This window comes from Phyllostomus hastatus, unplaced genomic scaffold, assembly GCF_019186645.2.
Source record: "Phyllostomus hastatus isolate PE091 unplaced genomic scaffold, TTU_PhHast_1.1 phas_contig_551, whole genome shotgun sequence".
Lineage (NCBI taxonomy): Eukaryota > Metazoa > Chordata > Mammalia > Chiroptera > Phyllostomidae > Phyllostomus > Phyllostomus hastatus.
Window position 1 is genome coordinate 6,788,489 of NW_025333909.1, and position 144,179 is coordinate 6,932,667.

General features: G+C 37.2%; 1 protein-coding gene across 1 annotated transcript; it reads right to left on the reverse strand.

Moving 5' to 3' along the window:
- Positions 1-20,386: 20,386 nt before the first annotated feature.
- Positions 20,387-115,788, reverse strand: BRWD3 (bromodomain and WD repeat domain containing 3). The gene is made up of 41 exons (XM_045847470.1): positions 115,555-115,788; positions 115,371-115,429; positions 115,144-115,173; positions 114,673-114,732; positions 103,488-103,638; positions 101,562-101,660; positions 81,557-81,717; positions 79,880-80,101; positions 73,258-73,358; positions 72,717-72,787; positions 71,463-71,563; positions 70,008-70,048; positions 67,325-67,429; positions 65,968-66,121; positions 62,221-62,355; positions 61,067-61,195; positions 59,920-60,145; positions 58,130-58,297; positions 56,557-56,737; positions 54,432-54,525; positions 51,953-52,102; positions 50,657-50,733; positions 49,684-49,852; positions 48,716-48,829; positions 47,012-47,119; positions 45,317-45,441; positions 44,889-44,971; positions 43,548-43,659; positions 42,551-42,612; positions 42,294-42,449; positions 41,554-41,674; positions 40,377-40,502; positions 40,211-40,289; positions 37,158-37,214; positions 35,902-36,042; positions 34,367-34,441; positions 30,601-30,753; positions 28,438-28,601; positions 27,765-27,862; positions 27,062-27,220; positions 20,387-21,651 (listed from the first exon to the last, which is right to left on the reverse strand). The coding sequence occupies exons 1-41, from the start codon at positions 115,583-115,585 to the stop codon at positions 20,897-20,899; spliced, it is 5,403 nt and encodes a 1,800-aa protein (XP_045703426.1). The 5' UTR covers positions 115,586-115,788; the 3' UTR covers positions 20,387-20,896.
- Between the last annotated feature and the right edge of the window lie 28,391 nt (positions 115,789-144,179).

The following is a 144,179-nucleotide window of genomic DNA, read 5'->3' on the forward strand; positions in this document are numbered from 1 at the left end:
GATGAAGCCTTCACTGGGCTTTATAGTGGCTTTCTGATTTCAGCAGTCCATGGAAGAAGAGAGTTTGAAGGTTGTGTGCTGTTAATGATTGTCTGCCCACATCCTGCCTGATATACCATGATTGTTTATGAAAAGCATCTTTAATAAACCTGGATACAGTTTGGCTTGGAAAAAAAGATAAAATATCATCTTTATTTTTACCTCTACCACAGAATGTGAAAAGGATCCAACAGACACATAACATGACATGCAGGTGACTTGGATTGTTCTGTTATTATTGCTGATATCAGTGAGTATGACACAAATACATTTGCTTGAATAAAGTATTCTTAGGTGTATTGGCTTCTAAGAGATAATGTTGTGAACATATTGATAATTTTAAGAATTTAGTAAACCAAATATTACCTGCAAACCTCTATATGTAAACTCCTCTTCTAAGTTAATCAGAGAGAAGATCTCTTATTTTCATGGAGCCATGAGACAGACAAAACACACATATGCAAAAATTATTTCAACTCATGATAACTACTAGATGGAAAAGCTGTCCTTTCAATACAGTGGTAGGAAACACTCTTTCTGAAGAGGTGATATTTGAGCTGACACCTGAATGACAAGTAGGAAGCAGCCACACAAAGTCTGATCCAGGCAGAGGGAAGAGAAAGCAGAGAAGCCTGAGGTCAAAGAGGAAAGGTATTTGTATACCAGACGATGTAGATGTTTGTAAGTGATGGTAAGGAGTTTAGACTTTATCCTTAGCTCAATTCATATCAATGCAGTTGACACACCATGTATAATCTACTTTGAAAGATTCTAAGTCTTGATTCAGAATGTCACAGAATTAAGTAGCAATTCCCTCAGGAATTGCTACTAGAGGACTGGCCATTGGGAGTAAATCCTATTACAGGTTCAGTAAGTGATCATAGCTCAGTGCCTCTTTTATTACAAATTCATGGTTGGAATAATGACCTCAGACACTACTGATAAGAAGAAAGGAAAGTGGTTCCGTGGTATTATTACACTTTTGCGATGCTTTCAAGAGCAGTATGTTGCAATAGCAGAAAACCAGGAATTCAATTTTTAAGAATTTTAAAACCATAGGCTTTATGGTTTTAGGGGTCAAGTCTGAGACACTTTGGGCTAGAGGGGCATTGTAAAGCACTTATGAATTGCAATACAGACCTAAAGGCTTCACCGTGTCCCAGCTAATCCTCATACTTGGGTACAAATGAGGTTTGCAGTCAGAGAAGGGAATCTGGACAGTCACATGGGTCTTGCCATGTTTGTGGCCACTTCTTCCACTTCAAGGCCACTTACTTCTGCTTCCTGTATTGCTTCTGGACAAGGATGGAACAATTAGACTTGATAGGTCAAATGTGACCTTAGAAAAGGGCCAGAGTTCCTGAGAACCAGAGGGGTTATGGAAGTATGCAGGCCTTGAGGAAATGCCACTTCCTCTGTTCAATGAGGTGCATCCGCAATCCCACATTGACGTACTACATAATGGGAGACAGAACCCACTCCTTATCCCATACTTCCAAAGGGTGGGATATAGGAGTGACCCCTCTAAGACGGCCTTGGTGTTGTTCCAGGTGATGCCCCTGCGAGATTCCCCAAGAGGGTAGAGATGGCAAAGACTCTTGTCGCCACTCAGGATAACCTCCTACTCACGAGAGTAGGCCTGCATTGTACAACTAATTGATGATATCTTTGCACTAATACCTCATTCTTCAAGCCATTCTGCCCTGAATTTGAACTTGCAGGGACAAGTCTCCTTCAAGACATTATTTGCAGTATCCGGGGCCTCATTACTATGTTACACACACCTGTCTCTGTGCACCAGGCACGTTGCTTTCACACTTACTGGTGGTGGATCAGACCTGGAGGAAGATGTGGGATTGGTGCGACAATGGACGATTATCAGCAGGAAAGGGCATTCTTCTAAGTTGTCACACTCATTTTATTTTGTTTTGAATATTCCATTTGTGAGGGTGAGAAAAAATATTAAAAGATGCTAGAATTGTGACTTAATCCAATTAAACAAAAACATTTTAATTGGATTTTCATTTAAAAATCTGATTTCAGTAGCTTATTCTTATTTAAGGCAGGAGACATTTTGCTCAACAGCTTTTTAAAAAGTATTTTAGGCTGACAGTGACCACAGGGAAGAGGGGAGGAAATTTCAGGTGAAGGGGGGAAGGGTTTGAAGGAACTAGTGTAAAGGACACATGGACAATAACAAGGGGGGCATGGAGATGGGAGGGAGGTGGGGAGGGCTGGGATGGGGGTAAAGGGCAGAAAACTGTACTTGAACAACAATTAAAATTGAAAAATAAATAAATAATCCTAAATGATGGAGGAGTTTTAAGAAGCTTAAAAAATGTATTTTATTTCTTTATCTTTAGAGAGAGGGAAAGGGAGAGAGAAAGAGAGGTAAATATCAATGTGGAAATGAAACACTGATCATTTGCTTCTCACACTCACCCTGATCTAGGACCAAACCCAAAACCTAGGCATGTGCTTGGGCCAGGAATCAAACTGGTAACCTTCATTTTGCAGGATAACACCCAACCAACTGAGCCACATGGGTCAGGGCTGAACAGATTTTTTTGAGATATAATTTACATACCACAGAGTTCACTGTTTTAATTACATACCATAATTGTTCACTGTAGAATTCAATGATTTTTTAGCATATGTACAGAGCTGTGCAACAATTACCATAACCTAATGTTCATGACCCCCCACAAAAGTCACCATTAGCACACCCCCACCCTTTCCACCCAATCCCTAAGTAATCGCTCATCTACTTTCTGTCTCTATAGATTTGCCTATTCTGGACACATCATATAAATTAAATCACACAATATGTAGTCTTTTTGTCTGGTTTCTTTCACTTGGCAACATTTTTCTGTTCCTGTGTGCTGCAGTTATGTTTCAGTACTTCATCCCCATTTATGGTTCTGTATTCCATTGTACGTGTTAACTACATTCTCTCTACCTATGAACCAGGTCATGGGCTTTTGGCCATTTTTACTTTTTGGCTGTTATGAATGACACAGCTGTGAACTTCTTGAGTGTAACACGTTTTGTGTAGACATACATTTTCCATTCTCCTGGGTATTTCCATTCTCCTTGGAGTTGGACTGCCAGAATGTGCCAACTCTATGTTTAACTTTGTGAGGAACTGTCAAACTGTTCCAGAGCAGTTGCAAAACTTTCCATTCTGATCAGTGATGTATGAGGGTTCTAATTACTCCACATTCACACAAATAGCATATTGATATTTGTTACTATCTTTTTTTATTATAACCATCCTAGTAGACGGAAAGTAGTATTTCACTGTGGTTTAGATATGCATTTCCCTAATGACTAATGATTTTGACCAACTTTTCATGTGTTTATTAGCCATTTGCTTATATCCTTTGGACATAAGGACAAAGGAATTTATTCAATTCCTTTGCCCATTTTTCAGTTGGGATGCTCATCTTTCATTGTTGACATGTAGAACTTCTTTATATATATTCTGCATATGGGGACTTGATCAGGTATGTGACTTGCAACTATTGTCTCCCATTCTGTGGGCTATCTTTTCACTTTCCTGAAAATGTCCTTTGAAGCACCAAGTGGTTAATTTTGATGAAGTCCAATTTTCCCATTGCTTGTTATTTAGGTGTCTTATCTAAGAAACTATTGCCTAATGTAATGTAACAAATATTTATACCTACATTTTCTTCTAAGTTTTATAATGTTAGCTTTTACCTTTAGGCTTTTGATCAGCTTTGAGTCCATTTCTGTGTGTGGTGTGATATAGTAGCCTAGCGTCATTCTTTTGCACATGGATATCCAGTTGTCATAACACCATATATTGCAAGAACTATTCTTTTCTCCACTGAGTTGTTTTGACACCACTGTCCAGAATCAATGGACCATGGATGTATCGTTCCTTTCTGGAGTCTCAATTCTATTCCACTGATTTATGACTACCTTTACGTCAGGACCCTATCACATAGTTTTGCCCTCTCCTCTTATGAGAACACCAGCCCCATCATGGCAGCTTCATCCTTATGACCCATCTAAACATAATTACCTCACAAAGCCCTCACCTTTTCCTGCCAGCCCATTGGGGTTGAAGTTTCAACATATGAATATTTGGGAGGCACAACCATGCAGTGCACAACATTCATCATAGCTCTCTCCAGATTTTCTATTTATTCTTAGTTTTGGCAGGTTGTGTCTTTCTAGAAATTGGTCCATTTGTTGGCATGCAGATTGTTATGGACTGACTTGTGTCCCTCCCCATATACTGAGGCTCTATCCCCTGATATGACTATATTTGGAGGCAAGGCCTTGAAAGAGGAAATTAAGGTTAAACTAGGTCATAAGGGAGTGGCCCTAATCCATTATGACTCCTTCATAAGAAGGAGGCATCGGGGAAGCACGTGCACTGAGAAGAGACCAGGGGAGGAAATGGCAAGAAGGCTGCTGCTTGCAACCCAGGAGAGAAGCCTCAGAAAAATCCACTTGTCAGCACCTTGACCTTGGCCTTCCAGCCTCTAGAACTGTGAAAAGCTAAACCTCTGTTGTTTAGGCTGCCAGTTAGTGGTATTTTGTAATGGCAACCCTAGTAGATGAATACACCACTGGTCATAGTACTCCCTAGCAATCCTTTTGATTTCTGTAAGGTAGGTAGTGATGTTTTCCCTTACATTCCTGATTTTTAGTAATTGGGGCCTATCTTCATTTTCTTCCTTAGTGTAGGTAAAGGTTTGTCAGTTTTGTTGATCTTTGTAGAGCTAATTTTTGGTTTCATTAATATACTCTACTGTTTTTCCATTCTCAACTTATTTATACTCTATTTTTTTATTATTTCTTTCTTTCTGCTTGTTTTGCATTTAGTTTGTCCTTATGATTTCCAAAAGTGGAAGGTTACATTATTAACTTGAGCATTTCCTTCCTTTGTTATATAGGGATTTTCACCTACACATTTGCCTTTGTGCACTGCCTTTACTCATCCCATTAAATGTGGTATGTTGTTTCATCTTTATTTATCTCAATATATTTTCTAATTTCCCTTATTATTCCTTTTTTGACCTATTGGTTATTTAAATTTTAAAATATGCTTATCCATTTTAGAGAGAGTGGGAGAAACATTGATTGGTTGCCTCCTATACGTGCCCTGACTGGGGATTGAACCCCTGACCTAGGTATGTGCCCTGACTGGGAATTGAACCTTCAACATTTTAGTGTATGGGATGATGCTCCAACCAACCGAGACACACTGCCCAGAACAAGCTATTGGTTGTTTAAGAGAGTATTGTTTAACTTCTACATAATTGTACATTTTCCAATCTCCTCCTGTTGTTTGTTTCCAATTTCATTCCACTGTAGTGGGAGAACATGCTCTGCATGATTTCAATGCTTTTACATCTATCAAAACTTGCTTTATGGCTTTGCATAGAGTACATTCTGGAGGATATCCCATGTGCACTTAAGAATGTGTATTCTTCTGTTATTGGATAGTGTTCTGTATACCTTAAGTCTAGTTGGATTATAGTGTTGTTTAAACCTTTTACATATTTGCTTTTTTTTCCTATTCTACCCATCATTAAAAGTAGAGTATTGAGTCCCCAAACATTACGTGTTAACTGTCTATTTATCCCTTCAAGTCTGTCACTTTTGGCTGTATGTATTTTGAGCTGTTTATATGTTTATAATTGTTTGTCTTTCTGAGGGATTGACCCTTTTCTTATAAGATGAACTTCATCTCTATTGTTTTTGTCTTAAAGTCCACTTTTGCTTATATTTACTATACTTTCTCCACCTTTAGCCATCTGTGTAGTTTGTTTTCATCCAGCATATCTACCTTTAAAAAAAAATCACCTGAGGACATGCTTATTGACTTTATAGAGAGGGGGAGGGAGGGAGAAAGAGACACAGAGAAACATAAGTGCAAGGAAGGAATATCGATTGGTGCCTTTCATACGTGCCCCAACAGGAACCAAACCTGCAACCCAGCTGTGTGCCCTGACCGGGAATTGAACCTGCGACCTTTCAGTTCCAGGACAACGCCCAACCAAGCCACACGGGCCAGGGCAGCATGTCTGCCTTCTAACTGCATTGTTTAATGCATTCACATTCAGTGTCATTTATGTGGTTTTGTTTACTTTAGCCATTTTGCCTCTTCTGTGTCTCATGACTGTTCTGTAGGAACCTTATACGTTTTAAATAATATTCTGCCACTCCGGGGACTGACCCCTCCCACCCAGGGCTTGTTGTTGCTATTGGCTTGCTTGTTTGTAAACTAACCCACTGGCTGGCTGGGTTATCTGAGTGAGGTCTTTCTCCTCCCTCGGGTGAAGAGCCTCCGTTGCTCCTCCAGGAGGCTCAGCTCTGGGCTGCCCACAGTCACCTGGGATGACAGGCTGGGAAAGGCATCTCCGCCTCTCGCTCGCTGACTGCACCCAGCTGCGACACCACTGAGCACACACGGACTGCCTGCTCAACTGTTTCCCGCCTGCCCTGTGCCACAAGCTGCTCTACAAGCGAAAGCTTCTGAGGCCACCGCTTGATACGCGTTCTGACCTAGGGCGGGCCCCTCGCAAATGTCTTCCTCACCGGTTCCGTCCTGCAAACCAGCCTGCCACGGTGCAGCCTGCTTCTTGTGTCTCCTCTCCCTCGCCTTGGACCACAGCCGCCACTGTTCTTAGGAGCATTCCTAGGTCTGCTGTGCCTTCAGGGCCTTTGGGAAGAGACTAGCAGCTGCTTCTTGGTCTGCCTCTTCTGCCAGGAGAGAGGGGAGCCAGTGCTCCGCAGCAGCACGTGGAGGGGGGGGGGTCGGAGTGTGGCACTCGGTGCAGGGGTGGCAGCAGCCTCAGCAGCCCGAGGTCCCCTAGCTTACAACCACCGCTTCATGACCTGGGGTGACGGTGACTAGGGCCTCGGCCCTCCCAGCCCACAGCACCCTAGGAGAGCCCCCATTCCATGGGGGGGCCAGAGAAAAGAAGGGAGCCCCATCTGTCACCTCTACTCACTGGGGCTCAGCCCCAAAAATAGCTAGGGGAGGCTTCCGGTCACGATGCTGACGTAGGCAGACACGGCTGGCCTCCTCGCACCCCATTACAACTCGGATATAGAACCACCATCACTCAGGAACATCAGAAATCGAGTTGAATGAGCCTGACAACTATGGAATTAAAGAAACCACAGCCATCCAGACTGGTAGGAGGGGGGCACAGACACGGAACGAGCTGGTCCCATACCAATGCAGATAAAAATTCGGGAGGGATATCTCAGGAGCGAGGAGTCCCAGCCCTACCCCCAGCCACCCCCCAGCCCAGGGTTCCAGTGCCGGGAAGATAAGTCCCCACAACCTCTGGCTGCGAAAACCAGCGGGGACTGAGTCGGAGGAGGAGGCAGCTGGAGCCCTAAGCAGCTCTTCTTGGGGAACCCACACACGGACTCACCTGCTCAGACCCGCTCCCTCTGGGCTCCAACACCAGGTGGCAGCTTGAAGGGCACCAGTGGTGCACAGGGAGAGACTGAAGTGTCTGGCATCAAGGTGAGCAGAGGCCATTGTCCCTTTGCTGAGCCCCTTCCACGCACAAAGCCGGTAGGCTGATGCCATATCTGAGACTCCATCCACCTGGCTAACACTGCGTGACCCACAGTGAAGATCCACAGAGGCTCTGCCCCACCCAACTTACAGGTCCACCCAAGCTGCTTTCCCACAAGAATGGCTGACCTCCAACTCCTAAATCCTCTCAAACAAGCAACAGCTGGCTTCAGTGAGCCCTAGCAACAGCCAGATTAGAGTCACAGCTTGGCTTCACCTGGGGATCTCCAAGCCCAGCACAAGTAGCAGCCACCTCAGATTGCTTTACAGCTCAGGCAGGGTGGCCCCAGGCAAAACACAGATGGGGGCTCACCTTGGCCTGCAGCACCCAGGAAACCCCAGATCCTGTGCACCCAGTGGACAGCTACAGACTATGTCAGAGCACCACCACCCTGCCCCTGTGCAGCTGATCCTCCACAGAGAGCAGAGGTTGGTGGTCAGTGGTCACAGCCAGCCCTTGCAACTGACTGGTCTGGGTAAATCCCTCCCATTGATCTAACAGCAGCAACCAAGGCTCAACTATAAGAGGAAGGTGTACTCAGCCCACATGAAGAGCACAGCTCAAGTACCCAGCTTGGGTGATAAAGGAAACTGTGCCACTGGGCCCTACAAGACACCTACTACATCAGGACACACTATCAAGACACGGAGTCAAAGGCACTCTACCTAATACATAGAAACAAACACAGGGAGGCTGCCAAAATGAGGATACAAAGAAATATGGCCTGCCCTGGCTGGTGTAGCTCAGTGGATTGAACGCGGGCTGGGAACCAAAGTGTCCCAGGTTCGATTCCCAGCCAGGGTACATGCCTGGGTTGCAGGCCATAACCACCAGCAACCGCACATTGATGTTTCTCTCTCTCTCTATCTCCCTCCCTTCCCTCTCTAAAAAAAATAATAAATAAATAAAATCTTAAAAAAAAAAAGAAACATGGCCCAAATGAAAGAACAGATTTAAACTCCAGAAAAAGAACTAAACAAGATAGAGATAAGCAATCTATCTGATGCAGAGTTCAAAACACTGGTTATAAGGATGCTCAGGGAACTTAATGAGGACCTTGACAGCATAAAAATGACTCAGTCAAAAGTGAAGGATATACTAATTGAGATAAATAACAATTTGCAGGGAAACAACAGTAGAGTGGGTGAAGCTGAGAACCAAATCAATAGTTTGGAACATTAGGAAGCAAAAAACAATCATACAAAACAACAAGAAGAAAAAATAATCCAAAAAAATAAGGGTAGTATAAACAGCCTCTGGGACAAGTTTAAGAGGTCCAACATTTGCCTCATAGGGGTGCCAGAAGGAGAAGAGAAAAAGCAAGAAATTAGATATCTATCTGAAAAAAATAATGAAAGAAAACTTCCCTGATTTGGTGAAGGAAATAGACATGCAAGTCCAAGAAGCACAGAGTTGCAATTATGATGAATGCAAAGAGGCCCATTCCAAGACACATCATAATTAAAATGCCAAAAGTTAAAGATAAAGAGAGAATCTTAAAAGCAAGAGAAGTTAGTTACTGGAATGTTGCTAGATGGGAGAGGGGGGTGGAGAATGGATGAAGAGGTGAGGAGGATTAAGAAGTACAAAAAGGTAGTTACAGAATAGCCCTGGGGATGTAAAGTGCAGCATAGTAAAGGGAGCAGCCAAAGAACTTACACACAGGACCCATGGACATGAACAATGGTGGGAGGATTGCCTGAGGGAGTGGGGGGCCCTGGGTGGAGGGGGATAAAGGCAGGAAAATTAGGACAACTCTAGTAGCATAATCAATAAAATATAACTTTACAAAATGAGAAAAAATAGCTAGGGGAAGGATGAAAAATGCTGATATCCTCCTCTCCCTGAAAGAAAGCCCTTGGCCTGGAAGCTGGAGAGGGGGAGCCTGTGCTCTGGGTGGGCTGCAGCAGTTAGAGTCTCCGACTTGCTGACCTAATGCTGCATTCGTCTTGGCTCAAATACCATCGATCCCTACAGAATATTCAAATGTTTATTGAACAGATTTTTTTTCTACCTGCTTTTTTGCCTGAAGACCATTTCCAGAGGTTTTAATAATTTTCTTAAATAGTTTGAAACAGTTCTACTAAGACGAGTCAGTGGAGATTCTCATTGTCATGCTAGGAATTTTTCTAATTACTTTTTTTTAAGCACTTCCTAAATTGCATTTTGCAAGCCTTCCTAAAGCAATTTGCATAAGATCCAAATAAGTAACTTTAATCAGTACAATATAGGGTTTATATGGATTTTAAGAAATTGAGCCTCCAATGGAAGCATGTTTTAGAGATTGGGAAGATGCATGAAGGAAAATGAGACATTTAAAAGAATAGAATAAGCATCATAGAAATAATTTAAGTGAACAATTTCAGCCTTGTACAGCTAAAGACAACTGAAACCAAGTGTGATCTTGAGCAATTGCTTTTCTATACCTCAGCTATCTCATCTCTACATTGAGGCTAATATCTTCCTCATAGGGTTGATATCTCAAGAAAAATAACCATTATTACTAATACAGAAAATCTGATATTAATATCCCACCACCACCATCAACAATCCCTCCCAACCTCTGTATCCCCCCAAACCAAAACTTATGTGGGGCTTACCCTAACCTGTTTCTGAGGCTGCTGTGTTTGAGGGCATAACACCCAAATCCTGGAAACTAAGGAATTGAAATCCTCATTAACACCCCAAACTCAGGCCTGGCTGGCATAGCTCAGTGGATTGAGTGCAGGCAGGGAACCAAAGTGTCCCAGGTTTGATTCCCAGCCAGGGTACATTCCTGGGTTGCAGGCGAGAACCCCCAGCAACCGCACATTGATGTTTCTCTCTCTCTCCCTTCTCTCTCTAAAATAAATAAATAAATAAATAAAATCTTTTAAAAAAATACCTACTTATAATTACCAATAACAGCTTGAGCCACAGAAATATATTAAAAATTAAAAAAAAAACACCCCAAACTCCATTCTCTGTCCTCTACTTAAGATGGATCTTAGAAAGACTTTAAGTTACCACTTAGCTTTCCTTTCTCCAGTTACTCTCCACCATAACTGAAGTACCTTACTCCAGGTTGGGCTGCTTCTATCTACATACAGATTGTCAAGTAAACAGGCCAAGCCACAGAATGGCGTCTGTCCGCAGCACAAAGCTCCAATTCATATTTCTAAGTAATATTCTCCCAGAATGAATAACGACTAGTGTACCTATAACCAGTTGGCCAAACTTGACTTGTTCTGTCTAGCTCGAAAAATGAACACTCCTATTTTAGAAGTCAAAATAAGGCAGAACCGATTTACTAGAAATTAGGTAGGAACACCGGAGAAAAATAAGGAGGGGCCCCCAAACACCTGGAATTATCTTCTGGAGGGTGAGCCCCTTGTAGCCCAGGCTTACCCCACTAGGTGAGTGTTCTAGGATCCCATCTGCATCAGTGCACCAGATGGCATTGTGGTGAGAGGCTGCATTTGGATTCAGTGAATTTTTCTGAAGACTCTTTCAACGCATTTGCCCACTTCATGATGGGTGATTTACGAGCGCACCTGCCCACACCATGCTGAGTGTTCAGCAGTTTTTGACCAAAAAACAATGTGACTCCCACGCCCCACCCTCCCTACTCACCCCATATTGCCCTCAGTGACTTTCTTTTGTTCCCTGGATGAAAGAAGTCCTTAAAGGGAAAGGTTTTACCAATGGGGAAGTAGTGAAACCAAAAATAGCAGAAGCACTAAAAGTTTGGTGTCAAAATCAGTGAGTTCAAAAAGTGTTTTGAGTAGTGGAAAAAAACATCTCAATAGGTTTGTTACATCAAATGGAGAATAATTTGAAGGTGACTGCAGTTTAAACATGTAAGAATAAACATTTTTTATAAATTCCATTTTGGGGGGATCCCCCTCATATACCCTATTTTCTACCCCCTTTCTATTTGATTTTTACATCAATTTTTGTTGACAGAACTCAATACTCTTATCTGTTACAAACCAACATTTTCGTTTCTTGATGATCAAAATGAGTGGCAGGTGATTTCCAGAAAAAAGATGACACTGTGAAATATGAGTGAGATAATGTAAATACCATGAACCAAATTCTACTTGGGCAGTCCTATTGGGTTTTTAAGGCCAATTGCAAAACCTATCCCTTAAGAATAAAAAGGGGAGCCTTGGCTGGTGTGGCTCAGTGAATTGAACGCTGGCCTGCGAACCAAGGGGTCGCTGCTTCCATTCCCAGTCAGGGCACATGCCTGGGTTGTGGGCCAGGTCCCCAGTCGGCTCGCTCAACAGGCAACCACACATTGATGTTTCTCTTTTTCCCTTCCCCTCTGTCTAAAAATAAATGAATGAAAAACTCTTAAAAAATGGAAAAAAGAATAAAGAGGGTAAATAGCCCATGTAACAAACACATGATTTCTTAAATTACTTCAAATGTTTTCCCCTAATAACCACATACACTGTAACAGAACTGTTATAAAATTCAAATTACCAGGGGTTCAAATTAAGGTTTACTGCATTTATAGGGTTCATCAAACCCCATCAACCACCACACCACCCAAGTCTTAATTAGGAAAAAAATCCAAATCATTAAAATGATACCAAACAAGGATTGACATATGAAAGGTGAGGCTGAGACAGTAAATGCTTTCTTCTTGGATACCAAAATTCTTGTTGAAATGGACTTATTTTCCATGAACATTTTGGATTTAGGGCAAATGAGGGTACAAAGGAACAGTGACAAGTTAAATAACAAGGAAAACAAAGAGGACGTTCAAAGAATGATTGAAAACTTCCTAAAACAGCCCTGGCTGATTTGGTTCAGTGCATTGAGTCCTGGCCTGCCCACCAAAGGGTCACCGGTTCAATTCCCAGTCAGGGCACATGCCTGGGTGGCAGGTCAGGTTCCCAGTGGGGGTGGGGGGTGTGAGAGACAACCACACATTGATGTTTCTCTCCCTCTCTTTCTCCCTCCCTTCCCCTGTGTCTGTAAGTAACTAAAAAATCTTTTTTAAAAAGTTCCCAAAACAAGAACCCTAGACTAAATCAAACCCATGGATTAAATCAGGAAGCCTGAGCCATTCTCTGAGAAGTGTACCTGAAACCCACTTAAACTTGGAAGAGAAAAAAGTTCTAGAATTTGCAACTGGTAAGGGAGCACACATAGTACATGGAAGGCAGCAATAACTGATAAATTTTGTATTGTGCACTGTAAGCACATTATTAGCAGAATTAATCCTCACATCAGATAGGAGTAAATTCTCTACATTTTTCTTGGGGACTAACCCTTATGTTAGTTTGCATAAGAAACGCACTTAAGAGCTACATTCATTTTTCTGCTTCTAAGCCTGAAAACTTTAAAAAATTTAGCCCCTAACTAGAACCTCCTTAAAGTACTAAGAGGCATAAAAACACACATCTCAATGTTTTCCTGGGGTCTCTGAGCCACGAATGAAATACCATGCAACACGTAATCACAGAAAAAAATCTCATCATGTTTTAAGTAAATTTGCGATTTTGTGTTGGGCCACATCCATAACCATCCTGGGACACATGTGGCCCATGGGCCATAGGTTGGACACCAACATGATCTTAGCCAGAATCAAAAGGAAATGTGATCCTCAAAATGCACATGCATGACTTTGGAGTTTCCATTTCGTGGAGAACGGGAAGGAGTAAACTGGAACCAAACATCATCACCCCATTGACCAAATATAGGAGCTACAAGAAAACTACAAGCAGCTAACTCTGGATGAAATCAAGGCTTTTGTTTCCTAGCTGTGTGACATTATGGCAAATGACCTGATTTTGTTGAAACTCATGTTTCTGACACAAAAAATTAAATGTACTGCTAGTGTCATTCTGGTGCTTGTGAGTATATGGAGTGTGAGTAGCCCTGTCAACTAACTGTAAAGCTCTTTTTAAAATTCCAGTGCTTGTCACATAATAGGGACTTAAATTTTGAACAGGTGAATACACAAATAAACAACTCTTCGATGAAATAACCTAGTCTTCCTTTAGCCGTCTCCTATCACTAATATAAAATATATATAGGGGCTACAAATTCCTGCTTGGAAATATCTTCTATAAAGGACATCCCCATATGTATCTGGAGAAAGAGTATGACTCATTGTTTCATTGTTCTCTCATAATGCTTGAATAATTATAAGCCAAGCCAGAAAAGGTCTTTTTACCATGTTGAAAACTTATTGTATTTGCCAGTCTTATATTTTTGAGGCAAAAATGTACTTGAACTATTATTTTGCCTTAATAACTATTTTTTTCTTTTTTGAGAACTACTAACCGCAATTATAATAAAATGACCAGCAATCCCCAAAACTGAAAGAATTACTTGGTAATATGAGAATCTCAAGGGTGCAATATTTTTTGTTCTAGGGATCAGACTAGACAAAAGTAACATTTTTATATAAAAGGCTTGCTCTACTTTATAAGTTAAAATTTAACAAAACAATTCACAACCACCAGCACTTCATTATTAATATTTTAGGTGAACAATGCCCAAAGATAACAAAAAATACCCTGAAAATGACGTATTATACAATTTGGGCTTCAAAACTGTCATATTGTAAATTTTTAAAAAAGCAAAACAAACACCTTAAGACAGTTTTATTGCCTTAAATTACTTGACAGACTGCACAATATCCCTAACAAATTAACATACTACTATACAAATTCTACTTAGAATTGCAGTACAACAAAAATCAGGAATTTTTTTGTTTTTTCTTTTTGCTTAATCCCTTCACCTTTGTCACCCAAATGAATTTGATAAAAATGTTTAAAAAATGAAACACAGAAACATCCCTGTAATAAATAAATTCCACCAAATAATATTAATGACCTAAACTAAGCGTTTACAATGTTTTGACTTCATATATTTACTGATTCTCTGTAGAGAATCAAACAAGATACTGAGTAGGCAACTTGACAATTCAAAATTTGCAAATTAATGAAAGGTTATTCGCTTCAGGTTGCTTTTAGAAAATAATCCAGTTTTTAAAAACATGTAAAACATTAAAAAATAAAAATATAAAAAATCCAGTATCAGATTTAACTTTGTTAATGATTAATAACGTAGCTAAAATTATCTATTAAATGTCAATCATCTCCTGATGAGAGGTAATTTTCAGGCAACTGCCACGGCTGGCAAAGAAAAACATACTAAAGGTACAAAGAAAGGAAAGAAAAGTTTCCCTAAAACTTTGGGAAAACATTGACACCATAAAAAGTTCATTTTATTGAATGCTATGTTTGGTTTTTCAGTAACATGTAGCATAAAGCATCCTTTATGTGTTTATATATAAGACCTAAGATATCAACTGCAAGTGTATGGGCTTATCTGCCCCAAGAAAACCAACTCACAAGCTCAATGCACTGGTTTCAATTTATTTTGTGTACATTTGGCAAGTAGCTGCAAATTGTGAGGGTCATGTAATTGAGAAAGATAGTACAGACTACTTTGTTCTTACCCTTCTCAGCTGGGGGGCAAAAAGTGGATCATCTCAATACTGTTCTAATATCTGTTACAGAAATTATTTACTCACTCTATTTTAAAAACCTAGCAGATGAAGTGAGAAAACATCAAAGCTCACTGTGAAGGAATTTTAACACACACTGTTCTATCTTTAAAGAGAGATACACTGTATCTCTTTAAAGAAATACCAAACTGTAAACAGATCCCCACTTCAATGTCCAAATATTGTGAAAATTTGGGCTACTTTCATAGACGAAGGATATGCCAGTACACAAAGGTGATATTTTTTCCTAAATAACTTCTTTCTCGGTTCTAAACACACAAACCAGACCGTGTATATATAAAACATGCACTCGTGTTTGGCCAACTTATGTACCTTGAACTGAGTGAGGTTCTTGCAATTGGGAAGGAAATTCTGTGAAACCATACAGGTGCACAATGTGGGCACTTACACTACAAAATAAAAATGCCTGGGATACATAACTCAGCTGTTAAAACTTATGAGCTATAAAGACATTAGAAATCTATTCATTTCAAAAAGCTCTACAAAACGAAAGGTTCACTAAAGCTTTGCAGGCTGTTATTTAATGCACCCAACAGCCCACATTTAAAATTTTTAACATATTTATTACCTAAAAGTGACCCAGGATATCTGTAATGACAAAGACAAAAAAAAAAAAAAGCCATAGTTTTCTCTGATAGGAAGGGGTACCTAGTTCCTCAGATGAAAAAACCTTAATATTACATGACAAAGAAACAAGAATGGACCCAAGAGTTACATGTTATAATCTTTGAAACTGGATCATGAAAAGGTCACCCCGTTTTTCCTTCTTATTCATTACTCTCCAGTACCTGAGCTAAGGCACAAAGCAGCAAGACTGCAACTGATTCCAAACAACTTGGAATTTTATTGTAAACATCCCATAAAGAATGGCAACAAATCCAGTTTTTTTTTCTTTGAAGATAATTGCTTATAATGACTTATAACTGCCAAACAAAACATCTTTTATAAACCAAGCCAGTCTAGTTTACCTTTTCTGTACTGAATTTTAGTTTAATGGACATTTTGCCCATATACAACATCACATCAACTATTAACTGAATGATTTTCCATCTTAAAACTTATGGATACTAAAGAACAAACATAAGGTACAGTTTTGTTAATACTTTGTAAGGGATTACAAAAGACAAGGATGATAAGTTACAGGACAAAGAAATAAATTACTGATTGCCATCACCACAGTATTGTTTAAAGAACTAACATTTGTAGTACTGCCTAATGTGTATCTGGTGACATGTGAAGACACATTTCCCAAATGCATTTCTAAATATTTTTGTATGTGAATTTAAAAGTCAATTACCAATGGCGACTTTAATATGTATCAATAGTCTTAATTTTTTTTAGAAAATACTTATCATGCTTTTATATGTCAAAGTCTCATATTCTAGATTTAATTAAGATAGGAATAACAAATGAGTATACATATAAATAAACAAACACACCTTAACTCTAAACTGCAGGGCCTTTCTACTGTACTTCTGCCATCAATGAATCATAAATTACCAGTCTCGTTGAAGTGTGCTAAATTAGGTAATGTCTTCATGACAGAACGAGAAGTGAGGGTAAAAGAAGCAGGAGAGGAATGATGAAAAAGAAACAATCAAGAATAAGGCTACATAACAAACGTCAAGAAATAATAGGGCCATCCACATTCCCCAAAATACAGCACCATGAAAAAAATGAAACTTTATATTAGAATTTAATCCAAACTTCATCAGCTTGGTAAAGCAACTTCACTAAGAGGTGGAGAGCAAAAAAGCATGAAAATATTTTCACACTGTTTTTTAAAACAAGCCTTAAAAGTGATCTTAGAATATTTTCTTTTCAACAGAACTTTTACATAGCCTCATGTACCACAAAAATGTTGGGGATGGGGTTAACATTTAAAACAATGAACTCGAAGTGTCAAAAGTTTTGTTCCTTTCCTCAGAACTAAAAGGCTGGACATCAAAGGGTACTCAAAATTATACAGGATGCAAGTCTCCTTTTTGTGAATGTGAAAATTCCAACTTTAAAGTACCAGTTGGTAAATGTGCATAAAATAATTTCCAAAGATCTATAAGCGTGTTTAATACAAGGTTTTTAATTTATCACTACCACGAACATACAAATTTTGAAAAATGTTCAAAAAAGTTTTATCAAAAAGTTTGAAGTGGTATTCACATCTGTTTATCACTGTTATTGTCTCATGACAATCTACAGGATTACAAAAAAAAACAACAAAAGATAAATCACTCAAATTTATTTCCAATTATTTGAAGGCTGAGTTAGATATCTGAGCACACAGTTGCACAAATGAGATTTATGCATTTTACGCTGGGAGAAACAAAGTGCTATATGGAAGAATTCTAGCACAAGTCTGATCTCTGGCAAGGGAAACAAACAAACAAACAAGAAACAAATGAAGGGAGGGCAAATTAAATGAAAAAATATAGGGGCGCATGTACACAACAAATCCTAGATTGTTTATCTAGAAGGTATAATGAAATTAATGATCAAGCAGTATATATATATACAGGCTAAGCGCTTTATAACAGAGGCAAAGAACTGGTAGACAGCGAACAGGACTGTCTTCCATACAAAATAGTCTTTTTTTTTTTAATGTCTGAGATAAAGTGTGCCAAGTTGGAAAAAATCTACATACACACTCGCACGCACACACACATATAAACAAATTTAGTCACTAGGCTAACAGACTAGTGAATGTTTGGAGAGCATCTGATTGCTGGAAGAGATACACATAGCAGGCCATAGATAAAAACACACAATTCAGTTTTCATAAACATATACACATGCTAAGATCTTAAAGCTGGGAATTAAAACATTATTAGCATTCATGAGAAATATTACAGTTCACTGACTATTAATATCTAGCATAGGATTAGGCCTATACATCTGACAGCTCTCATGAACCTAAAAATAACAGTGGTTTTTCTCCTTAGCAACTCTTTTAAGGTTTAGACTTTTCTTCAATCTTCTTCACCCATTTCCTACTTGCTTTGCTATGGCTGAAACCCAGGTCTTATTTAGGTTTAAATGGCCTCTAAAAAATTAAAGCAATAAAATATCCCATGTGATACAAATTACATCACATTCACAGGAGGCAGCGTTACAAAAAGAGCAAAGTATAAACTGTGGGGGAAAGTCGAGATATAAAAGTAAAAATACATCTTCCAAACTTTTATTCTCACAATTATTAAAATAATTTGCATGCAAACAGAAATGATCTGTTTGTTTTGTAATAAATGATAACTATGCTCATCTAACACACCCTGGTGACTAACTCTTTAAATCCTAGTAACTGAAATCAACATTACAGCAAAATGCTGTCACTAGTATTTTCACAGTATTTCACTACATATAAAATATGCTTAAAATGTCTTTAGCCTTGTTATCCTAAGTATCTAAACCTAGAAAATCTTGACATCTGGGGAATAAATGTGGCATTTTTATTTTTTCAAAATAAATTATAAATAAAGCTTCAGACAGCTAAAATCACACAGATGGTAATTCTTCTACATTTCAAGAGGTCAGCTCTTCATAGAAGAATGTCAACAAAAAATTTCACACTAAAACGATACACATGATACTATTTGGGTATATCCATGAATTTAAGTAACTTAAGTTACTTTGATTAGGGTAGGCCAGAATGTTATTGATTCCAGGAAAACAGAGGCACAAATTTAGTCTAAATGTCCAAGAGATGAATAACTAAAATAGCACATTTTAGCAAAACTCAAATGCAGACTTCCAAAAATGAACAATTTTGAATCTGTACTATGGTAAAAGTGGCAGTCGACTGACAACCAGTAGCTTTAATTTAGTGAAGAAAAAAAAAATTACAAAAAAAATCAGGTTGATCTACTTGTCCAGTAACAGAATTTAGTGCCGTTAACAATTCATAAAAATGCTTTCTTCAAGCCTGAACATTTCTACTGCAAGTGAAAATTGCTTAAAGATGTTAGTCTAAGAATAACCCTCACCTGACCCAACAAAAAAAAGCAAAGTTATGTGTGTACTCCTTCCTCTGCACTTAAGGATTTTCAGATGCGTGAAATGATGGAAAGCGTGAGACAAACACGTCAGCTTAAGTATCCTGGGATTACTAGGCAGAACATTAAGAAGTTTCATTTGTCCCCCCCCCCCAAGTCTGATCTAAGCACAAAAAGTCTGCTGTTACAACAACAGACGTCAATATATATTCATTCCCTCCCGCCTCCAAAATCGAAGGATCTGACAAATTCGCGAATTTGCAATCTCTCAAATGTGAGGAATAAAACTGATCTGGGAACTCAAGCTCACTTATGGATCTATGTGCACTCTACTGCTGTAAACAAGGTCGTAAGGGTTTCCATTCTTTCTTCTACTACACAGTAACTCAAAATCTCAGGTGTGCAGTGCAATGAGGTTCTTTTCTGAAAGATTGTAACAGAAGAACCTTCTGGAATGGTATGAGCAGAACCTTTGCCTGTTGATTCAAAATATTAGCTAGCCAAAACATGCCAACTCAAACTAGGTGTTTTGTTACATTTTGAAATTCAAATGAAAACCAGCCACTCACAGCTGCTAAATAGTAAGTGGTAGCAGAGATATATAAGCAGTTGTCCAAGTCTACTTACATAAATATGTTCTAAGAAAAGTCTAATGTAGAGCATACTATGCTTATACAAGTTTGTTCATTACAACCATTAATTTGAGAGCCAATATGATTATTAACAATCTCTCAGCTTATAACTTATGAATATTCATTCCCACCAAGCTTGTTCTATTTCTCCTTAGTCAGTAATGAATAACAGCATCTATTTTTCTTAATGTTTCCAGTAGTTGTAGTTAATAGAGGTAGCTGAGCTACTATTCAAAGAAGTTATTCTTTGTGGATGAGGATTTTTCAAATGTTTAAGTTATTCTTTAAGCTACAGAAGTTCTATTAATGCAATAAAATATAACAGGAAAGGAAAGTGGATGCAAGAAACTTTTGCATTTGGCACCTTGTCTAGATTGATACCTCAAGTATTCTTTTTTAATAAAGTTAATGCACACATCAGAACACACCACAAAGATTTGCTACATATTTACAAGGCACCAACCCTTTCTCACCTTTAACATGAATTAAGCAAATCAATGAAAAGTGTATCAAGATCCCCCCCACCCCCCCAAAAAAACTGTAGTATAAATATATACTTCAGTTCAGTACAATTATTGAAAGTTTGGCCTGGGAAGAGTAAAATAATCCAGATCGTTCTTACAATATAGAAACTGTAAACATTTAATAGCTGCCTTTAGGATTGGTGTATTGTGCAAAAGTTATTATTACTGGGTACAGGAATCAAAATGGCAAAAACAAACTATATAAAACTCTGTAAGAAGGTGCTATACTTCTGTGATACAAAAGCAAAAGAGGGAATATTCTGTTGAGATAAAAATGTCATGCTACTCTTTAAGAAGCTGAACGCTCCTTTCATGTAGTAAATCTGTAGTGTGTCTGTGGTGTGTGTGTGTGTGTGTGTGTGTGTGTGTGTGTGTGTGTGGGCAGATTTTTTTTTTTAATTTAAGGCCTAATGAGTAAGGCTTGTTTGAACAAATGAAGTGTGGAGATCCAAAGTCTTGAAACAAATGTATACTGGCAAAATGGAAAAGCACCAATGTGAAAGGAAACAGAAGTCCCCACACAACTTGCTTTGAAGATTTCCTGGTAAATTCCCTGCAGTAGAAGGCCATTGAATTTTTAGAATTATTCTAAATTTATTAACTGTTAATAATTCCATCCCATGAGATGGCTAACCCTGGCTTTTTCGGTCATTTTACGCACTCTGCCTGATCTGGATGTACCAAGATTCAGAGGATCTTCAGTGGACACAAAATTGTCATTATCAGAATCATCATTATATAAAACGGTCCTCCTGCCTTGGTTTCTTGTTTTAATTCGAGGCAGTCTACTGAAGCGTCCTGAAAACATGGTATCAAATTCATCATCTGCAATACGTGCACGTTTGGCTCTGGTGGCTCCTCTAGAAGCACCTCTTCCTCCTCTGCCTCTGCCTCTCCCTCTAGTGCCACCTCCTCCTCTTCCTCGACCCCCTCGTCCCCTGCCTCCTCTTCCTCTGCCTCCTCTACTCCATCTGCCCCATCTGCCCCATCTGCCCCTTCCTCCTGTGCCTCTGGTCTTCCAGTTTCTTTTTCCATTCGCATATTGCTTTCTGAGTTTCCTTTTAGGCCTAGTTTGTATGAATTTGCTATAGTCATGGTCTCCATCTACATAATCTTGATCTGTCCTGGAAGTTGATTCAGAGTCAGAATCAGAACCACAGGAACTTTCAGAACTTAAACTGGATCCTAACTCTCCACTTTCTGAGGAAGATAAATGTGATTTCTCTTTTGTTTCTTTTTTCTCTTTCTCTTCTCTTTCCACGCTTTCATCTTCTTCCGATGCACTAAGTAGCTTTCTCTTGACTCCTGTCCGGGGCTCTCTGCCATCGTCATTTGTAAGGGGTCCATCAACGGAGTGATCTAAATCAAGATGAACGATTTTTTAAAGTTAAGCTTTGACATTGGCAAAATGGTTATTTAGGTTTGAAAGTAACATTCACAATCTATAAAACATATTTATACTCAAAGATAGATGGGGTAAAGTCATGGACAGTGTTGGAGTATGCATTTAAATCTGTTGGAAATGGAAGATAGTCAGGTTTTGATTTTTGTCTGATCACTTTTTTGGCAGGGAGGGGAGTGTAGACGGATGGTGGGGGGTGAGACAGCTGGGCAGGAGTTTCAAGGGTTGAACCCTAGGAAGAATGATCTGAGAACATGTATCTGAATAATTTCATTCATTCACTAAATGCACATTTACTGATGATCTACTATGGGCCAGCCATTTCTTGGAGCTTGAAATACGGCAATTACGAGATAAAGTCCTTGTTCTTGGAAATTCTATTTTAGTAGGAAAAGCTTGCTTGACATGAAGTGAACAATTACATAATACAATTTTAAGCAATAAAATGTGCTATAAATAAAAGAGGAAAAAAAAACAGTGTGAATGTATGTTTTGGGAGTACTTTATTTAAGGAAGACTTTCCTGCAGAGGTTGTATGTAAGAAAAGAACTGAATGAAGTTAGATCTGGGGAAAGAACACTCCATTAGAGGATACAGAAACACAGGGTAACTAGAGTGGAAGAGAAAAGCGGAGTAGTGGGAGATAATTTCCAGCCAAGGGTTTTACAGCAGAAGAATGACAGGATCTGATTTACATTTTTGAAAGAGTGCTGTAGTTGCTGCAGAAAGAACAGATTATAGGAGAAGAGATCGGAAGTGGCGATCAGTTGGGAAGCCACTGCAATAGCACAGGTAACGCACCACGAGGGATGGAACAAAAGAGGTGCTGAGAAATGACTGGATTTGGAGTATTTCCTTCTAGCCGCGCCACCAAAAACAGCCTTTCCTTTTAAAGTCCCAACTGATGGGAATGGCTGATGGATTGGATGTCAAGTGCTAAACAAAGAATGAAGATCAGCTACTAGGTTTTATAGTCTGCAACTGGGTGAAGGGTAGAGGTATTTGCTGAGTTGGAGAACACTAAAGGAGGAATCGGTTTGGGCAAGCTGGTAGAAAAAAAAATAAAGATTCCAGTTTTGAATACTACTAGACACACAAGTAAAAACATTTAAAAAAAAAGGAAAAGAAAAAAAAGCAGGTGGATATACCAGTGTAGAGGTTCAGGGGAGACTTGGATAAAGCTATAGATATGATTTTGAGGATTTTCTGTAAAGAGATGACATTTAGTGTCAGGAGAACTGAGAGGGCTCATGGAGAAAGCAAGTACCTCAGGTAGCTGAGGACTGAGACTTGGGATATTTCAGCATTTAAAAATAAAGAACAGGCAAACATACTAGAGAAGGAATAGCCAGTCAGGTAGGAGGTAAACTGAAAATAGTGGAAAAAGCAAAGCCTAGGGTTATATGCTAACCCAGATTAGTCTAATAGTCTTGGTGTTCGGGACTAAATTGCATTTCCCAATAATACGTATATGGAAGCCCTAACAACCCCCAATGTGTTTTTATTTGAAGATAGAGCCTTTAGGAAGTTTTAATCAAAGTGAAGTCACAAGGGTGGGCCCTAATGCATAAGGACTGGTGTTGTTATAAGAAGACACACCAATGCTTGCTCGCTCTCTCCCCCTGTGTGTGCATGGACAGAGAAAAAAGCCACGTAAGGACACAGCAAAAAGGTGGCCCTCACCAGACACCAGCCCTGCTGGCATCTTGATCTTCGACTTTGAGCCTCCAGAATTGCTGGAAAATAGATATCTCTTTTAAGTATATGAAAAGCTGCTCAGCATCTCTGTCCTTAGGGAAATGCAAATCAAAATCACAGTGAGCTATCACCTCACACCTGTTATAATGGCTAGTTTAAAAAAAATAAAAGATAAGTGCCCATCACTTATCTTTTAGGCAAGGACATGGCCAAAAGGGAACACATTAGCTGTACATGTTTGGTGAGAATGTAAATTAGTACAGCCGCTATGAAAATCATCATGGAGTGTGCTCAAAAAATTAACATACAACTACCATATAATCCAGCAATTCCACTCCTGGGTATATATAAAAAGGAACTGAAATCAAGAAATCTGTACTCCCTTGCTCATTGCAGCATTATTCACAATAGCCATGATAGGAAAGAACATATAATATATATATATATTATACATATTATATAATATATATATATTATACATATTATATAATATATAATTATGAATTATTTAGCCTTAAAAATGAAATAAATCTGGCCATTTGTGATAACATGGATGAAGCTGCAGAACATCATGCCAACTAGGCAAAATAGCAGGACACAGAAAAAGAAATACTGTATGATGTCACTTATATGTATAATAAAATACAGTCACGCGCTGTATGAAAACGGGGCAATGACAGACACATATATGATGGTGGTCCCGTAAGATTGTAATGGCGCTAAAACATTGCTCTCTATTGCCTACTGATGGCACAGCCAGAGTAATGTCAGAGAGCAACACACTGCTCCTGTGTTCATGGTGAGGCTGCTGTAAACAAACCTACTGTGCTGTCAGTCATATAAAAGAGTAGCCTGTCAATCATGCACAGTACAGAATACTGGATAATAATGACAAGTGGCTATGCTACTGCTTTGTGTATTTAATATACTCTGCTTTTTATGGTCATTTCTTAGTGTACTTACTCTGTTTACTGAAAAGACCAAAAGCTTGCTGTAAAACCCTATGCCGTGTTAAGCTAGCAGCAGTCCCGCACATCCCATGTTCACCATGTTTATTGATCATTATCATTTTCTCCTGTGTTTGATTTAATCTCCTGTTGTTTTGTACAGCAGCATGCTGTACAGGCATGTAGCCCATGCCATACAGACTAGGTGGGTAGCAGGGTATACCATCTAGATTTGTGTAAGTAAATTTGACGATGTTCACATGACCAATTAGCTGAAGATGTGTTCTCAGAACACATCCCTGCCATTGAGTTCGTAGAAGCAGCGAGTGTCAGGGTGGTTGCTATGCGTCGAGGCAGAGGAAGTAGGGAGCTGCTGGTTAGAGGGAGCCAAGGCTCAGATATTCAGGACGAGTAAGTTCTAGATATCTAACACACAGCGTGGTAACTTTGGTTAACAGTACTGTACTATATACTTGAAATTTGCTAGGATAGATCTTAAATCTCAACGTACACAGTAATCACAATAGATACCTTAATTAGTTTGATTGTAGTGACCATTTCATAGTGTATGTGTATACTGAAACATCAAGTTGTAACTCTAAATATGCACAATTTTTATGTCAATGATATCTCAATGAAGCTCCTAATAACAAATATCTGTTATAAGCCACCTACTCTGTGGTGTCTTGTTGCGATGGCCCAAGCTGACTAATATAGTGAGTGACAGCCATAGAAACTGTAGATAAGAGATTTAGGTGGTATGAAAAAGTTACAGAGTTCAGAAAACTGAGCAACTGACTGCGTGTGAGGGGCAAAAGGAGAGCCAAAGAACACTAACATTTTCAAGTGGATGACCAGGAGGAAGTTGGTGGTGCCATCAACTAAAATAGTGAGGGCAGAAAAAGAAGCAAGCTTGAGAATAATGAATGATAAACACCCAATGGAATTATTTTAGGAAGCACTTGGAGATGAGGCTGGTAGAATAGAGATACTAGGGCTAGATACATGAATTAGGAGACTCATCAGCATAATGATGACTGATATAGCTAGTAGATTCCTTTGTTTGTAGAAGACGAAAGGAAAACACCAACCCAAAATAAACAGAGATTATATTAACACACTGGAAACAGAGATACAAGAGAAGCAGTACCGTGGAAGGCAGGCAGCAGAGCTCCTAGAGCGGCACACAGCAGCATGCAGTGATGCAGATAGATCAGAGAGAGGGGGGCTAAGACAAGGACGGTGATTGGTCACTGGAGAACACTGGTGATTCTGGAGAGGAAAAACTTTTGTAGAGTGGAGGGGTCAGAAGCTAGACTATAAAGGATAAAGGAATGTTTAGATGGAAAGAAAATAGCAGCAGGAAGTGTAATCTACTCTTCCTAAAAGCTTGATAATGAAGGAAAAGGCAAAATGAGAAGAAAGTGGCATGAGTATGCAACGTGCAGCTGGAACAGAAGGGAGGAAAGAAAAAACTGAGGAAAATAAATGCAGTGACTATCTTAAAATAATCAGGTATGTAACAATATTCCTCACATAACAAATAAAACATGTATCTTTAAAAAGTCTATTTTGGGGTTGATATTTCAGTGGTGATGGAGAAGCTATTAAATCTTTCATTAAAATTTATATGAAATAGCCCTGGCTGGCGTAGCTCAGTGGATTGAGCGTGGGCTGTGAACCAAAGCAGTGCAGGTTTGATTCCCAGTCAGGGCACATGCCTGGGTTGCAGGCCATGACCCCCAGCAACCGCACATTGATGTTTCTCTCTCTCTCTTTCTCTCTCCCTTCCCTCTCTAAAATTAAATAAATAAAATATTTAAAAAAAAACAAACCTTGCTTTGAAAAAAAAGTTATGTGAAATAAAAATATAGACTTTAATAAAAGTATTTCTAAAAACATGGTAACTATTCTTCCCAAACTTCAAACAGATGAATATATTAGAAGTTTCTTTGAACATGTTCAAGGTCCATAACACAGGGCTAAGCATAAGAAAATCTGCGTAACAATAACCTTCAAGTATTTATAACTGATGCTCATGACATCGTGCAAAAATAAACCACGGGATGATGAATTATTAACTCAGGGATTTCTTTTTAACCAGTGAAATTTTTTCTATAAATAGAAGTTAGATGGAAGCTCATGAAATGAATAATAATAAGTTTCTTTGGTTGAATGGAGAAGGCTATTCTGAGAATTCCTGAAGTAGCTCTGAATTACTGAGAAAGAGGCAGAACAGTCTGAAACCCACTCAGTTATTGAGAATACCTAAACAAGGTGGTAGATATAGGTGTTGACTAAAAGAGGGCTCACTAGTCAACCAAAACCCTTTTTCTAAATTGGGATGGGCTTTTTTTAAACATGAGTCCTATTTAAAGATGATTTTGGAATTTTATTTGCCTTTCTTATTAATATGGTTTAAATGTGTCTAATACACTGGTTTGTATGTGCTTGGGGAAAGAACGCTTCATTTATTTGTTCCTGTCTATTCATTTTACATTCTATTTCATTATATTATTGAAATATTACTGAAAATCTGATAATAGCCTGTTCTTAGTTGTGGCTATGAAACCCTGTCTGAGTCAAAGTCAACAATACTAAAATCCTCATTAACTACAAGCACATGCTAATTTTCACTGCATAAATACACCAGCTTTTAAATAATTCATTTGCCATTATAGAGGAACAAAGAATAAATACTGTGTCCATATTTATTCCCTACCTTGTTTAACTGGCAAAACTCTATTCCGAAATGATTTGGCTTTCCCTGCATCATGGCTATTTCCACTTCGGGTGTATCCACTCAAGCTCGATGAAGACAATGGTCCATCCAGCTCATCATCAAGTAAATATGCCGAAAGCCCTTCAGCAGCATCTGAAACTGACATTTAAAAAGACCATAATGTTACTGTGATTATCATGCTGTTCGGAAAACTCTCTCACGCAGTTATTCTACTCTAATGTGACAATTGCGCACTGCTTGAAGGAAATATGAGTGTTTTGACAACAAATGTTTTATCACATTGTGAAGCTTTCAAGGACAGACTGTCAGAAAAACTTGTCTAAGGAAACCACTCCTCCACACAATAAATTCTCAATTCTTCCACTGGCGAAAATATTATTGTACCCAGTGCTCTGAGATAGTACAGATGTTAAAAATCATGAAGTTACAGAATTTTAAAACTGAGAGGCTTTAAAATTCATATAGTCTTAACACCTTCACTTAAAATATGAACACACTTAATCCTGTGGCCCTAATGTCTAACCTAAGACCACACAGCTAGAGAAAATAATTGGGAATAAAATACAACTCTCTACATCAGAATCCATGGCTCTTTGTACTATAAACCATGCTGCCTTTTCTACAGCCTGAATATCAGCATTAAACTGAAATATGTAAAACCAAAGACAAAAGACATATTTACCAGGAGACGAGAAAGGAGAGCTGGTCCTGGCATAAGACACTGAGGTATTCTGGTCATTTTTAGGCTGCAACTTCATTTGTTTCTGTTTCCCTTTTGGACTACAAGTAACAATATATAACAATTAAGATTTTTTTCTATCAGCAATATATTATGATAAACAGTACATACAAGATGTTTATGGTGACCAAAAAAGAAATGTCTGATAATTTCACTGAAACACTTCAAATTGGTAATGTAATGAAGTTAAATGTAAAGCATTCAAATGAAAAGTTTTTGGTCTAACAAAATCCACATCAACAAAGCTTTGGATTACCGCCTCCATCTTTACACAGGTGCATGACTTCTTTAAAAAAATATCTTGGGCCCTGGCTGGCATAGCTCAGTGGATTGAGTGTGGGCTGCAAACCAAAGCATTGCAGGTTCGATTCCCAGTCAGGGCACATGCCTGGGTTGCAGGCCACGGCCCTCAACAACCGCACACTGATATTTCTCTCTCTCTCTCTTTCTTCCTCCCTTCCCTCTCTAAAAATAAACAAATAAAATCTTTTAAAAAAATCTTTAAAAAATATCTTGGGTCTGGGGGTCCCCTCAAGCCATTTAATAAACTTTAAGAAATGAAGTAATATATACAAAATGTCTCAACAATATAGCATACTGCATCACTGTAATGTACCTAGGAGCTCTGCTACTAGATAAAGAACTGCTGCTGCTTCTTAAACGTTTTCTGTACCGCGGCCGTCTCCTCTTCTGACTCTGGATTGCTGACTTATATTCAGAGATGATATTTTTAATATGACTTTCAAATAAGGCAGATAACCGTAGCGTCATGCTATAGACCTGAAGTGGAAGAAATCAGTATTGTTTTAGCAGCTACTTCAATTATATAAAATATAAACAGTATAAACATGCCTGGACCATGACCAGTATCATCCTTTTATACAAAATATATACATTATATCATGCATTCAAAAAATGCTTCCTGAAGAATTAAAGCAAGTTACCATTTTTAACTAAAAACTAATAAAGGTTTTTAAAAGAGAATATTCAATGTTGGGAAGGGTAGCAAAAAACATTGTAATACATTGCCAGTGAGTTTTTTAAACTGGAACAGTTAATTCCCAAGGGCAATGTGTAATAGGATTTAATATAAAAAACATAAAAACATACACACCCTTTGGCTAATAATTTCACCTGTGGGAATTTATCCTAAGGAAACAGAATTGCACACACAAAGTAATTACGTTCAAGGATTAACGATGTTAGCCACAGCTTTATGCATGTAAAGTGAAAACCTAGAAACAGCCTAAATCTCCAGCACTAGGACACTTGCGAAATAACACAAAACCACCATATAATGAAGTACTTGTGGAGACATTAAAACTTTTCTTCTCAAAGAGTAATAATATGAGAATATGCTCATAATATATAAGTTTAAGAAAGGTTTCAAAATAATAAAACCCACTGTTTTAAAAAATATGAGGTCTGTCTGGAAAAAGTCTAGCCATTGTTAATATAATGAGGACAGTTGTGTGACATCCATGTAACCCATCAGCCAAGGAGAGTGGACTGGAATGCACATGTATGAACAATGACCAGTTCACTCTACTAGTCAGTGGGGGCGGTAGACGCCTTTGAGTGAGCATGTGTACTGTGTGGCTGTCAAATTCAAAATGACTGAGCAAGTAGAGCAATGAATCTGCATCCAATTTTGTGTTAAGCTTGAACATTCCTTCCTGGAAACTATTCAGATGATTCAGAAGGCTGCAGCTATGAGCAACTGGTGAATGGCAGCTTCATCGTGACAACATGCCTGCTCATGCATCATGTCTCATGCAGTTTTTTGGTGAAACATCACATCACCCAGGTGACTCAGCTCCTCTACCGCCCAGATTTGGTGCCCTGTGACTTCTCACTTTTCCCCAAACTAAAATCACCTTTGAAAGGGAAGAGACTTCAGACCATGGATGAGATTCAGGAAAATACAACGGGGCAGCCAGTGGTGACTGGGAGAACTGTGTGAGGTCCCAAGGTGCCTACTTTCAAGGGGACTGAGTGTCACTGTCCTATGGACAATGTTTCTTGTGTCTTCTTCAATAAATGTCTCTATGTTTCATATTATATGTCTGGATACTTTCTGGACAGACCTCATATAACCATATTTAAGTATAAGTGTAGGAAATAAATGTGAAAAAATCATGTCTCCATAAATTAGTGAGAATTCTTTTATATGAGTTAAAAGTGAGCAAGTTATACGCATATTGTGCAACTTATTTAAAAATTACTCAGATACCAGTGATTACAAAACACAAAAATTATTACTTTTTTGTTCTCAAGATATTTAAATTCTGATAAAACTTAGGGAAAGTATTAAATGTAAATATGAATAGACAGCTATTACTTGCCAATGCGGTTCACTATTTGTTATGATAAAGGAAACATAAATATTCAGAGCTAATCTGAATATTTATATAAATCAATAGTTTTACCACTTTTACTTATAAAACTTTTCATAAATAAAAGACATATTAAAGTATACTCAAATTACTACTTCTCTGTCCCTTGACCTCTCTCTAGCAGACATAAAATATTACTAAAGAGTAGAGATGAGGCAGGCAGAGGAAAGAAAGAGGTGCTGAGATTCAGAGCAATTATGCTCAATGTATCTTTATGCCTAATAAATTGCCAGAGAAATACCAAGAATGAAACTTCATCAGTGATGTCAGAATTGTAGTATATACTCGTTTAGAAATTTTAAAACTGGTAAAAGAAAAAGCTGCCTGATAGATGCATAACTAAATGCTTAGATGATTAATCCACTTAACATAGATTTTCATACCCTTGACTTTTTATTAGAGGTATAAGTTTTGCAGTTGCTGAATATTTGGCGAACGTCCTTATAAAATTCCAGAGGACTACCATAGTTTCCTGCTTCCAAAGTTTCTTTCACAGTGCTGAAGTCCACAGGAGTGTCCATGGCACCTTGATGATCCTACAAAGAAGAATGTGTTATCAAATACATAGCCTAGGTAAGGAGATGACATAATACAATGAGATAAGATTCGCATCACCAAGTCACCATGAAATAAACAGACTACTTTTCAGTCTGATAACTGTCTTCTCTAAACAATACATTTAAGAGCTGTCTTTGGTGGCTTAGGAAAACAGTAGAGGTGTTTGGGAGGTCCTTAGCCCTCACCCAGCCATCCAGAACCATCTGTAAGACTGTCAAGAACCAGAAAAGAAATTCCACAGCCACTGGCTTCCCTACAGAGTTCGTAACACAAGACTGCATCGCTTGCTTGAAGCTGAAGTAACCAATTCCTTGGCAAACTGCTCAATGCAAGTATGAGATGAGAGAATTCACATATAACTAAACAGTTCCATGTCACAAATTAGCTGCATATTTTTAAGACATTCCCAACTATGAGCACACTGTACCTAGAATGTTACTAAAGGCCTAGGTCTGCTTGGCCATATCTGTGCCTTTCTCCTATCATTTTAATTTTAATAAATGTGACACTTTTGCTTCATGTAAGGTCTTCACTTTCATATATTAAAAATTAGTTTGATTTTACCCTGGCTGGTGTGGCTCAGTGGATTGAGTGCCGGCCTGTGAACCAAGGGGTGGCGGGTTCAATTCCCAGTCAGGGCACATGCCTGGGTTGCGGGCCAGGTCCCCAGTAGGGGGCGTGCAAGAGACAACCATACACTGATGTTTCCCTCTCTTTCTCCCTCCCTTTCCTTCTCTCTGAAAATAAATAGATGTAATCTTTTAAAAAATTAGTTTCATTTTGATTAGAGGGAGAAGATTTTATTTCAACCTAAATCTTTCAATTCCAGTTAAGATATTTCTAGGGTTGTCCCATGGAAGTGCATCTGAAATGTATAAATATACCTGCACATACCACAGCCATCAATAAACAAACATATTTTGGAGTAAAGGCCATTGTCAGTATTAGATCTCTCATCCTATTTAGAAACATTAGGAATTAACATTCCCACATTCCTCTCACAGGAGAAGTCAAAGAACCAGCAGGCACAGAGGAAGGATATAAAAAGAGAAAAATAGTCTGGGTGAGCCGTGGCCGGAGCTGCGTCCGGAGCTGTGTCCGGAGCTGCATCGCGGCTTCCCTGCTGCCAGGACAGTGCCCACCAGCCACAGAGGGACGTGCGGGCATCTCTTGCAGCTGCCCACCCGTAGGCCCCTCATTGTCATCGTAGCTGCCGGCTGTCCTCAGCATCAACTAGGGGAGGATGGTGCATAGCAAGGGGTCTCTGGAGATCCCCACAAGGGTCAGGTCGAAGGAGAGAATGAGGAGCGGCCCGCCAGGTCATAGGGAGCCCTGGCACAGAGGTCAGGGCCAGACTGGGGCTTTGGCCTCCAGGGAGAGGCTGAGGTCAGCGTGGTAAGGGAGCCGGTGGCCGGCCCTGTAAGCCCACAGATGACAAAGTCACTGAGACCCTTGGGAAGGTGACTACACCCAGGAGTGCGGTGGCCCAGCCGCATTGCACAGGCAGGAACCACAGGTCCATAGGAGCCACAGGTGAGGGAGAGCTCGGAGACCGCCAGGCTCCCAGCTTGAACAGATTCCTGGGGCTTTTATTCACCAAACGGGGCAGCTGGGGGAGGGCTTTCCTTCTGCGCCCTTGGGAGGCGCTCAGGAGATGTGCGGGTGCTGCACACTTGCATGGACTTGGGGAGCTCGGCGTGCAGCACCATGTAGGAAGCACCAGCGAGAGGCAAGGGGTCCAACGGGGAGCGATTCCCTAAAGGACAGGCATGAACAGAAGAGAGCCCCCACAGAGGCATGCAGAGGTGGGGAGCAGGGGTGCAGAAGCTGGGCGAGGGCTGTTAGCAGGAGGGGGTGCTCAGCCAGCAAAGTGCTGCGGGGGGGAAAAGGGGGCGAGGGTTGGATGACAGAGAGCCCCCTGATGGGCAGCCCTGGAGGTTGCTGGTGTCTTGAGCAGTTTGGGTGACAAGCTGTGTTGGAATGGGTGGTGGAGCAAAGAGTTGCCTTTCCCCTTGAAGTAGATGAGCTGACTCTCACATTCACATGGAGAGTGAACAAGCAAAACTTGCCAAGAAAACGGAAAGAGAAGAGGGATGTGAGCCACTGGCCCTGCGGGAGATGAAACGTGTTGTATCACCCCTTCAGTACAGCCGTGGAGCAGCCGCCGGGCTCCCATGGACAGCGAGGAGAGAGCCATGGAGGAAAAGTCACCAAGGCACCACAACACGGGGGCATTAGATGCGATGATGGTTGCTTTCTAACAACGACGGTGAAGATAGACAATTTTAATAAACAGTGTTCTTCATCTGAATAATAAAGTTAGAACTAAATAGATCAGCCCTGGTGGAGTGGTTCCATGGGTTAGAGCGCCATCCCAATTCCACCAACCCAAGGTTGCAGGTTCTATCCCCAGGGGGTCAGGACACATTCAAGAATCAACCAATGAATGCACTGATGAGTGGGAACAGCAAATCAGTGTTTCTCTCTGCCTCTCTCCCCAAGATCAATTAAAAAAAAAAAACCTAAATAGATCGAAGATAGAAATGTAAAACAAGTGACACCATTAAGAAATGCTACGGAAAAAAAAAGATGACTGTTTTAACATTGGAGTAGAAATACCCAGTAGGAAAATGGGCAAAAAGACTCAAGAGTCAACCCAGATGAAATCCTAATGACCCATGCACATAGGAGAAACTATTCAACCTCACTCATAATAAGAGAAATGCAAACTAAAATGATAGTTGATAAGTTTTTTTTTTCTTCTGAAGAATACCATGGAAACACTATGCATTTGGGAGTACCAATAAACTGTTTAAAGCCCCCCCCCAAAAAAGGAGAGAGAGCGAAGTATTTTTCAAAGTATGAGAAACCACAATTGCTCTTAATATATCTTTTTTAATTTTCTTGCCTAAATCATAAAAATCAAAAGTAGATCCCAACACAGCATGCTTTATGGAAACAAAAATTTTCATAGAATAAAAATGTTGGAACTTTGTGTAGTATGACAATTCCCAGTGGGAATAATCGGCTGCAATACAGACCTAAGTATATTGTGTAATTGATGGTTTCTACTCTGCAACAGTAGCTTTAGATTTATAGAAAGAAATAAACACCTACCATCTATACAGACAGTACAGAGAACACTCTTTTATTTAAAAGATTTTATTTATTTACTTTTAGAGAGAGGAGAAGGGAGGGACAAAGACAGGAAGAGAAACATGGATGTGCAAGACAAACATCCATGGGTTGCTCTTGCACACCCTCAACCTGGGGTGGGGACCTGCAACCCAGGCATGTGCCCTGACTAGGATTCAAACAGGGGACCTTTCTGTTTGTAGGATGAGGTCCAACCCACTGAGCCACAGTGGTCGGGGGCCAAATGACCCTCTTCAGAACATGTGCTGATTTAAGAAACAAAAACTAAACAACCCCAAAAATTAAACAAAGGTAAAAACAGGAGTGAGAGCAGAGCTGGAAAACAGCTTTGAAAATTATAAAAGCTTTACTTACAGTATTGAGATTTTAAAAAGTAAAACAACGTAAAAAAAAAAAGAAGCTGGTATATGTTTTTTAAGAAACGACTAGGCCTACCTCAGAAAGAGATGGATCTTCTTGTCTTTCCAGAACCACTGACCCTGAAGGTTCTCCCTCTTGCTCTTGATGGCCCTATCAGGGTAAGGAAGGTATATTGTGTTTTTAGACCACAGCAAACTATCAAGAATTATAATATAACCATTATTTAAGGTTCAAAGGTCCATAAATAGGATAAATGTTTTTACTGACTGTATTGCAAGATGAATGAACTCTATATTCATCATTCCCCACTCCTGTGAAAACACAAGACTACTTTATTGTACCCAAACTCTGTACAAACACAGTAAGCTTTGTTGAACATAATCTTGTTCATTATTTGAATAAATTTCCCCCAAATCAAACCTGTGTAAGTAGAGAATACTGATGTTTACTAATTTCAGAGGATGATCTCATGTATTTCTGAAATATTGCTGTACTTTTGCTCTGAATAAATTAAAATTGATTTGCTATCTATACTAAAAGATTATTCATTATATAAATAGTGCTGTTAGAAAGGAAATCCTTTAATGGAAATTCTCATGCTTGTATCTGTCATGAGAAATAGTAAGGTATGTTGGTTAACTAAGGGATCATCTTGGATGACATATAATATTTAAATTATTAACAGAAATTAAAGATAACATGAATTATGAACATAAGGCTGACATATGTTGTTAACCAGTATCTATAGTGTGTAAAAGTGTATTAGAAGTTAGTAGAATATATTCAACAAATATCCAAAATAAAAGCAGAAAGGTATTGCAAAGATGTTTATCTTTTTTTTTTAAACCATAGAGATATTTTTTTAAAGATTTTATTTATTTATTAGCCCTGGCTGGCGTAGCTCAGTGGATTGAGCGCGGGCTGGGAACCAAAGTGTCCCAGGTTCGATTCCCAGCCAGGGTACATTCCTGGGTTGCAGGCCATAACCCCCAGCAACCGCACATTGATGTTTCTCCCTCTCTCTCTCTCTCTCTCTCTCTCTCTCCCCCTCCCTTCCCTCTCTAAAATAAATAAATAAAATCTTTAAAAGATTTTATTTATTTATTTTAGAGAGGGAAGGGAGGGAGAGAGAGACAGACAGACAGACAGACAGACATCAATGTGCGGTCGCTGGGGGTTCTGGCCTGCAACCCAGGAATGTACCCTGGCTGGGAATCGAACCTGGGACACTTTGGTTCCCAGCCTGCGCTCAATCCACTGAGCTACGCCAGCCAGGGCTAGATGTTTATCTTTTAATTAAATCTATTGGGGTGACACTGGTTAATTAAATAATTCTGTAACACATCATCAGCAAAGATATGTAGATTCAAATGTGGTTTACAAATGTACAAGCTACCTACGAGGGACATGACAGGCATTTTAACATGTCATGGCTAATCAAACTACCCGCTTTCACAATTCAAAGATAAACAAAGAAGGAAGTGGAAGGAAGGAAGAAGGGAGAGAGAAAAAAGGTAGCAACAAAGTGGAAAAGTGGCTTTTAAGTAGGTCTTAGCAGACGTTAATGGGAAAGTACATACTGGCAATTATTTACACAACTGTGTGCTTACTGGGTGAGAAAGATGATCAGCTGGCTGCCGGAATGGCTCCGAGTCTTCACGTTCATAAATGAGGCTCAACAGTTCTTTGCACTGCTTTCTCCAAGCATCAGGATTACTCTTTAAAGACGGTCTTCTGCCTCGGCATTTGGCCTGTAGATTTTAATAGAATTACATGTAAAAGCTCTTTCCTTCACTCTTTATTGATTGTCTCCTGTTTTTCTAATGTTAATATACCTATGTAAGACAGAACAGCTGCTATGTAAAGGCTTCTTAGTTTAAATTAGATATCACTCTCCCTGGAAAAATATAACCAAACAAAAACTAGGTGCTATAGTTTGGAAACAGCAAGAATTCTATTATTATGAATTCTCATTTAAAAAATATAAACCTCAAAAAAATAAAATATAAACTTCAAACATAGGGGAACAGATTATTTTGTTTCACAAGGTTAGAGATGTCAATGCCTTAATATTTGCTCATAGTTAAGTATACTTGATTATGGCACCATAATCCCACAGTCTTCTCAAAATAACACTTGAAATATACATATATGTAAGTCCTTTGTGGTCATGATAAATGATGGCCTTTACTATTTAATGCCGTTTTTATATGATCTCTTTCAATATTTCAAAGGAAAGTTCTCCCTCATATAGAGCAAATGATTGTCCAGTTATTATAGAGGGAAACTATGAAGTACAGAGTTAACATAACAGGCCTCAGGCTGCTATCTTTAGTATGGCTTGCTTGTAAGGCTGTCCTGTGACTGGCAGCAGGGCATCTGCCACTTGAAGTGTTCCTGAAATAATAAAGGTGGTCTACTCTATCTACATAGTTTTTACAAATACCATGATCTGTGTTGATGCTTTTCCTGCACTTTCCTGCTCTCTGGGAGCCTGGAATCTTGGCATGTGCTAGTCAGATGGTGTCTACATAACCATCTCCCAATAAATTCTTTAGGGATTGAGTCTCTAATCACACACATGTTGTTCCACTTTCATTGCTGGGGGAAGAGTGTGCTCCGTGTGGCCCTTTAATGGAGGGAGAGAGCATGAAAAAGTCTGCACATGGATTGTTCCAGACTTTGCCTTGTGTCTTTTCCCCTGTGATGCAGCTGTGTATCCTTACTGCAATAAAACTCAGCAGTGAGTAACAACTACATACATTGCATACTGTGAGTCTCTCTAGAAACTTTTCAAACATATGGAGTAGGTCTTAGGGATCCCTGACACAAGAACCCTGAAAATTTTCATCATTTACTCACTCACCCTTCTTCCAGATGAAGTACCAGGGCCGTCTGAATCTAAATCAACCATTTCTGTATCCTAAAATTAAAAGGGAAGAAGAGAGGAAGGAGACATTAAACTACAGTCAAACTCTTATAAATTAGATAAACATTTACAACAAAAATGGCAAGTAGAATCACAATTAACTCCCTCACTGGAGCAGGCAGAAATAGGTTGGAAGGACACTCACTCCAAATACTGACTATGTGCTGTATACCAGTTGGGAAACATACTGGGAGAATAAGAGTAAACAGGGTTTGTCTCTAAATCAGAATAGGAAATAAGGAAGAAAGTATAGTGTTTGGCGTCTGAACTGTACGTAAACAAAACTTACTCTATGTGACATAATAAATTTATACAATATAACCATGAACTACTCATGATTCATCTATTGATATGTCAAGAAATAGACCTTTTATAGGAAAAATATGAATGTGCACTAAAACCTAAGATTTAGTTTTTGTAGTACACAGAGTACAAGGCCCACACACCACTATTCCCGAACACATAGGTGATGCCTAGGAAGAAAAAAAGGAGCTCATGAGCTATTGGTACCCTTTTCTAATGAATCAAGTTATTGAATTAAATTTTACTTTAATTTTCTCTTATAACCCGAGGAGTGCTACTCTGAGGAGATCATATCCAGTCTTGATAGAAACTCTCAACAAATTAGGTTTAGAGGAGGAAACATACATCAACACAGAAGCCATATATGACAAGCCCACAGCTAACATCATGGTCATTAGCAAAAAGCTGAAAGCTTTTACGCCCTAAGACCAGAAACAGGATAAGGATGCACACTCTCGCTACTTTTATTTAATATGGTAGTGGAGGTCCTAGCTAGAGCAATTAGGCAAGAAAAGCAAAAGACATCGAAATCAGAAAGGAAAAAGTAGAACTGTCTCTATTAGCAGATGACACGATATTACATACAGAAACCCTAAAGACAAGTTGCAAGAAACTGTTAGCACTAATAAAGGAAATCAGTAAAGCTGCAAGACACAAACTTATACAAAGACAAGTTGGGTTTCTACACACTAACAGAGAAAGTAAGAAAGCAATCCCATTTAAGTTGCACTAAAAGGAATTTTTTAAAAAACTTGAAATAAACTGAACCAAAGAGCCGTACACTGAAAAGTATAGGACACTAATCAAAGAAAATGAAGAAAATGCAAGTACACTGAAAGATGCTTTATACTGATGAGTTATACAAATTAATATTGTTAAAATGCCAATACTGCCTAAAGCAAACTACAGATCCAATGAAACTCTGATCAATTAAAATGGTATTTTTCACAAACATAGCAAAAAAAAAATCAAAACACTTCAAAAATTCATATGGGACCACAAAAGACTTCTAATAGCCAAAGCAATCTTGCCACAGAAAAAAATGTATGCATCATACTTCCTGATTTCAAATGATACTAGAAAAGCTATAATAATCAAAACAGTATGGTACTGGCAAAAGAAAAAGACACATAGATCAATGGAACAGAATAGAGAGCACAGAAATAAATTCATGCATGTATAGTGAATTCATTTACAACAAAGAAGCCAAAAATATACAATGAGGGGACAACAGCCTGTTCAAATAAATTATCCTAAAAAAATTAGATACCCATATGCAAAAAAATGAAACTGGACCCCTATCTTACACTGTACATAAAACTCATCTCAAAATAAATGAAAACTTGGATGTAAGACATAAAAATATAAAACTCCAGAAAGCACAGGGGGTAAGCTCCTTGACAAAGGTCTTAGAAATCATTTTAAGTATTTGACAAAAACTGAAAGGCAACAAAAGCAAAGCAAAAACAAACAAGTTGGTCTACATCAAACTAAAAAGCTTTTCTGCACAGCAAAGGAAACTGTCATCAAAATTAAAGGCCATCTACTAAAAGGGAGAACATATTTGCAAACCACATATCTGATAAAGGCTTTAAAACTCATGTAACTCAAAAGCAAACAAAAATCCATTAAAAGTGAGTAGAGGAACTTAATAGCCATTTTTCCAAAGAAGACATCCAAATGGTCATGGTCACTAGGTCTATGAAAAGATGCTCAGCATCATTATCATGAGAGAGATGGAAATTAAAACCACTGTGGGACATCACCTCACACCTGTCAGAATGCCCATCACCAATAAATCTACAAACAACAACTGCTGGGGAGGATGTGAAGAAAAACAAACCCTTTTTTTGCATTGTTGGCGGGAATGCAGACTAGTGCAGCCACTGTGGAAAGGAGTGTGGAATTTCCTCAAAAAACTAAACATGGAACTGTCTCTTAACCCAGTGACCTCACTTCTGGGACTATATCCAAGAACCACGGAAGTTCAATTTGAAAGAACATATGCACCCGTACGTTCATAGCAGCATTATTTACAATAGTCAAGATATGGCAACACCCTAAGTGCCCATCAGTAGACGAGTGGATTAAAAAAGTTGTGGTACATTTACACAATGGTAGACTACACAGCTTTAAAAAAGAAGGAAATCTTACCCTTTGTAATAATGTCAATGGACCTGGTGAATGCTATGCTCAGTGAAATAAGCCAGTCAGAGAAAGACAAAGGCCATATGATTTCACTGATATGTGGAGTCTAATGAACAAAATAAACTAACAAAATACAAACAGAGGCATAGGGACATGGAACACATTGACAAATTTCAGAGAGGAGGGGTGGAGGTGGAACCAGATGAAAGAAGTTCAAGGGCTCAGCCACAGAACACATATGCACGACCTGCAGGCACAGACAACAGTGTGTGGACGGCCAGAGGGAAGGCGGGGTGAGGGTGGAGTGGCGGGGGGTGGGGGAAGGTGGGCAAAGGGTAGGAAAATGAGGACATTGGTAATAGTGCAAACAATAAAAATAAAGTTAAAAAAATAAAAGTAAAATGAAAATAAAACGGTGTAGGTGTTCAGCCAGCTTTATAAAATGAGCTTAACTGCTTATCACACCCACGTGCGGTATTTACTGTAGTTCAAAGAACAGAAAAGGAGAACATGCCTACTAATCATGCTGCAGTTCTTACCTCCTCTGCATCGCTGCTGTTCAGTTCTTCTGCTTTCACTTTATGGTAAGTATCCAGGATATCAGTACAGCTCTGGTCCCTATGAAATATAATAAGTCAAAGCACATTTCAATAAATTATGCAAAATCTGAAGTCAGTTCCTAGGGAAGATAAAACTGTTTCTTACCCAATAAACCGAAGTAAGACATCAGTTACAATTTTGGCTGCTTTGACTATAGGACTGTCTGGCTCATTGAAAGTCCTGGCATTATGTTCAATGTAGCGTACCTCCCACATTAATGCTGATATTCTCCTGTGAAATAAAAAAAATACCTTTTGATATACCTGAAAGTAATACAAAATAATACTGAAAGTGTAATATTTAAAGAGACAAAATACCTTCTTTTATTCTAGAAGTATGCAGTATTCAATATACAACAGAGCAACTAGGCACTTAATGTCAAATGTGTTCCAATACATGCATGTGACCATTATGTGTGTGACGGATGTGAGCTAATAAAGGTACGCAGTTAACAGTACTTGAAGCACAGGCAAGAAATTAGAACTACTGGTCTGCATATTAAAACTTGGAAAAGAACTGACTCAGGACATTATGGGTAAATAGTGATTTGACCAACTATTTAGATAAAGTGAAAAAGATTGTTTAGTTTTCAGGGGGAGAGAGATATTAAGAACAGCAAGAAAAAAAACAGGTTAGAGAAAAGGACAAGGTTTTTATCTAGTTTCTCTTCTGACATACTCATACATTACTGAATGAAATTACAGATAATGCTATAAAATACGCCCAATGATTAAAACCAGCTTATGGAATAACTGTGGCCAGGACACAGCGGCCTCTGGGGCGAGAGCCGCGCCACGGCCCTCCACCGCTTTCCCAGTCACTCTGCTCCCAACTAAAATCTAGGGGAAAAAAATAGCCTGGCTCTTTTTCTATATACATTTCAGGGCTGGTAATTAAGTCTAATTAACTGCCGCTTAATTCCCCAACAGGGCATTTAAACATGCTCGGCGTCTCTGCAGCACCTTAATCATGATGAATCTACAACGACTTAATCTGCCTGTAATAAACTAAAGTGAACTAGTTTTTATTTCACACGTGATTTGTATTACTCGTAATTTCCTCCCCGTACTTCATTCCCTTCATAGCCCTTCCTACCCTGGAAGAAAGAAAAATCGACTGAATAAAGGGAAATGAGCACCCCAAGTTTTTACAAGAAATTTTGGAGTGGCTCTTTCTGAATATTTCGGCTACGAGAACAAAGATCTCAGTGTATCACTATGCAAACAGAAAAGCAAAAGACATAAAGCTATACACTTTATTGTAAATACTAGCACTGACAGACCTGTAAAAGCGATTTTCAAGTCTTCGCCTGATGGTGTTGAGGTCAGTTGGATATGCAACTACAGTACAATACAAGGGATAGGCACTGAGATCCACGGGAACAGCAAAAGGGCTGGCAAAATCTACGACAGCGCCAAAATCAAGAAAGGTAGTGATAAAGAACATTAGCATTTCGCAGTAACAAATAAAACTCATATAAACAAGAAGGGGGGGGCAATAAAATGATGACCGAATTATGCAAATACTAGACCAATACTGTTATGTTGTTATTCTTTTTATTTCTTTAGACATAACATCTAAGACTCACATGATACAGTGGTTCAAGTCACATAATGAGAAATGTGTTTAACTTGAAATGTGTGTATTTTCTGGATAAATGCCAAATATCTCAAGTGATATGTTTTAGAAAATATAGCTAGTTATGTTAGTAAAATATATTTCTCACGCATTGTCTTTACCAAAGAAACCAAACTCAGGCTCATGAGCCAAACCAGCTAGAGAGCCAAAATGACTCAAGAAGATAAACGACACCTTTTACCTGCCTTCACTATTATAAGCCACAAGCGAACTGAAAAAGTTGATCAGTCATTACTTTGGCCAAGCATATAAAACTACAATCACCGTGCCTCTTGATGTACAAGTATATAGTGAAAACATGCATTTCCTTTTGCAGGATGTACAATTCTGCTGGCTTTCCTCGCTCCCTCCCATCCTCCCAATATTCTTTCACGTTACCCATACCGAGGGAAAGAAGGTGGTTGATGCCCTGAATAACCCGTTCACATTCCTCATCTCTGGAATGAGCACCCCACTCCCCTTCCTGGGGTTTGTAGAGCAAAGCAGTCAGTTCCTCTTGGGACACAGGAACACCAGCACCAACTTCATCTGGAAAGGCAGCTATGCATGAGAGAGAAAACCGGAAATGATTAGTTTCCAATATCATGCTGTGACAGTCTTCTTTGAGAAGAATCATAATTCATTTTGAAAAGCATATTTACTTCCTTCCGGAATTGGCTCCATATCCCAGGGGCTCATCTTTTCTCTCTCATTATTGTCCCAGCTATTAAAAAATAACAAGATACAAATCAAATTCACAAGGTAATTACTTTTATATATTAGCATAATTTGTGACTTCTTGAGGATGAAATCTAGAAAAAGGCAATACAGTTTTACTTAAAGTACAACTTGCTGACATACAGATAATAATAAACCTCTCGTAGAGAAAATATAGTCTACCAATATGAAACTTAGAGAGCAATAAGCTTATTCTTACTTTTACTTGGCTTTTTAAATTATCAATCAATGACATATTGAATGTTAAGCCATGGTATAGAGTAAAAAGATCTCTTTGGAAAACTCCTTTCAGGCTGAAAAAGTGATTCAACCATTACATCATCTCCAAATTTTTATTATTCCCTTTTGTTCTGCAATATGGAGACTAAAAGTCAACAGTCATAGAAGAAACATTTGTCATCATTCTTGACTAGAAAAGCTCATTAATTAGTAATATTATAACTCTGGCATTTCATGAAGAATTAAAGTAAATGTTGTAGGCAAATACCACATCCAAACATGATACAGTCACTTCTGCCTATATTTCACACCATTAAATAAAAGACTAGATACTAATATTCATTGCTAGATTCCAGCTGTAACAATTTCTTTAAACACTGAATTAATTAATTTCAATATGCTTTATGAAATAACAGTTGTAATTCTTGTCTAAAATAGAATTACAAGAAAATACAGGCATAAGGGAGGTAGAAGTAAGTCTTCAGTTCCCGCTTTGTTTTAGCAGTGACATTTACCTGTTTTAGCATATTGGATCAAAAGGTTTTTTTCATCAAATTCCTTCCGTATAGGTGCTAGATTACTTCCTTACAGTTTTAGGTCTTGTAACAGAAGTCAGATGAAAACATCCCTGGTAGGGTTTATAGAAAGTCCATGCCAAAGTTCAGTATTCTATCAGGCATAACAGACCGTAACGGTACTTACTGAACACTGTAACACTGGAAAGAACTATCAGGATACTCTGGCTGAAAAGGCTGCTGACTCTCCACAGTCCCAAACCACCAGGCATCATCTATTATACTGCGGAATCTATCACCTGTAATGTGTTTAGAAATTGTTACAAGGGTGCTCTTGAGAATGATAGCTCTGTTCCCACTCTAAAGTACTACTTTTTGTTGAATACAGTAGTAGTATTGTAACTAGCAGTGTTCAAGTTTTCCAGACAAGTGAAATTTCCATTTTACCCTCTTCAAGAATTTAACTTCCAGGTACTAGTTCTCTTTCTGAAATAAATCACGTGTCCATATAATTTTTAAATATAAATGCTACCGTATATAAATTAACTTCGATTAATTACTCGCAATCAGCATTAGGCATACTACTTCTTTCTTTTACTTATTTTTAAATTTTGCTTCTACTACTTCTTATACTGCACCTATGTTACTACAGTTGTTTCTTCTCTTTTTTGCTTTTTGCCCTTAAAAATCACTTCAGACTACTTTTCTGTTCTAAATGGCTTTAGCATTACAAAACCAAATGATTGTGGACAAAAATGTTTCTTCCAAAAACAGAAAGGGTAACTTAAAAGTACTAATGGCAAACATTTACATAGTGTTTACTCTATGTAAGGTACTATTTTAAGTGCTTTCTATATATTAATTAATTTATTGCTCACATCGACCTTATAGGTGTGGTCTCATGTGAGTTCCATTGTAAAGATACTGAAAGTGAGGCACAGAGAAGGTTAAAAACTTGCCCAAGATCAAACAGCTAATGGGGGGAAGGAAGGGAGTGGGAGAGGGGAAGAGAGGGAGAAAAGAGGAAAGGTAAGAGATAAAAGAGGTTGACGGAGAGAAAGGGAAGAAGGGGGAAGAGAAAGAGAGACTCAAGTGAGAGAGAGACAGAGAGAGACAGAGAGAGACAGAGAGACAGAGAGACAGAGAGACAGAGGGAGAGAGAGAATATGCGTGCTATGGTGGGGGGAAGAGAAAAAGAAAAGAAAACCGCAATCAGTAATGGTCTATTTAAGAGCCCAAATATCACGACTCTATTTTAGGACAACTGACATTTCATACTTTTCTTTTTAATTCAGGTTCGTATTCTAATACGTTAGACATTCACACAAGGTTTAGAGGTTATATGACACACGCAGTGTTCAGTAAATCACCTAAACCTAACTGAGAAAAAAATTTCAACTTAATTTTTCTAATTGGGCTAACAGGTTTTTCCAGCTACATGTTACAGTTTCTTTCTGTTAAAGTGGAATTAAAAAGTTATTTACTCTACTTCAACTGTTATTGTCATTAAGTGAGAATTCATACTTACCAATCTGCCAGTTCCTTTCTTTGGCTTCATTATAAAACTGATGTAGCACAAGGAAGTCAATGACATCTGGCATGTCATGATACCTGTACAGAAAATAAAGCACCCCTGAATCAACATACAGATATAATAGTATATGTTACTAACTATCCAGGGATGTATGTTTAAAGTGGGGCCATTAAGCAAAATATTAAAATGTGCTTTTGCTATATACACACACGTTAAAATATATATTTGCTATATACTCACATATTAACAGCTATATATATGGCTGTTAAGTAAAAAAAAAAACAAGAATTGAACATTAAATCTTGGTCTTTAAAACTCTAAAGCCTACAGTGCTATAGCGTTTTCTCTCTCATCAAGTCTCGTACTCTGCAGAATACAAAATAGGAATTAATACACACACAAACACACACAGAGCTACTCACTTAATGGAAAAAGACTCTCCAGTCATTTTGCCGGAAATAGGGTCCAGAAATGCAAGCTTCAAGCAGCATAGTGTAGGTGGTCCAACCTCATATTTGATTCCTACAATCTTAACAAACTCTTGTTCCTATTTATGAGAAGACCAGTAAACTATTACTTTCAATAGAAATGTCTAACATTTACATTTGATTTGATTATTATTGGAACAATTTAAAGAATTACCTGAATAATCACCAAATACTAGCTAGGCACTCCACAAAGTGTTAAAGGTAGTAAGACATGGCAGCGGACCCTTAGTGACAGGATGGAGTTTAGTGAAGGGCTCGAAACCAAGGATAAGGAGTAGAATGCCCTTGGGAAACTTTTTAAAATTCATGTTTCAAATCCCTACTCCTTCAGAGTAGAATTCAGTAGGTCTGGGGTACAGCTCAGTCAGAGATATAGCTTTAAAAACTCCCCAGGGGACTCACGCTCCACCTGGTTGAGAGTCACCCCACTAGCAGAAGTGTAGTACGTAATGCAGGGGGACACATATGGGTATGTTTGGGGAAATGACATACATTTTTGAGCACTTACAATATTTTACAGCATCACCCTTATAGATTATTAGGCACCCTTAACAGATGACAAAACTAAGCATCATGGGTACAGTGATTTGTTCAACACTATTAAATAACAAGAGCTGGGACTGAAACTCAGGTCTTATTCCAAAGCTGAGTCCTTTGCACCACACATGCTGACTCCTATAAGTTCCTAGAACCACAGGGTTAGAATTTAAAATAAGAAATCATGTTTTATTTATCTCCCTGATTGTAAAACAACCAAACACACAAGGAACTGAACCTTCACCTGATTCAGAATAGGTGGTAGCATCCCTGCCTCCCAGAAGATGATTATATAAAGGTTACTTGGTAAGATACTTTAGCATCTCATAACCTTAACACAATTTTTTGCAATTGTTTAAATGTTTATTGCACTAAAGGTACACATTTTCTCTTTATCCTTCTTAGTAAGCACCCTCACACAATAACCCTTCAGTTACCTGAAAAATCATGGTAAAATTGCCCTTTAGTCTCTCATTTCCCAAGTTATAAAACATACCTTAAAAGAACAAGACACATGCATGTAAACCTACATAGAAATGATAGTGTATGTGTCCCTATGTCTGCTTGTATACATATATGTATGAATGAATGAACACTTATTTATAGGCAGAAAAATCCTTCCCTAAAAATATACATACCCATTTTAGTCAATACAATGTAGCTACATAGGTATTATACCAAAAGAAATAATCCATACAGTACCACAAAGTTCTGAGGTTCTTGTCATTTGTGATATTTACTATATCCTAAAGCACTTACTTCCAGGGTGTTTGTGGTCTGTACAACATAGCGTTTAGAGCCTCCAGAATGTACAAAGCTTTGGAGAAAAATATCCACACCCGGGAACTACTGCTTTGCTGCGATTAAAGAATGTTATACACCGGAGGACCTAAAGCTTGAAGGTGGCATACAAATTTCAGGAAATATAAAATATGGCCCATATCACTCAGCTGCATAAGAGTATGGTAATTACCTTATCTTGGACACACACGCACCAGTGAGATATGCATGAAATGGAAAAAAAGCCTACAGGCAAGTAACTTAATTGCAAAGCTACTTCAATTGCACAGCTAATGAATTTGGCAAACTTACCCTGAGATCCATTTTATTCCATGGCTGTTTTTGTAAATTAACGCTGTATATTTTTGATTTCCTTACAGCCCGAACATAAGCTTCATGTCCTTGCCTAAAATAGATAAGCTGAAAGAGAAAACATGAGGTAGTAAACAGCAGTATCCTGTTTAACAACTCTATACCTCCTAATACACATTCCTACAAATGTCCTCTTCTGTTTACAACAATTGTTAATTTTGAAAACTTTGTACAATAATTGTACTAGTCACCATCAAATGATATCCATTCAGTACTATACCCATGTAGCCCCGCAGTAAGTACTGCACAATAAAAACACTGTACACACAGCCACCCCAGCAGCTTCACAAATTTCTGAAGAAACAGACTATGACAAATACACACAAACCCTTATTTTATTTTAAAACATCTATGTTAAAAATTACTCATACTTAAAAGCACTATATTTCCAATTGTAACTAACATTCTAAGCATCCACAGTTCAATAGACAAGTTGAGGTCTGCCCAGAAAAAGTCCAGCGACTGTTAATGTAACGAGAACAGTTTGCGCAACATCGATGTAACCTGGCAGCCAAGGGGAGAGGACAGGAATGCGCATGTGTGAACAATGATGACTTCACTGTACGAGTCAGTAGGGGTGGTAGATGCCATTGAGTGAGCACGTGTACTGTGTGTTTCTTGTATCTTCTTCAATATGTGCCTCTATTTTTCATGTAACATGGCTAGATGCTTTCTGGACAGACAAATCCAGAGACGACCAACAAATTTAAAATTCTTTCTAAAAAATTCTGGGTCTTTTTAAAAAAATGATTTTATTTATTTATTTGCAGAAAGAGGAGAAGGGAGGAAGAGAAACATCAATGTGTGGCTACCTCTCACACAACCCCTACTGGGGACCTGGCCCACAACCCAGGCATGTGCCCTGACTGAGAGTCCAACCAGTGACCTTTTGGTTGACAGGCCAGCACTCAATCCACTGAGCCACACCACGTAGGGCTGTTTCTTGTTTTATTACAATGACATTACATTCCTCCTAATTAGTCTTAAATTGAAAACTGTGTGTAAGCATTAATCACTGAAAACTGATGTCACTATATCAGACTATACAAACCAACTAGAGCTCACATATTACAATGCTACCATTATTTTTGTAAGAAAATGAAAAATAAAAATTTTCACCACATAGAATTTAACTCAATTTTTGAATGACCAAATCAGAAGTATGGCTAGATCATTCAATCACAGGCTTGGTAGGAATGCCTTGTTTGTGAAATGATACTCCCCTACCCCTCAAGGGGAGTAATTATTCTCTAGTATATTTTCTATCAGGTACAGCATGGACTTCTTTTTCTTGTTAAAAAAAAAAAGAACAATATTAGAATTTGAATTATGACTCACATTACCACTTAATTCTACTAAGTGGCAATTAAGATAAAAATAAAGACAATTATTTTCATGACCTCACAAGCCAATCAATTTACCTTAATGGTCACAGAGCATCCATCATACTGAAGGCTCTATGCCAGGTCCCACAAAGGATACACATTGAAGATTCAGTCACTGTCCATAAGAAATACGTAACTGAGCAGAGCTGCTAGGACAGTGTTTATATAATAGAACTGAGAATATAAACGTACTATAACTAAGGAAAGTGAGTGTTCTTAAGGTTCTAAGAGAAAACAGTTAAAAGTGGTAAACAAGTACCTCATCTCCCATTTGTGGGACAAATGGGGATCGTCGTGGAATAGTATCCAAGATCCACTGAGGGGCAAACCATTCTTCATTGGGCTCCCCTGCCATAGAAACCAGTCCTCCTTTCTAAAATATAATTCACAAATATGTAAAAAATAAATATAGGAACAGTAGTATAAAAATTAACAAGTAGAGAATATTAAAAACATCAGGTTATACTTAAACCGAAAATATACTATTCTAAAACATTTTGCTTTACCATTAATTATGCACAATTTGTATACCAATAAAATAATCGAGTTCTTAACGTATTGCTCCATTTTGTCTGACAGAGCACAATTAGACACTATATACTATGTAAAAACCACAACTTTTACTCCTTCATGTCTCTAGAATACCACATGAGTTCAAACACAAGTCACGCTAACATTTTACCAATAAAATGGTGACAATCAAAAGCTGATTCTGTCTATTAAAGGAATAGGCTACAAAATATATACATAATAAAATTTTAAATTAATATTCAAAGAACTATGTGGATTAAGTCTTTACATCATTCAGATGAAATTATAGTGGAAAAAATAAACCTTTATTGGGATGAAATAAAAATAGAAAAACCTGAAGAGCTCAACACATATTTACATAACTATTCATTTCACAAGTGGAAAATGTATAGAAAGAGTGACTGGTGACATGCCAAGAATAAGACTGTTATACCATAATGGCTTATTATTTAAAACTCTATTACACATTTTAACAAACAATTGTGAATGTTCTAATCTAATAACAAAAATAACAATGAAGATATTCTGGCCTCTACATTTAATAACAGAAAGTTTTCAAATATTCTATCCATTTTAAACTCATTTAGAATAATTTTCCTTAGTTTCTCAGACAGAATGTTTTCTTTAGAGAAAAGTCAAATGTTTATGTTAAATATTCAAGTACCTAAGGTAAAAACAACCTGTAAACTAACAAACCTTCTTTCTAGTCTGTTTAGGCTTCTTTTGCCTTTCTTCTAGTGATTTCAAATTCTCCTCTTCAGAGCTGCTGCATATTTTCCGTGTTGCCTGTCTGGTTTGTCTTTTTGGAGGTTGCAAATTTATTCCAGCATCTGCTGTCCAATCAGAATATTCACTTGACGAATCACTGTTAAGTAAATCAAGATTATGAATTAATATAAAAAAACAATAGTTTTGCCTTAAAATTGAAACATGATCATTTTATAATCTAACAGCATTATAAATGACGTGTTTTGATTCTGTTCTAACTAAAGTAAAAAATATCAGTACAGAAATTTTTTTCAAAAGATTTTATTTATTTGCTTTTAGAGAAGGGAAGGGAGGAAGAAAGAGAGAGAAACATCAATGTGTGGTTGCCTCTTGCACGCCCCCTACTGGGGACCTGGCCCACACCCCAGGCATGTGCCCTGACTGGGAATCGAACCAGTGACCCTTTGGTTTGCAGGCCGGCACTCATCCACTGAGCCACACCAGCCAGCATATCAGTATAGAATTTTGATCGTTATTTAAGTGATTTCAGTAAAATGCTTCTTGGATAAAGTATAATGCTTAGTTTCCCATAACAGAATTTAAATTTAAAAATTCTTGTCCAAATCACAAAAGCTTCTTTAAGTAGAGATGCTTCTTTTCATTGGAAATGGTTAAACATACTTGTTTTAAAACTGAAATAAATACATACAAGCCTGCTAAGGTATAGAACCTTGGATCTACAAAGGATCCTATTTTACAGATGAGGAACCCACAAACCCAGTGACATGCCCAAAAAGATACTGGTAGAACCAGGATAAAACAGCAGGTCTCCAGGTTTCCAACCCAGTACTCCTACTATAAAATACTATTTTGACTCGAGTCTTACCAAATTCTTACAAGAACACAATTATACATTAAAACCATCAAATAACTTTGACCAAATCAAAACCATTAAAACTACCTGGAGGAACTTTCACTTTGCCATTCAACAACAGGATCCTCTACAGAAGCATCACTTGTGCCAACTGTTTCATCCTCCTGGAACAAAGAGGCAGCAATGGAGATACATGGTTATTAAATAGCAGATTGTTAATTAGCACACACTAACTGTTATATAACAACTTGTGTCCCTCCCGAAAGTTCTAGTTAAAATGTACGGAATCATTTTCCGCCTACCAGGTAGCGAAAATTTTCTGGCATTTCTTAGCTTAATGATGTAATACATCTTTCATTATTTCAAAGACTGAATAGACTCAAGACTCAAATATAACCCTCTTAAATGTTAAAACAATTTTTTAAAAAAATATCTATACACCTCCACCAAGTTAATATACTTACTTTCCACAAAATGTAATCTTTTATTATATAAAATTTCAAACATACCGAAGTAGAGGGAATAGATAACCCAGGTGTACACAATCTCCAGTTTAGATGATAACTGACTGTGTATTTCTTTTATCTACATCCTCACCAACTGCCTCATATCTCAGGGATTTTGAATGAATCTAGACCAAAAACTCAGCTTAACTATATTAAGATTAGGGTTCTTTCAAAAAACACAAGCACAATGCTATTATTACATTAAAAAGGTAACATCAGTTACTTCATATGTGATCATTCTCTTCAGATCAAGATGTACATGGGTAGGGGAGAGGGAAACATCAATGATAAGACTTAAAAAATTGTAAGTAGGGGATGAAGAATGAGGTACCATACATTATCAATGCATAATTAAACCTGCATTATTTACCTAGCAACTATAGTTGAGAGACCAAAAGGAAAGGACTGGAGAAAAGAATAACGTGAAGAAAAGTACTGCCATGCTCTTTATTCAATAAACAAGGTACGTCATAGAAAACTCAGCACTCACTAATGTCCATGATTGGTGAAGTCAACAATAACAGAAAATTTATACATTCTGCTGGTTACAAATCAACCAGTTTTTCAACTGTATTCACTATTTATATTCCACTTTGCATTTCTAGGCAGATTTAATCTCCACTTTTTCTCACTGTCCCAAAGCCAAACTTGTGCTAGCATGTTTCATACCCTTGATATTAGGTACAAATCAGGAAACATAGGTAAAAAATTCCACATAATACTCAAATTTGCCTATTAAATGTCTTATCAATTAATCCATTTATAAGAAAATCTTTGAAACAATTTTTTATTAAAGGAATGACCCTTCAAAGTAAACCCAAAGTGATGATAAAAAGTGGAAAACCAAAAATTACATTGAGTAAATAATATAGCTAACCTCTGAGGAGCTGTCTGAGTCTTCTTGCACACCTGAATTTTGACACGGTGCTTGCGGATTGTGCTCCATGTTGGACCGTGTTTGGTAAGTGTGCTGACGCTTCCGTTGTGTCCTTCGTAAAGATCGCCCACAGCTAGGCTGGTAATCATTCTGTAAAGCAGAAAGAAAACAGATTAAAAAAATTAAAGGCTCAGTGAACATACATAAATGCAGACATATAAAGCAAATCAATCAGGTGGACATATTGCTAAGAGATAGAAATAAATCCCTCAAAAGAAAACCTAAGACAGACAGATCTATGGCCTGTCCAGAAGGTATCCAGCCATCTAATATGAAACACTGAGACACTTATTGAATAAAATACAAGATACAAGAAACACTGTCCAGAGGACAATGATGCCTCAGTCCCTTCAAAGCAGGTACCTCACACAATTCTCCCCATCACCATCAGCTACCCTGGAGTATTTTCCCAAATCTCATCTACAGTCTGAAATCTCTTCCCCTTCAAAGGTGATTTTAGTTTTGGGAAAAGCCAGAAGTCACAGGGCACCAAATGTGGTCTATAGAGGGGCTGAGTCATCTAGGGGATTCGATGTTTCCCCCCAAAGTTTGCATGAGACATGAGGTATGAGTGATCGCGTTGTTGTAATGAAGCTGCCAATCACCAGTTGCTCATAGCTGCAGCCTTCTGAATCATCCCAATAGTTTGTGTGGAGGAACGTTCAAGCTTAACACAAAATTGGATGCAGATTCATTGCTCTACTCGCTCAGTCATTTTGAATTGGACAGCCACACAGTAAGTATGCTCTCTCAAAGGCATCTACCACCCCATTGACTAGTACACTGAAGTCATCCCTGTTCACACATGCGCATTCCTGTCCTCCCTCCTTGGCTGCCAGGTTACATCAATGTCGCACAAACCATTCTCATTATATTAACAATGCCTGGACCTTTTTTGGACAGACCTTATATATTCAACCTACCTTTCATTAATAGCAATTAGTTTTCTATTCTGAAAACTTTCTGATCAAATGAAACACAGTGCTGAAAGTCTGGTCTGCAAGAACTTGCCCAATCAGACTTTACATATACTACATTATTCACAATTACAGGATGAAGCAAGATATCAATGTCATATCTATGTACATATAACTTTAAATATAATATGTACTTGTTTAGTTCTATAAAAAATTAATTGAGGAAACAGCTCAAAACAAAGATTTAATTATAACAGCTAAAATGTAAAGTGAAAACTAATTTATTCTAATCTTTACAAATATAAATTCCTGATAGGCCATGTCAAAGCTATAATCCTATTTTGTCATCATGAGTAAACAAGTTTAAAAGTCATAAATCAGTACAAAGGTTCAGTTTCTTATATTTAAATTATTTATTTTCTATAAATAAAAATGTTTTATAGCCCAAACTACGCAATTTATTAGTCTCAGACATCAAATAAGCTAACAAAATGTCAATAGAAAATAAGAAATTGGGCCTCAAAATGATCTAAGACTATTTAGAGATATTCTTGCAGTACTTAACCTAAAATTGTGTTTATCAATACTAAAAAAATATTTCAAATTCAGTGTCCATTGCCTACATTCCTCTATTAATATTAGATTCATTCTAGACTTTCGAAGCTACCATACCCTTTAGGAGTTATAGTTAGGTGCAGGAATAAATCTATACTTCCTTATGCCACTGGTGCATTCAAACTCAGAGTGCTACTAAGGGACTTACCATTTACCTAATAGAGTACTCCATGCTTTGCAGGAGGAATCATACTCCATGCTTTGCAGTTTTTATTGGGAATATGAATCTTCCCAATGTACAGATCATATTTTACTACTCTATGATTAGGTAGGCCTGGAGTTTGCTTAGGGTAGGTGTCAGCAAACTTTTCTGTAAAGGACTAGAGTATAAATATTTCTGGATTTGTAGGTCATATGATCTCTGTTGCAACTACTCAACTTTGTATAGTGTGAAAGCAGCCAGAGAGTATATAAATGAATAAGTGTGGCTAGGTTCCGATAAAACTTTATTAGCAAGAACAGGCAGTAGACCACATTTAGCAAATGGACAGTAGTTTGACAACCGCTGGCCTAGGGTACCCGAGTATTTGTTTTACATTGTGATTAGTGACCAGGCAATCATTTTACATTTCTTCTTTAAATATAAATGGTGTTTTAATACAAATTTCCTATACCTACAATGACTGCATGTCCTAAATATTTTGGAACAGTACTGGCTTGTGTAATTTTATCCTTGTTAATAACCATATAGCTCAATTAGGGTTTCAAAAAATAGGTTCCCTATATGCAGGCACCTACCAAAGCAGTCCCCTAATACACAACTGTACCTTTCAAAAACCTGGTACCTATCAAAACACTCCGTTAATATACATCGCACCTTTCAGAAACCTGGTATCTGCAAATTTTTGCAAGTAGTGTATCCCAAAGTACTATAAAACTAAACTCACCCTTTGGGCAGCATAAGATGGCTTTTTCTTCTTTTCAACTGTATAAAGACTAATTTCTATGTCACCTTTCCCAGTTCTACATTCTTCCTGAACCCTAATAAGAAAACAAAGGGCAAAGAAATAGAAAATCATCAAAAAGCAGACCAATAGTTTAAAAGTCAGATAATAAAAATACTTCTAAATGTAAATCTCACCTTTTTAACCATTTTTAGGTGAACGATTCAGTGGTATCAACAAAATTTACAATGGTACGTAACCATGGTCACTGCTTCCAAAGCTTTATAGTCACTCCAAACATAAAGTTTGTAACCATTAAGCAATTAACTCCCTATTTCACCTTCCACCAGGCCCATTAACCTCTAATCTACTTTATGTATCTATGAGTTTGTGTATTCTAGATATTTCATGTACGTTGAATCACATGTTATTTGTCCTTTTGTGTTGGGCTTATTTCAGTTTAGCATAATGTTTTCAAGGTTGTAGCAGGTATCAGAACTACATTCCTTTTTATGGCTGAATAATATTCCACTGGATGTATACTATTATATTTTACTTATTCATTCATCTGTTGATAGACACTTATGTTATTTCTACCATTCAGCTAGTATGAATAAATGCTGCAATGAACACTGGCATGTGGTATCTATCTGAGTCCTTGCTTTCAATTCCAGTTTTTACATTTTGAGTAGAGAATTATTTCAAATTACTCTATTGTCAGAGGGTAGCATTCAGCTCATAAATTAGTTATGTGTCCTTTTTTCTTATTACTGCTAAAGGAAGAAAGGGCAAAAGCAATTTACTTTGCTATGTATAAGCTGAACTGCTAAAAGGGGTGTTTAGGGAGATAACATGATTAAAATAAATGTATATGTGCTCTACCAAACATCCTTTACCTTTTATTAATCTATTTCCAGTTGTTGTGGATTATCTGGAGTTGATATTATAGCAAATGTTAGGGTTTACATAAAAGATAGGGATTCTTTTTCATTTGTTATGCAGATTGGTGCAGCAACTGTGGAAAACGGTATGGAGTTTCCTTAAAAATTAAAAATGGGCCCTGGCTGGCGTAGCTCAGTGGATTGAGCGCGGGCTGCGAACCAGGCATCGCAGGTTCGATTCCCAGTCAGGGCACATGCCTGGGTTGCAGGCCACGGCCCCCAGCAACCGCACATTGATGTTTCTCTCTCTCTCTTTCTCCCTCCCTTCCCTCTCTAAAAATAAATAAATAAAATCTTAAAAAAATTTTTTTAAATAAAAATAAAATAAAAAAATTAAAAATGGAACTGCCCTATGACCCAGTAATTCCAATTCTGGAAATATCTCTGAAGAAACCTGAAACACTAATTCAAAAGACTAAAGGCACCCCTATGTTCATGGCAGTGTTATTTACAATAGCCAAGATACGGAAGCAGCCCAAGTGCCCATCAGTAGATGAGTGAATAAAACTATAGGACATTTATACAATGGAATACTATGTGGCCATGACAAGAAGAAAATTTTCCCCTATGCAACAGTATGGATGGCCTTGGAGAACATTATGCTAAGTGAAATAAGCCAGTCAGGGAAAGACAAGTACCATATGATTCCACTTACATGTGGAATCTAAAGAACATAAAAGATAGGGATTCTAAGTTTGAAATTTATCCTAACAAAACCCTTTCATCTTCCACGTAAATCTACTTAAATGACATTTATAAACACCCCCTAAGCACTAGGGTCTACTACACAGCTACACTGTACTCCAAAATTGCTCTAATATCAAGTTCATTGCCTTCTCGGAATCACTTAAATTTTAGATCCATATAACACTGACATATTTAATCACAAATAGCCTCATGTTTTTAGTTAACAGTATTTGTATTTTTGACTTCTAACCTAGACTATAAAACTCATGGAAGACAAAGATCATGATTTTCATTTTTCAGTATGTCATGCAAAGCTAAGTAACCTGAAGATAATCATTAAACAGTGTTATGGAATGAGCTAACTGAAATAATGTGGAAAACTAATGCATAATTTGGTTGTATTTTAAAAAATAGTTTAGTTAGTAGGCTAACAGAACATATTGATTTTCCTATAAAAAAAGCTCTCAAGTTTCGTAATTAATGTTACCTTATGAACTCACCTACTAACCCCCTGATTGAGTTCGTTTACCACCACTCTCCTGCTCCACGCCATGAGATCTCGTTCAGTGGCCATCTGGCTCCGAAGAGCATTGTTATGCATTTGCCGGACACCTTCAATTTGACCACTACGTCGGAGTCCAATATTTGGAGAAGATATGTCCATATTTGGACTTCTCAGAGCTATGCCAAAAAAAAAACGAGTACTTTCTGAGCAAAGGCACCAAACTTTTCTGGATCAGAAGTCTAAATATAATAGGAGATTCATAGTACTGCTGGACAACATTCCTACAGGTTTGTTCTACATTTTCTTACCCCCTTCACGGTTTTTACAGCCTTATGAGTGAAGCAGGCACTCAATAAATGTCTATGAAGTTTCTAGAGCCCTTTCAATTTTTTTTCAAAGTACTTTTACATCTCTCATCTGCTAAATCCTCAGTAAATACAAAAAGTATATTTAACATGACTTAGTAGATTCATAAATGTATGTTACTACTAGCTCTGAAAGCAGCTTTTCAATCTAAAATCTATCTTTATTTAGACCATCAAAGGGATGCTGAATAAAGCCTCAATAAGGTTTTCAAAAGTAGTGAGACAAAGTATAAACTGAAAAATTTTAACCATCAAAATCTCATTTTCAAAACTGATTGCAATAAAAAAGGGAAAAAGTAATAAATATTTTACTTTTCTTTTTAATCCCCTAGAAAGGTCCCCGGTTAGATTATTTTTCTTGTATTTGCACATAAACCAAAAATGGAAAATGAAATAGTCAACTGTTAAAATAAACATAAAAAAAACTCAAAATGAATCAACATTGGAAATAGTTGGGGTCCCTTGGGCGAATGCCATTTTAAATCTATTCAAAGAAACCTAGTACAGTAGTTCAGTCTTATTAATTGCAATTACCCATGATCAACCATGGTCCAAAAATATTAAATGGAAAATCTCACAAATAAATAATTCAACGTATCCATGCTGTATATGTTCCCCACCAGTTAGTTAGTGACTGTCTAAATTAACAGATCAGTTATCAGAGAGAGGGATCACAATCATGGAACTTTTTATGGCATATTATAATTATTTATGTAATTATTAGTTATTGTTATTAACCTCTTACTGTGCCTAGTTTATAACTTAAACTTTACCATAGGTATATTTGCACAGAAAAAAAAAAAACACTATATATAGGGTTCAGTACTCCCTGCAGTTTCAGGCATCCCCCAGGGATCTTGCAACCTATCCCGTGCAGACGGTGGGTGGGGGAAGGGAGGACTACAGTATATTAAAAGAAACTAACTGTATTTCTTAAAAGACACTAAGTCATTTGAGCCATAAATGATGATGAGATTATGGCACCGTGGTATATATGTTAACACAATTGTAAATTAATAAAAATATTGCTTTTCTGTAACTAAAAATATATTTAAAAATTAATAAGTATCATCTGACACACAAAAAAACCCCAAAACCTCCCCTAAGTACCCAAAATGTTGTTTTTATTTACAAACATGAAAGGTTTCTCACAGGTAACTAAAACACATTTATCACACCTTTTACAAATACATGTATACTTACCACCATTAGCAGAATATGATCTATTCACTGGAAAATGTGGAACATCTCCTTCGTTGATCAGTCTCAGGTCTTGTTCTCTCTGGAGCTCCCTGATTATTCCATCAAGAATGCTCTCATCTTGGTCATTAGTTTGTTGCCCAATTACCTGTTCTACCACCTCACCATCACCTTAATGAGACCAAAGATACAAGGCCATTAAGTTACTTACATTTTAGGATACCCTAAAGAGAGTAAAAATAAACTCAATAAATAAATATCTAGACAAATAATTAAAAACTGGATTAAAACCAAAATAAAGCATGTATCAAACAAAATACTTTTAAAAGAACTTTTAAAAATGTTGGTACATCAACTTAACCAATATCCCCAAATTACACATTATCATTAAGGCTTCCACATGTTAAAGAATAATTATTAAATTATTAATTTAAAAATGAACTCTCTCCACAGAGTATTGTAAGCTAAAAGTTGGGATTGCAAAAGTATTGTAAGCTAAAATAGAGATTGAGTAAAGTTGAAACAAGTTCAACCACACATACCTAAAATAGTTTGCATCTTTCTTTAATGAGAATTTCCTTTCTGAAAGAAATCAAATTATGGTCTTTCAACTGTTATCTCTTCTGGTAATATCTCAGCATATTGATGAGCAGAGAAATTATTCTCATGACATACTGAAATTTAATGATTACTTTTGAATAAAAACTTCATTTCTATGATCCTTTTCTCTCTTAACTACATCTTATACCTGTCCTTTTCATTTTAGCCTCTAGTCAAATGGTATCTAATAGAGGAGCCAAGTGATTGGTCTTATATCAAATCAAGGGTGATGAATTTCAGATTTTTAAAATTCAGATGTTTTTAGTTTTATCTCCTACTTAATATTCTTGTTCCCCTCTCCATTTAACAAATGGCGTTTTCATCAAAGTAATCATTAACACATGGTGACACCATTTCATTGTTTTACAAATCCTTATAAGATCATAAAAGGATGTGCAACATAGCACTCTTATAAAGGTCAACTCGAGCCTAAATTCCCTAGTAAGAAATCATTTGCAAGTCATAAACTCACTAGTTCATACCTGGAAGAAAACCTACATGTAATAAACATATGAGGGCACTCTGCGGTGGAGGGCAGGGCGGAAGAGGCAGTATATATTAGGAAAATATACTAACCAGAAGAGCTGCTTTGAGAGAGAAAAGTTTATTTCAAAGTCTTATTCTACTATCCTCCCATTATACATCGCCATTGTTTCAATATCCTCCAAGACTGAGTGTTATTTAAGCACTTACAATCCCCCTCCCCAACACTCGATGGTTGTTTGCTTTTCAAACATGACCATAGGTAGTGGCTTCCCCGCTTGTGGTTTTGAAATGCACTCTTCTTAGGTCCATTACCTATGGACTCTCAAATTAAAATACCCAGTACTCTGAGAAGCGGAATTTCGTCTATTGTAAAAGCCTGACACATTCAAGTTAGCACACATACCCACTACTAGAAGTTAACAGAATAAACAACATGATCATTCATATGTTCAGGGCACTAAGAAAGCAGGTCATTCTCTCCTTGAGCATATTCGTGTTAGTCCTAATCCATTTAGCTGTGTCCAGGTGAGATAAACAATATAAAAGTACTCTGATCAAGTAAAAAGTGCTACATAGCTGAAATTCATAGAGGTAAAGCATATTGTAATCCACCACAGAGTTTCACAAGGGGCATATATCACAGAGAGAACAGCAGCAAGTATAACATTTTGCAAAATATTTGAAATTTAATTTTGGAGATAACATACCATTAGCCACATATCCCAGCTGTGGTATAAGTTGTTCATCTTTACAATTTTCCCGTCCTGGTACTAGCCTTTGGAATTTTGTAGGATGAGGATTTCCATCAACATCCACCAAGAATGGGGGAGGCATGAGGTGAGGAGCTTGTTGGGTTTGTTCATCTAACACATAGTTGTTGGCATCACGGATAAGTGGTCGATAATCCGTGTGGAAGAACATCTGATCTGGAATCTTTATGACAGATGTTTAGTGTTTGTGTGCACAGGGAATTAATAGATAAGCACTTGTTTTTATGCCTCAGCACATGCATTTTTCAAATCAGATAATGTATGCCTTCTCTTATATCCCTCTGTTTCCTTTAGGTAGAAGGGAATCACCTAGATTATAATGACATCTTTTCTCCACAAAATCCTACAGTCTGTATTACTTTCTGCCCCTACATCATATTTCTCCAGTTAGGATAAGAAATAAAGCAACAGACTAGATAAAATCAGGTATTTTTATTTAAGATGAAAAAATCATACAAACGTTTATAACTACTTTTCTTCCCATTTTATTCAAATAAGGATAGATGGAATATAATATCAATAGTGAGGCAGGTAAGTACCAATTGCCTAAAGACACTCAAAGGTGATACAAGTACTGAGCTGAACTCAGTGATTCTGAGTTCTCTTTCGACTCCAAGTTTCTAAAATCTATTGCAAATTCACAGGTAATAAAATATAAGGAACTGATGAAATCAATTTCCAAAGTATTTTAACAGTATTGACAACAGGTACAGTAGCCAAGCAAGAAAATAAATATTCGATCACCAGCTGATACTTGGGAATAAATTGTTTATTCCCAATTTATGATAAATAGAGGATGAAATCTGGTTAAGTTGTCCTATTATAGCTGAAAGATAGTACAGAGAATATGTCCTAAGTAAAAGATTTTTCTAATAAATTTTTATATCTACATCACTATATATATATATAAATCACTATTAAGTCTTATGTTCTGGTAGTAATGAAAAATTTTACCAAGAAAAGGTAACTTTGTTAGTTTACATCTGTTAACACACAACAAGACTTATTAATGAAGACTTCAAAAAGAATTTATAAATGATACAATCCAAAACTGAATTCTACAACAAAAACTGAACACACTAACCTTTTCGTAGTATTTACTGCATCCAAAACCAAAAAGCAGCAAATGCCCATGAGAATCTGTACAGGCAAAATGGTTTCCATCTGGTGAAAATTTACAATCAAACACTGCACCATGGCCTTGGCCTTCAATCTGAAATTCAGAGCAGTCATTTTTAGTCATCTTAAGAGGTAATTTTCAAATCATAAGTGGGCAATAGCTTCTGTTTGCTAATATCTTGATACATCAACATTCTGATGTACTTTCTGGCTTCTGTGAGCCAGAACCTTAATGAAACAGTAAGCTCTAAAAGAAATTAGGGAGAATAAGAATGCAAGGATTGGTATCAAACATTACTAGCAATGTCGTATTTCAAAAAGTGCTAAGTGACTAAGGAGACTAAAAAAGATGTAAGCACAAACAAATTGACAAAGCTGCTATCTCAGCAAAGCCAAAATATTATCTTCACATCTTAAATTGTACTGTAATTAAGCCTTAAAATAACCATCCTAAAATTAAAGCATACAAATCAATTGTATTAACAAAACAGAGGGTATTATTAATGCTCTGGATCTACACAAAGCCTATAAAAGGGAGCTCAAAAGCCAACCATTTAGAAATGTGTAGTCACAACTGTTCTCCAGAGAGGGGCGCTGAATAGGTCCAACATGAATAGTCCCATCACCACAGGAAGGTGTGCCACTGGGAGAAGAGAGTCCACCAGATTTTCACATGATTTGTATGAACTATACATGAAGATTATTCAGACCTCCACTCCCATGTTTGCCGAACAACTCCCTGATTACTAACTAAGCCACATGGGTTTCACTAGAGGCAGGTAAAATACAGTCAACTGTTCTGATTCATAAATTAGGATTATAGTTGAAACATTAACATTTTTGTGAGTTTGGTTAGGGTTAGTTCCAAAACCTTATAAAATCTGAGTTTCTAGTTTAGGGCTGGAGACCAGAATTTGGAAAATGCTAACACCACGATAACAGTCACCCTGAAAGGTGTAATTCTCTACCGGTCTTACCCCCGGGTTGAGACAGTTTCTGTTACTGTGTGGATTTAAACACAAATCATAAGAGGTTCCTTGGCACTAAGTATACTTTCATTACCAAGCTGTCATGAAAGAGAAGCCTGTTTTAATATGAACGAAGCACAATTTTTCTTACCATGTTAAAATAATTCCGAATCTTGGTCCCCCGGTCAAGGTCCCAAATAAAAATGTTCCCGTCATGGCCCGCTGAAAGTATGATCCTTTGATCAAATGGATGTGCTTCCAAAACAAATACTTCATCATCATGTCCCTGTGATAAAATCAGTATTCAATGTGAAAAGCAAACCTAAGTATCTGCTTTATTTGGTCAAAAGATCTCGGGAGTGTGCTATCAACTCTATTCAGATTAATTTATGCACACCGATTGAACAGCATTTACTACTGAGTTGGCTGAAAGGTCTGTTTAGGTTTTTCTCTGTAAAATAAAAGACATATTTTTTCATTTTTCATGAATAAGTTTACTGATTTGGGTATTTTGAGTACATTGGCTATCTCCTGTATGGTAGCATGTTGATTGTTCTCAATTCATGCCTCGATTTAATCGCTACCAACTTCAACTGGTCTACCTGGCCATGGAGCATTGCCCAGTGAGAAATATCCTATGCCTTAGGATTGGGCATAGTTGCTAGATCACAGGGAATAAAACCTAGTCTAATTCAGTAATGTGTTAAGATTTATCATCTGCCCTAGTTTTATTTATTAAGTACACCTCTATTTCTACCACCACCACACACAAATCCACATTATATCATGGACCATCCTACCCTTGACTTCTACAGTATACCCAAACTCATTCTTATCCATTCCAATCTACTCTCTACTCTGTCGCCATAATTATATGATATTTCAAATTAAATTTATTGGGGTGACATTGGTTAATAGGATCACATAGGTTTCAAGTGCACATTTCTAATTCACATGTCATTCCTTTGCTTTTAAATTCTTTAATGATTCCCCATTAGTCTTAGGGCAGATCTCACAAGGCCTTGAATTGTCTGGGCCCTGTCCACTTCTCCAGTCCTGTCTGGTGACACCCCATTTCTGCTTTCCATGCTGTAGCCCAAAACTGGCTCTCAACTCCCTTCTACCTCAGGACATTTGTGTATGCTTTCTCCTATTTCTGAAAGGACTTTACAATCTCTTCATATATGCATTATAATTTATCTAACATTTATTAATCACCTACCATGTTGAGAAAGAATATAAATAAGAAAATATCAGGTAGTGATAGACACTATGATGAAAATAAAGCAAGATGAAGCTACTCTAGATTGCTTGATCAAGGAAGGCCTTGTCAAAAAGGTGACATTTAGGCTGAGACATGAGTAATTTCTTCCTACCTTTCAAATCTTTTATTTATAGAGAGAGGGTAGGGATAAAAAGAAGGAGAGAAACACTGATGTGCGAAAGGAACATCGATCGGTTGTCTCTGACACGCTCCCACCTGGGAACCTGGCCCACAATGCAGGCATGTGCCCTGACTGGGAACTGAACCAGTGACCTTTCAGTCTGTAGGCGAGCACTCAATCCACTGAGCTACACCAGCCAGGGCAAATCTTAACTCAGACTTCACTTCCTGAAGAAACTTCCTCTGACCCTCCCAGACAAGGTTTTGTCACCCTATTAGAAACTTCCATTTTATTTTGCACTTTTATTTCTCAGCATTTATTTGATTACATTTGTTCTCCCAATAGTCTGTAAACCCATTTATTCCTAACATCTAACTCAGTGGCTGACACACAGGAGATGCTCAAGAAGTATTTGCTGAATGGAAAAACTTTACACCCCACTAAGACCCTGATACAGAAATTGTTAACAGAAAATATAAGTTGTTTACCAAAATTAAGTAAATTTGAGTGTTAAAATAACTGAAAGTGATGTGTTCTAAAATTTCTTCAATAAAATTCACTGAAAACAGATGACTTATAAGTCAGGCCCGTGGGAAGAATGCAACTAAACAGAACTCTAAATTAAAGTACTTATTAAAACAGAATTTTACATGGATTCATAAAACCAATGAATACAACATAGCCTTTGATATGATTTTTAGAGATATAGTCTTATACTGTCTAATAATATAGCTACTAGCCACATATAGTTAGTAAGCATTTGAAATGTGGCTAGTATGAATTGAGATATTCTTTAAGTGTAAAACACACACTAGGATTTCAAAGATTTAGTGTGAAAAAAGAATGCAAATATTTCATGAATATTTTTATATTAATTACATGTTGAAATGCTATTATCTTGGATATATTGGGTTAAATAAAATATATTACTAAAATGAGCCCTGGCTGGTGTGGCTCAGTGGATTGAGTACCAGTTTGCAAAACAAAGGGTCAATTGCCAGTGTGGGCACATGCCTGGATTGCAGGCCAGGTCCCCAGAAGGGGGCATTAGAGAGGAACACACACTGACGTTTCTTTCCCTCTTTCTCCCTCCCTTCTCCTCTGTCTAAAAATAAATAAAACGTTTAAAAAATAAAATTAATTTCAATTGTTCCACTTTTTAAATTGCAGTTACTAGAAAAATTAACATTACATGTATGGCTCATTTTATACAAGCATTACTAGTAGAGTGCGCTGACACAGACAAACATTTCCTAATAAAGAATCGAACAAAAAGTAAAGGATTTTCCACACATATTAATAGAAACTTACATTGGGGAATAGAGAAAGCCAGAATGAGGTCAGCATTGGTTTCCAGATAAAAGGAAGAATCTAAAATTCCACTGAACACAGTGTTAGGGTTTTATTTAGGAAAGAGGACTTGGGAGTTATATGAAAGATAAACTGGAAATGCATCCAAAATTAAACAAATCTTTAGACACCTCAGAGATCTTAGATAAGATTATCTCACAAAGGAGTCAAATAAGGATCCGAACCAGGGAATGCTGCAAAGACTACTGAGACTTGAGAATTGTTTTCTAGTCCCTATCACTGCTGTTATTAACCAGCGATTTCCAAACTCTTTCATCTCACGGCACATATCAACCAATGACTAAAATTCTGCAGCACACCAAAAATATATTTTTTTTGCCAATCTGACAAAAAATAGGTATAATTTTGATTCATCCATACCAGATAGCTATTGTTGTGCTGGTTGCTGTCATTTTTCACTTGACAATCTAAGGGAAGAAAGGTCAGTGCCCCTGACTAAATAGTCAGGTCTTGCATGTTTCAGACATTCTTGCACCACAACAGTGAGCCGCAGCACAACGTTTGAAAACTGCTGGTATAAATAACAGGGCAATCACTTGGCCCTTCTTCTTGGAGTGCTGCACTTATGCATCAATGATTGAATTTAACTTGAAGTCAACCTGTACCATGATAAGCTGACAAGCATAACCCAAACCCATGTAATTTCACTTATCAATCCTATCAACTTTTCACACCAAATATTGTAGCCTTTTACTGTGGCAAATACATGCTTTACAAAAAAAAAAGAGGAAAGGACACCTTTTTCTGCTACTTCTTCCTCATACCTCTATTTCTTGCATAAACTAACCCATGAAGGTAGAATATACAAGATTTCCTTATCAAAATAAAGTTAGTTCTACCCTTAAAAGGTAACAAGAGAAAGTCCCGACTCATGCTAAAAATAAAATAATTTCTGTACCCTTGACTGCATATAATAATATAACAGATAAATAAATACTGCACCTGGAAAATATCTTGAAAATTTTCCTAACTGCTTTTAGCAGCTACCCCATATGTCATCTTTGCAGCTATATCAGCAGAGGCACCTCAAATAATTACTTATCCAATGGATAGTAAGTCATAGAAAGTAAAGTAGAACTTAAATGTCCTGTCTTCTAGAATGTCCTTTTGCACCATCTTAATTATTCTAAAAATATACTTACGGATAAAGTATGAAGAAGTTGCCCTGTGACTGAATTCCATACTTTCAAAAGGAAGTTGTTCACTGCAGTAATAATTGTGGTGTCATAGCGATCCCAGGCCACCATAGTCACCTTCAGTTTAGTGACCTTATCTTCTCCAGCTGGCAGGTTATTCCTAAACAAAATATTTGCAATATTCATGCATTGTAAATTTTTAACAGAACTGCAACTGAAATAGTTAATTATGTCAATACTCGCTCCAGGAGCATGAAAATTTCTGGAAATAAAAATTCTAAACTATACTTTTAAGTACTGAAGAAATAAAGTAATAAATTCTAAACTATACTTTTAAGTACTGAAGAAATAAAGTAATAAAACTACCTACACAGAGCAATACCAATAGCTTATTTTAGGCAGGAAAACAGGACGTAATATGACAAAATTAAAACAGTTAGTTAGACAAGAACAACAACAAAAATGCAAAACTAGAGAGAAATTTACAAACACCCTGAGAAATAAAATACAAGGTTATTTGGCTACCAGAAATATGAAGAAAACATATACTGGATACTTTATTCCTATAAATGTTAACTTTCGTAAAATTAATAGGTCTTATAAAAGAGCAGTAAGAGATTCAGTAACTTTTAATTTAATCAAACATAACCCAGTTTCTGGCTGTAACTACAAACTCAGTTCTATATTGTTACTAATGGAAAGATAATTCATTTCAGGGTCATACAATAAAGAGATAATTATTTATCTTCAATCAACAGTACAGATGAGGAAACTAATGCTAAATGTACTTATAATGTCGAGTAGGAATGCTAATGATAAGAAACATTATAAAGGCATCCTTAGTAAATTAGAGAAATAAACATATGATATATATAATAGGGAAACCTCAAAATACAAAGTAGAATGTGTGTGTATATAAATATATGTGTATTTACATATATATGTGTATGCGTATACACATATAAATATATATGTTATACATACATATACATAATATATAATAATGTATAATTATATATAATATAGTATATACATATAAATATAGGCATATTTTTTATACACACACATATGACATATAGAAAAACTAAGGCAGCGAATGACTTTGTGGGCATTAATAGAGCACAGTGATCACAGGGGTCCAGAACTTTAAGTTAAGTCAGCAATGTTCATATTACCCAGTATGTCAATGAACAGCAAAAGGTAGTTTATTCAGAAAAGGAGCACAGATGCAAATTTCACACATATCCATTAACTCCGAACTACTTACTTATCTAAAAAGATATTTTCATTAAGTATAACTCAATAAAGTAAGATACTATACCTTCTGAGAGCCACCACTGAAACATCTAACACCCGCTCTTACCCAGTCATTTTAGTAGCCATATCTAGCACTATACTCTTCCATTCTTGTTGCTGATACTGCCAAATTCTTGCTGTTCCATCTCTGCTTCCACTAACAAATCTTAAACTGAAAAGAAACAATAAAAACATCCTTATTACTTTCCTCCAAAGAAGAAATCACTTTTTTGCTAATCATAAAAGTGATACTTTCATCCACATATGCTACTGGGAAGAACAGAAATGGTATATTTTAGAAAACAGTTTGGCAGTTCCTCAAAAGAATAAACAGAGTTACCACATGACTTAGCCATTCTACTCCCTTTATCTCCAGAATTTGGAGGTATATCTCCAAAAGAAATTAAAACATAAGTCCACACAAAAAAACTGAAACACAAATAATTCATGGCATTATTCATAACAGGCCAAAAAGTGGTAACAACCCAGATGTCTACCAAATGATAAATAAATTGTGATATATCCATACAATCAAATAGTATTCATCAATAAACAGGAATGAAATAATAATGCATGCCATAACACAAATGAATATTGCAAACATTACGCTAAGCGAAAGAAGTCAGTCACAAAAGATCTCACTTATATGAAATACCCAGAAGGGACAAAGCTACAGAGACAAAAATTGAATAATGGTTGCCTAGAACTGAGGATAGAGTTATAAAAAGATTGGAAATTGAGAGCTAAAAGGTATGTGATTTCTTTTGGAGATGATGAAAATGTTCTCAAACTGTGGTGAATGCTGCACAACTCTACGAATATACTAAACACCACTGAATTTTATGTTATGTGGATTTTCTCAATAAAACTATTATAAAAATACATTCATTCACCAATAATTCTATCACTTTCCATACTTTTCTAGTCTTTGAGAATTTAATTAAAGACATACATTTATGTATGCCCCCATAGGAGATAGAATTATACTACATATAATGTTTTATAATGTTTTCCCCTGACTTAAGTGTATTTTATAGATCTACTTCTATGTGGACAAATAAAACTACCACCGTTTTTAATAAGTGTTCAACTATATGGATATATCAAACTATATTTAAACCACTCCCTAATGATGAATATTTATACTATTTTCAGGCTTCACCATCATAAAAATGTGATGAACTTCAACATACTTCTTTGTATAATTTTATATACATCTTTGCTGAGTCAAAGGGGTAGACATATTTTCAAAGCTTTTAAAACATACTGCCAAATTATCTCCCTGAAAATTTTTAAACAATTTATAATCTCATCAAAAATCATAGGAGAACATCCATTTCTCTTAAACCCGTGGCAATATTGGGTGTCATCGTTCTTCCTTACCTTGTCATTCTGAAAGAAAAAAAATTGTTACTGCTATTCTAAATTGCATTTCTTTAATTATCAGTAAAATTGTACATCTTTTGATGTGCTTATAGACCATATAACCAATTAAGATGATTTTTCCTTTAAGAAAGTCAAGAATTAAAAATATTTAGATTCTTCTAGCATGAAAAAGTAGTAGTTAGACAAATCTTCAAGTGTATAACTAAATATATTGTAATAAACAACCTTAAAAATCATTTGAATATTTTTTCATTGCTAATATAGATGCCACTCTTTGTAGACCATCATTATGGTATTTACTCTTGCATTTAAAAAAGGTGAATGAGTATCATAGTAGTCATCCACTATCCAAAAATATTTAAAAATAAAACTTGGTCACCCAGATAAAGCCCTTAGAGAAATATATGGATACAAATTATGCTAAGTGGTTACATTTTTACATCTATTCTTGGTCAATTTTTAGTCCAGGGAAGATTATCAGAGGATGCAAATACCTGTATATAATTTCTGAGTTTTACAGACATAGAAAATATGTATCATATGAACAGTAGATAAAATTAGTGATACAGATGTTTAGCAGGTAGGTGGCAAGGAAGCTAAAATCTGGAGCAGTCAGGAAAAGTATCAAGTAGAGCATGAAAACCTTAAAAGAAAGAGAACACTTAGAGAAGAGACAGGAAGAAGAGGGAAAATAGGGGTAAGGAGAGCGGAATGCAGAGGGCGGATGTAGGAGGGAACAAGGAGGGAAGGGGAGGTATATGATGATATTTCTGGGTAAAAATAGTGAGGTGAAATAGAAGCAAAAGAATGGATGAGAAAACGTATGTGGAATGCAACAAGAACAATGGTTAAATCAATGAGGGTAGATCCAGAGGATTTACATGGGAATAGTAGATGAATTAAGAATGTAGGTAGGTCTAAGTCAAGTTGTAGAGAGTTCTGAATGCTAGGCTAAAACATTTGAATTCCACTCTATAAACCAAGAAGTAACATTAAAGATTTCTAAACAGAGTAATGCTGATCTGACAGAAATGGATAGGATGTGTTTAGAAGGGAGAAGAAAACTGATGGTAATGAGTCAAATAATGGAATTCTGACTATGGCAAGTGATAACAGAAATGGAAAAAGCACAATAAACAAAAAAGAAATCATTCAGAAAGAAAGAACTGATAGCCTATCATCACTACTGCTTGAATAGGAATTTAGAAGAGATGGGGTAAGGATGTTATCAAAGATAGACAAGAGCTTTCAGCCTAAGTGACTGGACTGAAATAAGGTGTCTAGAGAAGAGGTAGTTGCTTCTGAGGGAACAGAGATAAAATATGTCAAACATCTGTTTATACCGATATGTACTATATAGTTACCTGTCGCCATTGTTACAGAACTGAACGGCAACAACTTTGTCCTAAGACATAAAACAGATTTTTATTAGAATTCATTTGTAAAATGAATAAAGCACTCTTCCCCTCAATTTCACATGCTAAAGCATCATGGTGTAGATTTTTTAATGCTACAATTTTCTGAAAGAACTCAAATTGTCTTTAAAAACTAATAAAGGCTGAAACAATATATTAACTAAGGAGGAAGGCTTAATTAGCAGTACTTTGACACAAACCAGACATAAGCAAACCTGTTTCTAAACCATAATCTCAAGAGACAGATACTTCTGATGAGGTATTAGTTTATTATGCTTCTCATAATAAGATATTATGCTTCTCATAATAAGATATTACACTAATCTAAAATACTGCCTTAAAATAACTGATTTAGTAGTAGTTGAATGAAATTTCCCACTTAACTGTTTTTTAAATTTCAGAAAACAAATCAGTCATTACCTATTTCTTTTATGTTTTATTTAATTATTTTACAATGGAGTTGCCTGACAGTCTTTAAGAATCTTAGTTTAGATACGGTTAGCTGAATCTTCTTTTAATATAATGTGTATTGTACTGATGAAAAAATTAAAATATAAGCCAAAATATGCATTTCCCTGCTCTTTCTTCTTTGATAATAAAGCTAAAATGTACCCTCAAATGCTGTACACATTTTCAAAAACCATTCCTTCTAATGTAATTTTTAAAAAGAAACCGAGATAGTAAATATCTTTGTATTTAATTACTTTCATTTTTAAAAATTATTAAACTGTCTTTCTATGTTCGGAGCTATCTGTGATTCACACTGTTCCATGACTTCACTGTAGTATTTATCTGACAGATTCTGGATTCTCACTACCAGTTGCAATAATTGGTTTTAGATGTTCTGAAAGGACATCTTATTTCCAGTGACTAATCACCACCGATTTCAACAGGGAATGTTTTAAGTTTTCTGACTTTTTATGTTAGCTGGGCCCGCAGCAAAAACATTTTCTCTTCTTATTTCCCCTCTTGAACCTTTCCCACTCATTTACTACCACCTTCTAGCATTCTGAAAACAATCATATTAAGATCAACAAGCTAAATCAACTGAAAAGAATTTCTCCTACGACATATTTCATGTATTTTAGTAAGTACATAGACATTAAAGTAACAAACAGCTTATATGATTAATGAAATACAGCAGGTACAAAGAGGATTTTCATAAATTATCACTGTAATACATGTATTTTTCTTTTTCCATATAGTCAAATAGAAATTATCTTAAAATTATAGCCATACTAAATCCAAAATTTCACTCTCTTCATTACTAAAGAGACGCCCTACCATACAGGTGTCAGCTCCAATCTATATTAATTAGGGTACAGACCAGAAAAGAAATAAAACCATCTTTTCAGGGTTGTTAAAAAAGAAAGCAAATATGAAGTTTTTCATTTTTTTTCTTACCGTGTGTGACTCTAATTCAGCAATTTTCTCAGGAGTCTCAGAACCCAAATAATATATTCTAATCACATGGTCAGTGCTCCCTGTTGTAATGAACATACCACCTGGAGAATTAAAAAGTAAACATTGTACCAAGGAACTTAAAAAAACCCCTGACTGCTTTCTTAGCTATACACTAACTCACAATTACAAAAAGGCTTCAAAGAAACATAAGGTTGTCTTCTAATGGTGACAGATGCAGTAACACTTCAGAGAAAATTAAGTAAAATTCAAGAAAAATAAGAGAAATATTTAAAATACAACTATATTTTTAACCCAGTAAAAACCCACCAATTAGGACTTTGGATCATAAACATTAAAGGTCACAGCTTTGAGGAATTCTTTACATTAACTGTAAAACCATAATGTTCCAAATTACTTATAAAATGACCTATATCTACAATTCTCTTGATAGGATAGTGGCTACAGTAGTGTTGAGTGCAGAAACTCAAACACCTGGGATGATGAAAAAGTTCCGGATATAGATGGTGGTGATCATGAATACAAAATAATGTGAATATACTTAATACCATGGAAATGTACACTTTAAAATGGTTGTTGAAATAAATAGTAAATTTCTGCCCTGGCTGGTGTGACTCAGTGGATTGCGTGCCGGCATGCGAACCAAAGCGTCACAGGTTCGATTCTCAGTCTAGGGCAGATGCCTAGGTTTTGGGCCAAGTCCCCAGCAGGGGGCACAGAAGAGGCAACCACATATTGATGTTTCTCTCCCTTCCCCTCTCTAAGAATAAATAAATAAATAAATAAATAATTAAATTTAAAAGCAATTATAAAAAATAGTAAATTTCATGCTATATTTTACCGCAATAAAAAAAAGGTTAACTAGCATGCAATTCTTAGAAGTAGGAAAGCACTGTTTACAATGTAAAAGCGTCCCCTATATGCAGCTACAGTACGTATTTTCTGAACAGTCAAGGCAGGATTTTAGTTTTGAATGGGGGTGGAAAGGTTTTGTTTTTACCAACTAAATTCTGCATTATATAAAAAATATTACTTGTTAAATAAGCAAAAACCTCTAAAGCTATCATATGTTAGAGTCCATAAAGGTCTGTGTATTATAAAATATGGTTCACATTTTTGATGTGATTCCATTAACACTCAAACATATGTATTGTTCCACAAAATTGAAAAATATGTCTTTTATAACTGGGTCATTTAGCATTTGAGGTACTCCAAACATTCAATTTTCACACATACCAGAACTGAAAGATGAACAAGATATCTGAACCCCAGGCCTGGATCTCTCAGTAAATTTAACTGGGCGATCTCTAAGAGAAAACAAAGATGTTTTTATTTTTCATCACGTTCCTTTAATGCGCAAAAATCTTAGCAAACTGGATAGACAGATTTAGAACCAATATTATTGAAACCACAAAACTGAAGCAGTCAGTAAGGACTATTCTCATAATTCAAGTTAAAAATACATTTAGCCCTATAAATATAATTTGTATCAGTATTATATTATAGCTTTTACAAATTACCATGTTACTTCCTACTACTATTACAAGTTCAAAGTCTTCTTACCTGCATAAGAAATGAAACAAGTATCACTCATTACCATAATTTTGTGTACAAATTAGTCTCTTCAATATTGGATTTATAAAAATTTTATTCTACAATCTCTAATACCCATTTGAAGTAGGTATGAATAATTATGCATATTTATATACATAGACTACTTGAAGAAAATGAATGTACGTGACTTTTCACAAAATTTCTCACCCAACTGCAAACTTACCTGAACTTCATTGTTTTTACATGCCATTGCCAGAAACAGATTGTTCCATCAGCACCAGTAGAAGTGAGGTATCTGGTTGTGCCTTTAGTTGATGGACAAAACTAAAAAAGAAATTCAATTAGAGTTTTTATGTTCAAAGTTATTTTAAACATAGCATGTTCTAAACTTATAATCACTTTAATAAACATACTTTTAAGCAAATTGACTTAATGACTTCAGTTTTTAAAAATTATCCAAATATCCTAGATTAATGAACACCATAAAAAAAAAATCAAAAAAAAAGGGAAGAAAAAAAGTCAGACACTGAATTTAGGATAAAATATTTTAGTGCTATAAGTAATTATTTTAAATTATTCAACATCACTCTTTAAGTTTATTACTTCAATACTTTTAATGGAGAAAAAACTCACAAAGTCATTACTAGTTAAACCACTATAAATTTGCTAAATATATGCTTATATAGCAATAAATATGGAATTTTTCATTCCATATGAATAGGGCATCAGAAATAAATGTATAATAAATTATTAGGTAGCTAACATCTAAGTATTTGAGTTTTAATATTTTGCTTTAAACTGTAACTTCAATGAAGCACGATATTAATTTTATCCTTTTTAAATTTAAATAATTTGTTTTTCAATTTCTTAAATATGTTTATCGATTTTCAGAGAGAGGAATGGGAGAGAGAAAGATCAATGTTAGACAGAAACACAGACTGGTTGCCTCCCATGTGCGCCTTGACTGGGAATTGAACCCCCAACCTTTTGGTGTACGGGACAATGCTCCAACCAACTGAGCCACACCAGCAACAGCCATTTCCATTTGTTTTAATGGAAAATGTAAACTAGGTCAAACCTCTGTTTTTAACATATATCATATATTTAAGTTGCTAATTTAAAGAATGACTTGTACCCTAGACAGACCCATGAATGAAGGACCTTTATCATGTAGGATTCTCAAACTCTAATTCTCAGTATTTTACCTGTCCTCAGGAAAAAAAAATCACAAAGGGAAGAGCTACTGGGCTCATGATGTAGATAATATACCACAGTATTAATATAGAGTTAAGTGGCAAAGAATAAATAAAGCATACAGAATGCATGCTAAATGGTGATCACCAGTATGGACAAAAGCGAATCTAAGGGGAGATTCAGAATGTTGGTTGGGGGGTAATGTACAATTTTATGGTAGTAAGGTGGTCAAAGAAAAGGTCTCTCTAAGAAAGTGACATTTGCACGAATTGCTTAGAATTTGAGGGAACAAGCCCTGTGAAGATCCAAGAAAGGCTATCTCAGAGCCATTAAACAGTAAAACAAAGGCAGGAGTGTAGCTAGAGTAAGCAGAGAGTGTAGCTGCTAAAGTGAAATGAAAAGAAGAAACAAGTAGGAGGTGAAGTAGGTCAGACAGCAAGGGGCTGAGAATATAATAAGTAAGGTGTGTGGATCACTATAAAGACTTTGGCTTTGTATTTCCAGTCAAGATGTCAGCATAGATAAATGCGATACTCACATTTTCACACAACCACATCAGAACTGCAATTAGACTACAGAAAAACCACCATTCAGAGCCACCTAAAATCTACCGGAACAGAAACCCTACAACTAAGGATATAAAGAAGAAGCCACATGAGACTGATAGGAGGAGCTGTGGAAGCAGAGAATGGACTGGTCCTACCCCCAGAGTGGCAGATAAAAATCAGGAGGGATACCGCAACCTTGGAGGTCCCCGCTGAGGGGTGAGGAGTCCCAGCCCCACACCAGGCCCCACCCCCCAGCCCAGGATTCCAGTGCCAGAAACAGAGGTCCCCATAACTTCTGGCTATAAAAATGAACTCACAGACGGAGACAACAGTGCAGTGATTATCAGGGAGACAGAAGGGTGGGGGAGGTAGAGAATGGGAAAGGGGAGACAAGTGGTGACAGAAAGAGACTTGACATGGGGTGGTAAACACAAAATACAATACAGAGATGATATATTATAGAATTGTATGCTTGAAACCTATATAATTTTATTAACCAATGTCACCCCAATAAATTCAATAAAAATTAAAAAGTTAAAACAAACACCAGAGGGGATTGTGGCTGAGTGAGATGGAGGGCTTCTGGAATCCGAGGCACTTCCTCCGTAAATACCGACACATGCACTTACTCAGTCTCACTCCATCTGAGCTCCAGCACCAGGGCAGTAGGTCAAAAGGCATCAGAGACATATGGGGAAGAACTGAAGTGTCTGGCATCAGGGCGAAAGCCCAGAACAGCTTTCTCCCAGAGAGAAGTGCTGTCAGAGGCCACTGTTTCTTCAATGAGCCCTCCTTTCCCCACAGAGCCAGCAGGCAGGGTCATATCTGAGTCTCAATCAACCAGGATCATACTGTTCACCCTACCTTGGGGATTCCCTAAGATGCCGACCCACCCAACTTGTCACCCCACCCAAGCTGTTTCCAGTGGCTTTTCCATACAAATGGCCTCTCTTGGTCCAGCAGCATCTGGCTTTCTTATTTCCAGTACATCTCACTAAGTGGCCCCAGACCTGGAACTAGCAGCCGCTGGCCTTGGCCCACAGCTTGGCCTCTCATGCACACCTCCAAGCCCAGAACAAACACCATCCATCTACAGATCACTCTAGTTCATACCAAGAGGCCGGGGAAAGAACACAGGCAGTGGCCGACCTTGGGCTGCACCTCTGAAAAGGCCAAAGAGCCACCACACCCAGTGGACAACTTGAGATCACATCAAAGCACCACCGAACCATCTCCATAGCAACACACTTAAGGGGTGGACTCAGTGGGCACCAGAGCCCTGCTCAACTAAGTCCTGCTCTGTGGGGTGGAACCCGGCACAGCTGATCCTCCACAGTGATAACAGCCAGTCCTTGCAGCCAATGGGACTGAGGGCAAATCCCACTCATTGGCGTGCCCACAGCAACTAAGGCTCAACAACAACAGGGCAGTGTACACAGCCCACATAGTGAGGTCTGGGGGGCACACCTGGAGTGCCTAGCCTGGATGAACGAGGAGGCTGTGCCACTGGACCCTATAGGACAGCTATTACATAAAGCCACTCTACCAAGTCCAGGAGAGAAAGCAGCCCTACCTAATACATAGAAACAAACCATAAGGAGGCTGCTAATATGAGGAGACAAAGAAATATGGCCCAAATGAAAGAACAGAACAAAATTTCACAAAAAGAGCTAAGTGAAATGGAGAGAAGCAATCCATCAGATGCAGAGTTCAAAACACTGGTTAGAAGGATGCTCAAGGAACTTAGTAAAGACCTCAGCAGCATAAAAAGACCCAGTTAGTAACAAAGGATACAATAATTGAAATAAAGAACAATTTACAGGGCCCTGCCTGGTGTAGCTTAGTAGACTGAGTGCAGGCTGCAAACAAAAGGGTCACTGGTTCAATTCCCAGTCAGGGCACATGCCTGGGTTGTGGGCCAGGTCCCCAATAGGAGGCGCGTGAGAAGCAACCACACACTGATGTTTCTCTCCCTCTCTTTCTCCTTCCTTTTCCCTCTCTCTAAAAATAAATAAATAAAATATTTAGAAAAAAACAATTTACAGGGAATCAACAATAGAGAAGATAAAGGATCAAATCAATGATCTGAAATATAAGGAGGCAAAAAAACAACCAGTCAGGACAATAAAAAGAAAAAAGAATACAAAAAAAAAAAAAAACAAACCCACAACAACCCAAGGATAGTGTTAGGAGCCTCTGGGACAACTTCAAGAGTACCAACATTTACCACATGGGGGTGCCAGAAGAAGAGAGTGAGCAACAGATCAAAAACCTATTAAAAAATAATGATGGAAAACTTCCCTAACTTCATGAAGGAAATAGACATACAAGCCCAGGAAGTGCAAAGAGTCTCAAATAAGGTGAACCCAAAGAAACCCACACCAAGACACATCATAATTAAAATGCAAAAGTTTAAAGACAAGGAGAGAATATTAAAAACATCAAAAGAAGGGATTGGCAAGAAACATTCAAACTGATGAAAAGCAAGGAAATATAACCAAGATTACTCGACCCAGCAAAGTTATCATTTATAATTGAATGACAGATAAAGAGCTTCCAGACAAGAAAAAGCTGAAGGAGTTCAACACCACCAAACCAGTATTACATGAAATGTTAAAGGGACTTCATTAACTAAAGGAGAAAATAAAAAGATAAAAAAATATGAATTGGCAATAAGTATATATCTATCAACAACTGAAATCTAAAAAAGAACAAACAAGCAGAACAGAAACACATTCGTAGATACAGAGAACAGACTGATGGTTACCAGATAGAAAGGGGATTTGGGGGATTGGGTGAAAAAGGTGAAGGGATTAAAGAAGTATGAATTGGTAGTTACAGAATAGTGATGGGGATGTAAAGTACAGCATAGGGAATGTAGTCCATAATATTCTAATAACTATGTACGGTGTCAGATGCATATGAGATTTTTCAGGATGACCAGTCAGTAAGTTATATAGTATCTAATCACTAGGTCATGTAACCGTAAGTAATATAATATTGTAAGTCAAGTGTAATTGAAAAATAAAAAAGTGGGAGATGAGAGGGGACAATGGGGGAAAAGAGGGAAGGGTTCTCAGGAACAACTATAAAGGACACATGGACAAAACCAAGGCGGGGGTGGAATCAGGGGAGGGAGGTGAAATGGCGAGGGTGCGGGGAGAGGTGGGGAGAAAATGCAGCCAACTGTACTTGAACTACAATAAAAAAAGTTAGTAAAATGGATCAGGAAAAAGCAAAAACGAAAAGATTTTAAGAAAGACTTCGGCTTTAACTCTGAGTTTGGAAGCTATTGATGGCTGTGAGGGCCAATGACATGATTTAACTACCACTTGAAAACCACTCAGCCTGTTATGCAGAGGCTAGACTGGGGTGAGAGAAATGGAAGGGGTGAATGAAGAACAGTTAGAAGTCTATTTCAATAATCTAGCCACAGATCATTGAAATAGAGTTGTGTGGTATAGGCCATGAGAATCTGTCAGATTCCAGACATATTTCAAGGGCAGACCCGACATGATTTGTTAAGAAGTTAGATATAGAATACAAGACAATGAAAACTGTCTGGGATGAGTACTTTGAACAATTAGAGAGACTGAAATGTCATTTGTCTGGATGTGGAAAGCTTTGGAAGGAGCAGATCTGAGGAAAGAAGACTCTGAGGTGCGTAATAGATATTCATGTGATGATGCCAAGTGGGTAGTTAAATATACAAGTATGGAACTAAAAGGTAGGTCCCAAGAAGGAAATTTAAGTGTGAGCGACATAGGTCTACAGAAGAAATTCAAAGCCATGAGACTTGATGCAATCACTAGGGAAAAAATGTGATAGAGAAGAGGTACCGTGAATCTCTAGGGCACTCACATATGTAAACAAAATGAAAAAGAAACTAGCAAATGAAACTATGAAGGAATCAAATGCTATCTTTTTATATATTTTTTATTGTAATCATCATTCAAGTACAGTTTTCTCCCTTTTACTCCCATTCTAGCCCATCCACCCAACCCTCCCTCTTCCCTCCCATTACCACCCTCCCCCTAGTTTTTGTCCATGTGTCCTTTAAAGGAATCAAATACTATCTTAAACATCTTTCAGTATAAACATATGGTCATTTTTTACGTTGTATAAGAGCACCTCCAAATTTGAGAAATAATACTGTCAGATACAATGGTGGGAACAAAAATATCTGAAAATCTTTCAAAACAAAATTCATGAAAGAATTTCAACTGGTCAAAAATTTCACATGAAATTTTTTCAAATTCAGCATGCTACACTGAACCCAATCCTTGCTAGCTCCTCGTAAACAGGTAATATATTGTTTAAATAACACACACACAAAATGACTGGCATACTTATTTGCAAGTACAGAACAAAGCAAATGGGAGTAGTTATCTCATTCACAAAAATGGTCTTCTTGACCAAAGTATAAAAGACCTTCTTTTCAGAAGGATTCCTCTATTTTCCTTTCAACCCAAATAAGAGGACAGAAGTTCAGCCTAGTTTGGTTAAATAAAAGTGCTTTGGTGGGGAGGAGGTATCCAGGACTTCCACTATCAGCATCTGGTAAAAAATATGGTTTGATCAAGCATTTAAATGAAATCAATACACTTTATGTCAAATATCAAGCAGAAAGAGAAAAATCAGTGAAACTAAAAATAAAGTTTTCCTAACATTAAACTTCTCCCTCTCCCTCTCCCTGTCTCTGTCAATCTGCCTGAAAAGCATCTTGGATTAAATGTTAACACAAAGTATGCTAATATTCAAGTTAGAACCTGTTTATATCCTGACTAACAGGTATTACTATTGCTCCTCAGAGCATTTACAAGCTTCTCCCTTCTTCACTAATATAAGTGAGACAAATGAGATGTCTCACACTGTATTTGACAATCCTTTTTCAGTGACCTTTTTACTTATCTATAAAGGAAATAGATTTATATGAAACAGGAACTTAAAAAACACCTGTGTACAGGGTACGAACAAAGCCCGTAAGAGGTCAACAGTTTTCCATCGGCCATTATTTATAATATTATCTACACAGTGTAACAGAAGTAAGAGAATGCTCATCCTTATTACATATGTGAGAGGTTACCCTTTCATTTTTCTCACCTGTATGGAAGTAATAGAAGCTGAATGTCCTTGAAGGACTGCAACTGGTGCACAAGTTCGAAGACACCACACTCTTACAACCTTGTCACAGCTGCCTGCGGCAATAAGAGTGTTCTCATAGTTAACAGCCATGTCAGAAATTTCAGCAGAGTGCCCTCGAAGTGTAGCGAGGAGGCGTCCATCATCTGTTGCCCAAATTTTCACCAAACAGTCGTCTGAACCCTATTGTCACATGAAAAGACAGAATATTTACAATGAAGCAGAAATTCCCCCTTCCAGAGAAAGCCAGAGACAAAGGGAAGATTTCATTACTTCTAAGCATTTACTTTTTACTTTCTTCTCTCCATGTAATATGGCTCCAGTAGCAAATATAAGTAATGTTCGAATGACAGCACTGACAAAAACTACTCCCAATACTGACAACTAAAAATAAATATTTGGTCACCTTGAAATAATTTAACATGAAGAATATCTGCCTTTCTTTCTTTCCTTAGGCCTGACAGCCTTTTTTTTTCTTAATTACTTGAATATTTTTTCTACAAATACTTGAAAATTTAGCCTAAAGACTGTATGCATTTCTCAATAAACATGAGACTTTTTCTTGATAATCTCTGATGACAATATGTTCATCTTTCTATTGAGAATTTCCAAAGAGCTTCAAAAATAGTAAAGAGCAATTTTACTCCAATTTGGAAAATAAATTATTTAAAAATTATTTTTATAGCATGATGGCAATCATCATCCTCACTGTGATCATCAATAAAAAATACTCAGCGGATGCATTATGAGTCATGAAAATGTCAATGGGAGATTCTGCAATAAACTCCAAGGAGTTTACTTAAAATATAAACCACTTCGCTCGCTGTAGCATAGAAATTGAAAAAGAAAATTATGCCATTACCTACATTTCTATGTTAACTTAGTACTAAAATCATGAGACTAAGCCTTTTTTTGGAAATATTAGTGTGCTACAATTCTGTACTGGAAATCACACAGTATGATCTGGTTAATGAAAACCCAATTTTAGCGCGGGCTGCGAACCAAAGTATCGCAGTTCGATTCCCAGCCAGGGCACATGCCTGGGTTGCAGGCCATGACCCCCAGCAACTGCACATTGATGTTTCTCTCTCTCTCTCTCTCCCTCCCTTCCCTCTCTAAAAATAAATAAATAAAATCTTTGAAAAAAAAGAAAACCCAATTTTAAAAACAGTACTAAAGTCAAAGAAAGATCTATACAATAACTGTAATTTTCATTCCTAACTGTGTAATATAGTTCAACTGTTCGACCATAAGGATGATGTAATCATTAATTAATTAAGCAGAACTGGGCCTAATTATACTAAGTGACAAATGGAAAATGCATATTAATAAATGTTTGCTAAAATGAAAATTCAATTGAGTAGATAAAACTTCTTTCACACAAATTACCCACCTCTAGACTATAGGCCTTCTGAAGATTTAATTTGTTAAACTAGATTTCCCTAAAGATAGAGGACATTGTAGTTCACCCTCATTTACTTATATAGAATGAGAAAACATGTTCAATTTCCATTCATCTTTCCTTACATTCAAGTGTCTAAGAAGAAAAACTGCTTATAAAGCATAATTCAATGCCATGAAGCATGGGTTCAATTGTTAATCTCTAACATTGAAAACTATTACAAATTTGAAACTCACTGTAAAAATTCTTCTCCCACTTCGGTCAAATGCTACACAGTAGACAGATGACAAGTGCCCCAGAATTCTCTTATGCATCTTAATGTGCTGGTAAGCAGATGAAGGGAAAATATGGCTGAAGCGACTGCATCCTGTTAATTGTCTGGCAGAGGTGATATTCACTGCAAAACATAAAAGAAGAGATTCACTTCTTAAAACCTAAAAGTGAAACGTACTTCATTAAGTTAAAGACTGAATATTAATATGAGATAAACAGGATGCACATACCACAGCAATTCTACCCTGTGAGAAGTCTAAATTCCATTATACATTTCATGATTTTATAACCTCAAGTTCGCTACTACAAAGCATTAAGAACACTCTTCTTTTAAATCCCAGAAGTCTGACTATATTTGCCTAACTATGGTTTCTCAAACATATTTCCATTTTGCCTTTCATGGCACACAATAGCCAAAGAGACTGTCACTTTAAATATACACCTAAGTCTTACTATTACAAGAATGGTAGAATAAAAACTATGTTTGGTTAGGTATAATATATCTTAAAAATTATATAGGGAATTTTTCCTGTCCTCACAGCCATCCACCCCAAATACAGCTATCCAAAAACTTCAACGGCAATGTAAAGGGGCTTATACAGTAAAAAGAGAAGGAAGCTATGAAATCACATAGGTTCTCAGGAACAAACAATTCTTTCTAGGCCTGTCTATAGGGTCTTGACTTTTTGGTTTCTGAAACTGTAGGGTCTCCCTTTAGTTACCACTGAACTTTAAGGTTTCATCCACTCTGAGGTCATCTTAGATTCCGTATCCATTTCGTTTGTTTTTTTGTCTTATAGTTAATTTTCTTAAAAAGGAGCCATAATAAAATATAAGTCTGCATAATTCTCTTTCAACTACTGCTTAAATGTTTTTCACTTCCCTCAAATGCCTCAATCCCCACGCAAGGATTTGCAAGCACACACTTGCTTGGTGAAATTTTTCCAGTCTTCCCTTATATTTAACATCCCACACAATATATTTTCATCAAAATATAAGGTCCTTCCCTACAAGTTCGAAATCACCTCGAAGCATTTTCCCTGTGCATACATAATATAGTATAAATGATGAGTTTTATGTTGAAGCATGGCAAAATTAAGCCAAGAATTGAGTAGCTGAATTAGTACAATCAGAACCATGCCACAGTGAAAAACTAAGAAAAAATTCAATGTCTCAATCTTAAGAGCAATGAAGTCTTTTTTTTTTTTTTTAGGCAAAGGTAGATCCATTGCCCATTTTAAACTGATAAAGTGACAAAAACATGAATGATGAATAGCAAAATCAACAAAACTTTGAATGCTAACCATGAGAATTAGAGAACTGACAATTAATATAACACTAAGAGATGCTGAGATAATGGTAGAAAATCCACAAGCATCAGTTCCAGGTAAGAGAGTTTCTTTTTGGAAGCTATTTCCCATCCCAACCTCTAAAAATTTCCATAATTGTAAGATAGGAAGAGCATGCACCATAACTTTGGGACTTCAGTGATCTTTGTTCTTCAATCTAACATTTCTTACTGCTTTGAGTTCCTTGAAACAATCACCCATTAATTACTCCTGCTTTGCTTTTTTTCTAGACATATTTCACAAGTAGATGGAGGGAAAGTCCTCTTACTTCAAGGCAGGGTTGTCAACACTGTCTTTCTCATGTATTCTCCACTTAGCCACTAGTTTTCAGTACTGCTGCTTCTTGCGTTCCTTACAAATCTACAGAACACTTTATCATGAGCATTTTCCTCAGTTGACTATAAAGATACAATTAAAATGAGTTCACTTTGTACCAAACCTTGAGTATTTTAATAGAAAGAAGTGGATCTCATTCTTCCAGAATAAATATTATATAGGTCCTTTGCAGGAGGGAAATGCTCAAATCATTATTCCTTTTCTCAAAAGTAACAATAAAATAAAGGGAAACCCAATTATCATTGTGTTGTATCTGAATATCTCTATCAAATGCACTATGCGAGCAAATTGTTTCTTCTATTATAAGCATGATGCAAATGCAGAGATAAGCAATTAACTTTCACCCTAACAATGTAGAATGAAGTACTAATGAGAAACAACAAATAAAAACATCCCACAATACTATGCTCATATGTCTACTACAATGTCATTATTGCATTGCCACTAGTAAGTCTTCTAAAATCTACAGTACTTAAAAGGTATGTAATAAGTTTGAAACCATATAATTAATTACCTTGATTAATTCTATATTTTAATTATTTCAAAAACACTATAATGGGTAAATAATGTTATTTCAGCCTCATTCACTACTAAGGAATTGAGTGGCACAAATCACAAAAAGTGAAATGGCAAACAACAGTTAAAATAATTTAACGAAAGTTTAGTCACAACAAAATGCCTGCTTCTCCACACACTGTGGTTAAGGATTCAGCAGCATTTGAAAAACTGTTATGATACCTTTCTATCTGGGGAGCTAAGATGATTATGGTCTGGTTCCAATAATCAACTATAGAGAATTTTCTCTTCAGTACTGATGTGAACATGCCAACATTGTCATGAAATATTTTAGGAACTTCCCTTTTGAGACAAACATCTTTGATATCACAATACGTTACTCATAGTAATGTTAACAAATTCAAGTAGTTGACAAATTACTGAAATGTATATACATACAAAATATTCTATTTAGAATCCACGTCTCCTAAATCTTTTTCATTAAAATTTTATAGGATGAGCTTCTACACTATTCTCTAACAAAAGGTAAGATACATGAACAAACTCAGTGATAGAACAAAATGCTTAGATTCAAGTAAGAACACGACACAATTTACTGTGTGTACTTGACAAATTTACGAAGTCACAGATATCAACTGACAGGTATCAATGGAATAATTGTTTTCTTTCTTTAAAACATGTTTGTTGACCACCTACTAGGCCCTAACACTGTGACAGACACTGAAAATACTGCTTATGAACAAGTCAAACAAGAACTCTATCCTCAGGGAATATATACTCCAAAGGGTAAGGCTTTCATCATTTGCCTGATTTTAGGAATGAATAAGGTACTTTAATGGGGAAAATAATCTACAGAAATATATACAGCTCTTAAAGTGTTTTTCCTAATAAACGCTGCAGATGATCCTGATACTGTGCCAAGTTTGAGAACTACTAATTCTACTCCAACCTTCCTTCCCACGAAATTATCAGCCAGATGGCCATTCAGCCTCTGCTTAAACACTTCTAGTAAAGAGATAATGATTATTTCTCAAAAACAGGCAGTTCATATGTTGAGCTGCTCTAATTTTGGGTAGACTCTACCCTTAACTGAGCTAAATCTGTCTCCCTATAACTTCCAGAGAACCATACAGGCTCTGCTCTTGGGAGCTAAACTAAAAAAAATAAAATAAAATCCTTTGTCACACGATAACCCACGGAACAGTTAAAGACAGCTATTATTTTGTCTTATGTCTTCTCTCAACATGTGAGGTCCCCTCTGTATTACTCACAGACACTTCTCTTTCTTATCATCCCCTATAGAAAAACACCCTTTCACCATAAACAGTATTGTGGTTGTGTTTTTTTTCTTAGTAACGTTGTTATTTCATCAATGTCTGAGCCTCTCAACAAGAACTGACAGTATTCCAGTGGTATAATTAATCAGCAGAGTACAGTGGATTATTTGCATCTACCCTTTTATCAATGAAATTTAAGATCACAAAGAATATATTAGTTTTCTAAAACAGCTGCCTTATAATAGCCGTAATATTACCTATTCAAGAAGAAATAAAGTTAATTGGCATTAGTATTTTTCGTAAGCATATCTAAATTCCCAGGGATCATCTCTCTCTCTTCTGAGAGTACACAAAACACGTGTTCGATAAACCTATCTAAATTTCTGCCTGGGGTTAAAGCTAAATTCATCAATCTATACTTTCTAGGATCTATTCTTTGTTCACTTTTGTATACTTGCCCATTGGATAAAATGTCATTTCTCATGTCCACTCTGATTTTACAAAAAATTACCTTCCAGCAAGAACTAGTTCAGTATACCAGGATTTATTTGGGCCTCTGATAGCAGCAAGGTACTCACGTATGTTAGGTTTTCTTTTCTTTGTTTGACCATACTTACCCCACCCCTTTACAGTTTAGAAATCATTCGCTTTTTTAACTTTATTTTCATTGTTGACACTATTACAGATGCCCCTATTTCCCCGTCTCAGTCCCCACCCCTTGGCTCTGGCCATCACCACACTGTTGTCTGTGTCTCTGGGTTATCCATACATGTTCTTCGGCTGATCCTTTCACCTTCTTTCACCCAACCCCCCTCCCACCTTCCCTGGCAGCTGTCAGTCTGTTCCATGTACCTCATTCTCTTTGATAGAGAAGACTTGAGCAAAGCATGGTTATGTATAGCTCTCACACTGTGGCTATGAATCTACACCACCTGTTCCTATTCAGTAAACCTATAGGTTTCTTCCCCATACGCTAATTAGAACCTAAAAGGTGTTTTGGGGTATTTATGTATGGGTAGAACCACAAGAAATTGTTGATGTTCACCAATTTTCCACATATAAAACTAATAATCTTAAATGTCTCAACATTAATATCTATAACCGGAGTGGGGGATATTGGACTTTAGTTTGATGTAGATATCCTGTTATTTACTTCTCACTGGGAAAGCATCATCCATACTGTCCACTCTGTAGTATAACCCCATGTACATTTCTCCCTCCTTTTATCTTTACACACTGCTTTTCATATTATAACCACATCTTGGTCTGTGAATTTCTTAATACATTTAACATTAATATTCACCACTAGTCCCCTCACTTTCCTATTAGTTTTGTTTATTTAGGACCAAGTATAGGCACTCTTCACATTTTAAGCACTAAAATCCTAGTACACTTTGTTTCATTAGATCTAATATTTATAAATATTTTGCTTAACCTAAATGTTCTACTATACTTCATTGTATCATTTTTTTAAGCTGGGTAATTTTACCACAGATGCCTAACTCCTGTGAAAAACACCTCAAAACACACCCCCCCTTCAAGTTTCTTCACATGTGAAAGAAAGAACATTATTTGACCAAAAAAAGATCAGGAAGCCTATGCTGAAACATACTGAAACAATTATATAACAGGTAGAGAGGACCAAAATTGTAAAGTAGTAAAGAATTTCTTAAAGATTTTATTTATTTATTTTTAGAGAAGGGAAGGGAGGGAGAAAGAGAGGGAGACAAACATCAGTGTGTGAGAGAAATATGGATCAGCTGCCTCTTGCACCTCCCCCAACCAGGGCCCTGGCCCACACGCAGGCATGTGCTCCGACGACCCTTCAGTTCACAGGCCACTACTCAGTCCACTGAGCCGCACCAGCCAGGGGTAAAGTAGTAAAGAATTTAAAAATTGAAGAAAGTAGAAAACCAGTAATAAGGTATTAAGTATTTGTTATTTTATACTAAATTAAAGGTTTTATATTTTATATACTTAATAAAGAAGGAGACAATTGTACTTGAACAACAATTTAAAATGTAAAAATTTAAATCAGATTTCTAAAATACTTTAAGAGTTATAGTTCATTAGTTAATCTATTCAAAAATGCTTCCATTTTAGAATTAAAATGAGCACTTCTTATAGACTCTCATACTCCACATTATTTCTTGCTAGGACACAAGCGTCAATAGCAGAATCCAAATTTAAAGTGCATTAGGGGAGTGACGTCAACACCATGGCTGATGAGTCCTTTTTCTCTTGCCTTTAATTACCAACTAAATGAACATTAATAACCAAACAAAAGTGCGTCTGCACATTACACCATGACATCTGGGAGGTTTATCCCCAATTGCACATCGAAAAGTGGGCAGACAGGAGTTCAATAGGGGCTGCACATCCAAAGGGGTGGGGGAATCTGCCCCACCCCATACCCTACAATGGTGGGGCGGAGGGGACAGGACCCTGGAGAGTACAAAATGAAAGGGATACCCAGAGTTTATAGAGAATTTATAGAGGCCCTGCCTGAGGGGAGAATCCGGAAGGCCATCGGAATGGAAAAGAGATGAATTTGGATGCAGAGGAGAGGAAGTTGTCAGGGTGCACCCACTCCTCCCCAGGGCAACACTGTAAAGGGCTGGGTTTTTGGCAGCTGCACCAGTGCCCCCACAGGCAGATAAAATGGAAAGCAGCAGCCTCCACCGTGGAAGAGGTGTAAATCAAAAGTATGCAGGGACTCCCTGGCTGCCCCAACTGTGCAGGATGCGGCTGGTGTGGACTATTTCTCTGGCAGCACCCACAGTTCTTTATTCCGATTTTAATCTTTATTGTGTTTTTTCCATTACCATTTAGTCCCCTTTTACTCCCCTCCCCCTAGCACCCAGATTTCTGAGGACAGACCTCCTCCATTGGGGGAAGGGAGAGGAAAGGAAGGAGACAGATAAAAATATTGAAGAGCACTGAATGAACATGATTCCTGCTATCTGCTTTGGAATTCACCAGGAGGTCCACCCACGGATCTCTGGGAGCTCCCACTAGAGGACCTCCCTGCTGGCCAGTGGGTATCCCCAAAGCCCCAAATGGTAAGCCCACCGCCCCCCCCACTCTGCTGCCAGTTCCTTGTGCATGTTCCCAGTGCACCTGGGAGAACCAGCTCCAGAAGAAGAAACCACACATGAGAAACCACACACTTGAGCTACTGTGCCACCTTTTGGAACACTAAACAAAGGTTTCTGATAGCCAGCCTGCTGAATCGTAAGAACCAAAGATGACACAAAGCCTTAATAAAGGAGGTATCTGATACTTCAAATGCAAAAGCAGAAGTTTATACCTTCAAATGCTATGAAAAATTAAGGAAACATGGTACCACAAAAAGAAAATAATAATTCCCCAGTAAGTGAACTCAAAGGCACAGAATACTGCAATCTACCAGATAAAAACTCAAAATAGCTGTTATGAAGGAACTCAACCTGCTACTACAAAAAAAAAAAAAACCCTCAGGAAGGCATTTCATTCAACTCAGACATAAAGCTAATGAACAGAAGGAATTCTTTACCGAACAGATACAAATTATAGTAAAGAAACAACTTCTGGAGACGAAAAATTCAATGAAGGACATTAAAAAATGCAATAAAGAGCACTATTATTAACAGGACACAGTAGATGAAGAAAGAGCAAGTGACTTGGAGGATAGGAATCTAGAAATAATTCAATTAGAAAAGAAAAGAGAAATACGAATTTAAAAGTGAAAAGACCCAGCGCTGGCCTGGGTGGCGCCGTTGGCTGAGTGGCTCAGCTGGTTGAGCGCTGTCCTGAAAAGTGAAAGGCTGCCAGTTCAATCCCCAGGCAGAGCACATGCCTGAGTGGCGGGTTCTGTCCCACATCAGGGTGTGTATGACAGGCAACTGATCGATGTCTTTCTCTCACATCGATGTTTATCTCCCCCCCCTTTCTCTCTCTTCCCCCTCTCTCTAAAAAGAAATAAATAAAATCTTAAAAAAAGTAAAACCCTACTAGAATTATTAGATTTGATCAGGAAGGCAAATATAAGAATAATTGGTGTACCAGAAGAAGAGCAGAAAAGTGGGTAGAGAATTTATTTAAAGCCATAAAGCTGAGAACTTCCCAATTCCTAGACATACTAGTCCACCAAGCTAATAGAACATCCTGTTATATCAATGCAAAAAGAACTTCTGCAAGACACAGTGTAATGAAAATGACAAAAATCAATGATAAAGAAAGACTATTAAAGGCAGCAAGGGGAAAAAAAATTAAATAGCCTACAAAGAAACCTCATTAGGCTATCAGCAGATTTCTCAGCAGAAACTCTTTATACCAAGAGTGTGAAATGACATAAACAGTGTTGAAAGATAAAAATATTACCAGCCAGGAATACTTTCTTCAGCAAAATTATCCTCTAAATAAGAAGGAAAAATAAGGCTTTCCCAGACAAACGAAAGCTGAGGGAGTTCACCACCACTAAACCTGCCTTGCAAGAAATACTGGAAGCTCTTCAAGCTGAATTAAAAAGATGGTAATAAGCTATATGAAAATATATAAAAGTACACAACACTGTGGCAAAGGCAAAAGCAGACAGAGCTAGAAAACTGTATATTAGAATGTAGTTTTAACCTACAATGTACAGATTCAAAGCAATCCCTATTAAAATTCCAATGGCATAACTCACAGAAATACAAAAAACAATCCTAAAATTTGCATGGAACCAAAAGTGACACCAAATAGCCAAAACAATCCTTAGAAAGAACAAAGGCTGAAGTCATCACACTTCCTGATTTTAAACTATAAAACTATAATAATAAAAAGAATATGGTACTGTATAAAAAGAAATACATATACCAAATAAAAGATATTGATGAGTGTAAGCAGTGAACTTCCTCCCTTATTTTTATGGGTATGAAATTGTTATTCGATACAAAAGGGTAAAGCATGGGAACATGTGTTTTGGTCACAGGATTGGGGACAAAAAACATAATAGATAGCCCTGGCTGGCATAGCTCAGTGGATTGAGCTTGGGCCGTGACCCAAAACATCGCAGGTTTGATTCCCAGTCAGGGCACATGCCTGGGTTGCTGGCCAGGTCCCCAGTGGGGGCCACATGAGAGGCAACCGCACACTGATGTTTCTCTTTCTCTCTTTCTCCCTCCCTTACCGTCTCTAAAAATAAATAAATAAAATATTTTAAAAAACCCACAAAAACATAATAGATAGTAATCCTGTGGGAAAATCAGAGTCAGGCAAGTAGCTCAATAGGTGGTAGAAGAGCTGGCTCTGGCTTTACCAATTCCCCCTGTTTTGGCAAAATGACAGTAAAACAGCCACATGGTACTGAGGAAAAAAAATGGTCAACCCTCTTTCTTATCTGTAACATTTCTAAAATAGGCATCATAATACCGCTTATCTTGACAATAACACGAGATGAATTTTGTAGAACATATGGCACAGTAGGCTTAGTTCCTGTGCAACTTGGCTCCTACTCCTTTCCCCGTTCCTGTCCTCTCTGGGATCTCCCTGCTCTCACACACCGAAATGAGTGGAGTGGAGGAAGGGGAAAAAGTCTCCTGATAAATTGGACTCTGATGGATAGCGATCTCTATGATAAAGAAGATGATTAAACATAAACTAAAATCTTACACACTTTGCTGTCCAGAGTCGACAAAAAAAAAAAAAATCCCTTGTTATATAATAAAATATACACACTTTTATGTGCCAGGCACTGTGCTAGGCACTTTATATGTTTAAGTTATTTAACCCTATGAAGTGAGTACTATTAACATCCCCTTTTTAAAGACAATGGAAACTGAGGCATAGAGGAGTTAAATACTTTATCCAAGACCCCAAGCTAGTCAGTGGCAGAGCCAGTATTCAAGCTCAGGCATCTCTTAACCAATACTCTATAATAGCATTTCTGAAAATAGCATTTCTAATTTAGCATTTCTTTTTTCCAAGAAAAAGAAAACAAAACTAAAATTCGCCTCAAAAGGTAAACTGCGCTCTAATGACTACAACAGGTTTTATTACCCCAATCCTTAACTTCTAGCCCAAACTAACCCAGGACATAATTAAATCTGCCAAATCCACCAATCTTATAACCATAATATTAAAAGAACAGGATGGAATATATTTAAAAAGACATTAAAAACTCCTAGATGTGGGAGAGATGATGTGTTGTGGAATTGTGCACCTGAAAGCTGTGTAATTTTGTTGCCAGTGTCACCCCCATAAATTCAATAAAAGGGCTAAATAAATAAATAAATAAATAATCACAGAGAACCTACGTGGTCAACAAGAGGTTCCATTATGGTAACTAGGAAACCCTAGGTCTGTCCAGAAAAAGTCCAGCCATAGGTAATACAATGAGAACGGTTTGCACGACACTGATGTAACCTGGCAGCCAAGGCGAGTGGACTGGGATGTGCATGCGTGCACAATGACGACTTCACTGTACTAGTCAGTGGGGACAGTAGGTGCCTCTGAGTGCTGTGTGGCTGTCACATTCAAAATGACTAAGCGACTAGAGCAATGGATCTGCATCCAATTTTGCGTTAACCTTAAACATTCCCCCCATGGAAACTATTCGGATGATTCAGAGGGCCACAGCTATGGGCAACTGATGATTGGCAGCTTCATCACAGCTCACCCACTCGTGCATCACATCTCGTGCAGAGTTTTTTGGCAAAACATAAAATTACCCAGGTGACTCAGTCCCGCTACAGCCCAGATTTGGTGCCCTGAGACGTCTGGCTTTTCCCAAAACTAAAATCACCTTTGAAAGGGAGGACATTTCAGACCATCGATGAGATTCAGGAAAATACAACGGGGCAGCTGATGGCAACTGGGAGAACTGTGTGAGGTCCCAAGGTGCCTACTTTGAAGGGGATTGAGACATCATTGTCCTACGGACAATGTTTCTTGTATCCGTAACTTGTGCAATAAATGTCTCTATTTTTTTCATATTATATGGCTGAATACCTTCTGGGCAGACCTCATATATATTATTTATTTTGCTGAGAATTTTGTGGGAGGAGCACTATATATGAAGTGAAAGGAAAGATCTGAGACTTGAGTTTATATATGCAACCACTACAGCTGCATGAGTTATGTATTCTTTTCATGAGGATAACTCAAATACTAGATCTTTCATCTATAGTCCTTATCATCAATATCTGACCCAATGTTATAATTACAAATTACATTTGTGTAACATTTTAGAGTTTATAAAGTAATTCCACGGAGTTCTCATTTAAGTTCACAGCAATCCGGTGAGATCAGAAGGCAAGCGTTTCCTTCAATTTGTAAATGAGGAAGCAAAGTCCCCCCCTAAACTAAGAGTCTTGCCTAACATTACAGAGCCAATAAATGGCAGGGCCTACGCTGTATCCAGGTCTCCTGATGATAATAGAGTAATAGTCTTCCCACTCTTCACTGCTGTCTATTTAATGATATTATAGAAAATACAATCCGACCGCAAAAACTCTACGTATATCCTTCAATCTTTTCTCCACTTGCAAAAGACACTGAACAAAGTCAGCAGGGACCCTGGCATTTACTAAATCGGTTTTTACTGCGAAGTTCACAAGCATTTAAGAAGTATTCTAAAATGGCCACATCAGAAGTATATGGAACTTTGAACTGCCGTCAGAAAATGTTTCTAGGATAAAACAAAACAGACGAAGACCATCCAGAAAAGCCCTTAAATACTATTAATAACAAATTGCTGTATGCTAACCATGTGCTTTTAAAAGACTTGCTAAGACCTCATGTTGAAAGAATCAAAAAACCTATCTGGGACTGAAAGAGTGGTTATCAGCCAGGGCTGAGAAAGAAAAAAGCAGCCCTGCAATTAATCAGACCGGGAGGACAGACAAGATAAAGCTGGCTCTAAAGTTAACAGGAAATATTGTTTTTCCCAAGGTCATGTAGTAGTTGTAAAATATCCTAACTGCACTCTCTTTGAGTGATTACTGCTTTCTTACCAATAATGCCCCCAGACTTGCTTTGCTATTGTCACTCATTACTGGAGGAAGACACCCAATTCCTACAGCACCCTACTTCCTGCCGGCACCCAATCCCTAGTTAGGCCCTACTTCTCTCAATCTGCCTCGGAAGCAGCCACCAATCCAGAACAAATCTTGGCTTCCTTCAAACCCTCCTCAGAAATCTGCAGTGGTAAACCAAAACTTACACTGCTTTATCAAGAGGGTAGGAATTAAAAAGAAAATCATGTTGCCTACCACTGCTGCGTGAATATAAAGAAATATATTAGAATAATCGGCAGAAAGTCTAACTCAGAAACACGTATCAGTGGAACTTAATCATAATCCTGTGACATACATGCTAACAATTATTTATTTCTCAACTGGATGGCTTTCAAAAACTAGGAATTTATCATTTAATGAAACAGGCACTTCCCTCCTCCCTCTTATCCAGAGGACTTCCAAGGTTCCTCAAGAGTGTACTCCCTCACTGGGAGTCAATAAATCTGATTTTGTCAGACTATAGGCTTGATCCTGGTGGTCTCTGCTTGATGAGGCTTTAACAAGGTAACATATTTTGAATTACTCTACAGATTTGGCAGTTTAGTGCTGACAAAAGCCTCCCCTTCCCCCCAAAAGAAACACTTCTGAGCCTAAACCTTAAAATCAGTAAACACGAGACCTTCACTGCTAAGAAAGATGAATAACTCACAGAATTCTATTGATTACATCACAGGAGACATCTGATCAATGATGCTAAAAGATATAGTATTTAACCAAAGCCAGGTAAGTACCATATTTTCTGGGAGAAAGAGTATAATATCATCAACCTGGCATCAAGCTCCAGATAAAACCAAAAGTGTATGAATTGGTGATATTATCTGCTTTTTAATGCAAATGAGTTAGGTTACTCTTGAGCGATTTTATCTGTCACCTATAATCTAAGTATCTGTTGTCCACAGTGTTCACAAATCCTTGTGTAATTTTCTAAGTTTTAATTTTTAAGCTTTAATATAGATTATATAAAAATAGAACAGTTCCAATTCTTCTGTAAATGGCGCTGAAAGACAGAATTAATTGTTTTAACCATACATAGGTCAAGCTAACTTCATATTCATAGATGCCATTAAACAACCCAGAGTGTTTAAAGGTGCCTCACTGCCAATAAACTGCTTTGGAAAATAGCAGGTCTAGCCATTTTAAAGAATAACCTCAACCCAACTTTGCTAGACCGGCCTTATAATGGGGATGAAGGGCAAAGGACATTATTACTAAAATCATGTTCTATTATGATGCCTATGGATCAATAAAAAAATGTTTTACAATCTGCTAAACAACTTCAAAACAATAAAGCAAAGTTTGCAACGTCTGAGAACCAGTAGCTACACACCTACCTCAAAGATAAACCTCAGGAATGTGGGGGTAGGGTAGAGAATAATGTAGAAAGAGGAGTGCTTTCAGCAGAAGCTTAAGATTGAATCAGAAACAGTACCAGGCTCAGCCAATAACTGCTAACCAGATAACAGTCTTAAGGCTTTATACACACAAGGCAGAAAAGACTACTATTCACAGATCAGGTTTCTTACGCGTACCCAGCATCATCAATATCATCTTCAAATGCAAAGTTTTTCAGAAAACAAGCTGTATTTAAAGAGCGCTAAAATAACCTTGAATTAGCCAATTTTTACAAAAATGTCACTTGGCCAACATTTACAGTTTTTCATTTATTCAGAAGAATAGAAAATTTGCAACCTTCTGATTGGTTAAAATGGAGTTGCCCTATAAGTAGAGGATGATAGTCATTGGAAAGTGACTCATGAAATTCAGTGTCAATTATAGGTTTATAATGATCAGTACTATTTTCTGTGTCAAGCTGGGTTCAGGGTTTCCTCAAAAAAGTTCTAACAGCTAAACACATTAATATAAAGTCTTGAAAGAAGCCAGGAAGAGCAGAAATAAATGCTAATAAAACGTGAAAACTGTAGAAAAAGCACAAGACAAAAGAATTATTTATTTTATGAATTTGATGCTACTACACATCAAATTATGTCTGTGAAACCTAAACTACACAAAGCAATGTTTTATAGTCTACAAGGCTGATACTATCCCCATGCTGTAACATGCATTCACAGTACAACTTAAGTAACAATATTAAGTCCTACAGGCTATTGACATTAGTGACCATTGAATGTCTTAATGCTATAATATTAAATGAGATGTGGAAAAATCACCAATATTTCTAATTCCATTCAGCCTTCTGGCAAAGTTCACTTAATATAATTTGAGGATAAATATCCTAAATCTTTATTTTCCTATCTTCTTTTAACCCATTTAGCCTGATTTGATTATTATACACAAACATTTTAGAGTGCTTTTTCTTCCAACAAAACAAATCTGGAGTTGTCTTGCACCTTCCCTTTGTAAACTGTAAGTATAAACTTCTATTTCTATAAGGTACAGAGTAAAATGTATGGAATACTAAACTATTCTTTCAGAATACTTTGGTATACATTGAAGTCAAAAGCTAAAGGAATGACAACGAATAATGAGGAAAGAGAAAATAGTGTTTATAATGGGATTAAAGAGAAATTCTTCATTATGTTTTACACGATGATACTAAGACTCACAATAAAATGTTTTCTTTCAAATTGATAAACCACAATGATTAATCCTGATAGTAATACAATATTGACTTCAGAAATGAATACAAAGAGCTAGAAACTGATGAGCTGTATAAAAACATACAAATGCCTTTAAATCGGTTTCCATGTGGCAGCAATTATAGAACTTCCATTCATTTAATATTTAGTGAGCACTCACAATGTAGCACATTCAAAAGATTCTCAGTTTATATTCCAGTTCTAATTAGTTGCAGGTGTGACAAAAATCCCTTGCTCCTCTCCACATACAAAGTTATGACTGTAGATGCAACTTGCTTCATGCACAATTATGTGAGTACGAAAAGGCGGAAGCGGGGAGAGGAGGGAAACAGGCAACACAAAGCAAGCCCTGGGAAACCTGTGGTCCGTGGGCAAGAGATAAGAACTCCATAAAATCAGAGAGGGAGGATGACAAATATTCCTGGCAAAAACCCGGTCACCTCAACGAAGTAAAAAGTTTAAATTATATTACTTTCTTTCCATTTTCATTTGCATAATAACAAGAGGCAGGCTTCCAGCCTCCGAGTGAATTCTGGATTAAAGTGTGACATGTGACCCGCACTGTGGCCAATAAGTCAAGAGCCAAGCAATACTAAATGGAAGTTTATGGCAATATATAAATATTCATTTGGCTACAGAGGTTAATGCGAGCCTCCTGAGCTGTACACAGTGTAAATTATAGGCCTCCAATGTAAATTACAGGATGGTTGTTATATGTCAAATATACTAAGGATAAAGGGAAAACAGCTTTAAAAACAAAGTCTTATAACATCATACCCTTGACTCTGTTGAGAAAAACAAGCATGTGCATTTGTTCCTTGGGTTCAACGTCAGTCCCAAACGAGAATGAATAAGCTATCCTGCTGCCATGCCTTTGGATAATTTTATGACAATTATTTCAGATCTCTATCATGATGGGCAATAACTATAATACCAGTTCTTGCAAATATTCACTTCAAACAGACATGAAACAGTTTTAAAATGACTTCTATACTAACAAATTAGCCAAGAGCAGAGTTGTGTCTGCGTGAAATTTTATTTTCAAATTTTAGTGTAGTGACTACAAAGTTTCCAAAGCAAATACTAATATTTAAAGGGATGAAGAAATAACAATACTTAGTTGACTACAGCACAAGATGTCAAACAATACTACAAATATTAATCACATATGCTCCAGGACTTCTTTGTGTGGCATTAGGTATTAACACTGTTTTGAATTTAGTTCATTCTCTTCCTCTGATTTAATCTTGGCACAATGCAAAACCAATTTCATTAGTCGAGCATACTGCTAATGAAATGGCATGACTGGAGCTTAGACCTGTCATAATGTTAACAGACATCTTTGCTCTTGCTGTATAGGAATTTGGAAATTCAAACTCGATAAACTTAAGGACACATATATTTAAAGTATTACGGTAGTTAGTCTGGAGAATGGAATCTGGGAATTAACTCCCAAATTCCATCCCCATGCTCCCTCACCTCCATTTCATTAAATTACTAAGAAACATGGCTGATTAACTGCACAAAGTATGAGAACATCTGAATAAATATTCTAATATAGTGGAGAGTCCAGATAAGGTCAGAATTTAATTGTTTGGGACCAAAGACAATTGTAAAACTTTCATGGGAAAGAAGCGGCACAGTGTGATCTGCAACATGAGTTACAAAATCAAAATAGAAAAATCTAAATGTAGCCTCTAAGTACTACATAAATTAGAAGCATTCAAAGTTAAATTTGTAAAATACATAGTCAATAGATTATAGATTATTATCCAGAGAGCTGCTTACTGGTTCCCACATTGTTCTACATCAGCTATGTCCAATATAGTAGCCATTAGCTATATGTGCTTATTGTACATCAAATTACTAAAACTTCCAAAAATTAAAAATTTAGTTCCTCAGATACAATATCCACATGTGGCTAGAGGATACTGTTTTGGATGTCATATAACAGGACAGAGCATCTCTGTTATCACAAAGTTCTATTGAGTAGCGCTATTCTACGTAAAATACAGTTAAAATGAGGCCCAAGAAATAACTGATATAATTCCAAATATACTAGATAAAATAAATGCAACATATCTATCTATGTTTTAAAAAGTCAATGCAAAGTTAGAATTGAAGGAGGCACCCCAAACTTATAAAAGACATCTACGATCACACTGAATGGTGCAAGACCGTTTTCCCCCCAAGATCAGAAACAATGCAAGGATGTGCAGTCTCACCACTTAAACTCACCTTTGTACTTGAGACACTAGCACTTCAACAGTACAAATACACTTGAAACCTATATAATCTTATTATCCTACGTCACCCCATTAGACTTTATCAAAAGAAAAAAACGTTAAGGCAAAAACAGGCAAAAAAGGGAAAAGAACTATAAGGCAGACAAGATTCGAAAGGAAAAACTTTACCTGTCTTTCTCTGTAGAGAAAGACAATATGATCATCTATGTAGAAAACCCCAAAGAATCTCAAAAAACACAAGAAAACAAAATGAAACAAAACCCGCTATTATAGCTAGTTAATGAATTTAGCAAGGTCAATATTAGGAAGGAAGGAAGGACAGAAGGAAAGGAGGAAGGGAGGAAAAAAGGAAAGAGAACCAAACCTAGTTTTATTATCAACAAACAACAGGAAATTGAAATTTGGGGGACTGACAACGGAAGTGGGGAGCGGAAGTGGGGAGCGGGTAGGATGGAGGGGGGCAGAGGGGAAAAATGGGCATCTGTAATAGCATAAACAAAAAATATTGAAATTTTAAGGGACTGGCTGTGGGAGTAGGGGGATGGGGGTGGGGCGAGCGCGGGGCTGGGGGGTAAGGCGAGACAACTGTAACAACAATAAATTAAAAAAAAAAGAAATTGAAATTTTAAAATATATAATTTAAAATAGCATCAAAAGACATGAACTCCTTAGAGAAAAATTTCACAGTACATGTGTAATACCTCTACATCAAAAAATATAAAATACTACTGTGAGAAATTAAACACCGAAATAATGTTGAATTATACCATGTTCCTAGATTGGAATGATTGTTGTTGTTAAGATTTAAATTTTCCCCAAACTGATCTATAGATTCAATATAATCCCAAGCAAAATCTCAGTTGGTTTTTTTTTTGTAGAAATTAAGAAGTTTATTCTAAAATTATACATTCCAGGTGGGAATACAAAATGGGGTAGCCATTTTTGAAATAATTTGGCAGGTTCTTAGAAAGTTAAACCTGAACTTACTGTATGATCCAACAATCACACTACCTAGATATTTACCCAAGAAAAATGAAAACAGATGTTCATGCCAAAACCTGTACAAAAATGTTTATAGCAGTTTTACTTATTTATAATAGCCAATATGTGGAACCACCCAAACGTCCATCAACTGATGAATGGACAAGCAGCTGCGCGATATCCATACAATGGGATACACTACTTGGTAATAAAAAGGAATATTTATAAAATATAAAAATTCCTTTAAAAAGTATGCTACATGAAATGTTATGCATGAATTTAAAAAAAATTACGTCTAAGTGCAACAAGACAGATACGAAGGACTACACACTGAATGATTTCATTTAGATGACATTCTTAAGAAGACACAAGCACAGGGACAGAGATTAGTGATTTCTAGCCATTGAGGGAGAAGTAGAGGATTGACTGCAATCAGACATGAAGGAAATTTAGGAGGTGATAGAAATGTTCTACATTTTTATTGTGCTGGTGGTTATTATGTGAATTATACCATAATATACCGGACTTGAATAATAGTAATGTGGCTAACCCTCAGTTTTTGGAGCTCTACAAGTGTAAATCTGTTTTACCAAGGAAGTATGGTGACATCTAACCATGAAATGGTTTAGAAACAGACTATGTGTAAAGGCAAGCAGTATAATTTATGCCAGTCACATACTTCTCTGGTTTTGGGTTTTTCTGCTGTAAATAAGGGTTTACAACCCAGCTTCCCAAACCTGTGCCAAAAAACTTTCAGAGTGTTAACAGGTATTCTTAGAAAAGGGTTTCCCCATCAGGTTAGGAAATACTCCCCATTAGGTAATTCACAATGCCATTTTAGCATATGAAAGGCTCTCAGCCTTTCACTTTTTCCCCGTATTTTTAAATTCATTATCTCCCACATTTACTTGACTAAGGAACCCCTTTACCAAGAAGCAGTGTTGGTAAAGTTCTCTCTACCTCTAAAATTTTTTTGATAAACTTTCAAGATTTATCTTCATTATTAAGTTTTATTTACATTGGAGAACTGTAAAATTTACTTTATTTTAATCCTCATCTAAGGATATGCTTGTTGATTTTAGAGAGAGGAAAAGGGATGGGGAGGAAGGGAGGCAGGGAGGGAGAACAATGGGCGGGGGGGGACGTAGTTCAGCTGCCTCCCATACACACCCCAACCAGGGATCAAACCTACAACCTAGGAATGTGACTTTAAAACATCACATATTAGACCCAACCCAGTAGTCTACTTTTCCAGGTGTAGGACTACCAAGAACTTCTACTTGTACTGTCATTTTTTAATATAGTATTTGGCTATTTTATAACAAGCAGGCATTATTTTCTGTAAGGACAAAAACAATAAAGGTTTAAAAATACAAAACAAGAAGTATTGTTAGCAATATACATCAAAATATCCAATTTTCTTTAATAAATACCTTATGAATCTATCAAAGACTTGCCTAAATATCTTTTAAAATTATCTCTAACCAAAATTACTTAATCTCTTAGGGTAAGAAAATTCTGTAAGCTAGTATTCCTTTAAAAAAAGTATTCTGGGGTAGTGAATATATAATACAATATACAGATGATACATTAAAGAATGGTATACCTGAAACCTATATAAGTTTATTAACCAATGTCACCTCCATAAATTCAATAAAAAAGGAAAAAAAGTATTCTTTTTTTTAATATTTTGTTTATTTATTTTTAGAGAGGGAAGGGAGGGAGATAGAGAGAGAGAGAGAGAGAGAGAAACATCAATGTGCGGTTGCTGGGGGTTATGGCCTGCAACCCAGAAATGTACCTTGGCTGGGAATCGAACCTGCGACGCTTTGGTTCCCAGCCTGCGCTCAATCCACTGAGCTACGCCAGCCAGGGCGGAAAAAAGTATTCTTATATTTCAATTTGAATTTGAGGAATATTGTCTAGGCACTTTATAAAATAATAATTTTTTAAGAGTGAGAAAACAGGGAAGCAGACTGACAGTTACTCATCCAGTTGCTTGGTTCTGCACATCCTCTAAGAGTTAACAAGTGGTTCTGTAGCTGGATCTCTTTGGGAACCACTACTAAATTTCTTCACAGTAGTTGCCAGAGAAAGCTAAGAAATATTCTAAATGGGACACTGGAATTTCAATAAACTGAAAATGGAAAGGGTAATTGCTTTTACTAATACAGATATAAAAGTTATAATATTACTACAAGTTTGGAAAGCAGATATAGGCAGAAGATATTTTTGTTTCCTTATGAAAGCTCTATTTACATAGGTCCCTCTGAAACATTTGAGCTCAGCACACGGATATGTAAGTAGATATCCATATGGTTAAAAACACATATATTAAAAAATGCTTCTAAGAAGAAAGGAAGGATGGAAGGAAAGGAAAAGGAAGAAAGGAAGGAAGGAAAGGAAAGAAAGGAAGGGAGAACGAAAAAAGTAACCTCTTACAAAAAATGATTAAATTCGCTTTAGGTAAAAAGGCTTTTCAAAATCTGGACCCACCGTGAAAAGCCTCAAGAATGTAAGCAGTTTGTTTATACTTCAAATGTAGTTCTCGTACCTATTTTTGGCTTTATAATGAGTTCAGGAAGGAACAAATCAAGAATATGTTTATAACTCCGATGGACATTACTCACCCACATTTGGAGGTTTCACATAATTTACAGGTAGTTCTGGAGGTCTGCCGCGATGCAGAGCTGCAAAAGCAGACCCATTCCATAGTGTACTCTTACAGTCTATGCAAAAAGATTCACAAGTCAGTCAAGGAGTACAACAGTGTTTTGTTCTTTTGTTTTTTAACTGCACCTCTGAGGCAAATGCCTATTTTCAGTTTCATTTGCTAAAATACATTTTATTATTAAAATCACAATAGAGATAATATGCACATATTTAAATATGTTGTAAACAATGTACATCATGATTGGTAAATACCAAAACAATATAACAACAGGATATTTTATTTCTGTGCTGACCTAGAACTAAAGTTTTCATTACACATACATTTGAATCATATGTAAATGTCATGGATTAATAAGCTTTTCAATTTGCATTGGTCCTTCCTGAGCTTTAGGCTTATACATATCTACTCCCATAAAACTATATAAGCAAGGATACAATTACATACATGCATGCCAGAGAAAACTCAGAAACATGCATTCTCAGCGCATGCTCATGTCATGCAGTGCCTTCCATTTGTGCCATGACAGGTAACACTGCATGGGAGATAACTGATAGTAACTAGCTGTGTTTTTTTGTCTGCCTTTTATGTTTATATCAAAAGATTCAAGCACTTATGAAATAGTCCTAACTCAATTTAGAAACAGAAATATTCTACTATTCTCTTAAAACCTTCCAAATTAGCCGAGATAAAAAATTTCCTCAAATTATAAAATAAGATGCTGCCCTGGCTGGCACGGCTCAGTGGATTCAGTGCCTGCCTGTGAACTTAGAGGTCGCCAGTTCTAGTCTCAGTCAGGACACATGTGTGGGTTCTGGGTTCAGTCTCCAGTTAGGGACGTGTGAGAGGCAACCAATCGATGTTTCTCTCACACATCGATGTTTGTCTCCCTCTCTTTCTCCCTCCCTTCCCCTCTCTCTAAAAATAAATAAATAAAAATAAAATATTTTAAAAAATAAAATAAGATGTTTAATCACTGTTATCATTTTTACAACTATTTATATATGTGTATTAGGATTTAAAAGAAATTTTAAACCCTCACCTGAGAATGTTTATTGAATCTTTTTAGAGAGAGAGAGAGAGAGAAAGAAACATCTATGTGAGAGAGAAACATCGATCGGTTGCCTCCCATACGTGTCCTGACCAAGGATGGAAGCCACAACCTAGGTATGTACCCTGACCAGGAATCAAACCCACAACCTTTTGGTGTATGGGACAATACTTCAATAAACTGAACTACCCGGCCAGGGCTATGAATTAGGATTTCAAAAAACATTATGCTAATAAAACAGAACAGAAATAAATTGGTTGTTAGTATTTATTACACTAAGAGGTATCCTGAACACCTACTTTCACATTTCTATTTTTATTACATTCTATTTCATATTATTTTACATATTGGGGTTCCATGTAAAAAAATTGGGAAAATCTGTAAAAGACTGAAAAAGAATGGAGGAGAGAAATTATTTTTCAATAGTCACTGATGGGTTGACATTTTCCTTTAAATACTTTCAATTATACTTTTACATATCACAATTCTCATTTATTTGTCATAAAATAATCTATGGGATTTGGATGATATCAAGACTCAAAGACTAAGAACATTAAAATATTGAAACTGTACTAATCAGAGCAGCAATCTTTTGAGATCTCTATTCCACAGGATTACAAAGATTGTATATCCTTTGCCTCTGTGATATTGTTTTACAAAAAGGGGCTCCTTTTAAGCCTCTAAAAACTTACTTACACAGTACGAAAATAAAACAAGATTGGCAAAATAAGAAAAGCTGGAGGAAAATTAGTATTTATAAAAAGCATGGGCACATTTACTGAACCTAAATATATGGTGCTCTGCACTCCTTCCTCAAAAAATGGAAAATCTTACCTTTGGCATCCCGTAACAGAGACTGCCGACCAACACCTAGCAACGTCTGTACCCCAGGAACACTCTGCGGGATCTCCTTATCTAGTAAGGGACCAATCCGCTCACAAATTTTAAGGAGGTAGTCTGGAGGGATGTGTGCATTGGCTGCCACCTGAAAAGGATAAATAAAACACAGGAAAAGATTTGTTTTAAAAGCATCAATCGACTCCATTACCAAACTGTTCCATCATGAAGCAAAGGACAATTTTCAAATGCAAAATCAGAAAATATTTTGAATATTTAATATGTCAACCTAATTTAAGAAACAGCTACAAAAATTGAGTACATTTAAATAATATAGCACTGAAAAGAACATGGCACTGTCTTTTATATGCCTTGATTAAATAATTTGTTTAGCTGTTAATTTTATGAAATAAATACTACAAAGCAGCAAAATTGAGCATGCCTAAAATCAAAGAAGTACAAAGGTGGGTAAAGTCTACTAGTACTTGATTTATTCAGAAGTAATGAACTGATCAAGAATATCAGAGGATCTGGTTTCTATTTAAATGATAAGAATGCAAGCAACAAGTATTACTTGCACCAGACTCTCTTACTTTAATCTCTTTAGAATTAACAGGACACACTCGCTTAATAAAGCAGAAGTGTTTTTCCTAAAAAAGCTAACTAATTTCCAAAACAGCATCCAATTAATGATTTTATAAATACCGTGGTCTAAGTTGTATATTCAAAATTCATTGCAACATCAACGTTTTTTAAAACACCTAAGTAAATTTCTGAAGATGGTTAACAAAGTAGATAAGGATGAGACAATAAAGAAAAATTGTCTTTCATTTTTTATTTATTTGTTTTTAGAGAGGGAAGCGGGGGAGATAGAGAGAGAGAAACATCAATGTGCGGTTGCTGGGGGTCATGGGCTGCAACCCAGGCATGTACCCTGACTGGGAATCAAACCTGCGACACTTTGGTTCACAGCCCGTGCTCAATCCACTGAGCTACGCCAGCCAGGGCGTCTTTCATTTTTTTAAAAAAGATTTTTATTTATTTATTTTTAGACAGAGGGGAAGGGAGGGAGAAAGTGAGGTAGAGAAACATCAATGTGTGGCTGTCTCTTGCACGCCCCCTACCTGGGACATGGCCTGCAACCGAGGCATGTGCCCTGATGGGGATTCGTACTGGCGACCCTTTGGTTCGCAGGCCGGTGCTCAATCCACTGAGCCTTACCAGCTAGGGCAGTTTTTCATTTTTTATCAAAGCTAACATTCAAGTCCATAATGTGTTTCATAAATACCTAATTACTAAAATAGTAAACAGAGAAAAGTAGAATATTTAAAATCCTCAGATAAAACAAACATCTATACTTTTATCTTGATATTTACTTCTGGCTACAATGCCAACTTTTAAGTGAGAGAAAGAGAGAGTGAGAGAGAAATATAAATAAAAAATACATGTCTACCATTACACAGTACACACATCAATAGTATTACAACCAGGTCAAGAACCATACAACACAAAAACTAATTTTGTAACTCATCCCTAATGATCACCATGAGGCAAGAGATTATGCATGATCAATAAATATTTGCTCACTGAATCAATGAATGAACAAAAACCAAAGTAAAGTTTACCTACAAGCAATAGCATATGAATTCATGAAGGAAAATCCTTACATTCTCCTATCAGGTTGCCTTTTTGCTTTCTTTTTTTAATATTTTGTTTACGCTATTACAGTCATCCCAATATTTCTCCCTCCACTCAGCCCACCCTGACCTCCACAGTCAACCCCCACAGCATTGTCCACATCCATGGATCCTTCATGTATGTTCTTTGAGTAATAACCCACACATTCTTTCAATCAGTTCCCACCTTCCCCCTCCCCTCTTACAGCTGTCAGTCTATTCCGTGATTCTATGCGTCTGGTTCTATTTTGCTCATTAGTTTATTTTGTTCATTAGATTCCACTTATAAGTGAGATCATATGGTATTTGTCTTTCACTGCCTGGCTTACTTCACTTAGCATAATAGTCTCCAGTTCCATCCACGCTGTCACAAAAGGTATGCATTCTTAGGAAACAGGCTGAAGATCTACAATTCAACATGTACTCAGAATTCTTTAAATAATTGATTGCATTTTGATTTTAAAAAATTATTTCCTGCCAATTATCATTGTAAGTCCCTGCAAAAAAAGCAATTTTAATCTACCAGCATTACTGGGACCTGGGCAACTGTCATGCTCAAGAAGAATGATAATATCACCTGATTATTTTAAATTTGTATCTACAAGGTTTAGCTTCTGGATTGGGACAAAGGATCAAGCAAATTCTTTTATTTATTCCTCACACCTCTAGTTTTGTTTTCCAAGCAAATAAGTACATAGAACTATCAGTGGAATATACAGATAGTATTAAAGTCAAATCAGCTAATGATTGAATCTAAAATCCATATCTTGCCCCCCCCCCCCCGCCCCCGTGTGACTCAGTGGACTGAGCACGGGCCTGCTAACCTAAGGGTCACTGGTTGGTTCCCAGTCTAGAGCCTATGTCTGGGTTGCATTGTGCGCCTGGCCCCCAGTAGGGGGCGCGTGAGAGGCAACCACACATGGATGTTTCTCTCCCTCTCTTTCTCCCTCCTTTCCCCTCTCTCTAAAAATAAATAAAATCTTTAAAAAATAAAATAAAAAATAAAAACCATGTCTTGTAATTTACAGACAATGATATCCTAAAATCCCAGTTTGTGTAATTCATTCCCTCTACATTAGGGCACTTCCTAAATATGTCTACATGCAAACACAGTTAGTATCCCTAAAATAGATGTATCTCAAAGAAAAAAGCTTTAAAATACTGAATATTCGTGGGAGGTGGGGAATGCGTGGAGTGGAGGAAAGTGGATGCTGGAAAATAGAGACAACTGTACTTGAACAACAATTTAAAAAAACCATCTATAATAGCTTATGTCTTTCCCCCAACCCAACAGTGTCTTGGATAAACTGGCTTCTAATATCAGCAATTATTACTTTTTCATCAAGTAACTGCTATACAGGGTGGGACAATAGTAGGTTTACAGTTGTGTGCATGCAAAATTGTTTATTCCTCTATTATTTATTTATTAACCATTGTATTATTTCCATACCCAAAACTCTAAACCTACTTTTGCCCCACTCTGTATTAAGAGTTTACATTACATGGTAGTTGATGTCTTTAATGGCATTTCCTTTTTTTATAAATTTTCTTTTCTTTATGCCATCACCATCTCAAGTTTTTCATGTTACAAAAATACAATTACTCTAGAAAGAGCAATATATCTAGCAATATATAATCCAGAAAATGGGAGTGCTCAAATAGAAATGTTTAGAATTACCTCTTATTAAAAAAATCTATGAGGATTTTATCAAACTGACATTTTAAGCCCTGGCTACTTCATTTTCCAGAAACAATGATGTTCAATTTACTGTTAATTATTTAAACTTTTACAATTCCTTAGTAATAATTTAAAAACACATGATCATTAATTAAGCAACTAAAAACAAGGCTTTTCTACTCCTAAATTATCCCCCTTGAATTTTTCTATTATAATTATAAGCTATCAAATAAATCTTACAACTCTGATTTTCACCCTATACAACAGAAAATTACTCAGTTTCTACGTGGTCCCATTCAAAAGTGCATTCCTCTAAAAATTTTATTATAAAACAGAAAGACAGGAACATAGATTCTATAAACACAATGGCAATAACAACACTTTTGAGTTTGAACCTGCTAACTTCTCCATTAAACAACATTACCGAGTTTCCAAACTCTATCAGCACAGTTCTTGCAATAATAGCTTCTTGTAAAACATACTTCAGGATTTATAAGTGATACTTAACATTAACTTTAATCCATTTGCTTTAATTAAAGCTGGAAATTCTTTAAGGTGATCTTTTTAACTACCCTCAGTAATTACTTTTTTAAAATATTAAAATTTCCATATTAGAAATAGGTAAGAATATAATATGAAATATAATATTAAAAGTATGCACTGCCCTGGCTGAGTAGCTCAGCTGGTTAGAGTGTCATGCCCATAAGCCAAGGTTGCAGGTTCGACCTCTGGTCAAGGAATATACAAGGAGCAACCAATAGATGCATAAGAAAGGGGAACAACAAATGAAACAAGTAAAAAAAAAATAGTCTATGAAATTTGTGGCTTAATTTTATAAACCACTTTTTGATTAAAGCCCAAATATTCCAATGCCATTGATTTAACCACACTTCTCTCCCTGGACTATAATGGCCAACAAGTAACACAACAAGTACTTTGAAATCTGCAGAAGTTAAGAGTTCTCTAAAAGCAAAGTTCCAAAGTATAATGCAAACTTCTGTATTATTCTGTAAAACCATTCCCAGTCTTGGGAACATGCCTGGGTTGCACTGCCTGCCAGGTTCCCAGTAGGGGGCGCACGAGATGCAACCACACATTGATGTTTCTCTCCCTCTCTTTCTCAGCCTTTTCCCCTCTCTCTGAAAATAAATAAATAAATTTTTTAAAAAATAAATAAAGTATAGAGATGCAATGGAAAGAAGATTATACTGCTGTGCTAAGGGAACTCAAGAGTCCCAGTAGTGGAAACAAACTAGCAAACAGAAAAAAAATCAAAACTACAGTACCCACAGGTTAGCACAGAGAGCTATGGAAGCAAAAGCAGCACAGTGCCAATTTGTGCCTGCGAATAGGGGGTAGTTCGTGTCTAATTTCACACTTGACGGCTAAGTAAAAGATCACAAGACAGGGAAGAGACAGCATTCCAGGCAGAAAAATGCATCCCCACCCAGTACACTCACTGCATGGTGACTAGCACGTACTATCTCCTCAATGTTTAAGATGTTCCTCCACAATGTTAAGCTAAACAAAAAAGGCAATAAAACTCTAGAGATATGATCATCTGATTTTGAAGAAAAAAATACTTGTACAGCCAAGGCTGGGTGGTTCAGGTGGTTGGAGCATTATTCCATACAACAAAAAGGTTCGGGTTCGATTCTAGTCAGGGCATGTGCCTGATTTTCTGGTTTGATCCCAGTCTAGGCTCATTCAGGAGGCAACCAACAGATGTCTCTCTTGCATCTCTCTCTCCCCCAACCCTTTCTCTCTAACCACGTTGTTGGGTGAGGATTAAAAAAATAAATAAAAACTTGTACAAAAAAGCAAGACTGGAAGAAAACATTAAGATCCAGTAATATTTTCTTCTTGATATTTTTCAGTAAGATATAAATATCTACAATAATCTGATATTATGTCTTTAAAATATAAGTGCTGATTTTTAACATTTGCTGAATTTGAAGGAGGATAGGGGGGAAATGGGCAGAAAGAGAAAGGAAACAGGTAGGGCGTTCTATTGTAGTGCTACCACTGGTCAGCAGGGTGGGACACAAAGCACTGAGATTTCCTATCACTTTCCTTTGAAAATGTTAATCATTTTTCAAAGCATTTCTTTTCATTAGTTTTAAGATATCTTCAGGAATGAGACCACCAGAGCAACTCTGCCTAGGCTCAAGCATTCTCTAGGTTACACTGCCTCAAAAAAAGCACTACAGGTATTACAACTTTGAGAGGAGATAATATCAAGATAAAGAAAAGAGAACAGCCAAGGGGCCAGTCCACATTCTAGAAATTTCTCAGTAAAGAAAGGTCGACAAAAGAATTCAGTACCTGATAGTAGATTTACAAAACCTATAACGAAATGCTTCTTAAAAGTTAAGAAAACTGAGCAAATAATAATGGAGGGCCATAAAGCACCACGGTTGAAACTAAAGGGCATGAAAAAAACTTCAACAACGTAATTTAAAATAGAAGAAGTTAATTATCAACAATGCATAGAAAATAAGTTCAGGATAAGAAGAGATCAATCAGAAGGGCTGACAACCCCTGCAACAAGATAATGGATAGACATACCTCTTATTTCTTAAAAAAATATAGTGAATACTACACCCACACGATACTTAATTACTTTTCTGTAATTCATAAAAATACAACTAACGCTAAATATATCTTGATCTAATTATAATGTCTTATGTAACACAGATGTACCTCAAAACACTCATTTGGGGTACAATTCTGACACATATTTTTTAAATACTATTTTTAATGGAATGTTTTTATGTCCCTCAACTTATAAAAATGTTAGGAAAATTAGATGGTAATTAATTACCTAGCTAAAAATATATATAAATTCCAGAGTCATAGTTCTCCAGATTTCCATGTTAGCCATTCAGCCTCTCTGCTTTATTTTGAAAATGTAGTAACCAATTCATTTGCACAGCGCTTTCATTTAACAAAATGCATTCTTTCATATTTGACTCATTTGGTTCACACCAAAACCATGTAAAACAGGTATTGGTTTTTTTATTTTATAAGTAAGGAAACTGAGTCCCTGAGAGGTTAAGTAACTTTCCCAGGGTCACTCAGCAAGTAAAAACTATATTCCAGGCTAAATCTTACGATTTTTTTTTTCATACTCCTCACAAAATGCTATGTGAGAAATGTCAAACAAGGGCACAGACACTAAACTGCCTTAAAATTACTATTTTTCTCCCTACTAAAATTATTCATCAATCAGTAATCACCATCAATAAAACAAGAAGAAAACACACAAGCTAAACTAATTTCAAATTTGGCAAAAGTGCTTTCGGGACAAAATTTTATAAGGGAACATTCACCCTCACAGAGACTCATCACTTTCTTAATCCCGTCTTATTTATACTGCGATACCAGCTTTCCTACGACTAATGATAAGTCTCCAAAAGGATTTTAAGCATCCACAGTATGTTGTTAAAACCCAAGTGTAAAAATAAAAAAGCCAAGGATGAATGCAGACAAGCAGCGAAAGCCAACATAACACAGAGGACAAAACTGAACGCGTGGCTCAAGCAAATCAGTGGCGAGGAATACTAGTTTTCAGACATTCATTGGTCTCTGCCATAATACCTATGAGTTAGCATTATATCCACCCTGGGTTTGAGCAGCACATGCTTGCTGGTTTCCCAAGATGCATTCTGTTCTTCCTAACTATGGCTGTGTGTCCACACAGCAGTTAATAAATCACACATGCTTAAATTGCTTCCACACTGAGGGATGCAATAACTCTGCTACCAGCACTCAAAGATACTGTTCTAACAGACAATTTAAGCTATTACCAGTAATTAGAGAACAAGAGCTGGGTAAGGTAAGAAAAAAAAAATTCAGGTATGCCTGGAATTCAAATGCAGTGTTTTAAAGTAGTTGGTGAGAATCAAATTAGATGTGAAAACACTCTTGAACTTGAATATGTTATATGCAGATGCAAGTTTTTATAATGACATATCATCATACATACATGTATTCTTTTTAAAGATAGAGAACATATAATCTTGATAAGTTTTTCCAACAGTATAAAATTGCTCCAAGACTTTTGTATGTAAAATGAAGGTAGTACAATCTATGTCACTTATAATGTAAACATTAATTGGCCCTTTCAATTCTATGGATGAAAATTCTGATTAAATATAAAAATATATACCACACCTAAAGATAATTATGCCTTTGGTTCACTATTATGAGGAGTCCCCTTAAAATGATTGGAAAATCTTAAAACTGCCCTTGAAAAAGTTTCCGAGTCACCATTTCAACATCGGAAATGTGTATATTTACAAAAACTGATCATTTAAGCACACACGCCCCCCTCATTACTAATGTTCATTGTTCCAAATAAAGCTCTATGGAGGAAGCAATAAAATAGCCAACAATTCAACAGGGTCACCACAAATGAAAAGACATCTGTAATTATTTAAATTAGTTACCTCAAGATGAATTGTAAGAAGCAAATCTAATTCTATTATGTTGCAAATAAGTCAGGCAGATAAAAGAAAAAGGGCCCAGATCAAACTTCACACACCATCACCATCACATCAAAGTTCTCCTGGTATCATTACTTAGAATTGTAAAAATTAATTTAGAATGTTTTCTTTTGAATGCCATATTGAAAAACCGTACAGTTCAATAGAAACTGACAAGCATTTCATGTACAGACATTTTTGAGAGGCACTTCAGATCCGGATATGTCAATACTTGCCTGCCAGTACCTTTAACAAAAAAGCACCTTCCCTTATGTTCCAAGTTTTAATTAAAACATTAAATCAGATTTAAGAAATAAAAAGGGACAATTTCCAGAATATGTAATAGGAATACTAATAATCAACTTATTATCTTCATACTCTTCTGGATAAATCAAGTTAAGCAATACAATTTAAGTGAAAATATACATAAGGACAAAAAGGCAGGGTTTTTTCTAACATACTGTGTAGACATGGATATGCAACCCCAATGTAGTATTTTGATCTCTTTGTTTATAGCCCTTAATTCTTCTTTATGCATTTGTATTCATTACTTTTTATACCCCAGTACATCTTAAATTTGAAGTGTTGTTATATAATTTAACATATTAGATTATACGAGTTATTAATACTTTGCCCTAAATTCTAATCCAAAGCATGTAGCTAAGTCAATGTTCATACTGTGTAAATCCATTGTTCTAATAGAACTTTAAAAGCCAGCTACCCCAAGAAAAAAAGTCCATCTCTTCCACAATGAAGCCGCTCAAAGTCAGGTCAAATGCGTAATAATGTTAATGTATAATAAACGGCTGAATCTAGAAGCTATCTAACACAGACTGCCCAGTCAGTTCTCAGCCGTTACACTTCTTTTCCTTCTGTTCAAATTCTCACCCAGCCCTGTCTTCTCTTCCCTTACAAAGAAATCTATAGGTAGAGAGTAGACAATTGACTTCAAAGAAGACCATGCTATCAAAAATGTAATATCCCTAGAAAAACTGGACACCAGTGTGGAAAAATAAACACCTAACTGCATACAATATAAAAATTAAATTAAAAACAAGAAAGACAAGACTATCTAAACTATAAATAATGTTCACACAATAGAAGAAATTTTGTGTAAATATATGAAATATAAAGAATTACAACATGAAAGTGAAAATCAAGGAAAATATAGGGATATACAAGTGGATTAACAATTAAAAATAACTGGTTAAAGTTTAAGCTTCAATAATAATGCAAAAAATAGCTAATTAAATACAGCAGGGACTAGTTTCACCAATGAAAGCTACCAAAAGATGTTAAAAATAATATTTAAAAATCTGCTCTAAGTACCTAATGGTGACACTATAAATTAGTACAATCTTCTGGAAAGCAATCTTACAATATATAACAAGAGCTATAAAAGTCTCTTTTATATATAAGACCCTTTGACCTGATAACTCTACATTAGGAATGTAGCCCAGGAAAAGAACTCAGGAAAAAAAAGGGAAAAAGCAGAAAGACTATTTAACTTTGCAAAGATATTAGTGAAAAACTGGAGTAACTAAAGAGCTCTAATCGTAGCAGCTTAAATACAATTGAATCTTTTCTTACTATTAAAATAACAATGAGTACTCAAATACAGATAAGCTTATGTGTAAGTGTAAAGATAACATAAAGCATAAAATGGACACTGATCACAATTACTTAAAAATATGCCTTTACAATATAAGAAAAGGAAGTGCAGTAGGCTGCGTTTCTTTGTGTGTGGGTGGTTAGCACATTGTATTTTTAATTATTTTGGTGTTCATTGACTTTGTGTCACTGTCAAGTTAATGTTTAAACAGGTTTTTTCCTTTTAAGCCTTTTCTACTTACTTACAATAGTCCGCTTAAAAGACACAAGTAAATGAAATCATTGTAAATACACCTCAATATAAAACTGTATCTTCAAAATCACCTTAGTCGTGAAGTGTTAAAATATATCCAGGTAGGCACTGTTGTTTTTGACCTTTTTTGGCAGGACTTATTTAAGTTCAACAAAAAGTCTGACTACTAATTAAATAAATTGATAGTATATGCAGATTTTCCAAAAATAATTTTTGTCCATCTGCAAATTCTTTACCATTAATAGTACAGATAGTGGAATTTATCCTTATCACAATCATACCCTTTTGTGTAATTTGAAAAAAATAAGAAAAATAGCAAATTTCGTAATAATTAATGTGGCTTCATGATTGTAATTTAATACAAAGAGAAATATGAAATGAACAGCAAGGCAATTTAAATACTGTCTTATTGCTAACAAATTTGAAATCGTTTTATTTATATTTGGAGTCTACCATACCCCTGCAACTTTTTAAAACTTTGTCTGATTTTTCTACATTTGGATTTTGCTTTAAAGATGACTCAATTCAGATTTCAGTAACATCACCCTTTCTTTTTTAAATTTCCTTCCAATTCACTGTGCCAGTAGCCAATACAATGTAACAGTCTCCCCAAAATAAAAAGGATTACTTTTTTGTATCAATGCTACAGAGTAGATTCACACTATGAATTATATTTGTGAGAAACAACGGTCAATCTAATGCTTTTGGTCCTTTACTAAAGTATATTCTATCATAGATTATGGCCATTGTTGTCTCCTTGTGAACCTAAAATCGTGTTTCATCAATTCTTTAAAAAGGTCATAATCCATACTTGTTATTTAGTAAAAATGTGCACAAATTTCATAATGATTTGATGAGCTATTCTCTACAATCTGAGATATGCAACGATTACGCTTTTATTCGGTACTCGAAATTTTGGAATTCGCTCGATGGTCCTTATTTTTGATTGTCGTTTTTGTCAATCCGGGTCCGTCAACTCCCCTCCAGAGCCCCCTCCCTCGTCCCCCACCCCCAAAAAGAGTGAGCCTGGCCTTAGTTCCCGTATTTCAAGCCAGAACCAACCAGAAACCAGTTTTCTTCCACTAATCCGGAACTCCGGGCTGTTACCAACGCTCCCATTGGCTAGCGTCAGTCCATGGTACGTGCCCCAAGATAACCCCCTGGTTTCTCTCCCTTTTCCCCCTACAATGGGTCTTTCCCGATGTTTGCAACATATTTACGATCCACAATACGGCACGTTTGATAACCAGCTCACATTCTTCAAAGTTTTTGGGGGGAAAGAAGCGAGGCAAAGGGGAGGGCAAGGTACCCTTTCTCCGACTCGGGAGGGGGAAGGGGCAGTCTCTCCTCGGCTCTACAAGGAGCTCAAGAGCCTTGTAGGCTGAGGGGTCGAGCGGGGGCGCTTCGGGCTGGGGGAACAAGGTGGGGAGGGAGTAGAGAAAGAGTTGGGGTAAGTTGAAATGAAAAGTTTACTCACCAGATCCTCAAAGCTTCTTCGATGCTCCTTCCCCTCCCAGTCTAAGCGGCGCGGAATCAGCTGGGGGCCGGAGAAAAGAAAGGAGGGGTTGGGGGGGCAAACGATAAAGGCCAAACCTTGGCTCCCCGTCAACCCGAACCAGCGTGGGTCCCGGTCCTGGACCATTTGGCGTGTTTATTTCTGCTGGCCCTGTGGCTTGTTGCCCCAGAGCTAGACGAGTGGGGGGGGGGGGCAGGCCGAAGGGAAGGAAATCTTGAAAAACCGCCTCCCACAGGCATAAAGAGGGGGCGAGTCGAGACCCCAGCAATATCCGCCCCTTTTGAGGGAAGAAGGAGGTTCACCCCTGTGACAAGAGCTATGAGTGCCCAGATCCAAGCCTCCCACCGGGCCCTACCCTCCGCCCCTGATCTGCTCTCCCTCCCTCCAGTCTCACCACAATCCTCCCCACCTCTTCCCAAAGGGGCTCCGTACCTGATGCTCCTCGAGCTCCTGTACTAGAACCTGAGCAAAAGGGAAACACGAATGTGAGGAGCAGCTTGGGCCATCAACCCATTCCTCCCTCCCCACTACGATCACAGCCGCTGACGGTAGGGCTAGTCAGGGCCGGCCATTCCTTCGGCGGAACCGCGCACCCCGCTGCCTCAACTTCCCCTTTGGGATCATTCCCCAGGACTCCAGGATCTCCTTCTGCCTCTCACCTGAGCGGATTTGTTGCAGGGTCCGGACTGCAAGAATCTAGCGATCAGGTAATATAGCTCTGAGAAAGACGAAAAAAAGAGGTTGAGAGAGAGGCAAAGAAGAGAAATTGAAGCTTTTTGAAAACAAACTGACATCCGTCGCGCTAAGCCCCCATCCACTTGGCCCCTGGACACAACCACTCACCGGCTTCGATCTGGGTAGGTGCCGCCGCCATCCTTTTCCCAAGGGGATTTGGGGGCTACGATCCGGAGGACTAGCGGCGGTGAATGGGGGTGCTGATTCTATTGTGGTGAAGCCCCCATGCCCTGGAGTCCCGCCGCTTCCGCCGCACTCCTCGTCCCAGTTTCGGTCTCTCTCGGATTCATCGCATCACGTTTCGACCCATAGATATTCTAGCTCTAGAGCTGAGGAGGCGGAGGAGGAAGGAGAGGGAAAGAGAGAAGAAGAGGGAGGAGTCCAAGTGGCGGAGAAGTGGGCGGGGGCAAAGGGGTGGAGAGAGGGGAAGGTAAAAACTGAGAGGTACGTGCATCACTGGTTGTTCGCCACCAGAGGCAGTACAGCAGCAACCCGGCCTCCCCTTTCCCAGACGACCCGCGGTTGCCTAGCTACTGCTCCCGGAAGGAGGGGGCGGGGCTAACTGGGGCCGACGCTCTGGCAGCCCCTGTACAACTCGATGGTGGCGTTCTCCTCCAGGATCTCTACGGTCCAGTGCTCTTCCTGTGAAGCCAGTCGTACCCTTTCCGGTGGAGGAACCTTACCTCTGGCGTGACCGTGAGAAACAAGTGAAGTGCCGACTTGATTCAGCTGCTTTTCTCGTTCTTCTGCCGGAATCGAGAAGGCTTTGGGTTTTTTGTTTGTTTGTTTGTTTTTGTTTTGTCTCTCCACCGAAGAGAGGCTAGCAGCTCAAGGATCATGTCACTAAAGAAAGAAAAGGGACCCCTGCTTCTTCGTCATTTGTTACTCTCTAAAACGATTTTTGTGCCAGAAGAAAATGTTGTACTTACGAGTCCAGAGTGCAGCGCTGATATTGTAGAAAAAGACCAGTTCTGAAACTGTCCCCCGATTCTAATGAATATCAGGCAGCAGTTTGCTGTCAGACACGAAGCATTTTACTTTGTCCCATAATGAAAGTTTCACACATACCATGTCTCTCTCATTCCTATAGGATAATTTTCAATTCTGTCTTCAAATACTGCCAGAACATTTTATATTAAGTTTGGATTTTTATGTATGCAACGTAGTTCTCTACAGGTTTGGGCAACGTTTGTTAATACATTCCCCTAACTCCTAACATAGTACCAACTTTTAGTGTTTGATTTACTGAACTCTTAAGTGATCGACGGATGTGTATAGTAATTGACACCCATAGTAAACTACATCTCCTTCCCTACTTTCCCTTAATATTCTGTTCCCATGTCAAGCCTTACCCAAAAGAATTGATAGAACCTGAACCCGATGAGACTAGAAATGCTGTTTAAGCTGCATGAACTATTTACATTGAAATATTTGAACTTGGGTGTTAATCTTTTTAAGTTGAGGGTTGCATTCCTCGAATTTAGTTTCCTCACTGAGAACTCAGGCATTGACCACAGTGAACCTAGAATGGCATTGTGCTAACTAACGTGACGGTTCATTGGTTAGTGCTCACGACGGCCACTTTTTTTATCCCTCAGGAAGAAATTACCACACAATATAATTGTGATACAATACATCTATCTTTGGTCTTGGTGCTATAGTACTTGATAAAACAAATGCCATCAACTGAAAAAAAATAGATATTGGAAACATACATAATCCCGAGATAACTCATGACAAGCAGTTCAGCAAAACATCAGTTTGAATATGTTTTTACAGTTCAATCATAATATATATAACATTTAACATCAAGTCATTACCATGTGCTAAGCACTCTACCCAATTTACCTTATTCAATCTTTATATGTAAAGACCCTAGGAGGTAGGTTCTATTGTTATCCCCATTTTACAGATGAAAAAAATGACTGACTCTGGACAACTGACTTAAATTCTGTGAACCTTATTCCTCATCTGTGAAATGTAATACCACTTGCCATGCCCACTTCACAGGAATTGCTGTAAAAGTCATGTGAATATGTTTGTGTCATATTTCAAACCTTATAGGTTATTGTTATTCCAGTGATCACTTCAGTGTCATCCTGGGTGCAATTAAGAAAGAAAAGGCAGATAATAATTTGAATAGAGAAAGTTTAAAATAAGGAATGATTAATGATAACAGGAGATTGGAGTAATGAGGGATTACCTAGTAAGGAGTAAAGAAAACTCTGAAGAAGGTATAATACATACTCTAACAGCAGATTTAATGGCCAGTATTCCTACAGCTAAGGTAAGAGCATTCTCAACCCCTCCCCCCAACCAGGCCAAAGATACGGATCTGGTTGAAGACAGCGTCAGCGTGATTCATCCAATGGTACAAAAGACGCTGCAATAGCTTGAAGGCAGAACGCTGCAATTCTTCTTTTAGAACTTTCCAGAAACGTACTCTATTGAATTAGCCCTCTAGGGTGCCTAGGAAAATATGTTCACAATGAAGGTTTTACCCAGAGGCAGTTTTCTAAAAAAAAACATCAGAGGGAGGGCGGTAGGTGAAGCTACTGGGTGGTACCAGAACCACAACAGGAGCCAGGCATTGGAGAAAGCTGCACAAATTGTAGGAGCAGCCTACCCAGTAAGCACCCCTGAAGCATGAAGTAAAACCCTTTCTTCCTGCACTGTCTTTCCAATTAACTCTACAGACGAAGCTTCAGTTCTAGCAGACAAAAGGAAAAATATTTTAGTAGCCCAGATCCATTTGCATACAGCAGTCAATGAGGGAGAATTTGACATGATAACCAACGTCAATGGACTGACACAACTTCCATGCTACTTTTTTGACTGTAATGGCTAGGTTGATCAAAGAAAAGCTGTTAAATGGTGTAACTTAACATGAAAAGTGTTTATTTGTTGTTCAGGATAAGCCTACTGCTTTCAATGAATTGTTTTGCTGCAACTGAAATCACCAGTTTTAAGCCAATGTCCAAGGGCTTCACTGGGAAAGGAAGAAAAATTTCATAAAATATAGCAAATATGGATTTACATTAAAAAAAACACTGGATTGTTTACTGGATGAGTATATTAGTTTCCCAGGGCTGCAATAATAAATTGCCACAGACAGAAATTTGTTCTGTTACAATTCTGAAGGCCAGAAGTCCAAAATCAAAATGTTGCCAGGGCGACACTCCCTCCAAAATCTCTAGTGGAGAATCCTTCTTTGCCTCTTCCAGTTTCTGGTGGTTCCTGCCATTCCTGGGCTCCTGGTAGCATAATTCCAATCTCTGCCTGTGTTTTCACATGGCCTTCTTCCCGGTGTTTCCCTGTGTTAAATCTTCCTCTCTTTTTTCTCATCAGGACACTAGTCATTGGATTTCGGGCCCACCCTAAATCCAGGATGATCCCATCTTGAGAACCTAAACTAGTTACATCTGCAAAGACCCTATATTCAAATAACTTCATATTCACAGGTACAGGGGGGTAGGACATAAACATGTGTTTTAGACGGGACACAAACCAACCCACTCAATTATTTATTTTATTTTGTCTTCCTTAAAACTACATTTCAATGGAAGATAAAGGTTGAAAATTTAACAGTTCTCCTTAGGTTGGAAAAAAAATGTAAGGAGTCCTGAAATGGAAAAACAGAAATGATACATAATAAGATTAGTATGACAAATTGTATAAATAAGTAGTTTCTCCCATTTCCTATATCAGTGTTTTTTAAAAATTATATAATATAATGAAGTATTTCTTGATTTTAGACATGTTACATAGATTATATGTTAATATATTTTAACATATTGCGTAAGTGTAATATACATTAGAAAATAAGGAAAACAGAAAGAAGAAATAGAACTATACAAGAGTAACACCTATATATCTGAAAAGAACTAAGTTAGAATAAATGTGAACTATATACTGTTAAGAGGTATATGGTGAGTGCTAGAGGAACCATTAGAGGAATAAATAAAAAATATATAGTGAAAAAATTATTTAAATTTAACAGTTTCACAAGAAAATATTTGCTTAATGCAAAGAAATCAAGAAAAGAGGAATAGAACAAAAAGGTCATGAGATATAGAAAACAAAATTAAAATGGGGGACATGAATCTACCTACAGTAATAATAACATTACATGTGAATGAACAGGTTCCACTTTTGGTGTAACAGCAGGGAAAGTTTTAACCAGCTCCACAGTGAAACTAGTGAAAAGTATAAAATATAAACAACCATTTAAAGATGTCAGAAATGGTCCTGATGGCATAAAACAAATAAGAAATATATTCAAGAAAATCTGTTAAAATTTTAAGAAGAGTAAAAGTCTACAGTATTTGAACCAAGACCCACTCCCTCTCCCCCCACCAAGCTTATCAATATGGAAACTACACTGCTGTGTACAAAAGCCAAGAATACAGGGCTCCCTCTCCCCCTAGTTCTTAGTTGAAGGGCTATCTTCTCGCGTGGGACAGGGTATAAGTGTCTCAGACTTCCCCCAAAGACCTGTTGCTTAGGCTAAGTTCTGATTCAGTGCAGCTACGAGATGGGGACTTCCTTTTTCACCCAGCTCCCACTGCTAGGACAAGGCTACATCTTGGCTTTGTGGCACTGAGAATCCTGGAGCCTTGATCACCCTTATACCAGACTGAGGCAAAAGAAAAACCTGCTGAGAGAGATAAGGCAAAGAGACCTAGCCTGCTGCTCCACTCCATACCAAGCACCCATCTTCCAAATCAAAGATGCCCAAGAGAAATGTGCCATTGTGCTGTCCCCCAGTACCAGGGCTGTAGCTCAGAGATTGTGCTCTAGTGGAGAAACAGGGCTTAGAAGAGGAATCTTTCCCCCAAAGGAATTGACTTTATCCGCAAGGGAGCATGGGGAAATCCAAGCCTAAGAGCACTCTGAAAAACAGTGAAGATTGTGGGCAAAAGCAATTGGGAAGAAATTGGTACATTCGTTCAAATAATAGGTTAAATTTTAGGCTGCTTAGTTTGCTTGAAAGAAAAGGAAAAAGACAACTAAAAAGAGCCCTCCTGAGGTCCAGGCAAATCTCAAACACTGACCTCAGGAAATAGCTCCTCAAAGTGAGACAGGCCAGTAAGCCATGATAGGGGTAGGAAATTTGAGACAGAGAGCTGAACAAACTGGCCAAGCAGTTTACAGCCAGATACGGAAGATCACCTCCCAGGAGATAACATCCAGGCCCAGCTGTATTTTAGCCCAAGGCCCCAAAAAGCAGTAAAACCAGGTGGGTGACACCAGGACCAGCTAGAGTGACTAATAGTCCCCTGCCCTGGAACTGGCCAATCAGTGGAGACCATGACCCTAAAAGGTTACACCTGAAAAAGCTGATGAGTATTCTGAGAATTTCCCTGAAACCCCTCCTAAACCCTTAGCCTTTAACCCCACCACCACCGCCCAAAAAATGAAAGGGCCTTCCAACAGCACTCCCCCACACCTTTCCCTTTACTGTTCTCCTTTTCTTCCCTCCACAGGCACACATCTCGTAAATTCTAAGGGACCCCATGAAATTTGCAACCAGGGGAGCAGTGGGCAACAGCAGCTCATGTCAGGCTAACCCCCTAAACCTGTCTCCAAGGCCCCCTTTCCTCTGACTTTCTGGAGCTCCAAAGCAGCCCTGCCTAGGCTCTCTGGTTGCCCCCTCTATCCTAAGCTCTTTCTTGTGTTACTGTCCCCAGCTTTAAAAAATGTACTCTGAAAACAACCTGGACTCGTGTTGCGTAACCTTTCCCGCATAAAGAACCCACATGCTACCATATGGTCCTAGGCAGGACTGCTCAGGGCCAGGTCCCTTTCTGATAACAAAGATACCAGCATTGGACTGGATAAGACTGTGAAGGAATTTATGTCTACATGCGTTGTCGAAAACAACAGAGAAAACTGCAGGCATTTAGTGGAATTTAAGTGTTGGGAGTGGCCAACAAAAGGGACAAACAGAGCCTGCCAAAACTAATGCCATCCCAGGGTGACTGTGTGCATACTCAAGGTTTCACCCTCTGAGGGGCGACATCAGAGGCTTCACACAGTGAAGTAAACAAGCACATAACAAGAATTGGAAGGGCCAGGGACCAGTACCCAAGATTGCTAAAGTATGTTATCTAAAATGTCTAGTTTCCAACAAAAGTTGAAACATGCAAAGAAGTAGGTATGAACCTTACATTGAAAAAGAGGGCAACAGCCTGGCCCTGTGTGGCTCAGTTAGTTGGAGCATTGTCTCACAGACTGAAAGGTTTCGGGTTCCATTCTAGGTCAGGGCACATATGAGAAGGCAGCCAATGATGATTCTTTCTCACATGGATCTCTCTCTCTCTCTCTCTCTCTCTCTCTCTCTCTCTCTCTCTCTCTCTCTCTCTCCCCCTCCTTCTCTCCCCATTCCTCTCTCTCTAAAACAAATGCAAAAATGTGAGGACAAAACAAGGGGGGGGGGGCAACAGAAACTGCCTTCAAAAAATGACCACATGTTAGATTTAACAGACAAAGACTTCAAAGTTGTAATTATAAATATGTTCAAAGAACTAAAGGAAGGTATGGCATCAATATTCCATCAAACAGAGAATATAAATCCAACATTTTTTAAAATTATATTGTATTGTTTATGCTATTATTAGTTGTCCCAATTTTTCCCCTTTGCCCAGTTCCACTCAGCCCCCGCCCCCCCCCACTCCCTCAGGCAATTCCCAAACTCTTGTCCATGTCCATGGCTCCTGAATATATGTTCTTTGGCTAGTCTCTTCACCTTCTTTCATACAGTCACCCACTCCCCCCGCCGGCAGTTGTCAGTCTGTGCCATGTTTTTATGCCTCTGATTCTATTTGGCACATTAGTTTATTTTGTTTATTAGATTCCACATATGAATGAGATCATATGGTATTTGTCTTTCTCTGACTCGTTTACCATAATAATCTCCCAGTCCATCCATGCTGTCACAAAAGGTAAGAGTTCCTTCTTTTTCACGACTAACTAGTATTCCATTGTGTAAATGTACCACAGCTTTTGTATCCACTCATCTACTGATGGGCACTTAAGCTCTTTCCAGATCTTGGCTATTGTAAATAGTTCTAAAATGGACACAGGGGTGCATATATTCTTTTGAATTGGTGTTGCAGGATTCTTAGGGTATAATCCCAGCAGTGGGATCACTGGGTCAAAAGGCAGTTCCATTTTTAGTTTTTTGAGGAAACTCCATACTGCTTTCCCAAACTGACTGCACCAGTCTGCATTCCCCCCAACAGTGCACTAGGGTTTCCTTTTCTCCACATCCTTGCCAGCACTTGTTGTTTGTTGATTTATTAATGATGGCCATTCTGACTGGTGTGAGGTGGTATCTCTTTGTGGTTTTAATTTGCATCAGAGATAAATTACTTTTTAAAAAGAACCAAATGAAGATTTTTGAGTTCAAAGAAAGAGTAACTGAAGTTAAAAAAAAAAGCAACTTCCCTAGAGGAAACAAGAGTAGATTTGAACTAGCAGAATAAAGAATTAACAAACTAAAGTAAAAATAAACAAGTGGGACTACATTAAAACTAAAAAAGCTTCTACACAGCAGGAAACCATCAAAAAATGAAAATGCAACCTATTAAATGGGAGGAGATATTTGGAACTCATATCTGATAAAGGATTAATATCCAAAATATATAAAGACCTCATACAAATCAATAGCAAAACAAACAAATAAGTAAACCTGCAAATAAATAAACAAGCCAATTTTTAAATGGGCAAGGTATCAGAATAGACATTTTCCAAAATCCACATAAAGAAGTCTGACAGGTACATGAAAACATGGTCAACATCACTCATCATCAATAAAATACAATCCAAAACTTCATTGGGTTATCACCTCATACCTGTCAGAATGGCTATTATCAAAAAGTCAAAAATAATCCTGGCTGGTGTGGCTCAGTGGATTAAGCACTGGCCTGTGAACCAAAAGGTCACTGGTCAGGGCACATGCCTGGGTTGCGGGCCAGGTCCCCAGTAGTGGGTGTGTGAGAGGCAACCACACATTGATGTTTTGCTCCCTTTTTTTCTCCCTCCATACCCCTCTACCTAAAAATAAATAAATAAAACCTTTAAAAAAAAGAACATGTTCCTTGTTCAGTCCTGGCTAGCATGGCTCAGTGGATTGAGCACCGGCCTGTGAACCAAAGGGTCACTGGTTCTATTTCCGATCAGAGCACATGCCTGGGTTGCAGACCAGATCCCCAAAGTTGGGCATGAACAAGAGGCAGCTAATTGATGTGTCTCTCACATATGGATGTTTCTCTCCCTCTCTTTCTCCCTCCCTTCTCCTCTCTGTAAAAATAAATAAGTAAAATATTTTTAAAAGGTCAAAAGTAAGTGTTGGCAAAAATATTAAGCAAAGGAAACCCTTGTGCACTGTTGGTGAGATTGTAAATTGGTACAGTCACTATGGAAAACAGTGTGGAAGTTCCTAAAAAAATTAAAAATAGAACTTCTATGTGACCTAGCAATTCCACTTACTGATATTTATCCAAAGAAAACAAAAATTTAATTCAAAAAGATCTCTGCATTTTCATGTCCATTGCAGCATTATTTACAACAACCAAGACATGGAAACAACCTAAATGTCCAATGATTAAAGAATGGACAATAAAATATGTTGTATACACTTATGATGGTATATTATTCACCCATAAAAACTAAAAACTGCCATTTATGAGAAGATAGATGGAGCTGGAGGACATTATACTAAGGGAAATAAGTCAGATGGAGAAAGACCAATATCATATCATCTCACTTATATGTGGAATCTAAGAAATAACAATAATAGCCCTGGCTGGTTTGGCTCAGTGGATTGGGTGCCCGCCTGTCAACAGAAAGGTTACTGATTCGCGATTCTCAGTCAGGGCACGTGGCTGGGTCGTGGGCTGGGTCCCCAGTTAGAGGCATGCAAGAGGCAACTGATGGCTATTTCTCTGGCACATCAATGCTTCTCTCCCTCTCTTTGTTCCTTTCTTCATGTCTCTCTAAAAATAAGTGAATAAAATATATTGAAAATAAAATTAAACTAAAAAAATAATAAATAACAAAAAATAGGTGCCTCGATGCAGAAAACAGATTTGTGGAGTTGCCAGAAGCATGGGCTGCAGGATGGGTAAAATGGGTGATGGGGGTCAAAGTTTACAAATTTCTAGTTATAAAATAAATGTCATGAAGGTATTATGTACAGCATGGCTACTATAGTTATAATACTGGTTTGCATATCTGAAAATTGTTAAAAGGATAAATCTTAAAAGTTCTCATCCTGAGGGGATAGAAATCTGTATCCATATATGGTGACAGATATTCACTACACAGTTTTTTCTTTATTTTTTCTCCACATTTTACATCATACAATTTCCTATGACTTGAGGTCACTAGTCTTTTATTTTTCAATCTGCAGTTGATTGCATATGATGTAGTTCTCTTGTTGTTGTTTGTGTCTTTGTTTTCTTGTTTGTTTTTGTGGTTCATTGTATCTTCTACTTCTTGGCTGAGACATTCTATATCTCCATTCATTTCAAGACAACTGGAATAGGTAAACTGAGACAGATAGTTAAAGGGCCAAGCAGTTTACAGGCATCTAGTAAATCACTGTTCACTACATTTATTGTGGTGACCATTTAACAATATACACAAATACCAAGTCGTTACACTGTACACATGAAACTAATATAATTTTATATATCAATTATACCTGAATTTTAAAAATTAGCCAACTTGAAATATTGCTAGAAATTACAAACTGAAGAACAGAGAAAAAAAGAATGATGAAAAGTGAACAAAACTGCAGAGAAATGTGGACCAATATGAGTACCAATATATATGTAATGGGATTATTAAAAGGAAGGGAGAGAAAGGAAAGCAGGAAAAAAATATTAGAAGAAATGATGGCTGAAAACTTGGGTAAACATGCAGGAAGCAGTGAACTGCAAATAGGAAAAACTGTAAGAGATCCACAAGTAGTCCTAGTAAAACTTCTGATAGCCGATGACAAAGAGAAAATCTTGAAAACAGCCAAATAAAAAGGATTTCTACCTTACAAAGGAGGAATGAGAGCTGATTTCTTAGCAGAAACAATGGAGGCCAGAAGGCAGCAGGATAACATATTCCCTGTGCTCAAAGAAAGTAAAAATATCAAGTGAGAATTTGGTACCCAAGAAAGCTATTTTTTAATGATGGTGAAATAAAGACAGTGTTAGATAAACAAAAATAAGACAATTTGATACTAATAGATTCACACAAGAAATATTAGAGGAAGTTATTTAAGCCAAAAGCAACCGAATCCATAAGGTAATTCAACTCCATGCAACAAACAAAGGGCAATGGTAAATGTAATTATGTAATTACAAAAGACAGTAAAAATACATATTTCTCCTCCTTTCTTAATTTTATAATTATATAAAACAATGTGTATATGATGTATTATTTGGCCTATGACATAGAGAAATATATTTGTCAATAAAAGCAAAAAGAAGGTGAATGGGAACAAAGCTGTACTGAGCTAAGGATGCAGAGAACAAGAAATGACCAATAATCAGGTTAGCATGACAAAATATATTGATATAAATATATACTACCTCTTATTTCTTTTCTTAGCTTCTTAAAAACATTAAACAATATAATATAATGATTATAATAGATTGTTTGCATTAAAACATTTATAGATCATTTATAGAGGTAATATGTTTAATACACCACAAAAGGGTGGAAACGGAGTTATACAGAAGTAATGTTTCCATATCACAGCAGGATTAAGTTAGTAGAAATCTTAAGCTGATTCTGATGGGTTACAGTGTACATAGTAAGCTCCAGAACAACCACTAAACAAAAATACAGCAAAAACAAATCACTAAAAATTCAAATGCTGCATTAAATAAGATTCTCTTAATGCAAAAGAAAGCAGTAAAGGAGAAACAGAAGAAAAGAAGAGCAACACACACACAAATGGAAAACAAAAAGTAAAATGACACAATTACTGGTCAAAATGTAAATTTCCCATATTGAAACAGTATGGAGGTTCCTTAGAAAATTAAAAATAGAATACCTTATGACCCAGGAATCTCACAGCCAGATATATGTGTGATGGAAAGGAAATCACCATCCCATACATATATCTGCACCTTGATGTTCATAGCAGCATTATTAATAGTTGCCAACACATGGTGACAATGTATGTGTCCATTGATCAATGAATGGATAAAGAAAATATACACACACAAACACAACAGGATATCATTTAGCCATAAAAAGAAAATCCTGCTATTGGCAACAACATGGATAAAACTTGAGGACATTTTGCTAAGAGGAGACACTAAGACACACAGAGAAAGATGAATATTGTGTGATCTCGTTTACCTGTGGAATCTAAAAAAGCCAGACTCACAAAACCATAGGGTAAAAGAGTAGCTGTCAAGGGCAGAGGAGTGGGGGAAATGGGGAGATGTTGGTCAAAGGGTTACACATTTCCAGTTTTAAGAAAAATGAGTTCTGGGAACCTAATAGTTGTTATTTTGTTGAATTATTATCTATAAAGTAGAGCCCCAGGATGTTGGTTGGTGAGCCTTGGTTCAACAAGTATCCATGAGGGGGGATTAAATAAAGAACTTTCTTACTCATAAGTCCTGGAGGAAGTGCACAGCATGCCTCAGGGGGACAATGTGGAAAGGTCAAGGCAGTGTGCTGGCAGAGAGAGACCAGCAGGTGCTGGAACAAATGCCTTATTAGGGTGTAAGTGTGGGGAACTTTGGGATTCCTGGGCTAAAGGTGGATTAGTCAGTTCAGACTAAAAAGAGCAGGTGTTTGTTCAGCTTTGCAGGGGTTTTGTCTAAGGACTACACAAGGGGAAAGCCCTGGGAGGCAGTGGAGATTGTTTATCACAGGAGCCTTTGGTAGAGTCATATTAGGAGTTACAATTACTTGTGACTGTACAGGCTGTTATGTAGGGTATGTGCTGCTGAGAGGAGCTAGTGTCAGTTCAAGGGCACGGCAGGCCACTTTGCCATCCAAACTGGATGCCAAGACAGCAGCATTGTGGAGTAGTTTAGCTAAACTCTCAACACTGAAGTACAACATGGTGATTATAGTTAACAATAATGCATTGTACACTTGAAAGTTGCTAAGGTTCTTACCATCACAACCAAATAGTCATTATGTGAGGTGAAGGATGTGTTAACCAACCTTGTATGATAATCATTTATATCAAATCATCACATCATATACATTAAACTTACACAATCTTATGTGTCAATTACATGTCAAAAAACCGAGGGGAAAAGTAGAATGACAAACATCAATTCAAATACATCAACAATACCATTACATATGGATGGGTTAAACAATCTGGTGAAAGGTAAATTACATGCAGTTTATAGGTGAGACACTTTGGTTCAAAGATAGAAATACATTGAAATTAACTTGATGAAAAAACATATATCATACAAACAACAACCACAAGAAGACAGGAGTTTCTCTACTAATAAAGAGAACAAATAAAATTAAAAACAATAATATTATTAGAGATAAACGTGGACACTTTATGATAGAAGTTTCAACACGTCAGGAAGCGATATAACAATTATAAGCATATACATCCTTAACAGCAGAGTACCAAAATACAGGAAGCAAAAACTGACAGAAATAAAGGTAGAAACAGACAATTCAATGATAATAGCTGGGAAATTCAATATTCTATTTTCAGTAATGGAAGAAACAACTGAACAGCTACAGACAATCCACCCAACAAGTACAAAGCAACAACAATGTTCTTCTCAAGCACACATGGAACATTCTCCATGAATAGACCATATTCTAAGAGAAAACAAACTTTGATAATTTTAAAAGAATATAAATGATACAAATTATGTTTTCTGACCACAATAGAATGAAATTAGAAGTTAATACCAAAGAAAATTGGGAAACTAACAAATACATGGAAATGAAACAGCATACTCCTAAATAACCAAAGAAGAAGACATCAAAGGAAAAATGTAAAATACTATTAGATGAATTACAATGAAGAAGGAACATAAAACTAATGAGATGCATCTAAACAGTGCTTAGAGGGAAATTTGAAGGTATAAATGTCTATATTAAAAAGAAAAATCCAAAATCAATAACCTAACCTTTCACCATAATACACTATACAAATAAGAGCAAATGAGGCTGCTCTGCATGTAGAGTAACCACTCTCAGTCTCAGTGCTTCACTAATAAACTCTCACTTTAAACTCTAAAAAATATTTTTAAAAAACATCTTGGTGAACTAGAACAATTTAATGAACTAGAGAATAGAAAATGATTTTAAAAATCAATGAAAGCAAAAGTTGATAATGTAAAACAATCAACAAAACTAGACAGGCAGCCCAAGATAAAAAATAAGAGGACACTCAAGTTACTAAAACCAGGGATGAAAGGCATTATTACTGCTGTGCTCTCAGAAACAAAAGTAATCAAAAAACTTACTTGAAAAACAAACGAAAAAGCAGATTTTTTAAAAAAGTGATCAAAAAACTTCCAAAAAATAAAATTCAGGTCCAGTTGGCTTTACTGGTAAATTCTAGCAAACATTTAAAAATTTAATGGCAATTCTCCACAAACTCCTCCAAAAAATAAACTCATTCCATGGGGCATTACTGTGGGAGAACAGGGGTCACAGGTTAGGCTGACAAGGTCAGGGGAGGCATGCAAGGTAGCCTTACAAACCCAGAGACCGAAAGTAACCACAAAAGATGGTCTGAAATTAAAACTTACTAACTAAAAACAGTTTATGTCAGGTAGTCATGCCTTAGGTTCAAATCTTCCCTGACAAAAGTCAATCTTTATATTAATTGAGCCTGACTATTGTCTTTTTGCATCTATGACAATATACCTTTGGAATGTCAAAGTAATTTCATTTTTCCAGACCCCTCAAGTTCAGGCACCACACCAGAGGGAGACTACGAACTCCCTCATTGTTTTTGTTATTGTGTTAACTGTTACCTGTTAACTATCCGGTACCTATCTATAGTAAAGAAGTATTTATCAACAACTGAATTTAAAATAAGCAAACAACCTGAATAGGAACAGAATTATAGGTATGGAGTTCATTTGGAGGGTTATCAGCTGGAAGGGGAAAAGGGGAAACTGGGGAAAAATATGCAGGGTTTAAGAAGCATAATTGGTAGATACAAAATAGACAGAGGGATGTCAAGAATAGTATAGGAAATGGAGAAGCCAAAGAACTTATATCCATGACCCATAGACATGAACTAAGGGCGAGGAGTTGCTGGAGGGAAGGGGGTACCTGGTGGAGGGGGGCAAAGGGGGAAAATTGGGACAACTGTAATAGTATAATCAATAAAATATATTTTAAAAATAAAAAAGTATGTACCTATCATTTTACTTTTTATTCAATCACAAAGCTTTCCCCAAATTTCTTTCTCCCGCCTCTCTAATCTATCACCAATGGATTTCTTATAACCCACTTAATGTCTTCTCTTTTGATTGTAATGTATAAAATAAAGTGCAAACCTGCCATTTTCTGGAGCATTTTCTCAATCCACGGAGATTTTGCTTCCTAGCAATTGTCAGTTTGGCTCCAAGAAAAAATCACAAAAAATTCTCTTCAGGTTTGAATGTTTGTTACGTTGACATTTACCTGGCATAGTGCAGCAGGATTCCAAAGAAGCCCACCCAGAACCACTCTGCAGACCCAAACCTGGTGCGAGGATCCAGCACAGTGCCCATTGAGCCTGGCCAGCTCCATGCTACATTGGGTGAACTTGACTGGGTGATTGGGTGAGTTGTCTTTTGGATTCAGGACCTTCCCTTGCTTGTGGTAGAGGGCTGACTTTATTTGAGCCGTCTCTTTACCAAATAAATCCTCAAGGAAGCACTAGATTAAGGGTTGACAGAACTTAGGCAAAAGTGGAGTGGAGAAAAAATGGGTGGCTCATTTTACTTTTGGCTTTTCAATTGGAATTCTTTAACTGCAAGTCTGAAAAGTCTTTTGCTGAAATGAGAGGTTGAACTTGTTTGGCTACAAAAATAAGGGACACTTCGTCTCTCCAGCCTGAATCTTGGGTGTTCTTAGGTGACTAAGTATCTTTGTGGAGGTGTCAGGGGGCATTCCCTATGATGTGCAGGACCCCCATAGGGAATTCTAACTCAACTGTAATTGACTTGTCCAGGGGACACGCATACAAAGGTTGGTCACCTAGCACACCAAGTCCTCATGGCTGTATGAAACAGCTGGGGAGAGAAACGGAGACATGTAAGAGGGTTTCTGTGTCTTGAAGGATGAGAGCCCTGTGGACCTCAACCCCTAAGCAGTATGCTTTGACCTCCTACACAAATACCTGGAAAATTTTGTTCAGACTACAGATATCCAAAGAAAGACTAAAATTAAAGTGAAAATGTGTGCCTTCAAGGCTGGAAACTCTCAGACCCCAGCCTTATTAATACTCCTGGTAGGAAGCTTATACTTGCAAGTGATTTACAGAAACAGGGAGATTTATCTAGACATGATATCAACTTTAAATGGCCAGAATGCAGTCTTCTTTTGGCACTTAAATTAAGTTTTTGCTTGCAAAATTAGAAAAAAAAATGCTGGCTCTAAAATTAAACTAAATGAATGGGAAGAGTATCTTGATTTGGAAATTAGAAGCTTTTGGAAGAAGCACAGATGAATTCTTTTGAAAAAAAAAAGAAGTTAATAATAACTATTAGAGGCTGCCTCTGAACTAGAGAAGGCTTCTAAAGCTAAAGTTTGTCTTTGGAATGCAAATACAAGATGTCCAAGAACTCTTATCTGTACCATATTTTATTTTTTTAAAATTAATTTATTTGTTTTTAGAGAGAGAGGAAGGTATGGAGAAACAGAGGGAGAGAAGCATCAATACATTGCCTCTCACACGCCCCCATCTGGGAACTTGGCCAGCAACCCAGGCATGTGCCCTAACCAGGAATTGAACCTGCAACCTTTCAGTTTGCAGGCTGGCACTCAATCCACTGAGCCACACTGGCCAGGGCATGGACCATATTTTATTATTTTAAAAATATTTTATTTATTTTTTGAGAGGGGGAGGGAGAAAGAAAGGGAGAGAAACATCAATGTGTAGTTGCCCCCCCCCGTGCACCCCCTACTGGGAACCTGGCCTACAACCCAAGCATGTGCCCTCACTAGGAATTGAACTGGCGACCCCTTGCTTCACAGTCCAGTGCTCAATCCACTGAGCCACACTAGCCAGGGCTGGACCATATTTTAAAATGCAAATTTTTTAAAAGGTAAATTTTACCAAAAGTTGAAAAACCTTAGCCACATATGAGTAAATCAATTTAACTTATTTCAGTCACTGGTACATTTGATGAAAGTTATTGAATATCTACAAATTTTGAAATAAAATACTGAAACATTGATTGCTAAACAAGCCTTGGGTTCACCTGCTTTTGGCTTTTGTTGCAGAAAGCCTGTGGAGTGGATTTGGAGCTGTTAATTAACATCTTGTGCTTTATTAGAGATGTCTTACTTCAAAGAAGGTGTACTTGCCAATAGAGGAACCTATGCTTCTAAAGGTCATAAAATGTGTTTATAAAAGTCAATCTTAGGAGTGCTTTTCCCTTATTTTTTGGTTATCATTGGAAATTGAGGGTTTTTTAAAAGTTAGAAATTCTAATTAAGTTGGAAAGAATTTGTGTGATTTTGGTAATAGAAGGCATAAAGTATGAAGGACAAGGATGGAAAATGAGTTATTTTAAGGCTGGTTATTTCTGAATGGGTAAAAAGGTCAGTGAAAATATGAAAATTATTAAACAGTTTGTAAAAGGTTGTGAAGGTTGTAGAAGTGTGAACATTTTAAGTTGGTAAAGAAAAAACCCCAGCCATGTTCTCTCCTGTGGCTTAATTTCTTACATTGATTCCCTTTATTTCTACCTCTCACTCACAGCCCTTGAAGCTTTCAATGAAAGTCTCAACAGGTCTTCCTGCTTGGTATTTAGGACCTTCCACCCTTTTTCAGTCTTCTCAAAGGTTATCAAAAGCAAAAGAGAAAAAAAAAGCTTGGATCTTTTCTATAAAAATGAGTAATTGGAGTTACGTGTATAGTAATTATAAGTGTCCAGCTATGTATTATATGTGGTGCGTTTTCTGCCTCCAGATGATGTTACTAGGGTGTAATATTTTATTGGCCTAGAGAGATTAAATACTTACACAGATTAAGCAGGATCCTGTGATCTGGACAAACCTGTGGTATTGGGTTGCCTAAAAAGTCCATATGCTTTTTTCTACAAAATAAAAGACACATTTTTCATTTTCACCAATAACTGTATTGATTTGGATATTTTGAGAATGTCAGCTATCTTCCCTGTGGTATAAAATTGATTGTTCTCAGTTAATGTCTCGATTTGATTGCTATCAACTTCAACTGGTCTCCCTGACCATGGAGCATCATCCAGCGAGAAATCTTCAGCACAAAAATTTGCAAACTGCTTTCGACATGTTTGATCAGTCACAGCACCTTCTCCAAACACTGCACTAATCTTTTCTTGTGTTTCAGTTATGTTTTTACCTTTCTTGAAATAATAATGCATAATATGCTGAAAATATTGCTTATTTTCTTCCATCTTCAATATTACAATGGCTACTCCTAAATTCACCAAGTATGTTAATAAGTTTTTTATGCATGCTGATATGACAGCTGTCACAATACAATCTAACAAAACTGTTTTGAATGAAGCTAAAGGCAACTAAGTGCTTGTAGAGCCATTTTACAGAAAAGGCAAACACACACTTTGGTCAACCCAGTATTTAATATTAAAACCGGTTTAGGTTTGATTAATGTCGTTTAGAGTTATAACCATAAAATATGTGTTTGTTTTACCCAAATTTACAAAAACGTGTTATGATCTTTTTGTTAAGTTTGACAATTTTCCCAAAGTTTAAATGTTAAGAGTGTTTTGTTTTTTTTAAACCAAGACATGACTGTTTCAGTGGGCCCTGGAATACCTCAAAGTGTCATTCTCTCTTTTTTTAAAAAATATTTTTAAACTAATTAGGCCTATTTGAGGTGGGTTTTGTTTTTTGGTGGTAAAGACAATTTATTTTGCTAATTTGAAATTTATATTTGAATGGATTAAATAGCCAAATATAAACAACATAGAAGAGAAGAAAATACAGGTTAATATTTTTCTGTTTTTTTTTAATGTACAAGCAATGAAAAAAGTATAAAAGGAAAATGGACAAATTTAATATTTCAGACAAGATGGAAGTGGGATGGCTCCAGGTTTTCTTTTAAAAGCCACAATAGCATCCTGTATCACTTAAAATTATTCCCCAGCCTGAGTAGTTTAGAAGTATTTGAAGTGTTTGAAATTATGTGGGAAGCTTTGAGAAAATAATAATAATAATAATAATAACAATAAATAATAACTGTATTCTATTTGTATACCTATTTGCTTTTACCTGGAAAGATGACAAGTTTACTTAGACAGTAATACTCCAGGGATATACGGAGAGTCCCATCTATGGTCTTAGCTACTAAAAGCTGAGTTAAATGATGTTAAATTTCTTAGAGAGTCCATTCTAATCCACTATGTGGATAAGGTAGTGTAGGCTCTAGGATATTAGTAGACTCCGAAAAGGACCCAATAGAACATCAAAAGACAAGTTCAGATTCTGTTTACCCCAGGTAAAACACTTTGGTTATCTGATATGTAAAGATGAGCTACTAATTAACCCTGAAAGGCTTGGAGGAATTTTGTCTTTGTGTCTTCCAAAACCAGGAAAGTGGCTTAGAAGTTTCCTGGGTTTGACTGGATATTGTTGTGATTGTATTCCAATTTTTTAAAATATTTTATTTATTTTTAGAGAGGGAAGGGAGGGAGAGAGAGAGAGAGAGAGAGAGAAACATCAATGTGCGGTTGCTGGGGGTTATGGCCTGCAACCCAGGCATGTGCCCTGACTGAGAATCGAACCTGCAATACTTTGGTTCACAGCCCACGCTCAATCCACTGAGCTACGCCAGCCAGGGCCCCAATTTTTTATTTATGGCCCAGCCTCTTTATGTCTTATTAAAATAAAATTGACCTGACCACCTTCTTGTTCCTAGGAATGCTTTATAAGAGTCCTTGATAATGCTGACGTAATTTGGTTTACAGCTAGATCTATGAAAGATAAACAGGAATGTTACTGAGATGGATGTGCAACAGCTTCCATGGTGGACATAATTGAAAGTTCTTATTTACCTGACGAAAATCCGCCCAGCAAGCCTAACTAATTTTTCTAACTCAGACTTGTCAATTGACCAAAGATCAAACAGGCAATATTTGCACTGATATCAGCTGTGCTTTTGATGGAGCTCACAACTTTAGAATATTGTTGAAGCAGCAAGGCTTCTTCATTTTCTCAGGGCAGTCCATCAAGGATGGAAACTAGATCACAAAATTATTAGATGTCTATCACAAATTGAAACAACTGGCAATTATCAAAATTCCAGGACTTTTCTAAAGCTGCCACCATGGAAACAAATGGAAATTGTTTGGCTGATGCCTCACTTAGACAGACAGCGTTAAACTGCCAAATTATCCAGACCCGAGAGTACTCCTTGCTTTCTATTAAATCAATAAAAAAACCCCTCTCGTTTATAGTTATAATGGACAAGTGCAGAGGTAAAGAGAATATGGCAATGAAAGGGGAAACTGTTCTGGGCAAACAGATATGATTTGGACCCAACCAGAAACCAATGTTACCTATAGGAGCTTTATTACCTAACCTGTCCTTTAACATGTACATAAGCTAATATTAGAGTCCTAAAAGATGATTTCATGGAGTGAAACTTCTCCTACTGTAGCTCATAAATTACATAGCAAATGTTCTATCTGTCCAATATATAACCCAGGGAAATCATTCTGTGGGTCAGAAGGACATTTCTTACTTCTTTTAGATCTATTTGAGGTCTGATCATTGGATTTTATCCAAATGCCACCATCTCAAGAATATAAAAGAAAATGTGCTAGTTATGATTTTGTATGGGTTGAGGCATTCCCTTACAGGAGAACAACAGCTTTAATGGTAGGTATATTATTTAAAAAATTAATTTCCAGTTGGGGAATTCCTTCTGAGTTAGTGACTAAGGGACTCATTTTACTAGACAAACAATGCAATCCATTTGTAACATTTGGCCTATTCTATAGTATTTTTATTGTGCCTATCACCCCCAGTTCTCTGGATTGGTAGAACTCACCAATGTTAAAATTTAAATTCAACTAGGTACATTTTCAGGAGCTTTTAATCTCCCTTGGCTGAAAGCTCTCCTTATAGTACTTGTCAACCTCAAATCTATGGTAAACATAGCCTTTCTCCTTATAACATAGTCACCAGCCACCCTATAAATCTATATGAAGGGACATGAATCAACTTTACTGAAAGGAGACATTCTGCATTATTATTATTAAGGGCTCATTAACCAGCTTATAGGGACAATAAATTAGTAACATTTTACTATGTACTCCCAGGACACAAAGACTTCAAAGACCATGACTTACAACCAGGAGATTGTGGCCCATTGGAAAATACATTAATTAAAGACTTTTCCTCCAATGCTGTTGGAAGGGACCTTATCAGGGGCCTAGTCACAAATGGACATAGGCCCCTGTCTCTGACACTTGGCCTACAGTGATCTGGAGATCAAAGGCTTCTTGAGGATGAGAAGCCATGACCCCAGAGATACACAGCTATCCCAAAATATCAAAAAGGCCTGTATACCTACAAATTAATGTTCAACTTTATTTGTTTGATTGTCTTTACCTTTCCCCTAATATTAATAATAATAGTTACTATACTTGTTTGTTAGACTTTTTTCAAACCTCGCATATACAGCCCGAGTGGTAATTGCTGAAGGTATATAAAATAACTTTTGTATTATCAGTAATACTTTTTATGGTTTATGTTTTATAAGAAATGCTATTGCAAAAGGAAGGAAAGAGATGTGTATATATTTTAGGAGAAGTTAAAAGGAGGTAGTTTGTCCTGAATATGCTTACTCCCAAACCAGATAGACTACTAATGGTATTAATTCAGACAGAAGCTGAAGTGGCTGTAAAAATATGACCCCTCTATAACTGCTGCTGAGGCACAGGAAACTTACTTAAGAAACTCTTACTGTCCTCCAGGCCTGTGGAATTTTTAAATGGCAATTGTAATTTACAGCATTATGTTCTTACAGCCTTGGCCCTGATTAAACCTTAAGGTTACAGCTTCCAATTGCACAAGTAGCAGGAATCAGATTAATAACAGCACTTTGAGTGCTTCCAATGGGCAGTAAATGGGCCATAGTAAATGGAAACCTATGTCCTGGTCAGATTATGAAAACTGAAAAGGTATAGGGTGTGCCCTCAAACTGTAAGTGAATGTTATACAAGATGCAAAATGTACAAAAGTAAGATAGGCAACAAAATATGGATCGTGATAGCTCATAGGTTAGAAATGATCCAGAGTGTTTGCCCATGAGCCCTGATTGCCTCCCATTTGCCTGCCTTTCACTTGTTTTATTTTGCCTTGTTTGTGATAATTTAAGTTAATATATATTTTTTCTTTTTTTGCTTTTTTTTAAATTTTCTTTTAATCATTGTTCATGTACAGTTTTCTGTCTTAATCCCATCTCAGCCACCCACCCATCCCTCCCCACCTCCCTCCCATTTTCACCCCCCTTATGAGTTAATATATATTTTTACATTTAACTCATTCTACTTTATTCTATGCTGCCTTTCACTCTGGAGAAAACATTTGACCTAGACTTGCATCCAAGCTTATGGTCGAAAAATTTTGTTCTAATTCTGGCTCTTTCACTAACTGTGTGGTCTTAGGCAATTCATATATCTTTTTTAAGCCTTAAAAATAAACCTGTATAATAAATGTACTTCTAGCTCTAGAATTTTGTGACTGTAATGTACTTTAATCCCACTACTTTCTCTGTTTCAGTTTTTAATATCCATTCAGTTGAAGATGCAAGTCTCTCATTTCTGTTACCTCCTTTAAAATACAAATATTTGTGCAACACATTCCTACCCTACTCCATTTTCCTCTCAATTCTCCTACATTTTCTCTTTTTCTCCCTTCTAGGGTACTTTGCAGAGTCCCTTATTCTTGTAGGCAAATTCCATTTTATTTTAAAACCTGTTTATCAGCTCCCCAAAATTCTGGTCCTCATATGAAGACATCAGCTTTTCTCTCGTCTTCCTCACTGCACATTTTACTTAGGGAATCATGTAGTGCACGTGGCTTCCCGAGTGCTCAGCTTCTGTACCAGGGAGAGCTTCTCCAGAGCTTGGCTCCTGTAGCAGAGGCAGCCTCCTGAGTCCCTAGTTCCTACAGTGCAGATGTCTTCTCCATTGCTTGGCTCCCACAGCTTCCCTTGACTTCTCCCCTGGACATTTTTCCAGCTTATCCCTCCACATGATTAGCTTTTCCAGATACCCTGGAGGGTATTTTTCTGGTAATCCTCTGTGAGTAAATTTCCAGCAAGCTCTTCCAGCTTGAAACCACAGCGACTTCCCTTTCATGATACTGCCGCCGGCTCAGATAAGGTCTTTATCTCTGCTCTGGGAAGAATGTCGGTGGGAATGCTCTTCCTTAGGTCCTCTATCTCAGGCTTAGGAGTAGTTTCTATTCCTTATTTGTGCTATTCTGATATTACTTAAAAGTCTTTTGATTTCTTACTGGCTAATCCCTTATTATTCATATTCACTGTTAGAGCTAATAACCCTTTATTTCAAACTTTCCTATTGAAATTACTGGGTGGTTTCTTTCTCCTAATTGGGCCCAGAGTGATACAGATGATGCTATTTCTTTATAGCTTAATTCACTCCTTCATTCTTTGCAATCAGGCTTCTATTACTACTGATACTGAAAAATTGTAAACCCCAACCACCTTTTTTCATCCTGCCTTCTTGCTCCTTGAGGTGGAAACTTCTTGAAACTCCTACCTAGGCCTCTGTAATATTATACAATTCCAGTCCTGGCTGCTGTAGCTCAGTGGAATGAGCATAAGCCTGCAAACTAAAGGGTCATCGGTTTGATTCCCAGTCAGGGCACATGCTTGGATTGTGGGCCAGCCCCCATTAGGAGGTGCACAAGAGGCAAACACACAGTGATGATGTTTCTCTCCTTTTCTACTTCCCTTCCCCTTTCGCTAAAAAATAAATAAATCTTTTAAAAAATATTATACTATTCCAGTTGTCTTCACAAACCTCCAATTGCTCCTTATGAGTTTCTTTTATTAAGTCTAATTTCTCTGCATATTTCTTTTTAAAAAATATTCTCTTATTTATTTTTTTAAATTTATGTTCAAGTACATTTGTCCCTTTACTTATTTATTTATTTTTAAAGATTTTATTTATTTATTTTTAGAGAGGGAAGGGAGGGAGAGAGAGAGAGAGAGAGAGAGAGAGAGAGAGACATCAATGTGCGGTTGCTGGGGGCTGTAGCCTGCAACCCAGGTATGTGCCCTGACTGGGAATAGAACCTGCGATGCTTTGGTCCGCAGTCCACACTCAATCCACTGACCTATGCCAGCCAGGGCATTAGTTATTTTTAAAGATTTTATGTATTTATTTTAGAGAGAGGGAAAGGGAGAAAGAGAGGAAGAGAGACATCAATGCATGAGAGATACAGCAATCAGTTGCCTCTCTCATGCCCCCAAATGGGGACCCAGCTCACAACCCAGGCATATCTCCTGACTGAGAATTGAATGGGTGACCTTTTGTTCGCAGGCTGACACTCAATCCACTGAACCACACCTGCCCAGTCTCTCTTCATACTTCTTAACTGTCACTACCAAAGTCTGAGTATTTAGCCTTCTGCTACTTTCTGAATTTATCTTCTTGATTGGTTGCTCTTCCTAGGCATTCTTACTGGGGACCAAATCCACAATTAAGGCATGAATCCTGACCAAGAATCAAACTCATTACCTTTTGGTTTGCAGGTCAATGCCCAGTTAACTGAGCCACACTGGCCAGGCCTATATTTCTCTCCTTTAGATAACTCATATTCTCATGGCTTCAGCTGCCACCTCTGATCTAATTACTTCCAATCTATATCTGTAGTCCTCTAATTTCTACTAACTTTAATTCTGTATCATCTGTTCTTTTATTCAACACCTATCTATTGAGTTCCTACTAAGTGCCAGGCAGCAGTAGGTACTGGAAGCGCAAAAATGAACAAGGCACTTTTCCTGCACACAACAGGTTTATTGACTGGTAGGGACCACTAACAAGTAAACAGGATATTACTATACAGTGTGGTTAAGTGCTGCAGTTGAAGTAAAGAGTACTGTGGGAGCATAACAGGACACCTGACCAAATCTTGTAGGAGGTCAGGGAGGATTTCCAGGATACGATATGTAATCAGAGACCTGAAGGATGAGTAGGCATTAACCAAGAGGTTGGGAAGACAGTTCCAGGCAAAGGAAACAGAAATATTGCAAGTTCAGTTCCAGACCACTGCTATAAAGCAAATATTGCAATAAATGAAGTCAAGCAAATGCATTTGGTCTCTGACTGCATATAGTTTTGTTTATACTATACTGTAGTAATTTAAGCATGCAATGGACTAAAAATAATGTCCTATCTTAATTTAAGAATATTTATGACTAAAAATGCTAATCATCACCTAAGCCTTCAGCATGTGGTAATCCTTTTGCTGGTGGAGGCACTTGCCTCCATGTTGATGACTGCTGACTGATCAGGGTTGTGTTTGCTGAAGGTTGGGGTGGCCATAGTAATTTTTTAAACTAAGACAATAATAAAGTTTGTCACATCGATTGACTCTTCCTGTCACAAATGATTTCTCTGTAGCGTGTCATTCTGTTTGACAGCATTTTACTCACAGTAGAACGTTCTTCAAAATTAGAGTCAACTGCTTTATCAACTAACTTTATGTATTCTTTTAAGTCCTTTGTCGTCATCTCAACAGTCTTCACAGTGTCTTTATTAGGAGCACGTTTTTTAAAGAAGGATCTCCTTTTTTCAGATTTTTAAATTTTTATTTTACTTATTTTTAGAGAGGGGGAAGGGAGGGAGAGAAACATTGATGTGTGGTTGCCTCTTACGTGGCCCCCATTGCGGACCTGGCCCGCAACCCAGGCATGTACCCTGACTGGGAATCAAACTGGTGACCCTTTGGTTCACAGCCCACGAGGAGCACATTTATTTTAAGAAACCAATGTCTTTGCCCATCCATAAAAAGCAACTTTTCATTTGTTACAGTTTTATCATGAGATTGCAGTAATTCAGTCACATCTTCAGGTTCCACTTCTAATGAATTCTCTTGCTATTTCCACCACAGTTTCCATCTATAGTTACTTCCTTCACTGAAGGCTTGGATCCCTCAAAGTCATCCATGAGGGTTAGAATCAACTTCTTTTAAGCTCCTGTTAATGTTGATATTTTGACCTCTTACCCTGAATCACAAATGTTCTGAATTCCATGTAGAATGGTGACTCTTTCCCAGATACATCAGAGGAATTGTTATCTATGCAGCTATAGCCTTACAAAAGGTATTTCTTAGATAATAAGATTTCAAAGTCAAAATTACTCCTTGATCCATGGGATGCAGAATGAATGGTATGTTAGGAAACACAAAAACAACACTAATCTCACTGTACATCTATCTCTGTTACAGCTCTTGGATGACCAGGTGTATTGTCAATGAGCAGTGCTGTTTTGAAAAGAATCTCTTCCCTGAGCAGAAGTTCTCAACAGTGGCCTTAAAATAGTCAGTGAACCATGTTGTAAACAGGTGTGATGTCATTCAGGCTTTGTTTATATTTATTTTTTATTTATACAGCACAGACAGAGTAAGATTTAGCATAATTCTTAATGGCCCTAAGATTTTCAGGATGATAAATGAGCATTGGCCTCAACTTGAAGTCATTAGCTACAGTAGCCCCTAGCAAGAGAGTCAGCCTGTCCTTTGAGGCTTTGAAGCCAGGCACTGACTTCTCCTCTCCAGGTATAAATTTTTTAGATGACATTTTCACCCAAGCTTGTTTTATCTATATTGAAATTATGCTGTTTAATAAATCCACCTTCATTAATTATCTTAGGTAGATCTTCTGGAGCTTTTTTTTTTAGCACTTGGAGCTTCACCTTGCACTTTTACATTATGGAGACAGCATCTTTTTGTAAACCTCATGAGCAAACTCCGCTAGCTTCAAACTTTTCTTCTGTATCTTCCTCACCTCTCTCAGCCTTTGTAGAATTGAAGAGAGTTAGGATTTTGCTCTGGATTAGGCTTTGGCTTAAGGGAACATTATAGCTAGTTTGATCTTCTTATCCAGACCAATAAAACTTTCTCTATAACTGTAAAAAAAGCTACTTTACTTTCTTATTATTCCTGTGTTCACTGGAATAGTACTTTTAATTTCCTCAAGAACTTTTCATTTGCATCCATAACTTGGCTAACTGTTTGTTCAAGAGGCCTAGCTTTCAGCCTCTCTCAGCTTTCAGCATGCCATTCTCAGTCATCTTAATCATTTCTAGCTTTTGACTTAAAGTGAAAGACATGAGACTCTTCCTTTCACTTAAACACTTAGAGGCCATTACAGGGCTGTTTGTTAATTGGCCTAATTTCAATATTGTTGTGTCTCAGAAAATAAGTAGGCTCATGGAGATGGAAAGAGATGGGAAAATGGCTGATCAGTGGACCAGTCAGAACACAACACGGAATTTATTGATTAAATTCACCATCTTATATGGGTGTGGTTCATGGTGCCTCAAAACAATTATAAGAATAACATCAAAGATCACCAATCACAGATCATTGTAGCAAATACAATAATAATGGAAAAATTTAAATATTGCAATAATTACCAGAATGGGACGCAAAGACATGACGTGAGTCAATGTGGTTGGAAAAAATGGCACCAATACACTTGCTCTACACAGAATTACCACAAATCTTTAATTTGTAAAACTGCAACATCTGTGAGGCACGATGGAGTGAAACATGATGAAAAGAGGCATGTCTATTTTTGCAAAAAGCCTAGGTATCAGAGAGAGCATAGTGTTTTGGGGGAATTTCAATTATTTCAGATCACAAAATTGCAGATCCACTAGCCAGACCATATAGTTTAAGGGCAGAGTGATGAAAGTGAAGAAGCATCCAGATATTCAAATTATCTACTTCTTAGACATTTCTACTGTGATGTTCTGCCAACCTCAAACTCACTGTATACGAGTAAGGAAAAAACAAATTTTAACATTTTTCTCTTCCTTAAAACTCCTCAACTTCTAACCTTTTGTTTTTCTTTTCCTGTAGAGAAACCATATCCTTTTATGTCAACTTTCCACTATCATGATCATTAGTATTCCTTTGTCTTTGACCATATTGCCTCAGCTATGAAACATCTACTCATTCTCTCTAGCAAATCAATATTATATTTTATTTAATGCCTATCTCTTTTTGTAAACGATTTCATTCATATACTTTTTAAGAGAGGGGTAGGGAGAAAGAAACAGATGGAGAGAAACATCAATGTGTGTTTCCTTTGCGCCCCCTACTGGGGACCTGGCCCACAACTCAGGCATGCGCCCTGACTGGAAGTTGAAAAGGTGACCCTTTGGTTCACAGGAGGGCGCTCAATCCACTGATTCCCACCAACCAGGGCTAATGCCTATCTCTTTAAGGAAAACTTTGCTGACCTATTTTTGGTACTATATATATACTGATTTTTTTCCTTTTCCCAATCTGATATCATCAGTCATTTATTTTACTTGGCCACATACTGTTGTACCTTGTTCACTGTTTTATTTACATATTGAAAAATGCTTATTAAGAACTCTATTGCCATGTGATGTGCTGAGCACAAGAGACCCGAAGAGAACAAGATAGACAAGACTTTTGCCCTATCGATGAGAGTATTTGAAATATCAGCCTTACTTTTTCGGCTGTACTGTAAGCTTCTTAAAATAAGGGGCTGTGATCTAAAGTTGTCCGATACACCTTTTTCAGTGCAGAATAAAAGAAATGAAAAAAATTCGAGATGATCATCAGGAGAAAAGTATCCTTAAAAATATGCCTATGTGGTATGGACACATTTTCTAGAAAATGGGGCACTTTTCTAGTACATAATATATTATGATTTTTAATACTTCACAGATGAACACTGTTATTTTTAAGTACTTATTCCAACAAATGTTTTAAATATTTATCAATTAAACATATATTCATTTAGTCCTGGCTGCTTTGGCTCAGTGGATTGAGTGCTCGCCTGTGAACCAAAGTGTCACTGGTTCAGTTCCAAGTCAGTCAGGGCACATGCCTGGGTTGTGGGCCAGGTCCCCAGTAGGGGGTGCGTGAGAGGCAACCACATATTGATGTTTCTCTCCCTCTCTTTCTTCCTCTCTCCCCCTCTCTCTGAAAATAAATAAGTAAAATCTTTTAAAAAATAAGCATTCATTTATTAATTTCTGATAAGCTGTAACATAATTACATTAATCCAAGTTTTCTCAACCTCAGCACTATTGACATTTTGGTCCAGATAGTTCTTTATAGTATGTGCGTTTGCTGAGTGGGGGGGGGTGGGCTATCCTCTGCATTGTAGAATGTATAATAGTATCTCTGGCCTCTTCCCACTAAAGGTTTGTAGACCCTCCTACCCCAGTTGTGACAACCTAAAAAGTTTCCAGATATTATGTACCCCAGAGAGTAAAATCATACTGATTGAGAGAGACTACAACCAAATCTGA

Excerpts from the sequence above, each read along its gene's own strand:
- BRWD3 (XM_045847470.1), bottom strand. The coding sequence starts at position 115,585 with ATGGCGGCGGCACCTACCCAGATCGAAGCCG. Across the intron at positions 28,602-30,600 it reads CCTCTAATAAAAAGTCAAGG|GTCTATAGCATGACGCTACG; the intron begins GTATGAAAATCT and ends CTTCCACTTCAG. Across the intron at positions 21,652-27,061 it reads AGTTTTGCCAGTTAAACAAG|ATCACTCCGTTGATGGACCC; the intron begins GTAGGGAATAAA and ends ATCTTGATTTAG.